Source organism: Oreochromis aureus, linkage group 3 (genome assembly GCF_013358895.1).
Source record: "Oreochromis aureus strain Israel breed Guangdong linkage group 3, ZZ_aureus, whole genome shotgun sequence".
Taxonomy (NCBI): Eukaryota; Metazoa; Chordata; class Actinopteri; order Cichliformes; family Cichlidae; genus Oreochromis; species Oreochromis aureus.
In genome coordinates, this window is record NC_052944.1 from 40,255,670 (window position 1) to 40,399,848 (window position 144,179).

At 41.0% G+C, this 144,179-nt stretch overlaps 4 protein-coding genes and 2 long non-coding RNA genes across 11 annotated transcripts in view; 3 read left to right on the forward strand and 3 right to left on the reverse strand.

Annotated features, from left to right (window-relative positions):
* Positions 1 to 326, forward strand: part of LOC116324508 (gastrula zinc finger protein XlCGF26.1-like) — a 37,952-nt gene extending 37,626 nt beyond the window's left edge. For all 3 annotated transcript variants that reach the window (XM_039610240.1, XM_031745115.2, XM_031745116.2), the window contains exon 3: positions 1 to 326. This exon is cut by the window's left edge and continues 1,724 nt beyond it. The gene's annotated coding sequence lies outside the window, so the exon portion shown is untranslated.
* Positions 327 to 18,705: 18,379 nt separating this feature from the next.
* Positions 18,706 to 30,903, forward strand: LOC116328665 (gastrula zinc finger protein XlCGF46.1-like). Its single transcript, XM_031750502.2, has 2 exons — positions 18,706 to 19,178; positions 27,947 to 30,903. The coding sequence occupies exon 2, from the start codon at positions 27,964 to 27,966 to the stop codon at positions 29,368 to 29,370; it is 1,407 nt and encodes a 468-aa protein (XP_031606362.2). The 5' UTR covers positions 18,706 to 19,178; positions 27,947 to 27,963; the 3' UTR covers positions 29,371 to 30,903.
* Positions 30,904 to 44,138: 13,235 nt separating this feature from the next.
* Positions 44,139 to 56,878, reverse strand: LOC120439348. The gene is made up of 2 exons (XR_005612580.1): positions 51,415 to 56,878; positions 44,139 to 47,664 (listed from the first exon to the last, which is right to left on the reverse strand). It is a non-coding gene; the product is annotated as an uncharacterized LOC120439348 (long non-coding RNA).
* Positions 56,879 to 70,765: 13,887 nt separating this feature from the next.
* On the reverse strand, positions 70,766 to 81,272 carry LOC120433734 (putative nuclease HARBI1). Its single transcript, XM_039600533.1, has 3 exons — positions 81,252 to 81,272; positions 78,958 to 79,791; positions 70,766 to 71,062 (listed from the first exon to the last, which is right to left on the reverse strand). The coding sequence occupies exons 1-3, from the start codon at positions 81,270 to 81,272 to the stop codon at positions 70,856 to 70,858; spliced, it is 1,062 nt and encodes a 353-aa protein (XP_039456467.1). The 3' UTR covers positions 70,766 to 70,855.
* Positions 81,273 to 88,908: 7,636 nt separating this feature from the next.
* LOC120439349 lies at positions 88,909 to 89,795 on the forward strand. Its single transcript, XR_005612581.1, has 3 exons — positions 88,909 to 89,008; positions 89,082 to 89,171; positions 89,250 to 89,795. It is a non-coding gene; the product is annotated as an uncharacterized LOC120439349 (long non-coding RNA).
* A 20,996-nt stretch (positions 89,796 to 110,791) lies between these two features.
* Positions 110,792 to 133,061, reverse strand: LOC116326309. Of its 4 annotated transcripts, none has more exons than XM_039610253.1 (13): positions 132,743 to 133,061; positions 132,351 to 132,518; positions 118,642 to 118,777; positions 118,380 to 118,552; positions 118,120 to 118,260; positions 117,405 to 117,543; positions 115,541 to 115,721; positions 115,123 to 115,264; positions 114,469 to 114,612; positions 113,156 to 113,208; positions 113,041 to 113,073; positions 111,539 to 111,615; positions 110,792 to 111,049 (listed from the first exon to the last, which is right to left on the reverse strand). In XM_039610253.1, the coding sequence occupies exons 3-13, from the start codon at positions 118,756 to 118,758 to the stop codon at positions 110,939 to 110,941; spliced, it is 1,311 nt and encodes a 436-aa protein (XP_039466187.1). In that variant the 5' UTR covers positions 118,759 to 118,777; positions 132,351 to 132,518; positions 132,743 to 133,061; the 3' UTR covers positions 110,792 to 110,938. The 4 variants fall into 4 exon arrangements, with proteins under 4 accessions (XP_039466187.1, XP_039466185.1, XP_039466184.1 ...); XM_039610251.1 differs by lacking the exons at positions 132,351 to 132,518; positions 132,743 to 133,061 and adding exons at positions 125,004 to 125,170; positions 125,395 to 125,717; XM_039610250.1 differs by lacking the exons at positions 132,351 to 132,518; positions 132,743 to 133,061 and adding exons at positions 125,004 to 125,173; positions 125,395 to 125,717.
* Positions 133,062 to 144,179: the final 11,118 nt, after the last annotated feature.

Sequence of the window (144,179 nt, forward strand, 5' to 3'; positions counted from 1 at the left end):
TTCAAAAAAATTAGATCGTTCACACTGCAATTATAGTGTGTGTTGAATTATGGTAATTGTGAAATTTGTGGAAATTCTTTCATTTATAACAAATATTATTGAGTCATCAGAAAATTCACACTATATGTCCTGCTATGACAAAACTGGCAGACCAATGTGACATTACTCTGACAAAGTTCTTTTGGACATCCTGGTCAATCATCTTAACCTCCTAAGACCCGAACTCTTCCTCGGCATGCATTTTTAATTTCTCTTTGATATTTGGGCATATTGGGGCCCAAGAACGTCAAAACAAGGAATTACCAGATTTTTTTTTACCTTATTTTTGTTTTTAAGAAAAATAAGAGCCACATATGAGGATATTCGTTTAAAATTTTGATAGAACAGTAGCAGTATAATGTCCTCGTAAGTGGATAGCAGGCCCTTGTAAAGCAAAATTGAGTATTTTGGTCTAAATAACCCAAAATGTGATGTCCACATATGTGGATGCCAGGTCCTGGGAGGTTAAGTTTAAGATTGCAGACTCCTATAGCTGTCATAGTACTGGGTCTTGACCCAGTGTTTTGTGCTTTGGGGTATTAGCTGTTTCTAGCTTCAGTTTTATTGAATATTGTAATATTTACTGTTTATTTCTATTTCTGTTCTTGTATTTGTTCTTCTGCTTTATGTAATATTTATAATTTCTAGTCTTTAGGTTCTGTTATCATACCTTCCCTCTGATAGGTTTGTAGCATAAACCTATTCGCTGGAACGTTCAAGACAATTCAACTACACAGCAAAGCAAGACACAAGCAGGCAAAGTTCTTTATGATTTTCATGCACGAGAGAGAACTGGACGAGCGCCGTTCCTTCGCCCGACCCCGAAGGTCGCTCTCGTCTGCTCCCTCGTAACACTGCTCTTTTATTGAGGTTACATGAATATGCATAGGCTCATTAACACATGACGTCTTACATAGGTATACATGTGAACAAAGAGTACCATCTGTGTGTGTGTGTGTGTGTGTGTGTGTGTGTGTGTGTGGGGTCAGAATGTGACCCCACACACACCCACAAACGACTTCCCTAAACCTGCTGGTCTGGAGGTCCAGCAGTTCATCTAAACATGAGGCACTTATGCTAAAACAGATATAGATGTGTTTATCCTACCATCAAACAGTAAAAGAAGGTACGATCTCTCCCATGCTCCCAGGATGTGGGTGTGAATGCCAGAACACTCTGGAATGCACACAAAGTCTTTGCAGACTATTAAGGATCAGACCCCTATCAATATGACATCGACTATAAACTCTAAGCATATATGAGTAAATATTTCTAAGCATAAATAACAATCAAAAATATAAACCTGACACCCTCTTTTTCACATTCTGTTTTATCAACCTTTTCTCCAAGTTTGTTTTACTTTCAAGTTTTAATTTTATTCGCCACATACACAGTCATACAAACTACGATATGCAGTGAAATGCTTGTGTCCAAACTGTGTTTGGTGTTGCTCTTCTGTCTTCCCAGTTTGCCTTGTTCCCAGCTTAGTTTCTTAGTTTTAGTTTCTGTGTTCAGCAATTGGGACATACCTATTCTTGTTTCATCATTATTATGTTCCTAATGAAACCTGTTCTTGGGTTGTGTATGTGTGTGGTTTTATTTATTAGTATTTTTGTATATTTTGGTGTTTGAGAGTATTTTTTGCTACAACAATAAATCTGCCTCTTTGCGTTCATTTCCCTATCTGTGAGTCCTTTCTTGTGTCTGTCACTCAGTACCATCATGACAATACTAACTTGAGAGGACCGTGGTCGTTAAGGCGTCTGGCAAGGGATCTCAAAATTGGATTAGAAATGGCAGACAGTTGGTGTCGTAAACCACCTCTTCTGTTCAAAGATAATTATTCACAGTGGACGTAGGTGGCTTCTTTCACTCCTCTTTCAAACCATCTGTGTTCTCTGTCCAAAATGTGAACATTGGCATCCTTGAAAGAGTGACCTTTGTCCTTTAGATGCAGATGGACAGCCAAATCTTGTCCCATGGAGGTGGCTCTTCTATGTTGTGCCATGCATTTATGAAGTGGTTGTTTGGTCTATCCAATGTAGAGGTCTGGGCATTCCTCGCTACACTACCGCATAGACTATTGTAAATATCAACACTTCGCTGAGTTCTTTTGATTCCTCAGAGGCATCTGATGGAAGACAAAACACTGCTCATTAGACTATGTAACGCTTTATTACTTCTATAAGGGATATGCGTCCTGCATGACACGTTGCCACGGATCTCAAAATGGTGGTGTGCCCATAACACTTTTATTACAGAAGCTTTCTCATTCTACAAGGTGGGCCATTTATATGGATACACCGTAATAACATGGGAATGGTTGGTGATATTAAAGTCCTGTTTGTGGCACATTAGTATATGTGAGGAGGCAAACTCCTCAAGATGGGTGGTGACCATGGTGGCCATTTAGAAGTCGGCCATCTTGGATACAACTTTTGTTTTTTCAATAGGAAGAGCCATGTGACACATCAAACTTATTGGCAATGCCACAAGAAAAACAATGGTGTGCTTGGTTTCAACGTAACTTTATTCTTTCATGAGTTATTTACAAGTTTCTCCTTGTTCACAGCCATTGACATATCGAAGAGGTTAACATGTGAGGAGCAGATCAAAATTGTGTTGATATCTGGTGAACGCAGTAACCGGGTCATTGCAGCAGATTTCAATGCAAGACACCCTACGAGACCACCCATGTCCCATGCTACAGTTAGCAAACTGATTGCTAAGTTCTGTGAAACTGGTTCAGTGTTGGATTTGCCAAAATGTGGTCGCAAGAAAACTGTCACTAATGAAGAAACATCAGTGGCTGTCCTAGCTTCATTCAGCAAGAGCCCACAGCGTAGCACTCGCTGCATGTCACTGGAGAGTGGCATTAGTCGAACATGCCTTCGGCGGATATTAGCTACTCACAAATGGCACCCTTACAAACTCCAGCTACTGCAGCATCTCAATGAGGATGACCCAGATTGGTACGCAGAATTTGCAGAATGGGCAAAACAAAAATTGGAACAGAACCCTCAGTTCACGAGAAAGATTTTGTTCAGTGATGAGGCAAACTTTTATGTGAATGGTGAAGTTAACAAACAAAACCACCGCTATTGGTCTGACACTAACCCACATTGGATGGATCCCTCCAAGACTGTTGAAACAACAAAAGTGATGGTTTGGTGTGGTATATGGGGTACAACGATAGTGGTTCCATTCTTCATCAATGGAAACCTCAAGGCCACTGGATATTTGAAATTGCTACATGATGATGTGTTTCCCTCTTTATGCACTGAAGCTGGCATGTTCCCTGAGTTTTTCCAGCAAGATGGTGCACCACCACATTATGGGTGCCAGGTCCGAGCATTCCTAGATGAACAGTTTCCTGGAAAGTGGATTGGTTGTCGTGGGCCAGTTGAATGGCCCCCCAAGGTCTCCCGATCTGACCCCCTTAGACTTTTATTTTTGGGGTCATCTGAAGGCAATTGTCTATGGTGTGAAGATACGAGATGTGCAGCACCTGAAACTGGATACTGGATTCCTGTGCTGGCATTTCTCCTGCGGTGTTGCTATCAGTGTGTGAAGAGTGGGAGAAGAGGGTTGCATTGACCCCTCACATATACTAATGTGCCACAAACAGGACTTTAATACCACCAACCATTCCAATGTTCTTACGGTGTATCCATATAAATGGCCCACCCTGTAGTCTAAATAACAGTGTCTCAGTAACTGTCCACTAGAGATGGTCCCCTCTTATCTACATTTTCCCAGGCAAGCGTGGGCGAAAGTCTACAGCTTTCTATTCCCCAAGGACACATAGTCTAATGCCTTTATTTTCAGGGCTATGTCCACTTAATACTACACTGTATAACTTTTTAACACTTATTAATAAAAAAGCATAGCTTTATTGAGGCAATGCAAATTATTTAATACCAACACTACATTGTTAAGTTTGTGTTTAGGAATTTTGTCTGATACACCAGCTACATAGGGGATGACAATGTTGTTGCCTTTGTCTTTCTTATCCTGCCTAGCTAATGTCTCATCTTCTTTTCTGTGCATCTTTGCTGACTTGAAGAAAGCCCAATTAGGATAACCACATGTTTTAAGAGCTTCCTTGTGTGTTTTCCTTCTTTTTCCCTTCAGGCTTAGAGGGAACATTTTCTGCATTGTGTTATAAAGTCCTGGTTACTCCGAGTTTGTGTTCCACGGGGTGGTGTCAGTCAAAGAGGAGGTACTGGTCCGTGTGTGTGGGCTTCCAGTAAACTTAAATTTTGAGGTTTCCATTCTCTTCAATGCACATGGCACAGTCCAGGAACAGCAAACAGTTATCCTTTGTGTGTTCTCTGGTGAACTTGATGTTTTTATCCATGGCATTAATGTGAGCAGTGAAGGATTCCACTGCTTGGGTTTTGATTAAGGTACTCTCCCTCGAAACGAGCCAAGAGCCTTTCTTTCCACCTTCTCCATATAAAGGTTGGCTACAATAGGTGACACCAGGGAGTACATGGCACATCCATGTTTTTGTCTGTAGAAACCCTTGTTGTATTTGAAATATGTGGTGGTAAGGCAGAGGTCTAACAGTGTGCAAATCTGATTGGGAAGGTGAATTTGGTTGTGTCTTCCAAGGTGCTGTCTTCTTGTAATCGTTTGCTGACAGTTTCCACTGCCTTCGTAGTAGCTATGCAAGTGAAGAGAGCGACTACCTCAAAGGGCACCATAGTTTCATCTGGATCCAGGGTAAGTTTCTGGACCTTGTCGGTGAAGTTGGTGGAAATGCTAGGATGGTAGCAAGGTGTTTCGAGATGTTGTAAGTGGCTGAGTTTATGCTGCTAACAATGGGTCTGAGTGGAACACCTTCTTTGTGGATTTGTAAATGCAGGGTATGGCATCCCCTGGGTATAAATGGTTGATGGACTGGTTCTTAAATAGCGCTTTTCTACTCTCAATGAGTGTCACGGTTCTGGGTCATTTTAACCCAGCATTTTCAGTTTCTTATATTCCTTTGTATTATGGTTTGTAATAATAATAATAATAATAGTAATAATAATAGTAATCTGATGTTTTTGTTATGCTTTGTTGTTTATTAGTATAATTCCATGTTACAGTTTATTCGGGTTCTGTTCTTAGGTTTTGTGTCTTGTGTGTGTCTTGTGCCTTAGTGTACAGTCATGGCCAAAAGTTTTGAGAATGACACAAATATTAGTTTTCACAAAGTTTACTGCTAAACTGCTTTTAGACCTTTGTCTCAGTTGTTTCTGTGATGTACTGAAATATTATGACAAGCACGTCATACATTTCAAAGGCCTTTATTGACAATTACATGACATTTATGATAAGAGTCAGTATTTGCAGTGTTGGCCCTTCTTTTTCAGGACCTCTGCAATTCGACGGGGCGTGCTCTCAATCAACCTCTGGGCCAAATCCTGACTGATAGCAACCCATTCTGTCATAATCACTTCTTTGACTTTGTCAGAAGTTTTGATTGACCACAATGTTCTCAGTGGGATTAAGATCTGGGGAGTTTCCAGGCCATGGACCCAAAATTTCAACGTTTTGTTCCCCGAGCCCCTTAGTTATCACTTTTGCCTTATAGCACGGTGCTCCATTGTGCTCGAAAATACATTGTTCTTCACCAAATTGTTGTTGGATTGTTGGAAGAAGTTGCTGTTTGAGGGTGTTTTGGTACCATTCTTTATTCATGGCTGTGTTTTCGGGCAAAATTGTGAGTGAGCCCACTCGCTTGGATGAGAAGCAACCCCACACATGAATGCTCTCAGGATGCTTTACTGTTGGCGTGACACTGGACTGATGGTAGCGCTCACCTTTTCTTCTCTGGACAAGCCTTTTTCCAGATGCCCTAAACCAGGGGTCGGCAACCCGCGGCTCCGGAGCCGCATGCGGCTCTTTAGTCCTTATAGTGCGGCTCCGCGTGGTTTGGGAAAATAAATTAGAAGTATTTCACTGAAGTGTATTTTATTTATGTTAGTTCTTTTAAACTTGTAGTTCTAAATTGGAAGATTATTGTGATATTGAAATATAAATATAAAATTATATTCTATTATTTTTTCCTCGCTCAATATAAGCGTCACACTCGCGGAAGCCCGTATTCCCGCCGAAACACCGTGCATTTATCGAGACTTTCAACCCCAGGTAGGCCAATTATGGATCTTCGGATCCACATTATGTCAGCAGCTCCACCGTGAACTATGTTAAAGACAAACACTGCTCACGCCTCACGGACGACAGATGACAGCTTACAGTCCTGCGTAAACTGACTTCGCACAGCACCAATTAGCAGACGCTGTGAGCAGAGGTTCAGGATCAGAAGTCCCATTGTAAACACATCACGGCAGACCCGACGATGTTTGCATGAACGCGCTTTTCAGCATCTCTTTATTGACCACTTTTCACACACGGTTGCTGTGCGCATACAGCCGGCTGTAGCCGCGGCTCACAGCCCGACACACACCACCAACAACAACAGCAGAGAGCACAGACTTTAAGGCGGCGAGGCGTGATTGCGGGTGCCGCTCAGGCGCGTCCGCCTCCCCTGCAGCGGCGCTGCAGACCACGCCCGCCAAGACGCATTAACCAGGTAAAATACATATTTAGGCAGAATTTTGCAAATATCTATTTTCATTTTTCAGCAGCATAGAGCTTTTTCCAATTATTTTTAAAAGTCAGGTCAAGGCTCCAAAAGCCCAAAGGAGATATAAGGGTGGCGGCTCACAACAGTTTTTGTTTGCTACATGGATCATTTTAGTTCAGCTGGGTGTCTTTGCTTTTGTTATATTTCTTTAAGAGTTCAAAATGTGTTGATTACATAAATAAAATGTAATTTTCTCTGTAGCACTTCATGGATTTCATAAGCAGGACACCTTAGTTGTTCACACAAAGGTAGAAAACAATATATACAGTGTTGTCAAAGGAGTTTGCAAAGAAAAGCGTCTGGACTTCTTTGAGTTGCTTGAAGACGTTTCACCTCTCATCCGAGAAGCTTCTTCAGTCTGGGGAGGGAACTCAAAACTGGATTATAGATGGCAGACAGTTGGTGGCGGTGGTTTACGACACCAACTGTCTGCCATCTATAATCCAGTTTTGAGTTCCCTCCCCAGACGCCTTAACGCCCACTCACATCCTGGGCCATCTGACCTCAGGAAATCACATGATTGGGTGGGGCCAGGTTTCACAATGAGCTCACCCGAAACCCTGGCTGATTAGGTCCCACACCCACTTTCACACCTTGGCGCATGTGATTAGAGGATCACCAGGGGGTCCTTTGTCCCTCCTTGGGGGGATACTCCCACTGGGTTTAAATCTGGGACTCTCGGCCATTTGACCTTAGAACTGAAGAAGCTTCTCGGATGAGAGGTGAAACGTCTTCAAGCAACTCAAAGAAGTCCAGACGCTTTTCTTTGCAAACTCCTTTGACTACGATGACCTGGATGACTGAGAACCTTCACAGACATATATACAGTGTTATCTTCATTTTAGATGTCAAAAAGTATTTGCGGCTCCCAGTGTTTTCTTTTGCGTGGAAACCAGGTCCAAGTGGCTCTTTGGGTGTAAAAGGTTGCAGACTCCTGCCCTAAACAATCGGAAAGAGGCTTCATCGGAGAATATGACTTTGCCCCAGTCCTCAACAGTTCATTCACTATACTTTCTGCAGAAGATCAATCTGTCCCTCATGTTTTGTATTTTTTTGGAGAGAAGTGGCTTCTTTGCTGCCCTTCTTGACACCAGGCCATCTTCTAAAAGTCTTCACCTCACTGTGCGTGCAGATGTGCTCACACCTGCCTGCTGCCATTCCTGAGCAAGCTCTGCACTGATGGCACTCCGATCCCACAGCCGAATCCTCTTTAGGAGACAATCCTGGCCTTTTTTGGACGCCCTGAAAGCCTTCTTAACAAGAATTGAACCTCTTTCCTTGAAGTTCTTGATGATCCTATAAATTATTGATTTAGGTGCAGTCTTAGTAGCCACAATATCCTTGCCTGTGAAGCCATTTTTATGCAACGCAATGATGGCTGCACGTTTCTTTGCAGTTCACCATGGTTAACTGTAGGAGCCATAACTAAATATATAGAATTTTGATGATCACTGGGTTTTCATTTGTTTGGTTGTTATGGTGATGTGTAATTGGAGTCACGTGGGTGCTAGCAGTGACACAAGAGAGCGTTGTCAGTCTGTCATTCACTGGGTTTGATTTTGACAGAGAGGAGGGCTGGGTAGCCATAGTTTTTGTTGACCACTGCACAACATGTTTTGCCTTGTTACATTAGAGCCTGTGACGTTGTAAGAGTCCAAATCGTGAGATGATCACATTACTCTGTAAACTCTCAAAGCACTTTAATAAATAAGCAAACAATTCCACCTCTCGCATTATTGCGTAAAGTTGACAGCGCATCAGGCAAAGAGGCAAGCTCCATCCCCGGCCTCTAGCGACTGTGGAAGTCGCTACATTAACAATGGAAGAACAATGATTTCAAATTCAAGCATTGCCCTCCTTTTAACATGTCAGGTCTACCATTCTAACCCAATCAGCCTTACATAATGATCTCCAGCCTTGTGCTCGTCAACATTCTCAGTTAACAAGAGTTAACAAGACGATCACTGAAATGATCTCAGTAGGTCCTTTAATGACAGCAATGAAATGCAGTGGAAATGTTTTTTTGGGATTAAGTTAATTTTCATAGCAAAGAAGGACTATGCAATTCATCTGATCACTCATAACATTCTGGAGTATATGCAAATTGCTATTATGAAAACTTAAGCAGCAACTTTTCCAATATTTATGTAATTCTCAAAACTTTTGGCCACGACTGGAGGTTTAGTTCTGTGTCAAGTCTGTAGCTGTGGCTTCCCCCATCGTTTATGTGTGTATTTGAAATCTGTTTACTAGCTAAATAAAACTCCGATGTACAAGTGATTTTATTTTCTCTTTTCTCTTTTATCAGTTAACCAGTGAATTTTTTTCTCTTTTATCTTTTATCAGTTAACCAGTGAATTTTACTTAAGTATGATAATCAAAATAAAGTTTCGACACTTTTTTTTTTTTTAAAGAACAAGAGCAACATTCATAATAATGACAAGAATAAAACATTTTCCTTATTTTCCTTCACCAGGCGAGACCACAGTACTGCAGGATTAACCTGAGTGTCCCAGTCCTGGACAGGTTTTTTAATAATGAGGACACTAGGCCTGATTTTCGTCTGAGCAGGGAGTCTCTGAAAGTGCTGCTGAACCTCCTTAACCAGGATCGGCCACATGGTTGGGGTGCCACAATTGAGGTCCTTGTGTTTCTTTTCTGGCTGGCAAGTGGAGCATCCTACAGAGCATCCTATTATAGAGCATGCTTTTGGAATGATGAAGATGAGGTTCCGGGCCATCTTCCTTCAAGCGCTGGAGGTGCACCACACCTTTGTACCACATCTAAGTCATTACAATATAGTGCCATTCTTTTTCAAATAATTATAATGACATAATGGGAACTTTAGTGTATGTACATTTATAAACACCTTATTTGTTTTTTTAAAAAAACCATCTGTTTCAGGTCATAACAGCATGTGCTGTCCTACACAACATCTGCCTCGGTGCTGGTGACGCTATGGACCCGGAGGATGCACCTGAGGATGATGTGCAAGATGAGGGGGAGATGGGTTTGGAGGCAGTCAGTGCAGCTCCCTGGCGGGACCAGCTATCTGCTGAGGTGTCTGCCCTGGAGGAGCTACCCCAGGACCATGAATATTTTTAAACAGGCAAGTATTCTGTTAGTAGAGCATTTTTTAGATATTACTTGTTAGATCTTTATTAACAGGATTGTTTGCATCTTTCTGAATACATCTTAGTGACATGGCAGCCGTCAGTTACATTAGCCCTGCAAACCCAAGTGACAGATGATGCGGTGGACAGTGGAAACGAGCATCCCTAGACCTTATGGAGATCACCCTGTATGATGCTCCACTTACTAGCTGGAAATACAAACCAAGGTCTTGCTTGTGGCACCTCCTCCATCTCTCTGGTCCTGGTCCAGCACATTCAGCAGCACTGCCCGAGACTTCCTGCTCAGCCAAAGATCAGACCTGGTTAAAAGTACCTGTGCTTACTGGGACACTCAGGTTAATCCTGACTGTAATAATAATTCTTAAGTATTCATGTTTTTTGTTGTTTTTTCTATTGTTACTTTTTTCAGACATTTTAATTAATTGTGTTGATAAAATTTATGTTGTACATAGTTTCTTTTTTTTTAAAAAAAAAGGAAAAACAATGTAAATAAAGGTGAAGCATTTACATTTTTATTTACAGAAATTTAATCCTTTTTTTTTTCAACAAGTTTCTCAAGCAAACCAAACAGTCTGTCCATTCTATCTTTTGCCTCCTGTGTTCTTCTTTCCTCCATTTCCCTCTGCAATCTCATGTCCTCTCTGATTAAATCCAAAAACCCATCCCTGTCCTTCTTTCTTTTTGCCCCTCTTTGCTGCACCTGGCCCTCATCTTCCTGCTCTTCCTCATCCAACACTTGGTTGCCCACTGCTGAACTGGGCCCTGGAGTGTCCTCATGGATGGAAGCAATTAGCACTGGAGGCTTGGTAGAAGGCCTCTGTCCTAACACCTCATCCATGAGGGCAAACCAGGGCCATGTAGCAGCAGTGGGTTTCCCGCTCACTCCCTCGCCTGACCCTGGATACTTGAAGTCCTAAAGGCAGAGGAAATAAAAAGTGGCAGTTGACAAAAAAAGCAACAGTACAGGTTTACATGAATAAGTTTCTAACTTGCTAAAAAAAAACCATATTTGAATACAGCTGTACATACTTTGTATTTCTTTTTTAGATTGTCCCAATTTTTTTTAGCCTGCAAAGGGGTGACTTTACCCTGCAGGCCCATCTTCTCAAGAATGGCCCTAACAGACAGAAAATAATAGAGCATATCAATCTTCTTAATTCCTGAACAGCATCCATAGCAAATGTACACACTTCGGACTAAAAGACAGATTAAGCTCTCTCCCTTATGCCTAACAGATTAAAAGCGGCATATTGTTGCTGTACCTCCAACCCACAGTGGCTGAGTTTTTGGCACCGGTAAACAGGTGCTCACTGTCGCTCCGGAGTTTAATGAACTCGGTCGTCTGCTCTTTGCTCCCTAAAACATGACAGGACATTGGAGTACAATCAACCATCTCACACTTCTGTTTAATGGGTTTTCTGTTTGATGTTTATTCAGCTATGTGAAAACTACTATAACTTTAATCTCAGCCAAACTGATTTACAGAGGAACAAATAAAACTGTGAAAAAACAAACAAACATTAAGATTTATAAGTTATCTAAGTGACTTATATATATCATGTTTAACCCGAGTAGCGAAAGATAGCGCGGGGTCGGAAAACTTACAACTTGCCAGTGTTCTCGCCGGCTCCCGGCCAGCTATCGAGTGGGTGGGTAACAGACGTCTCCGAAAACGTCGGCGCATTTTTGCAAATATGTGATGTCTTGATAAACCGAGTAGATATTTGAAGTTTACACAGCTACATTCTCGCATGAAAATATCTTAAAAGATTATTTTGTGACACAGAGTAATATTAACTAACCTTTTAATGTTAAAAATGAGCGGGACTGTACAATCGTAAGTTTTAACGACTGTAAAAAATTACTTCCATTGAACTGCCTTGTTAACTACTTTAAGAAACATCTTAACATTTGTATCGCTACTTCAAATACAACTTACATTTATAAATTTAGTTGTCCTCGACCGCCGTTTCTACTGCCTCCGTAACTGCCGGCATTGCTGAAAACTGGAGTTTGGCTGGGCCGCGCTATGAATTCTGGGATATGGTGGGCCACGAAGGACACAACTGACCCATCCTTCAAATTCGGGGAAATGAAGGACGCATTTGTCGGCCGCATTTGAAGGAGTCGACGAATTGGGACAGCCTTCATCGCGTTGCTGTGACGTAATCGGCCTTCAAATGCGGCCACCAGAGGATGCAGCCGACGTTTTGGGACACAGCTTGTGTCTTCGTGAATTGTTTCCTGTTTTATTTTGAAGGGTTATGTCTTATGTCAGTGTTGCTAGCTTCACTCCCCTGTCTCGTTAGGTCTCATTCCTCCCAGCTGTGTTACCCTTCTGTCTGTAATTCCTTGATGACTCCCTCAGTGTATTTAAGCCCCGTGTTCCTTTGTGTAAGTGTCACGTTGTACCCTCAGACTGGCATGGCTGTTTCTTTTCTCAGTGTTTGTGGTTCAGTTTAAGTTTTGTTTTGTTTTGTTTTTTTTTAACTTGGCCTGCGATAGAGCAGAGGACTTTGAATTCCGCCTCCGTGAGTCTGCATATTGGGTTCTTTATCCTGCCTGCCTGCACACAGCCTTGACAATGAGCACTCGAAGCGCTTTATAAAACTCGTGCATTCACACAAGCACTTTATCTAAGTTTTTTAGTGCTTCTGTCTAACATTCACTCGCATTCACGCTCCCATGGATGATGATATGGGAAGGTCAATGATTTTGTCCTTTTTAAGGTCTTGAAGGCAAGCGATAACTTTCTTTTTGTAGCTGCTTGTGGGGTCTCGCTTTAATGCTTCATAGGTATTGTTGTCACTAAGCAGTGTAGTTATCGTTGCGTAGTTTTCCATTGTGTTTAAAACCACAGTGCACCTTCCTTTGTCAACTGGTAATTTGGTGATGTCGTGGTCTTTGCTCAGGAAAGTGACTGCTTTCTTTTCTTGTATTGTCAGGTTAGACAGAGGGACTTTGGCACTGGAGAGAGTGGCTGAAACTTTCATCCTGATTTGCTCTCTAAGTAAGTAAAGTTTATTTATATAACACCTTTCACAGGTGTGTCACAAAGTGCTTTACAAGGTAAAAACACAATACACAGAATCTGCTTCTGTTTGTGATAAATTATTATTTATTATTATGGCGGTTTCTGTGGTTGTGATGAGGTCCACAATGTTGGATTACAAGACAGATGTTGAAAGGCTGCTCCAATATGGCGTTATTTTTGTGCCACTATTCTGAGCGCACGTTAAAAAAAGTTTGCAGGTGCAAGTGTTGTATTTTGAGGAGAAATTTATTTTGAGCGAAGAAAAGCTGAATTTGAGTGAACAAAATTCATTCCTGCATGCAAAAAATGTATTTCAGTGTTTGCTATCATCCACACACACAATAGCAGCCCCTCTCGCTCAGTTTTTGCATTTGCGCTTGCTCACAATGTGTTGTTCGCGCTCTCAACATTTCTGCCCGTGCGCGCTCAACTCTTTCTCTACACCGTTATATTTGTGCCACAAAACCAGCCAATCACAGACTTGGATGCAAAAAAATCTGATTGGCTGTTCTGGTCTCCAATCGGCTCGAAATGACGAAATGCAATATCCCAGAATCCATTACGTCCAAAACTCAAACGCTGCAGTGGCGGAGGAACACAGAGTGGCGGAGTTTGAAATATTACTCTTTCTGGGTCACAAAATAAACTTTAAAGCTCTTTAAACTTCTTCCCTTTCTTTCATCACAGCTGTCCTGTGCCAGATGTTCTGTTGACCCACTGAGAGAGGCATCATTTAAGAAACAACAGGAACACTGAAGCTCATGGCATTGATGAAGCAGGACTCATGATCTTCACCAGCAGCTCCCTCACAGGGAAATCTTCAGAGCTCCTCCGTAGGCCTGCCCCAGGAGATGGATAAACCCAGCATTTCATGAACACTGTGATGGAGACCTTTTGGTTTGTGTAATGTTATAAATACTCGGATACTCCCCAGAGGCTCCGGACTTTTACATAAAGATATTATAACTCTGAATCACTTTATGGTAAATAACATACTATCTGCAAAAAACTGTGAAAGAATTCCAGTTCACAAGTTTGTAGTTCAACATACAAGTGACGACCTTTGACCTTCATCAGGTTTTATTTAATTGTGTCAGAGAAACTCAAACGTGCTCTTCATGCAGCTGAGTACATAAAGTGTTTAAAATGGAAGCTGTGGAGGTCTGAGATCAGCAGCTCTCTGAAACACCAAACTGAGGTCCTGTTAATGCTGATATATCGTGACACAGTTACAGGGGTGATTAATCCTTTTGTGTTTTTGTCTTTAACTTTATCAATAAAGCTGCAGCTTTCACTACAGCACATGTGGTACTTTAACCTTTGGACTGTTTTCATCAGTTCATTTTGCAGTTAACATGTGGACATGTTGGATGATCTGTTTCCTGTCACTCGATGGGGCTGAGGTCTGAATCTGAGGGCAGCTACTGTAATCACAAAGACAACAGAATCATCACAAACTCAAATGTAAATGTTATCCCTCAAAATTGAAATAAAGCTGATTCTTCTGTCCTCACACACTCAGGATCTGAAGTTCTTCTCTTACATTTTTTTTCCGTATTACAGTACTTTAATCCATACTTCCTGATTAATGAGGAGTTACTGAAGTACAAGCTTTTTAAAAAAAATGTTACTGTCTTTACAGATGTGGCAAGAGACTGAAAACATGCTGTTGTTTGCACATATTTAATAATCAGCTCTACACAGGAGCTGAAGCAGGGTTCAGCCTGTTGCTTTTACAGTATCATACTTGTAATAAAAGTACAGTAACAGTAATTAGTGACTGAGTAGCCCGGGGCGTTTCTCTTGATTTCTTTAGTAAATTCATTCACCTGCACAGATTAGCTAAACGAACCCTGACAGCCGAGTGCTCATCTTAGCTAGCTAGGTCTCAGGGTCCGTTCTTCGTACCCCGCTAAGTAAGTTAGCCGGATTTGATTGTTGACGATTTCGCGTGATCTTGGATCATTCGGTTCTCCGAAGCTCATCCGGGACTTGCTGTCATAGCAACAGATCCGTAAGCGTAAACCTGCTTGGGAGCAGGCTTACTTTATGTAAACAGGATTAGATCGCGGCCACTCATGTCCGCTTCATTTATACGAAAGCAACAGCGATATTTCTCCACTGTTTTTCCATAAATAAATATTATCAATGTAACTAAAGATAATGCAGTATTTGATTCTGTTATTGATTTCATACAGATACATACAGGTCATTTCCTAAAAAAAGGGAAATGTACTATTAATCATTCTATTTCATGTATTTGATTATTTCAGATGTAATTCATATTTTAGAGTAGTAATAGTAAAACACTTCGTGTAATCAAGATGAGAGACCACGACTATAAAAGCGAAGGTGGATTTGGGAAGTCTGTCGCAGCCATGTCCTGTCCGTTTGTACGCGAGCAACCCATTGCGGAAGGTGCAAGATTGATAAGGAGAGTTTTCAGAATTCAGCGGATATTGCGGGATAGACAGGATCCTTTAGCTCAGCGCGACAATGTGCTCATAGAGAGATATCGATTTTCCCGTGAGGGTATTATTTACTTAACACACTCTCTCTCTCTCTCTCTCTCTCTCACACACACACACACACACACACACTCTCTCTATAGATATATAGATATATATATATATCTCCCAACTTACTGTGCATGCTTCAGTCACCCCTTGCATGGGAACAGGTAAAAGTGATGGAGTGTTATGTAAAACTACACACAAAAAACCCCACAATGTCAATAAATGTCACAGTACAAAAAGCCGGGGTGTGACGAGGGGTGCAGGACCACCACCTGTCTTTATTTGCTCTGCCCTTTTCTTGGTTGCTGTTATAAACAAACAAACAGATTATTTCAGGGTCTCTTTTCAAGAGACTAAAAGCAATATAAGTGATAAATATTACCATTCTGTAGAATATTCTTATATTTCACTTTTACTTGTTCCCATGTTCTAGTGGGTCCTGTTGTGGCTCTAATGTGAAAGAGGATATAATGTAATATAATATAATAAATTACTTACGAGTTTAATTTGTCAGCAACTTTCTGCCAGCCTTCTCTCCTTGCTTTTGCAGCCTTTGCAGTGTTCCCCTGCGTTTTAATTAAACTCTGAAACTCCTGAAATCCCTCAATCAAGAGTTCTTGCTCTGCTGCCGAAAAATACTGAGCGCGCTCCTTCGACATCTTCGCCGACCAATCAAAGGGTTGCCGATCAATGTTTCTACTATCGATGCGTAGCCCCTTTTAAGCCACCCAGTGATCTCAGATTACTTCATCCAGCTATACTAATCGTCAACAACAGGTGTGTTCGGAGAACCGGATTAGCGAGCTCAAAGTTGGCGCGATGATTTGATCTTGGATGTGTCATTTGATCTTGGATGTAGTAAGCGAGGTACGAAGAACGGACCCCAGGCCAACGCAATCTATTTGTCGTTTCAGGTTGTAGTATTACACAACATTTTCAGATCTAATAGAAATAATACGAGTGTTTCGTAATTCATTCAATTTATTGTCTTTATTTATGACTGGCATTATTGTTTCATTCTATTATAGAATCTTAAAAGAAAGAGGCAAAATTGTATTCCATTGTGCTTTATTAGCTGCTTCGGTAAAAAAAAACAACCCAAAAAACAATGCAAAAAACCCCCCAAAAAACTTTGCAAAACAACATACTGGAAAACAGTTATTCATCACTTGATTGCTTCAATACAACCCTTGGGCACATATATGCGGGACGTTTCGTGGCTGTTTTGATGTTGCTCTCTCTCTCTTAACTAGGGATGGGTATCGTTTAGGTTTTATCCGATACCGGTGCCAAACCGGTACTTTTGAAACGGTGCTCAAACCGGTGCTTAAAAAATGGAGAACACAAAATTGGTCCAAAAACCTCTCATGTTCAGCTGGGTTTTTTGTAAAAAGATAACAATGTTAGCCTTTTCTGCAGCTATAGGGCATATATGTTCTCACTCTTGGCTGGAAGCAGTGCTTAAACAATGGAAAAAACACAAACTTTGTCCAAAAACCTCTCATGTTTAACTGTTTTCCACTTTTTCTTTGGTCATTTTAGCCTTTTTGGCCAGGGTGAAGGGAGTATCTGCCATCAAACAAGAAGACAGCCGCATGTAACTACGACGGTGTTTGTTAGTTCACCTTACATGCATTAATGTAATAATGTGGTTAGCGTACTCAACGTAAATTACACACGAACAACATGAAGCTACTCACGCAGAGGAGAACGGCTGCTGCTGCCTTCATCATCCTCATCATTTCTGCTACGCTGACAGGGCTAGGGGCCAGGACTCTACTCTTTTGGGGGGGGATGTTGCTAACTCCAGGTCCGCTAACAGGCACCACACCCGCAGTAGATGTGCACGGTGTGAGGTCTCGCAGCAAGCTAACAAACACGGCAAATTTCTCGGCTTTAAAAAAAAACGCCACGCGTCGCCAGGTGTTTCATCAGATTTGAGGTGTTACCTCCTTTGACAGTATCACAGTATCACCTTAAAGCACTTGTTGCAGGCTGCTGAGTTTGCATCTTTTGCTGCGAAGTACAGCCAGACTTTTGACCGCTTCGCCGTGGGCATTTTTAATCTGTAGCTCTGCTCTAAAAGAACGTACGTACCTGGCCCCGCCTACTATCCTCGGAAACGTAAAATGATTGGCTAGAATTGGCTCAGGAAAAAAAAAAGCACCGAAATAAAGCACCGAAATGTGCGCTGCTTTTCAGTCTGGTTACTACCGTTTATGTCAGATGGCACCGGACACCGGTACCCATCCCTACTCTTAACCGATCAAATGTTTCTGTGGTAGCAGCTTTAAACTCGGTATGACCCAGGTGGTACTAAACAAACATTATGGCCCTGATTTAACTCCATAGTGGTGCCCAGTCTGGATGGCATTCCTGCATTTTGTAGGCTGGTTTTCCTACAAAACACAACAAACATTAGCCCGCAAAGCCACAGTGAACAAAGCAACATAGCAACGAATTCAATTCAAATCAATTTAAGACTTATTTGTAACCTACATCAACAATGTTATGATAACTACAACAGAAGACTTACCTTTGTGGAAATGCTTGGAGCAGACTAACATGTGAGCTGGAGTGTTCTGGGACATTATATTTGGTCTTCGAAGGGCTGCAATCGAAACCATCCGTCGGCTCTTTGTTACTTCGGAAACATGGCTTAAACAATTTCTCTTCCACAACGTAATCTGATAAAAACCGATCTCTTTACCCGTCGGCTTCCCGTGGCTGTCATGCGACCGGCTATTGCAGTTAATAATACAACAGCTTCTTGCCACTTTTTGTTTCTTTTTTATCGCTGTGTGACTGCTTTCATGTGAAAGCCTGCCTGCGCTAGTACCGCTTGCCACTCGTTCCCAGAATCCGTTTTACCTCTGAATGACGTCACATTTTCAATCTCTATATAACGGTGTACAGAAAGAGTTGAGCGCGCACGGGCAGAAATGTTGAGAGCGCAAGCAACATATTGCGAGCAACCGCAAATGCAAAAACTGAGCGAGAGGGGCTGCTATTGTGTGTGTGTATGGATAATAGCAAACACTGAAATACATTTTTTGCATGCAGCAATGAATTTTGTTCACTCAAATTTAGCTTTTCTTCACTCAAAATAAATTTCTCCTCAAAATGCAACACTTGCACCTCCAATTTTTTTACGTGCGCTCCATTTTTTCTAACGTACGCTCAGAATAGTGGCACAAAAATAACGCCATAGCTGGAGTGGGACACAGCCATGGTGCAGGGAAATTAGACTTGTTTTCAACGGGACAGTAAAACATGTTTCATTGTTCTGTTCCAGTTGGTGGCGGTAATGCACCAGAAACTTTGTTTGCCAACCGCCATCACACAAAAAGAAGAAGTAATGCGCGTCCACAGAGCAGAAAGTAGGCTTAGAACACTGTGGATCGTGCTTTTATCTTCCACGGGGACTTTTATATTTTTTTTCAAGTCGGCTAAAGCAAAGATCGTGTTGCTGTGCTGAGCTTCCTTACTGCTCGCCCTCTGGTCTCCGGCAGATCAAGTTTCTGTTTCTGATGCTTGATTGGAAAGATATACGCTCTCGTAGCTCACGCAGCTTGGTCTCTCTGCAAGGTATATCTACTTGGCCTCTCGGTGACAACGCCAAGTCATCCTGTCGGTCAGCTTGGAATAAATCACCTGTAAACAAAGAACTTGCCCTCGTGGTGATTGACGGGAGTAACATGCTGGGGAGTGGAGGTCAGTGAGCCTCACTGTCTCTACTAGTCCTAGTCCAACTGCAAAGCCCCGCTTGCCTTCTCCGCGCGTGGATCTTTAGTTTGGATCAGAGGGGATAGAGGGTGAGTACATTATAATTATATTGGTTGCCTAACTCTATAACTGTCTACATGGTTTCTCTCTCTTAGCTAATTTTGTTTTCGTCTGTACGTTCTGTTCAGCCCCTGTCATTTTGTCTGACTGGAGCTTCCAGCAATTCAGGACCTTATTTATTTTAATCATGTGTGTTCAGCTATTTGTTTTCCTTCATGTGAAGTAGGGCTGCCAGGATTAGTCGACTAGTCATGATCGTCGACTAATCCAATTTAACAGTCGACGCCTCGTTTGAAGATTTGTAAGATCCCAAAAGACGCAGGAGTAAGTAGTAGGATTTAAGAGTGTAATAACGGACTGAAACAGAAGATGGCAGCACTGCATGTACAAGGATGCCAGCTGCCGTTAAACCCAGAAGAAGAAGACGCTGTGTCCCAGAATTCATAGCGCGGCCCTGCTCAGTTTTCAACAATGGCAGCAGCTAGTTAGTTTTAATATTACTCTTATTATTCTTTCTGGTTCACAAAATAAACGTTTAGCATCTTGATGCATTCTCAATCATCCAGGAAAGTAAATCTCCAAAAGTTGAATCTGTTCATCTGGACGTAGCGTTTTGTGGGAGAAACGTTTCGTCACTCATCCAAGTGACTTCTTCAGTCTCAGCTGACTGCAGGTTTCCCCAAACCTTATAAACAGTACATTTGCATAATGACTGAAACCAGCCCACTGAAGGAACAATGGGCTGTGAGGTCAGTTCCTTAATCATAATTATGCAAATTCCCATGACCATTGATCAACAATCACTGACCAAAACCCACTGATCAAAGAACACTGATCAATGGCCATGAGTACCATGGTACTCATGGCCATTGATCAGTGTTCTTTGATGAGTACCATGGTACTCATGGCCATTGATCAGTGTTCTTTGATGAGTACCATGGTACTCATCACTGATCAGTGTTCTTTGATGAGTACCATGGTACTCATGGCCATTGATCAGCGTTCTTTGATGAGTACCATGGTACTCATCACTGATCAGTGTTCTTTGATGAGTACCATGGTACTCATGGCCATTGATCAGTGTTCTTTGATGAGTACTCAGTGTTCTTTGATGAGTACTCATCAAAGAACACTGATCAATGGCCATGAGTACCATGGTACTCATGGCCATTGATCAGTGTTTCGTCACTTGGATGAGTGACGAAACGTTTCTCCCACAAAACGCTACGTCCAGATGAACAGATTCAACTTTTGGAAACGTTTAGCATATTTTCAGGCGAAAATGTAGCTGTGTAAACCTCAAATATCTGCTCAGTTTACCAAGACACCACATATTTTCAAAAGCGCTCGGACGTTTTCGGAGACGTCTGTTACCTTTTTTTCAGTATTGTATTTGTTCCAGAGTAAATCGGTTTGGCTGAGATTAAAGTTATCGTTTTTACACAGCTGAATAAACTTCAAGCAGACAACTGATTATCTTAAGTTTGACATGCTTGAGAATATACTCCGGTGTCCTGTTATATTTTAGATAGCAAGGAGCAGACGACGGAGTTTATTAAACTTCACCGAAACAATCTGCAAATTTCATTAAAATTTTATGAACTATTATCTTGTCTTTATTTTCAGTTAGCACAGCTGTAAGCTAATGATAGTTATATAAGAGCAGATGTATGCTGGTGCAATAAGCTGTACGTTTTACGTCCAATGGATGCATGATCTGATTAGTCGGCTAATCGCAAAAATAATCGATTGTGGCAGCCCTAATATGTAGATGGTGTACTGAGTATTATGATTTTATAAGGTGGATAGAATACGACAGAATCCACAATTAATAACAGAATCACCAACCAGTAATGTTGTTACTAGAGGAAGGGCGATATGACCAAAAATATTAATCACGACATCCATTTGAAAATTTGCAATAACGATATAACTGACGATATAACTGACACTAGACAAAATACTTTACAACTCCACAACTTTATTAGTGCAAAAAAAAATCTATGTATTTTCACTTAAACAAGCAGCTGTTTTTTATGTGCATTAAAGTTACATAAAAATTTAACAGTGCAAATGCAAATTCCTTGCTGACATTTTAACCAAAAGGCATTTCCAGTGGAAATTGGCCAACATATCCTCAGCATAACCATGTAGAATATCCACAAAACTTAAAAAGAGGTTATACACACACAATACGGTAATATTATGTTGAAGCACAGTATGTATCACTCTGCGAGGCTCCTGCCTACGATAGCCGTAATGCTCCGACAATCCATCAAGCGGTGCGGGTTCGTAGCTTAGCAAAGTCATACTAAAACATTTGACAGATTTTCGAGCGCCGTGTACCACATAAAATCGTTTCGAGGTCAGTAAACACAACCAGAATTCATACATAAGGCACACGGGATTATAAGGGGCACTGTCGATTATCAGAAAAATCAAAGGATTTATTTTAAGTGTGCCGTATTTTCCAAAAAACCACTGTAATAACGACGGCCCGGTAGCATGCGCTACCAAAAATAGTGCTTTGTTGTGTATCTAATGGACGAAAGCTAAACCAGTTCCACACTACGAAGTTGCAGCATTTTTACAAACTTATTCTGGTTCATCCGTTTCACTCAACAATGGGCCATGTGTGTATGAAAACAAAGGAACTGCGCACATGCGTTTTACCCATATTCTATCACGATATTTCATTTTCTTATCGTTGCCTAACATTGTACCGGTATTACCGTGAACGGTATAATATGGCCCAGCCCTAACTACAAGTAATAAAATCATTGCTGAGCATCTGTGCTTTCAATGCAGTGACTGGTAGAGTAATTACTGTTTCATGTCTGTGGGTGGCAGTGGGTAGTGCAATATCACCTTGGTAAATAGAACTTTCTATTTTGCAAGGCACTGCCAGAAAAAACAAGAGGAGAGGACATTTTTCGGGTTACATCCGAATATCTTGAACAAGGAGGAGTTAAGTGGGATAACTGCATAAGTGTCTGCACTGATGGAGCAGCAGCCATGATCGAGCACACCAAAGGTTTCGTTAGCAGAGTGAAAGCGATACATGCATGTTATTGTTACGCACTGTTTTCTGCACCGTGAGGCGCTCGTTGCGAAGACTTTAGCAGCAGATCTAGCTCCTGTGTTGGATGATGTCGTGCGCATGGTAAACTTAGTCAAGAAAAGACCTCTGAAAAGCCGCATATTTGCATCTCTGTGCGAGGAAATGGGAAGCATACAGCCTTACTAACTTGCCATTATATGTGTTTATAAGTATTGTACTTATAAACAGTACATTTGCATAATGTACTGTTGGGGAAACCTGCAGTCAGCTGAGACTGAAGAAGTCACTTGGATGAGTGACGAAACGTTTCTCCCACAAAACGCTACGTCCAGATGAACAGATTCAACTTTTGGAGATTTACTTTCCTGGATGATTGAGAATGCATCAAGATCCTTTAATTGTCATTTTTACTTGGGAAAACCCTTTCAGCTAAATTAAAATAATCTATTGTTTAAACTCTTGTCCTAGTTCAGTTTACTTGGGTTTTTTTAGTTAATTCAAATACTTTAGTAGTTCTTTTAACTTAGGAATCTATTTTAGCTTAACTAACATAATCTGTTAGCTAAGTTGATTTAAGTTTATTAATTACCTGAGCTCCTTAAGGTAGCTGAGTGAACTCGTAAATCAGTTTCATTTTAATTATCAGAGTTGATTGACTGGATGTAAAGAAAAATGTGTATTAAACATCTTAAGTATTTTCTTTTTAGCTTTCCAACATCCATTTCAGCAAAACTATCTGTTAGGTTCATCTTAGATCTCAGGTTTAAATATCTACATTCCTTTAAATTAATTTTCTGTTGTTTACAGAAAAAAAATAAAAACCCACAGATTCCATTAAAGTCTATCTGATCATTTCATGCAGAAAGTTTGTTTAAAGAACATGACAAAACAATTACTCATGAGCACCCAACATTCACTATTTATTGTGCCATCTTAGTCATCTGAGAAACAGAAAAATCAGTGACATAGCTCATCAGGCTCACAATCCATCAAAACTCAAAGGTTGCTTCCTGTGAAACAAATTTGAACTTGGTCTTGAGCCCAGTTTGGGTGAAGATTAAATTCTGACCAATACTCTAGGAGCAGTAGTGATTCTTGTGAATTGTGGACAGCTGGTCAACAGAACCCTCACCATGGCATGAGCTTATCAGACTTTCAACAGGATGAGATAAAAACTGCTGTGTTAAAAGTAACAACATAAAGTCTGCATTAATGTAATGTATCAACGGGACACTTGCTATTTTAGAAAAGTTATTCTTTACATTTGCAAAATTTTTAAACTTCATTGTGCTCAGTCACACCTGTTAGCATAAAACTTGAAATATTAAAATAGTACAAAACCTTTGATAAGTGACAGTAAAGATCAGTTTATAACAACTAAGACATCAAACTCTTGTATTTGTCTTCACTTACAATTGCAACAAATTCCACAGAACCAATTTCTCTGAAAATGAGTGCATGCTTCTGAAACATTTGATAAGATGGATATTTCAGAAACATTAGTTTGAGTCTGCTCAATTGCAAAACAAAGGAAAAACTAATGACTTGCATGAGATAAGCATCTGCAAAGTCCACCATTATATTGTTGTTCACATAAGTTTCTTAAACCATGAACAAATGAGTAATTGTCTAATCTGGAATGTAAAGTGTAGTCATTTAGTGACATACAAAAGTGAGAATATCAAAAAACAAACAGTAAAATAAAAACTGTCCTTAACGCTAAGGCAATTGTATGCTGTGAGCATACAATTACAGTTCTGCATGGCTTTCTGCAAGAGTCTGTTTCTTAGACCATGCACTAGTGAGATGCACTGCCTTCCACCAATGTTCATTAGGATGTTCTGAATGACTTCAAAGATGTCCTTAAGTTCCTTTGGATAGTCTCTGTTGAAGGCAAAAAGAAGGCCCATCAGCATGGAAATGGCACTTGAGACATCCCTCAGATTAGACAGGATTACTGCCGCCTCAAGGACAACAAACACATCGATGATGTCTTCTTCTTTCACCGTCACAATGCCAACTTTCATCCTCTTAGGATGACGTGTCTTCAATACCTGTCGGCTATAAAATACAAAAAAAATAAATTAAAAAAATTACACAATTACAATTACACAATATCCCTTGTGCTTAAGAATTCATGTCTTTCCAAAGAAGAGCCATACTGATGCCTTGGATGATGGTGATTGGCTTTGGGTAACACTTATTAGTTGTTAAAGTTTTTTCAGAATGAGATATGCACCCCCATGTTACAAATCCATTTCTTGCTTTAAACAAAGACCATGTTCATAAATAACTGAGCATGTCTTCAATTGCAGAATTCAGACAACATTTTCAATTTAAATGGTAAATGGCCTGTATTTGTATAGCGCTTTACTAGTACCCTAAGGACTCCAAAGCACTTTACACATTCAGTCATTCACACACACGGGTGGATGATTGAATCATGGCTCAAGAGTTGACAGTTCGTCTTATAATCGGAAGGTTGCCGGTTTGAGCCCCGGCTCCGACAGTCTCGGTCGTTGTGTCCTTGGGCAAGACACTTCACCTGTTGCCTACTGGTGGTGGTCAGAGGGCCCGATGGCGCCAGTGTCCGGCAGCCTCGCCTCTGTCAGTGCGCCCCAGGGTGGCTGTAGCTACAGTGTAGCTTGCCATCACCAGTGTGTGTGAATTTAAATTTACTTATGCTAAATATTGGCTGTGCTCCAAACCAAATGTGGCTGAGAATACATGAAATGTGCAAACTGCAGCTACACTACAGGATCAGATTGTGGCTCCATAGACAATGCTTCTTTAATCAGTAAGAGTTTATTTTTTTCCCCTTATATTAACAGCATGAAAAAAGAACATATACACATGGCTGAACAGGTTGCATAATTGGCACTGAATATCAACATCCACCTTTACCCAGCTGCCCAATGACTCTGGGCCAGTAACCTTTAATTGCTTACCCAGTCTACACAGTCTCTTTTCCAGGGTCCACATTTCACCAAAGTATTGCCCCCCACAGCTGTAGCAGCCACTGCAGGCCCTTAAATATCCTAATATCTCTGCCATTACAATATATAATGTGAGAAATCAAACGTAAAGCTGAAGTGAACAGTACAGCAGCGAAATGTCAAAGACCCTGGTGAAGACATGAATAAACATAAGACCCTAATAATATCAATACTAGCTTGCCAGTTAGTATCTCTGAAACCTAGACCAAATCCAGTGTCAAAGATCTTGTAATAATACATTTGGTGAGGAAAAAGTACACATGTTATCATGTGGCATCTATTGTTTCATAGATGCCACATGTTTAATTTAAAATCCACTGTGGTGCTGTCATTATTAAATTTACTAAAAGAAACAATACTAACCTTCAGTCTTGAACGTGTGTAAGGGCTCTTCCTTTAGAAAATGAGGCCCTCTGTCCTCTTCCTTTGTGTAGGGCTCTGGTCAAAGAAGTCAAAAACAAAACAAAAACATTTTTTAAACAGTGTTTATGAAGCATGTAGACAGCTCCAAATTCACAGCTTTTTGATACATAATTCCATCAATATATGATTATCATTGGAGATATTGAATCAGGCTTATCAGGACATTCAAGTAGAATATGATATCCAACCTACCACCAATATACACAGATTCTGTAAAAGTTACCACACTAAATGTCCAGTTGTGAAATATGATGACAGACTTTACTTATCAGCTATCTTTCAATGAGTTCATCAGTTGAACTGGATAACCTAAAACTTAAACAAGGATTAGATTTCGCAGTTGAACACTTACATCATCATCTAAGCATTTTATGAGCCTAGTTAGCCCTCCTATGCCGCTCTTGATTTTGTACAGCTCCACGAACCTCTCCATAATGGTCAAGCACAGCAAAAAGGAACCCTTTCAGGTCAACAGATGTAAGACGGGCAAATTCTGCTTCAACCTGAGCAATAGAAGAAGAGGGGTGGAGAGTACAGGCAGAATTTAAAAAAAATGCTTTGAGACCCAAATTTAAGTAAACGATCATCTGAGGCCCATTAGAGAAAACACAAACACACAAAAGCAAACAAACAAAAAGATGCACTTTACCTCCCTTTCAGCGAACAAGGAAGTTCAGAGAACAATAAGCTCTGTCTTGAAATCTTTTAAAGTAGAATGATTGTGAAAATGACTTATGTGATGTAAAACTTTAGTAAATGTGCGATTAAAAGAACACTGAGTAAAAGGACAAGCAACAATGTCCTTATTCCTCAGATGTTTACCTTGATGAGCAATACTGTTTTAGTCCAGCTGCTAAGGTTATTATCGTTAACGAAATAACGAAAACTAGAAGTGAAAAAACATTTTCGTTAACGGAAATAAAAATAAAAATAAAAACAAAAAAAGGAAAACTAACTAAAACTCTAATGAGTGTTCACAAAACTAACTAAAATTAACTGAATTTATAGCAAAAATGTGTTTAGTTTTCATTGATGTGTGCGTGTCATACAATAGTCAAGGGTGAAAAAGAAGTTTAGTTTCCAGGTTTTTTTTTCTTGCTGTGTCTCATTATGCCAGCAGGTGGCAGTACGTTAGTCGAGTCGACTGTGTTGCTGCTCCGTCCCCGCGCAGAATCATGTCAGGAAAAGTCTGGAGAAAGCGCCAGAGTCCAATTTGGGATTACTTTGAATATGACTGTGTTTTGGATAAAGCAAGTGTCTTGTAGTGGAAAGAGACAAATTATGAGGGACATTTCTAAAGGGAAAAAAAATCCCACAAACCTTAAAGTGCACTTGAAAAGCTCACACAAGAAGGCTAACCTAGCCTAGCTTACCTGGAGAAGGTAAGGGAGCACGCCCAACCCTCATCCCCAGAAACAGAAGCTAACACCAGGCAAGGCAGCGTGATGCATCCCGAGACAACAGGACTGGGATATCTACATAACTGTGTGAGTCAATTGCCTTAACACCCGGTGCTGCAAGAGTTAATAGTCTCATTGGGGCCAAGATATACATTTTATAGTTGCCTGGTATCAGTGGTTGTTCATCTGCCTTTATTTATTTATTTATTTATTTAAAAAACCCATAGGTGGGAATGTGAGTTGTCTGTCTCTGCGTGTTAGCCCTGCGACAGACAGGCGACCTGTCCAGGGTGCAGGGTATGGTAGCTGGAATAGCAACATACCCAAGGATAAGCAGAAGAGAATGACTGATATGATGAAACTGGGATTTTGTTACACTTAATTATTGCAAACACAACTAAAACTATAACTGAAACTAATCAAAACTAAACTGAAACTAATGATTTTCAAAAAAATAAAAACTAAACTAAACTAGCAAACAATTGGTAAAAACTAATTAAAACTAGTTAGTTTTAAAAAATTGAAGTCAAAACGAAATAAAAATAAAAACTAATGAAAATTGCAAAACTATTAAAACCCTGCCAACTGCCTCATTAAAGTTACACAACAGGCTTTTTACATTAAAGCCAGCAAGTCCATTACATACTCCTTTTATATATATATATATATATATATATATATATATATATATATATATATATATATATATATATATATGTGTGTATATATATAGTATGTGTATATATATATATATGTGTGTGTGTATGTATATGTGTGTGTATACATAATTCTTTTTTATTTTATTTTTTTTTACTCATGGGGATGCGCATGATCTGAATTATGCAATGTATCATAATCTGTACACTTTGTAGGTTTCGTAGTTGCATAACCACTGTTTTGGTTCTTTGTCATTATAGGCAAAAAGGGGGAAAGCATGGTGAAACCTCGGCACATTGATGACCTCAACAAAAACCACCCAACACCAGCTAATACAGATGAGCCAGTTGTGATCCCGATGGAAAAGACTTTTACTACTTTGAAGCAACCCAGAAGATGTCGGCGCACTGACACTGGGGACAGGTTTACCTGTGATCAGTGTGAAAAGTCTTTTACTCAGAAAAACAGCTTAAAAAAACATCAGCTCATCCACACTGGAGTTAAAGCATTCAGCTGTGATCAGTGTGGAAAGTCTTTTACTTACATGAGGGCTTTGAAACGTCATCAACTCATCCACACTGGTATTAAACGATTTGTCTGTGATCATTGTGGAAAGGCTTTTACTTATAAGTGTGCCTTAAAAAAACATCAGCGCATTCACACTGGTGCTAAACCATTTGTCTGTGATCAGTGTGGAAAGACTTTTGCTCACGTGGATAGTTTAAAAACTCATGGCCTCATCCACACTGGTGCTAAACCATTTATCTGTGACCAGTGTGGAAATGCTTTTGCTCGTAAGGAGAGTTTAAAAAGTCATCGACTCATCCACGCTGGAATTAAATCATTTGTCTGCAATCAGTGTGGAATGGCTTTTACTCTTAATAGCAGCTTAAAACAACATCAGCTCACCCACACTGGCATTAAACCATTCAGCTGTGATCAGTGTGGAAAGGCTTTTTCTCATAATTGCAGCTTTAAAAGACATCAGCTCATCCACACTGGATTTAAACCATTTAGTTGTGATCAATGTGGAATGGCTTTTACTCTTAATGGCAGCTTAAAAAAACATCAGCTCACCCACACTGGATTTAAAGCATTTAGCTGTGATCTGTGTGGAAAGTCTTTTACTCAGGATGGCAGCTTAAAAAAACATCAGCTCATCCACACTGGATTTAAAGCATTCAGCTGTGATCAGTGTGGAAAGTGTTTTACTCAGAATGGCAACTTAAAAAAACATCAGCTCACCCACACTAGAGTCAAAGCATTCAGCTGTGATCAGTGTGGAAAGTGTTTTGCTCAGAATGGCACCTTAAAAAGACATCAGCTCACCCACTCTGGAGTTAAACCATTCAACTGTGATCAGTGTGGGAATTCTTTTAGTCACAGGAGTTCCTTAAAAGAACATCAGCTCGTCCACAATGGCACTAAACTATTTGTCTGTGGTCAATGTGGAAAGGCTTTTACTTACATGAGGGGTTTAAAAACTCATCAGCTCGTCCACACTGGTGTTAAACCGTTTGTCTGTGATCTTTGTGGAAAGGCTTTTGCTGACATTTGGGTTTTAAAAAAACATAAACTCATTCACACTGGTGCTAAACCATTTGTCTGTGGTCAGTGTGGAAAGGCTTTCGGTCGCATGGATACTTTAAAACATCATGAACTAATCCACACTGAAGTTAAATAGTTTTTATATGGTCAGTGCTGAAAGGTTTTTACTTGTGTCAATATATTTAAAAAGCATCAGATTATTCATACTGGAATTAAAGCGTTTGTCATCAGTACAACAGCATCTTAGATTTGCATAAACTTATCTATGCTGGAGTTAAACACTGTCGTTGTGCAGTGTGGACATTCTTTTGCTAGGTTTTATCATCTAAAAGAAAAATCCCAATCTCGCCAACTATTAAACCACTGAAATATGAGGAGTATGGAAAGTCTTTTATCCATAACACAAACTTATTGTGGATCAGCAAACCCATACTGTGTGTCCTTTTGGAGACAGTGAGAAGCACAGAGGATCTGAACAAATCTGCTGAATGCTAGGTCAAACTTCCAAAGCTTGAGATCAGGCTTCACAGAATTCAGCTTTAATAATTGTCATCAGAGGCAAGAAAGAATACATGTGTGTAAATGAGAGGGAGACAGGTGTAACAGTGGTCAAAGGATGCTTGGCAAAGGATGATGAAGATGGAGCTACCAGGCAGAATGAAAAGGTCTTGCGACTTTTCCCTTTGCCATAAAAAAAAAGTTTTAGTAGGATGTACATATTGACTGTAACAGTACTTAAATCTGTAAGTATTCTAACATGAATTGCTTGCAGTGAAGGATAGGAAGGTTAACAATTAGAAAAAGTGCTGTAGCTTTATTCTTGCTGTAGTATGTAGTTTCTCCACGTGGTGGAACATCTCCTTTTAGTAATGAGGTGGAGTTGTATGTGTTTGCTAACTGTCTGTCAGAGCTTCCCAAATTTTTAAATGTCCATCTATCCCACTGAATAATGAAAATGAAAAACATGCCTTTCTGAGGCTGGCAGCCAGCATGTAAAAAGACTTACTTTGAATTGTTCATATTACTTTCTTACATGTTCTAATTTTTAATCAAACTGTTTAATAAAGAGCAGCAGAGGCCTTTCAGAAACTCCTGATTGTTGTTTCATAAATCTAATGGCTCTTTACTAGAAACCTAAATTAAAGTCATTATTAAGAGGCCACTGATGCACCAAGGCTTAGAAATCTATGCACACATAATGAACCAAGTCGTTCAGTAAAGATCGAATTGAGGAAAAGGTTGTCATGTTAATATAATGCAAAAAATGTTGACTTTATCTGTTCTGTGCAAACATCTGTGATCTTGCAGACCAAACATTATTACCATCATGTGATCACAAAGAGAAGCAAAACGTCTGCACAGATTACATTCTTGGTCAATCTGAAAGGCCTGTTGATGTTTATTTGGAGATAATTAGTGAAGTAAATGATGTGCTGTTTCTGTTGTAACTTGCCCATGTGAAATGTCTTTTAAATGGTCTCTGTTGTCTTAAAAATGATGTGAGTCAGTTTTGCTGCATGAAGAGAAAATGAAATCTGTAATTTTTATGTTGTATTACAAATATTATTGTATTTCATCAATTTGTGTCATTTTAACTGGGAAGTATGTGTAAAATTAAGTGTATCCTATAAGTATTTAGATATATAAAAGATATGATGTATCTTTCTTATTTTCTGTAAACTTACTTATACATTACTTAAAAGTTATCTCAGTATAGTAATTTCTTTGTTCTCTGTAAGAAAATGACTTTCTATCCCTTTATCTATTCTCCCACTGAAAACGCTACATGCAGATGAACATAATCAACATTTGGGGATCCCTTTATTCTAGTGTACCTACCATTAAGTATTTGTGGATAAATATAATTATATGCAATTTCAAACAAGAATTGAAATTGCATATAATTACAGTGGAATTACACCATTTATCACAGGACCACACACAACCCCACACATGCATTTCAAATCCCCTGTAACTGTATTGTCATGTGCCATGTGTGGTAAAACACATTATTGTAGTGTACTGTTAGGGTTCAAATATTAAGGAGGGATATAGGAGGAATCCAAATAACAACACTGATCCGGCCGGATGGAGTCAAACGATGATTTTAATGAACACGCGTGGGGAGATGTACACTGCACAACATCAGCTCAGCCCGTCCTCAAATGCACTCAGTTTCACCTCTCCCCTCTCCAGCTAAAACTTGTAACCTATCCCCCAGACAGAAGGCCAGCACGTACACAACTGAAACTATATGTGTAATATATTGAATAAATGTTTTAATCAAATGGCCCTATTTTAAGCTTAATAAAAAGATATAAACGAATAAAAGATAATAATGAATAACCGGGGGCCCGTTCTTCGTACCTCGCTAAGTAAGTTAGCCGGATTTGAATGTTGACGATTTCGCGTGATCTTGGATCGTTCGGTTCTCCGAAGCTCATCTGGGACTTGCTGTCATAGCAACAGATCCGTAAGCGTAAACCTGCTCGGGAGCAGGCTTACTTTACGTAAACAGGATTAGATCGCGGCCACTCAGGTATGTCCGCTGCAGTTATATGAAAGCAAGAGCGATATTTCGCCACTGTTTTACCATAAATAAATATTATCAATGTAACTAAAGATAATGCAGCATTTGATTCTTTTATTGATTTCATACAGATACATACAGGTCATTTCCGAAAAAAGGAAATGTACTATTAATCATTCTATTACATGTAGTAGATCATGTCAGATGTAATTCATATTTTAGAGTAGTAATAGTAAATTACTACGTGCAATCAAGATGAGAGACCACGGCTAAAAAAGCGAAGGTGGATTTGGGAAGTCTGTCGCAGCCATGTCCTGTCCGTTTGTACGCGAGCAAGGAAGGTGCAAGATTGATAAGGAGAGTTTACAGAATTTAGCATATATTGCGGGATAGACAGGATCCTTTAGCTCAGCGCGACGGTGTGCTCATAGAGAGATATCGATTCTCCCGTGAGGGTATTATTTACTTTCTTCCTCTCTCTCTCTCTCTCTCTCTATATATATATATATATATATACTTATTGTACTGTATATACTTACTCCCGACTTACTGTGCATGCTTCAGTCACCCCTTGCATGGGAACAGGTAAAAGTGATGGAGTGTTATGTCAAACTACACACAAAAAAACCCACAATCTCAATAAATGTCACAGTACAAAAAGGGGTGTGACGAGGGGGTGCAGGACCACCACCTGTCTTTATTTGCTCTGCCCTTTTCTTGTTTGCTGTTATAAACAAACAAACAGATTATTCCAGGGTCTCTTGTCATAGACTAAAAGCAATATAAGTGATAAATATTACCATTCTGTGGAATATTCTTATATTTCACTTTTACTTGTTCCCATGTTCTAGTGGGTCCTGTTGTGGCTCTAATGTGAAAGGATATGATGTAATATAATATAATGTGGTATAATATAATATCACATGATATAATGTAATATCATGGATCACTTACGAGTTTAATTTGTCAGCAACTTTCTGCCAGCCCTCTCTCCTTGCTTTTGCAGCCTTTGCAGTGTTCCCCTGCGTTTTAATTAAACTCCGAAACTCCTGATATCCCTCAATCAAGAGTTCTTGGTCTGCTGCCGTGAAATACTGTGCGCGCTCCTTCGACATCTTCGCCGACCAATCACAGGGTTGCCGATCAATGTTTCTACTATCGATGCGTAGCCCCTTTTAAGCCACCCAGTGATCTCAGATTACTTCATCCAGCTATACTAATCGTCAACAACAGGTGTGTTCGGAGAACCGGATTAGTGAGCTCAAAGTTGGCGCGATGATTTGATCTTGGATGTGTCATTTGATCTTGGATGTAGTAAGCGAGGTACGAAGAACGGGCCCCGGGTTCTTCAAATAGCATCATCCAAACAGCTCCTCAAAATAGCAACCAAAAAATGCACCCTTTACAGAGGAACCAAGACATTTTAAAAGTCTACTTCCTGATGTATTCTGAGTCATCTGTTACCAAGCAAACTGAATAGATTCATGCCCTTTCCTCAGGCCCCAAGTCACTTCCCCTCTGCTTAGTTTCACTCTTGCAAGCACGCTCTGCAAAAGCCTACGTTTCCTGTCAGGACTTTGGCATAGGCTATACTCAGAGGTGAGCCTTTCATATAATGCAATGAAATCTGCATATAAACATTTAAGATTATAAAAAACATTCAAAAGCATTTAAGATTATAAATTCAACTCAACAGTTTAAAGTGGTTATAACTGGACCTGTAATAAAGGTTAATATGATTATGTTATTAATGCAATGGTAATGATGATGATTATGCACAATAGCAGCAAAATATTTCCCTGATCTCCATAGTACATTGTTTGCACCATTTCTCACCAATTACATCACAGTGGGTTTTCCAGATCTTGTACCAAATGATATACCAGCCTTTAGAAGAAAGTGGTGTCTGACAGTCAAGTCACTGTATACAAGAGCAAGATGTGTAGCAATCCTTCAAGCTACGCCCCAGATGTCCAGCCCATAGAGGGAGAAGACCACCTACCTGGTTCGAAGATTATGCTGTCATCCAACCCCCTTATAAGCAGCATTCTTCATTGGCTACCACAGTATTTCCTGCTACAGGAAGACCAGCCACACCAGAGTACTTTACAGCAAATGGGAGCACTGACTGATATTGCACGCCAGAGCTAGTCAGGAACTTGGAAGCCAGTTCTGTCTTAACCAGGCCTCAGTCACTCCACTTCCAGCAAGCCCCAACCCTTGTATCCCAGTCTTTACAAGGGAGACCCTAGAGAGTTTTCCTGGTTGAAGGTGCCATCTGACAATTTGTTACCGTCTGATACTACTGCGCACTTGAAATACCAAATCCTAGTCTTAAGTTTGAAGATTGCTTACTCCTATACTTGTCATGGCACTGGATCTTTGACCCAGTGTTTTGTGATTTTGGACTTTTGGGATTCTGGTTTATTTAATATTTTGAGATTTTGTGTTTCTTTCTAGTTCTATTCTTTTAGTTGTTTTTCTGCACTGTGTAATATTTAAGTCAAGTCAAGTGACTTTATTGCCATTTCAACCAATGTTCCTCCAATACCACAGTGCTACATATAAAATATAATAGACGATCAACACAGGACAACAGAAAGTGCAGGTATGCAACAATTGCAAACACCAGACAGAACAGGACAATAAATACACAACAGTGCAATAGAAAAGTGCAAACATGACCATAGGGTGTGCAAAAGACTGGCCATTGTGAAAACGTAACTTGTTATTTGTAATTTCTAGTCTTTAGGTTCTGTTGTCATACATCCCCTATGAAACCTCTGCATTACAAGCTCAGGGGTCCTCTCATGGGCAATGTGCATGACACAAAAGAACAATGTCAATTTTGCCAAAATGAGGTTTTCTTTATCCTTTGGAAAATCAAAGTACCACAAGAAAGAATAAATGCACCTATGAAAGAGCAAGTATCACAGCTATGGAGTTTTCTTGTTTACCATGCAGACACAACATTTAAATTCCTTTTTCCATTAAACAACATTTGCTTCTGCTCTCCTCAGGTGTGCTGGATTAGATCCAGATGCAGTCTTCTGTACTGGATTGTAAAAATGGCTCTTTATGAGTTTATAAACAAGTTCTCAAAGAGCGAATTTTTCAAATGGAAAAAACAAATGTGGTGGCCACACACAAGGATCAGTCCTTTTAATAACTTTATTGGGCTTAAGTTTTATGGGAGGAGCCCCACCTTGAGTATCAAACCATCAGCCAAGGAGCTTGCGACTCTCTTCAAATTGGCTGCAATGTGAACATCCACCTGTCTCTAAAGCTGCAGTTGCAGTCATGACTTGCAAATGTTTAAATTGATTTTTTTTACAATTCCACTACTTCTCACATGCAAAGCAAGATCCCTACCCTTTGAGCTAATCCCCCTTGGGTATATGGTTGGGTTAAAAATTTACCTGGAAAGTACATATTTAGGAAATAATTGATGAAGCTAACATTGATAAATTGATGAATGTTAAATCATTTAAAGAATGCAGTATCTGGTTTGAATTGGGTGGGGAACTGAGTAAAGAAATGAAATCAGTAATTAAACAAAAGGTCAAGGGAATTGTACAGGGAAATGAGACTTGTTTTCAATAAGAATCAGTAGGCCATGTTTTATTGTCCTGTTCCAGTTGGTGGCGGTAATACACCAGAAACGTTAGTTGCCAACCCCCATCAAACAAGAAAAAAAAGAAGTAGTGCGCATGTACAGAGCAGAAAGTAGGCTTAAGAAAGAAAGAAAGAAAGAAAGAGTATAACCACAGTCATCATACTTATTGTCTCCCACGGGTTCTTTTAGGTTTTTTGGGGGGGGGTTCAAGCCGGCTTAAGGCAAAGGTAGTGTGGCTGTGCCGAGCTTCCTTACTGCTATCTAGTGATGACCATACAAATCTTTATGAAGCATTGAAGCTTGTGTTAAAAAATAGTTCATCACTACAAATGTTTCAACCAATGAATGTAGAAAACATGGACAACGTGACAGCACCTCCTCCCACTGTGCAAAAATGAAGCCAAAAATCAATACCAAAAAGCATTTAATGATAGTTACGGTCAGAGTATCTGTTTAGATCAGGGGTGTCTAAACTTTTTTCACTGAGGGCCAAATACATAAAAATATAGCAGGGGCTGGGCCACTTACTAGAAATTAGGTATATAACCTTCACTGTAGCCTATTAAAGTTAGAAAAATCATTTAAAAGTGGTCAAATGTGTTATATTGTTGAATATAATTAAAGACAAAACTGCCTTCATCACAGCTTTCCATAAATGGATCTTTATTGATTTATTCAGAAAAAGCTTTGGTAGCTCATTCTCAGAACAGCAGCAGATTTCTTCTTAGACAGAAGATTTACAGCACAGAGAAAAAACAATAAAGATGGGATTAGCGTTCGTTTGAAACGGTTTTCAACATTAACAGACTGAACTGGACTTAATAACAGGAGTGCATATAATTTTAGTAAATTATTCTGGTGAGTATCAGCTGCGCTGGGTATGTAAATCGGGCCATCCAGCTGCGGTGCTGATCGCCACTCGTGCCAAAAATCCGGACAAATGTCACTTGATCAAGGAGCAGATCTGCATCAGATGAGATCAGCTGACTTTGCGTGTGCGTGCGCTGTGCACAGCAGTGTGTACTCTGTGTGTTAACAAGAAAAACGCATATAAGAAAGTGGTGCGCAAAAGGCTTGCCATGTCTTGCGATGAGTTGGGCGACGTCATAGCTGGCTATTGTAGCCTTTTCCTGGACAATTTGAGCACGAAAAAAATACTGTTGCTGACCCTGCAGGACAGCTAGCATTTGCTTTAATTTCTGCTCTCGCTCAGCACCAGTGTAGGATGCATAGGCCTGATGTTTGGTTTCATAATGACATCGTACATTATACTCTTTCATAACTGCCACAATTTCAGTGCAGATCAAACAGGACACATGTCCCCTTGAATTCTTTGAAGAAATATTCACTCTCCCACCGTGTCTGAAATTTTCTGCACTCACTTTCTACCTTTCGCTTCTTTGGTTCTGCCATGTTTGGTAACTTGGGGTAAATTTCTTCTGTGATTGTCCTTTTTGGTAGAGCAACTGCCTTGATCAACAGTAGCTCCCCTGGTGTTAAAACTAAGAAGTGCAATACACTCAAGCAAAAGTTGAAGTGTGGGCCATTTTCTATTCTATTTATAAAATTACTTGAGGGCCAATTAAAAATGGACCGCATTTGGCCCGTGGGCCGGACTTTGGACACCCCTGGTTTAGATGTTAAGAATAAGTATCTCTTAAAATGGTTGCAATAATGAAATGTTCAATATAAAGTAGACAAAAAACGAAAAATAAAAAGATAAAAAGATAGTTGCGGATCAGGACTCCCCGATCCTTACTGCGCAGGGACCTGTCTCAATATGCATACTTCTGCATACTTGCGTTCGTGTACTCATGATACGTCATCAGTTGGAGACCAAGTACTGTTCGAATTCAAAGTAGCCGAGAACATGAAAAATTCCTGGATGGGTTCTCACTCTGCCTATTTTAACGAGACGCATCGGTGTTGACTTGTGTGTACTTGGTAGAGTTAAATATCCCAGAATGCATTTCGTCCAAAACCCAAACGCGGTAATTGCGGAGGAGCGTGGCTAAAAACTTTTAAATATTATTCTTTCTAGGTCACAAAATAAACCTTTAAGTTATTTTCAAGCGAGAATGTAGCTGTGTAAGCCTCAAATATCTGCTCAGTTTATCAAGACATTACATATTCGCAAAAGTGCTCTGACGTTTTCGGCAACGTCTGTTACCCATTAGCTCCATAGTAGACCGGGAGGTCGAGGATCACTAGAGCCCAGACAGAACAGCGGACTCCTGTCACATCGTTTTCACCCCCCCCCGCGGTCTTTCGCTACTCAGGTTAAACATGATATATAAGTCTCTTAGTTAACTTCAAAATGTTAATTTGGTTTGGTTTATTTCAGTGTTTTATTTGTTCCTGAATAAATCGGTTTGGCTGAGATCTATTTCAATCCAGGAAGAAACATTTTCACCGGGAACAAAAACAGCATGAGATTCTGAAGGCTGCTTCAAAATGCAAGTTTGTAGTTCGACGTACAAGTGACCTTCATCAGGCTTATTTAATTGTGTCAGAGAAAATCAGCTGTGCTCTTCATGCAGCTGAGTACATCAAGTTTTTAAAACAGAAGTTGTGCAGGAGATCAGCAGCTCTCTGAAACACCAAACTGACGTCCTGTTAATGCTGATATACAGGGAGTGCAGAATTATTAGGCAAGTTGTATTTTTGAGGAATAATTTTATTATTGAACAACAACCATGTTCTCAATGAACCCAAAAAACTCATTAATATCAAAGCTGAATGTTTTTGGAAGTAGTTTTAGTTTGTTTTAGTTTTAGCTATTTTAGGGGATATCTGTGTGTGCAGGTGACTATTACTGTGCATAATTATTAGGCAACTTAACAAAAACAAATATATACCCATTTCAATTATTTATTTTACCAGTGAAACCAATATAACATCTCCACATTCACAAATATACATTTCTGACATTCAAAACAAAACAAAAACAAATCAGCGACCAATATAGCCACCTTTCTTTGCAAGGACACTCAAAAGCCTGCCATCCATGGATTCTGTCAGTGTTTTGATCTGTTCACCATCAACATTGCGTGCAGCAGCAACCACAGCCTCCCAGACACTGTTCAGAGAGGTGTACTGTTTTCCCTCCTTGTAAATCTCACATTTGATGATGGACCACAGGTTCTCAATGGGGTTCAGATCAGGTGAACAAGGAGGCCATGTCATTAGTTTTTCTTCTTTTATACCCTTTCTTGCCAGCCACGCTGTGGAGTACTTGGACGCGTGTGATGGAGCATTGTCCTGCATGAAAATCATGTTTTTCTTGAAGGATGCAGACTTCTTCCTGTACCACTGCTTGAAGAAGGTGTCTTCCAGAAACTGGCAGTAGGACTGGGAGTTGAGCTTGACTCCATCCTCAACCCGAAAAGGCCCCACAAGCTTATCTTTGATGATACCAGCCCAAACCAGTACTCCACCTCCACCTTGCTGGCGTCTGAGTCGGACTGGAGCTCTCTGCCCTTTACCAATCCAGCCACGGGCCCATCCATCTGGCCCATCAAGACTCACTCTCATTTCATCAGTCCATAAAACCTTAGAAAAATCAGTCTTGAGATATTTCTTGGCCCAGTCTTGACGTTTCAGCTTGTGTGTCTTGTTCAGTGGTGGTTGTCTTTCAGCCTTTCTTACCTTGGCCATGTCTCTGAGTATTGCACACCTTGTGCTTTTGGGCACTCCAGTGATGTTGCAGCTCTGAAATATGGCCAAACTGGTGGCAAGTGGCATCTTGGCAGCTGCACGCTTGACTTTTCTCAGTTCATGGGCAGTTATTTTGCGCCTTGGTTTTTCCACACGCTTCTTGCGACCCTGTTGACTATTTTGAATGAAACGCTTGATTGTTCGATGATCACGCTTCAGAAGCTTTGCAATTTTAAGACTGCTGCATCCCTCTGCAAGATATCTCACTATTTTTGACTTTTCTGAGCCTGTCAAGTCCTTCTTTTGACCCATTTTGCCAAAGGAAAGGCAGTTGCCTAATAATTATGCACACCTGATATAGGGTGTTGATGTCATTAGACCACACCCCTTCTCATTACAGAGATGCACATCACCTAATATGCTTAATTGGTAGTAGGCTTTCGAGCCTATACAGCTTGGAGTAAGACAACATGCATGAAGAGGATGATGTGGACAAAATACTCATTTGCCTAATAATTCTGCACTCCCTGTAGTTAGGGCTGGACCAGGTGACCCTGAATCCTCCCTTAGTTATGCTGCAATAGACATAGGCTGCCGGGAGATTCCCATGATGCATTGAGTTTTTCCTTTCCAGTCACCTTTCTCACTCACTATGTGTTAATAGACCTCTCTGCATTTAATCATATCTGTTATTAACCTCTGTCTCTCTTCCACAGCATGTCTTTATCCTGTATTCCTTGTCTCACCCCAACCAGTCGCAGCAGATGGCCGCCCCTCCTTGAGCCTGGTTCTGCCGGAGGTTTCTTCCTGTTAAAAGGAAGTTTTTCCTTCCCACCCAGTGCTTGCTCATAGGGGGTCATATGATTTTTGGGTTTTTCTCTGTATCTGTTATTGTACGATCTACTGTACAATATAAAGCGCCTTGAGCCGACTGTTACTGTGATTTGGCGCTATATAGATAAAATTGAATTGAATTGAAACTGAAATATAAACTTTATTTTTCAAATCTAAAATAAAGCTGATCCTTCTCTGTCCTCACCCACCCAGGATCTGAAGTTCCCTTACATTTTTTCCAGTTCTACAGTTTAATCCAGGGGTAGGCAACCTTTTTGATGGCGAGTGCCATTTAAAATTTCCTCAGAAGTCAGTGTGCCATATGATTGCATTAGCAATAAATTTAATAACGCTCTATATGAACAGTTACACTTTATATAGAACCACTTTATAGAATTATATTTGTTTGCAAATTTTGGCAGCTATCAGCAAATAGTTATTAGGTATTTTGAAACAAAAAAAAAGACACTTTTTATTCATAACAAGAACTCCATAACAGTAAATGAACTGTACAACAGAAAATACAAATGCTATTTATGGTCTCCTCACAACAGTGATAAGAAAAATAAACTGGGCCAATATGGCATGTTTGTTAATACAGAGACACACATGTTAATGTGATCTCTGGTCTCCCACTCAGAGACACAGGTCTCCGAGTGTCCAACATTCAGATGGCTACCTGAGGACACTCATGTGAGAGAAAATCTGCTCACACAGATATGTAGAGCCAAATGCTGTCAATAAGGCCTCTGCAATGTTCTGAAGACAGTTAAACTTGTCAGGTAGTGATGTCCAGCAGGTGAAAATGCAAGCTCCATGAACATGCACATCTGTGGATTCCAGCTTCTTCGATGTCGCATTAACTGGCATTAACTCAGCCAGTTAATGCGAGACAAATCCAGCTGCTCATTAAAGATTTCTGGTTTGATCAGAAAATAAAACATTGGTCCATACACCTGAAAGTCCCAAAAATGCATTGTGTCTCGAGTCTATGGATGCATTTTGACTAAAGACCGGCCCCCCAGATATTAAAGCCATAAAGCCTTTGAATGAAAACAAACGCTGTTGTGACAGTGATGTACACTGTCTTGTTGGTAAATGTATGATTTCTATTCATTTTACGTCAGATAAAAACTTTGGTTGTAAGCTTCAGATAATTATTTAATAACAGCCAGACATTTTAAATGAGAATAATAAAGTATTTCTTTGTGCCCCCCTTTCCCTGTTAATGCCCTACCTGGCCCCCCTGGCAAAACTTTGCTAGATCCGCCCCTGCACAGTTACCAGCTGTCAGCTACTTAGAAAAGGATCCTGGTGTTATTTGTCTCTCAGAAACAGTTCATAACTTCCCTTCAACCCATTCATGTCACCTAAAAGGTAAACCTGTTTCTCCATCACCTGTTCAGCTCTGATGATTCAGTAAGGACATCTCCTGGTTTCATCTTCATGTTTCCCTCTCACCAGATATACAAACCGATATCATGACCAGCAGCTTTCACAGCTGTGGCTCCAGCAAACATCAGCTGATACTAGAAATTAATATTAAATAAATTCTAACAACAGCTGACCAAGCTTAAACGTGCTGCTGTTGTTTAGTGCGACATCCGCTGGTTTCCTCTTTCTGGCGCAAAGTGGGCGATAAACAAACAAGAGAGAAAAGCTGATCAGCTGATCATTGGGACGATTCCGAAAATAAACTACACCTAAACTTGTTTTATATCTGACCCAGATAGACTGCAGGTCATAACTTCTTACCTGAAGTTTAGTTCACCTTACGCTCCGACCGGCGGCTGCCTCGGGTCTCTCCTCCTCCTGCCTCCCCTTCCCTCATCCACCTGCTGGTCTCCACCACTTGTTAATTTTACTGAATCTGTGGAAGCTACGCCATGGCCAACACCAAACAACTGAGTTATTTTTACACACCGACCAGCGTCTGGCCAATCCACCACCAAAAAAAATCAATAAAAAAAAAAAATCATTGGGCCACCAAGCAAATGCCCGGTATGCCCGATGGCCAGTCCAGCTATGGTCGTGCGTGCCATCAGTTAACCCTTCACGTGCCAACGGTGGCACACGTGCCTAGGGTTGCCGACCCCTGGTTTAATCTATAGTTACTAATTAACCCTTTAAGACCTACCATAGAACCAAGGCCGCCAGAGCTTACTTTATATTTTTACATGCTGTAGTGCCATTTTTGGGAGCATTTCAAGTTGCTATACATCAATACAACTTGTATAGCCCAAATTTTAATAATATGTATGCATTAAGTCCATAGTAACTACATAAATTGCAAAAAAGTGCAATAAACTACAAAAAATTGATAATCGTTTCTTGTTTTTTTAACATATATTTCTACGCGCGGTGAGAGATGCCAAACGCCGGTACCGGGAGCATGTGGAGTCCCGCTTCCACCAGGGCGACACACGGAGTATGTGGCATGGACTACGCACCATTACGGACTACAAACCCAGGGACACTGCGCCGATCAACGCCGACTCTGCATTCACCAATGAGCTGAACCAGTTCTACGCCCGTTTCGAGGTTAGCCAGGCGGCTAATGCCATCTACCGCCTGACTACCGAGGACAGTGACGTCATCAGCGAGAGACCGGTGACCAGCTTCGCGGAGCATGACGTCCGAGCGGCATTGAGGAGAGTGAACACAAGGAAAGCGGCGGGGCATGACGGCATCACCGGCCGTCTGCTGCGCTGCTGTGCTGACCAGCTAGCAGGTGTGTTCACTTACATCTTCAACGAGTCCCTGGCGAAGTCTGTGGTCCCCACATGCTTCAAAAGATCCACCATCATCCCGGTGCCCAAGAACAGCAAACCCTCATCCCTGAACGATTACCGGCCAGTTGCGCTGACCTCGGTAGTAATGAAGGTGTTTGAGAGGCTGCTGAAGAACATCATCTCCTCCTCCATCCCAGACACCACAGATCCGCTCCAGTTCGCCTACCGACCCAACAGATCCACTGAGGACGCCATCGCCCACGTCCTGCACACCACCCTCAGCCACGTGGACAAGAAACAGGGTAACTATGTGAGAATGCTGTTTGTTGATTACAGTTCAGCATTTAACACAATAGTGCCCAGCAGACTGTTCACAAAGCTGAGGGATCTGGGACTCAACAGCCGTCTGTGTGCGTGGATGTTGGACTTCCTCACTTGCAGAACTCAGGTGGTGAGGGTGGGTAGGTGTGTCTCCGACAGCATCACCATCAACACAGGAGCACCACAGGGGTGTGTCCTCTCGCCACTGCTCTACTCCCTCTACACTTCAGACTGTGTGGCCACCCACGGCTCCAACACCACTGTGAAGTTTGCTGACGATACAGTGGTGTTGGGTGCCATCTCCAACAACGATGAGGCGGCCTACATCGACGAAGTGAAGAATCTGGCATCATGGTGCCAGGACAACCACCTCCAGCTGAACGTCGGCAAGACCAAGGAGCTGGTGGTGGACTTCAGAAGGAGTCAGCACAGAGACTACAAGCCCATTATCATTAATGGAGCTCCAGTGGAGAGGGTGCAGTCCTTTAAGTATCTTGGTGTCCACTGTGGTCGCAAATTTTGAAGCCATTCTGATAACCTTCTTCCACAAACGATGTGGAGATCCAAATCCAATTAAAACCAAGACAGTCAAAAAGATGCTCTGTAAAAGAGTAGAATTCTTGGAACAGAGTTTAATACACTGAATCATATGAACAGCAGGAAAAATACATACAGACATTTAGCAAGAAAATTACAAAGCAGAAAGCAAGCAAAGCAAAACCCCGGGGTGTACAGCCTTAAGCACAGACAGCAGAGCAACACGGAGACGGACAGGTAGCAGCAGCAGGAGGAAAAGAGCCCTGGGGCGTCCTCTGGTCCCCTAATATAGGGACCAGTATCGCCGCCCCTGCTGCTGGGTAACTTTCCCACACGCCCGCACAGCTGCTGGGGTCAGATAGCGGCCAAGGTCTTGGCCAAAGGCCAGTCAGGACTCTGAGTACCCCTGCTCTGGCTTATCACAATAGGTCATGACACGGTCAAAGGTCAGATATTAATCCTAATTATTAAATCTTATTCAGCAAGTGGCACAATCTTATAACATATAATACATAGGTTACATGCTTAAAAACACTTCAGTTTGGGTTCAGAGTGTGTGTGTGTGTGTGTGTGTGTGTGTGTGTGTGTGTGTATTTTGTATGATATTTTATCGTGATGTGTTCAGGATCTCTATTACAATGTTACTGTTTTGGTTGTGCTGCATTAAAGACGTTAAATTAATTAATTATTAAGTAAATTATTCAAGAGAACTCTCCCCCTACATTAACTGCCCTGTTACAGTACCAACTTAATAAACCTCGGTGAAGCAAAATGTCTTGTGCTTAAGACTCTACATGAAAGTTAAAATATATATGTTCAGTGCACACAGATATATAGTGTATATAGTTACATAGTTATACATATCAAACAAAAATCCACCACATTCCCCCCTGTGGTACCTAGAGGTACCACCTAAAAAGACCCCATAACTAAAGAAGAACAAAAATTGTGAAAACTAATGCGTGCGCTGTTTTTTTGCTAACATATTTTAAAGCAAGCTCTAAATAGAACATAAGAATTTGTATAAAGATCCCACACCGTTATTGCTCAAATGAATAAGCCCTTCCTTCTACCAAAAACCTCATAGTCATCAACATAACATTCTCCCAAGATTCCATTTCTCTTAGTCAATTAATTTAAGACAAATTGATTCATCTTCATTTGCAAATCATACTCCACAGTATCCTAAACAGAATACTCAAGAAACTTAAAAATCAGCCTAATTACAGGAAAATGAAAGTAAGGCACAAAACACATCAGCAGAGACACATAATACATACATGGACTACACAACACCATTAGTGACATTAAAATAATAACACGATTAAACAACTAATTTCCAATCTTGGATCTCATCTTGGTCAGGTGCAACTTCTTCTTCTGAACAGACTTCTCAGTGTGGGCTTTGAAATGTCCTTTGTTAGCTTCAAGGTTGACATTTCTCTGCAGTCAGCTTCAACCTTTACTCAACTTGTGTCCCTTTTTCAGTCCATATTTCAACTAATTTATGAGTCCGAGAAAAGTCTCTTATGGTACTTCTTGACTGCTGGATCTTGCATAGCTTCTAAGAATACTCGAGACGACTTGGTCCTACTCTTGACTAAAGTCAGGGTCGGCGCTGGGTAGTAGTTGATCTTGCACATCCATCATTCGGAAGCTGGTTTGGGCACGGTACAGCTCCACCTGGGCTGTAGGCTCTGCAGCAGGTTCAGCAGCTACTGGATGGGTCATGGCTCAGCTGTCTGGAGCAGCCTGTTTCACCCCGTTGTTCCCTCGCACTCGTCATCAGATTGCCAGCACCTGCTCCAGGACCTCTGCATCTCCATCTGCCATCCAGAAGCCATCTCCTGCAGAAAGATAGCTTTGCAGACTGCATTAGTTGTGTTCACAGTTACCAATACAGGCCCTTTATGAGGACTTATCTATGGACCTTTGTGAGTATGCCATGCAATGTTAGTTGTTTTAGTCTTGTTAGTTCACAACTGCATGCACCTTAGTACTAAAGTTAATATTTGTACCCAGTTGACCTCTTCCTTAACAAATTCCAATTCATTGCTTTATTTTGTGAAGCACTTTGAAATGTTTGTCTCAAATGCTGTTATAAAGAGAAAGCTTTACTTATCTTTACCTAGCTATCAATTTAGGAAGTGCATAGTAAAGCTCTAACATGTTGTTTCATTTAGGTGTTAATGTGTCTGTTTTCTGGTGATCAAGACATCTAATCACAGCCAAAGCACCAGGGAGCTTTAGGGCGACTAGGAGCTGAGTTACTGCTTCTTCATACAGTATTGGGGCTCTGTTGGCTTCTCTAAGATCTCCTTTGTTCTTAAACACTATTGAGCACATGTCAAATTTATATGCTGAATTTGGATAAACATTAACTCTGTCACCGGCCAGTTCACATTTCATCATTAACACTGTTAGCCCTCTACTTAGTGTTGCTGGCTATATGGCTGATCAAACTTCCCACACCTCTATAGCCACAGAATTGGAATTTTCAAAGCTAAGTTAGACAATGCAACATTGACCACACAGTTCTTCATGTTGGCAGTAGTTAAACCATCACTTGACCTAACTGTCCTAGCCAATTATAGGCCTCCAACTTTCCTTTATGTCAAAAATCCCCACAAGAGATGCTGTAAAATAGCCACAGAGGAATGCCTTATTTAAAGAGTTTCAGTCAGGTTTCAGAGCACCTCACAGTATAGAAACAGCTTTGATGAAAGTTAAAAATGATCTTCTTAAGGCCTCTGACAGTGGATTGATCTCTATGTCCGACACTTGTGACCATGTTATTCTAAGAATCCTCCCACATACACAAGACTAACCATTGAGCTTCACAAGGTTCCACCCCAAGATCTATTTCTGTTTACATAACATGTGCCTCCTTCAGGTAACACCACAAAAGACACAACATACCTCTGCCGTGCTGATGACACCCTCTCTCTCATTCATCCATGAAGCCAGGCAACACACACCTGTCAGTCAACCTAAAGGAATGCCCTGAATGGCATTACCTTGGTCTCCATTAACACTGTGAGGTTTCTTGGAGTAATTTTTTAAATCCCAATATGCACTAATATGTGAATATTAAGGACTGCTTTCTTCAATTTCTGCAATATCTCTAAAGTCCTGTCCCAGAGTGATGCTGAAAGACAAATTCATGCATTTATTACTTCTAGGCTGAGCTGTTGTTATTATCAGGTTGTGGTAAAAACTCCTTAAAAAGCATTCAACTACATCAAAATGTTGCACATGAATACTGAAAGGGACTAGAATGACAGAGTATATTTCTTTTATTGACTTCTCTTCATAGGCTCCTTGTTAAATCTGTTTTTTAATTACCATCCTGCTCCTATAGTACTGTATCTCCCCACTTGACTCTCAAACTTTAAGCTTACTAGAATATTTAAAAGTAGAATGGGAAGCCAGGCCTCCAGTTTTTTAGGTCTCTCTTTTGAGTTATTATTAGTTATTATCAATCTCTGGGTCTCCTACACAGCATGTTTTTAGTCCTGTCTCTTTCTCCTCACTCAGCTGGTCGCAGCAGATGACCACTCCCCCCTGTGCCCAGTTCTACTGGGCATTTATTCCTGTTAAAAAGGGAGTTCCTCTTCTCCAAATTTCTTGCTAAAAGGGGGTCAGATAAATAATTGTTTTGTAATGTTTTATTTTTGCAGTTTATCCTTAGATAATAATGTGCCTTTAGATGACTGGCAACATAATTTCATGCCTGTTCAACCTTGAGTTGAATAATATACAGCATGACAGCCTTTGTTCTTATAGAAAAATAGCCATTGAAAAGCTAAAACAGGTGTATTAGACTATTCATACAAATTTTCATGCATGGGGTGTTCATAGACAGTAATCATAAGAAATTCCCTAATTGGACCTTGTTACACATTTTGGTGGTGGACTCTGAGGCAGACAATTACTTCACACCCCATTTTCCTTAACTTGAGTGATAGTAAATTTTGGACCGTAAATAATACATGTAATTGGCATTATATTTACAATACACCTGGATGGCCATGATGAACACTGAGACCTCCTGAAAAACAAACAGTGCTAATTGCAGGGTAAAAGGTCTACTTCAACTTTTGTAAATTTGGATTGTACTAGGTCAATAGTTGCTTACCTATTGAGGTTTAATCATTCTGACTCAACTCTGCCTTACCTTAATCTTCTCAGTTTGCCCCATACCTATGGAACGCCAGGACTGCCATAATGAATTACTTAAATACACCATTAAATAATTAATTAAATGTGGCAATAATTAATTAAAATGGGAATTAATTAATTAAATACATAGTTATGACACATGTAATTAATTAATTATTGACACATTTAATTAATTATTTATGTATTTCACATTTTAATTAATTATTGACACATTTAATTAATTAATTATTGACACATTTAATTAATTATTTGTGTATTTCACATTTTAATTAATTATTGACACATTTAATTAATTATTTCATGATATATTTATTTATTTCATTTTGGCAGTCCTGGCGCCTGGCTCTCACCATGAAATAATTTTATCTGTCAGCCTCACCCATCAAACTCAGGGGGCGGGGTTAACGCTGATCGACTCAAAACCATTGCTTTGGCCTGGTGGCCATTGTTTTTAGCCCACAACAACCGGCAGAACTGAACTTTGAAAACCCTGTTTGTGTGTCACCAAAACAGTTTTAATATTTTTAGCCGAGAATGTAGTGGTTTAATCTTCATATGTCTGGTCGGTTTGTCAAGATACAGCCTCTTTGCAAAAGTGCTTCGATGATTTCGGAGATGTCTGCCCAGTCTCACGGCAAAGCGTGGGATAGACCCGCTCGCCTCGCAAGCAATCGAGCTGTTATTACCGCCGACAAAGCGCAGGCCCCGGTACACAGCTGTAATAGCCCCCGCTGACACTGACTTATTTTACTGAGGTTATAATTATCGGGGTGTTATTTCCTGATGTTCGTATGTGTCCTACGTGTTTCAGTCGCCAATTCTGAATTATAACTAACATTAAAAACATGTTTAAGGAGGAGAGAGAGCAAATAAATTCGATTAACAGCTGATCTTTGGGTTTCTGTTAAGTAATCAGCGTGACCTGCGTATAAACGCATAAAAGAGAAAACGTTGGTGTTTCCGTCATGTAGTAGCTGCTGGCTTTAACTGTACAAAGGTGGTTCGACACTATGAAACACATACAGACTTCATGATGTTGGGCTAATATTTTTATTGTGAATATTAATCATGAGGGTAAACGGACCTGTACACCACGGAGCAAGATCAGCATCTCCACGATATCTTCAGCTCTATGAGTTAACACAGAGTTTCACAGCTGACTATCAAACTGTCATCTACGAATATGTCACGGGTCATATCAATATGATTTTACAGAAAAGCATCCTTAATACTGCCAACTATTCCAGAGACGTGAAAATCTACAGCATAAAGAACACAAAAATATAGCAGTCTAACGAAACACTGTAACAGAGATGAACCGTCAGTTTGTCGCAGATCAAAGTGGAATGAAAGTGATTGGTTGAACAGGTGTTCGTGATCTGTGTTATCTGCATTTTCATCAGTGTAAAAGACTCAGCAGCAGATTAGAATAACAGTTATACATTTAATAAATCACCAAATGAATCCACGATCGAACCTGTTCCGACAGTTTGAGTTTGTATTCCCTCAGCTGCAGACTCGCTGCTGTTTAAATGTTTGAGAGGAAGATTAGATATAAAGCAAACGTCAAACATAGACTCAGTCTGCGTTTACATTTGATATGAGGCCAGGACGGATAGTGGCTGTGTCCTGTTTTAAGATCATACATGTAAAATTGTTGTCTGACCTCCGTCGATCCAGCCGCTCAGAGTCCGTGGTTACCATGGTTACTGCATAAGCAGCTATAATGTAAACATTACGCAGCATGGGTGTTTATGTTTTCATTGCAAAAGAACTGTCTGAATGGTTAACTGACGTTAACTTGGATAAATTATAGTTAAGGAGTATCACAGATAACGCCCAGGTGAGCTGCTGAAATCAGTAGGCTATTACTGAAATACACGTGCTATATCATAAACTACGATATAAATAGGGAGGTCCTACTAACATGTTTAGTTTTAAAGGACACCTTCCTGCCTTTAGTCTCATTCATGAGCAGTATTAGTTTTCTTCTAACATCCAGAAGTCTGCACGATGTGTTTCATAGTTTGTAACAAACCTTTTACAGTTAAACATAACATGACCGAAAAAGAAAAGAGAGAGAGGGAGAGAGAGAGAGAGAGAGAAATCACACAAATTATATGTTAAGCTCATTTATTTTTAGTTAAGTAAACTCTAAAAATTCTAACATAGCTGGTGCTTAGAATACAGTTAAATAACTATTAAAACAGATGATATAATATTTCTGTCCAGGTTGCAGTCTTCATGATGAACACGCTGTTGTAAACTCTGCTCCTCTCGGTGGAAATGCACCTTCTCTTTCCTCTTTGTATAAAAACATTTTAAAAGTCAGTTTAATCTCAAAATTCACTGTTAAATCCGAAACACACCAGATAAAGAAAAGCGAATAGTTCAGTCTAACACATGTGCCAGTGAACCATTAAACGTCAGTAAAACTCTGCAGTTATGAAACGTAACTTTAACCTCAGCCAAACCGATTTGCTCAGTTGTAAATAAAACAGCGAAGTAAACGTGACCCGACAGACAAAACCTGAGTGAATTAAGTCCAGCGTTTAACCACTGAGAGCTAAAACTCAGGTGAGGTTTCAAAGCTGTGTGCGGTGATTGGACATCAGCTGCCGATAAAGTGGCTTCGCCTACAAAGTGCTCTGTAAGGAAACAAGCTCCAGCAGCTCTGCGCTCGGGAAAAATACTATATTTACTTATGTTGTGCAGAAAAATGCGCTGACATTGCGTTATATCGAGCACCGACTGCCCAGTTAAACTGTGACTATCACCAGGTAACGTGGGCGTGTTTCTTGAATTAGCAGCAGGTGTTAAACAGCTGACAGGTGAGGAGGAGGATGCATGCAGGTAAACTGAGGGCCTGCTGAGCTGATCGCTGGTGTCGTGAGAAACATGTCAGCTCGTTCTTTATGTTACAGAAGCACAGAGACACAAGACCAGGCGGAAAGAGACGATCGTTCGGTGAAAATGAGAATCTGCGAATGCAACATGTGGAACGCGGAGAGTGGAATATGTAAACAAACCGGTTGACATAACCCCTCGGTGCACTCTGCATGCTGACTGTTAGCAGAGCTACTGAAATCTCTGAAAACATCTGAGCACTTTTGCAAACATGTTCTATGTTGACAACCTGACCAGACATGTGAAGATTACGGCGCGACATTCGCGGCTAAAACACTGTTAAAAGTGTAGTTGGTGACAGAAAAACGGGGTATTTTAAAACTACACCACCACCATTGCTGCCTGTGATTTGAAACGCATTCTGGGATACCTGGCTGCCTCAAGTCTACAGAAGCAATCGATTATCTAGGATCGACCTGTTTTGACTTACATTGCACGGCAACCAATCAAATGTTAGAGAAGCTGCATGGGCAGCGTTAACCCCGCCCCGTGAGTTTGATGGGTGAGTCTGACAGATAAAATTAATTCATGATGAGAGCCAGGCGCCAGGACTGCCAAAATGAAATAAATAAATATATCATGAAATAATTAATTAAATGTGTCAATAATTAATTAAAATGTGAAATACACAAATAATTAATTAAATGTGTCAATAATTAATTAATTAAATGTGTCAATAATTAATTAAAATGTGAAATACATAAATAATTAATTAAATGTGTCAATAATTAATTAATTACATGTGTCATAACTATGTATTTAATTAATTAATTCCAATTTTAATTAATTATTGCCACATTTAATTAATTATTTAATGGTGTATTTAAGTAATTCATTATGGCAGTCCTGGCGTTCCATACATACCAATGAAATGTTCTTCTCTTTCCTTTTGGTTGCTAAGTGCCCGGTCAGACTGCATGTCCCTCCTCAGTGCTTCAAACTCTACCTCTTCACACTGGAACTAGAATAGAACTAGAATAGAGTCATTTAGCTCTGCAGTTTTTGCTAGAGTAAGCATTTGAGTAATTTAAATATGTCAATCCACAGACAACTGGACCCTGCCACACACAGGAAAGATAATTTATGCCACATTTTTCTAATTTGAGGTTTGCTCATTTTTATAGGGGATCAGGCTTTAGCCTCTTTCCCTCCAAAATATCTGATAATTTAGATTTTCTCTTTTTTTTTTGTTTGGTTCATTCTTTGGGAGAGTTAACAATTTAGCTCTGCTAAGCTATATGTTCCCCCCTTTTCCCAATGCAGTTAAGATTATGACAGAATCCTTCACTGCTTTCTCCTCCACACTGCATTCATTTTTATCTTTCTTCCATTTGAAAGTAACTACAAATTGCACACACACTGAATTATCGCACTATGGATGGTTTAGTGCTGCACATTTAGAGCTAGCATCTTACTATTAGCTTCAACACAGGAACAGAGGTAGCTGCCACTGGTCTATATGTAGCTGCACTGAAAAAGATAAAAGACAGATTATTTGTCATATCTGCACACAGATTCACACATATTTGCACCCACACAGTTACATACATGTCAGGGGGATACCCAAGAGCAGTGTACCAGGGTCAGAAACAGCAGATGTTTAAATTTCTCATTTCATGTTACCAGGGATCCTGAGTTTCATCATTACCCCAACTTTTAGTAAATCCCCATGTATAGGTCTCATCCCTTCAATAATGCAATGCTCATAAGGTGATTAATAACTTCTCTAAGTTTACTTATCTGTCCCCTGCCCTACTGGGGTTCTAATGCCCTGTGTCTGTTCTAGTGTCAATGGGAGTCATGTCTGCGCCCTTTATGTATTCAAATTTCCTAATCTTAAATAATATTCTAATGTAAGAGTGTTAGTAATGAATATATTTCTAATAATCTCCCATCTAATGCTTTCATGTGGCCTAGTTCTTATTATATGTGTTCTTTTTCTACTGGGAGAGTAACACAAGGGGTGGAGCCCAGGGCTTTAAACTTATTAGTTTGTTGGGAGCATTACTGATGCAGCTGCTTCATGTTGTTCACTGCAGATATCATGCATAGTTAGTACTCTGGTATCAGTCACAGTCCATGTACTGAGGATTTCTCTTGGCAGTAAATTCCTTGTTGTTACGGTGCTGCCCACAATCCTCTTGGCGTTCTCCAGGAACATCCACACAGAGAACATCCCAGATGCAGACAATGTTGGTTCTTAGAGGCCACTCAGCAGATTGATGAGTATGTCAGCTGACTAAAAGTGTGTTTTAATACACTTTTCCAGCCCTCTGCAGATACAGTCTTTCATTGGACTCGAGGAGACTCAGTTTCATGAATTGTGGATCTTCACTTGGACGCTCCTCTCTGGAGTTCCTGGGCTTTCACACGTGCCAACCATTGGATGTCGTCATACAGCTGACTCCTCCTCTCCACCTTTGTGCAGGCCTCATCAGTGACGTAGGCCTTCGCAGTGCCAGTGTTGCTCTTCTCCACAGGCTCATGGCCTGCTGTCTTTCACTGGTGCTCTGTGTTTCTCCCCCTCAGTTGGTGAGCTCCTTCATCTGTAAGGAGGTATTTCTTTTTCCCATAGCAGGAGAGTCGTTGTTTGAAGTATGTGCATACATCAGTTAGTAACTGTTTTCATTTGCTCCACCTTTTTTTTTTCTTTTGCCTGTGAGCTCGACCTCATGTTACTCTCCATTATCTTACTCCTGGTCTTTGAATTCTCCTATTTAGCTTCCTTTCCTCTGACTCACAACTTTCTTTGTCCCACCTGTCTAATCACTCTTCACTCTTCGGTTCCTTAATCTGACTTCCTACATCTCAAACTTTCTCGTGTTTACTTCTCCTCTTCTAAGCCATAATCACTTTTGTCATGGTTTTTGTTTTTTTGTTTAGTTTTTTTTAGTACAAAGGCTCAACTTTTGATTTCTCCTTATTGCATTTTAGGTTAATGTGTTTTATTTCTAATCACCAGCTTTTGCTGGAACAAAGGCTATGTCATCCCCTCCAAACCCTGCTCCTGTGTATTTCCCCCCCGCACGATGCACACTGCTTATTCAGGGAGCTTAGATTTAGCAGAGATTTATCTATATTTGCTTTTATTTTTCTTGTAAAACTAAAACAAGATCATAGGGGCTTTATTATCATATACAACAGTTTTATGTTTTTCTGCCCAACTTTCCTGTAAGTGACAAGATGCAGCTGTGGGATTAACCCTGTCACTATTCAAAACCCTGATTCCTGAAACAATTACCCCCAAATTTTGTCACAACACCTATTAAACTTGACAAATTAAAAGCAATAGTAATTTTGCATATGTAAGAATTACCATATTGCATTTGCTAAAGACAGCATTTTGCAAGTTATTCCTTAAATGTATAAAGTGCAATTCATTTATTTATTTATTTACTTTCTTGGATGGTAAAAAGCACTCTGATGTTTTGGGACTCTTAAAACTTAAATGCTTCCTGATTCAAGCCTGACACTCGAGGCCCTAAAGGGTTAAGGCCCTCTTATGTCACTCACCTCTGAAGCTCGTCTAAATGTTATTTCTCTTATAGCTATAGAAGAAGAATTACACACAGTCTGACCAGCATCAAGGCGAGTGTTTTAGATACCAAAGATCCCTTTAATAATCCCTTCCCCCATACAATATCTAATCATGCTTTTATTTTATTGATCAGCAGTTCTAATGATCCACAGCTGCAGGTTAACCAGCCATGCACCCCACAACTTTATTTCTGTTGTTTCTTTTCCCAGCCAAATATTCTTTTTCTTTAAATTTTTATTCTTTTTTTCTAAAGTGCTTGAGTGTAATCACTTTTCATTCGTACCTACTCTTCCTCTTATTTTACTATTACACTTAATGGCATTATTTATTACATCTTTCTAATTATTGTTTTATTATTGTTAACATTACACTCTAATCAGTTACTGTTATATTTAAACTTTTTGTTTACTCGCTGAATTATTATTATTCTCAATTCTTTCCACTGCTTCTCTACTGTTATGTCTTATGCCCCTCTGTCATTCAGTTCTGTCTTACTTCCCTTTTCTTATTTTAATAGTTTGTTATATTTATTTTAATTTACATGAGAACCAGTTTACTGGCCTTATCATTTTCCTCCCAGGTGTTTCTTCTAATATTTTATTCTCAAATTTAGAGCTTCTTTCTTCCTGTTCCTCACTCTAATGGGCACTATTCTTTTTTACATTTTTGTTGTTTTTTGTTCATAGTACTCAGCATTTGATCACTTGTTTAAGCATCTTAACTGATGTGGGCCGCAAACTTTACAAACAAGTTACATCTTTTTCTTTTTTTTTTCTCTTTTTCTTTTTTTTAAGCAAACAATTTTGCTTCCTGTCTCAGGTGACTCCTCTGAGCTTGCACAAGCTCACCATAACAATAACCTCTTTGAGACATGCAGGTCAGTCTTTTACTCTTCTTCTCACACACTTGCATTTGGCTTAGCCTGTGCACTGTGCACTGGTCAAGGACACTCTTGGCAGGATGTCGGGGCCCACCCCACACACTCCACAGTCAGAGCAACTTGAGCCAGCTACACCCTGTGACGCTGTTTACGGGCCGCCTCCTGCAGCAGCGGCTCAGCTGATGTGAGCTCTCTCAGTACAACACTTTTCCTTTTTCCTCTGCTACTGTCTCCCTCTGCCACACTCAACAGGCACTAAACTTTACTTGAAATTGTTAAGTCACAATCTCTGACTTATTAAACCACCATTTCCAACAAAACTCTTCTATTTCACTTCACTATTTTGCATCCAGTGATTTTAGCTCTTATGCTCTGGGTTTAATATATCAGTTAGTTGCATTTAAACCCTGTCTACCTTTTTTTCTCTTCCCAGCTACTTATTTGTGATGGCAGCATTTTAAACAGATCTCTAGCAGGTGTCTCTTTTTGTTAATTTGTTCATTATTCGTCCTCATGACCACTTCACCCCACATGTCAGCCTGTTTATTCTGAACTCCTACATTTTACTGAGATCGATTTATGGATGCTGTTTTGACTCTCTTATCTCCGTTGTAGCCCAAACATGTTCTTTTTATTTGGTCTCTATCTCTCATTCCTTACTAAGATGTTCAGCTGTTCTTAGATCATCACCACTACCGTCTATATTTCTCCAAACACAACACAAATCTCCCTATTTCATTTATTATTTGTTTGTGTGATTTATTTACTTTCCCTCTAATTATTTTAGGCCTGAGTTTTATCCCAGCTATGTTTTATTATTAGAATTAGTTTATAGTTCTCATTCTTACTATTATTAGTTTGGATATGTTACAATTTAGCTTTAGGTTAGGTTATCCTTCTTTTTACTTTAGTCAAGCAGCTCTATTTCCAATTTATTTAACTTTTGGTCATACTTTTATTAAGCTAATAATTCCCCCAAAAAATGCCTGCAATCCCTATTTACTCATTATCCCTATTTTGGTAATTAATATCTTCTTTTACTCAATTTTACCCACAAATTTTCCACCTTATTGCTGCTTGACAAATATTATTTCTACAGATCTTTCTGTTTAAATTCCTTAAACAACAACATTATATTTCAGCAGCAGTGTCTATTTTCCTCTTTATATTCAACAACTCTTAATTTTTGCAGACTTATCTCTTTTAACTGCTCTGATGCTCCTCTCACTCCTCCACATACCGTAGGGATGATTCACAAACTGCCTGCAGACACAGCGCTCTGCAGCACAGAGAGCTCAGTTTTTTTAAGTCTCTCAAATCAGTCCCTCTACAACTTTTTACTCATCTACCTACTAACTTCCCTTTTCCGTATTTATTTATCCAAACCCACCCCTTACGCGTATTCCTCTAACTCTTATTTACGGCAAGAGTTATTTTAAGCAATATTTACAGCAATACATGGTTATACTCTAGACTACTACTTAGCAATATTTACAGCAGCGATTATACTTAAGGGTTAGTAACAGCTATTTACATATTTACACTTTGGCCGAAGGTGTCGCCTTTCATACAGCGACGCGCGCAGTTACCCAGCGTGTCCAGACCGGTGGACTCGAAGGCCCTCAGAATCCCACTGCGAGCCCCAAGCCCCCGCGTTACGTGCTGAGTTCTTATCTCCAAAATTCCCCCAAAGCCCGAGCAGTCCTGACTACCTAGCAATTCACTTGGGTTAACTAGGTTAACCAATTATATGGTTAACCTAGTTAGCCTGTGTCACCTTATCTACCTAAATGGATAACTAGGTTTCCAGCGGTAACCACCTTGGGGGTGCCGACATATATTTCACTTTTCATCACTTTTATCACTTTTCATCACTTTTCATCACTTCAACTTTTTACTTCATGCAACTTACGCCTATTCTTCAGATGCACTAAAGAATAGCGGAAAAATAAACCCAAACTCCCCAACACAGCCCTGGAGTCATACTCCAGCACAGGGCAGAGCAGCCTCTCACACACAAAAACCCCAATACGCACACACACACACAGCACTCACACACACCCCCGCGGGTCACACAAGTTACAGGAATAACACACACACATATGATGCAGTATTAAACTCCACTCCTTCAGCATCCGCAACTAGCATTATTTTTACAGTGTAACACTTTATCACTTAGAATAACAGCGACCATTTGATTAAAGTCCTTTTCAAGGTTAGGTGAAATCTACTCGGAGCCAAGGTGGAACCCCCCTTCTGCACTCAGACAACACCAACATTGAGCAGAAAAAAAAAACTCTGCTTACCTTATTGTAGCGGCCGCTTGGTGTTCTCTGATGTGCAAGGCTTTGGCATTCCCCAAGGCTCCCAGCAATCACCTTAATTCCTTGTCCCTTCGTACGTCGCCAATTGTGGTCGCAAATTTTGAAGCCATTCTGATAACCTTCTTCCACAAACGATGTGGAGATCCAAATCCAATTAAAACCAAGACAGTCAAAAAGATGCTCTGTAAAAGAGTAGAATTCTTGGAACAGAGTTTAATACACTGAATCATATGAACAGCAGGAAAAATACATACAGACATTTAGCAAGAAAATTACAAAGCAGAAAGCAAGCAAAGCAAAACCCCGGGGTGTACAGCCTTAAGCACAGACAGCAGAGCAACACGGAGACGGACAGGTAGCAGCAGCAGGAGGAAAAGAGCCCTGGGGGCGTCCTCTGGTCCCCTAATATAGGGACCAGTATCGCCGCCCCCTGCTGCTGGGTAACTTTCCCACACGCCCCGCACAGCTGCTGGGGTCAGATAGCGGCCAAGGTCTTGGCCAAAGGCCAGTCAGGACTCTGAGTACCCCTGCTCTGGCTTATCACAATAGGTCATGACACGGTCAAAGGTCAGATATTAATCCTAATTATTAAATCTTATTCAGCAAGTGGCACAATCTTATAACATATAATACATAGGTTACATGCTTAAAAACACTTCAGTTTGGGTTCAGAGTGTGTGTGTGTGTGTGTGTGTGTGTGTGTGTGTGTGTGTGTGTGTGTGTTTTTGTATGATATTTTATCGTGATGTGTTCAGGATCTCTATTACAATGTTACTGTTTTGGTTGTGCTGCATTAAAGACGTTAAATTAATTAATTATTAAGTAAATTATTCAAGAGAACTCTCCCCCTACATTAACTGCCCTGTTACAGTACCAACTTAATAAACCTCGGTGAAGCAAAATGTCTTGTGCTTAAGACTCTACATGAAAGTTAAAATATATATGTTCAGTGCACACAGATATATAGTGTATATAGTTACATAGTTATACATATCAAACAAAAATCCACCACACCACATCTCCTCAGACCTGACATGGGCTGCCCACATTCAGGTCCAGACCAAAAAGGCTAGGCAGCGCCTGTATCACCTACGACAACTGAGGAAGTTCAGGGTCTCTCCAAAGATCCTCAGGATCTTCTATACAGGCGCTGTGGAGAGCATCCTCACACAGAACATGACATCGTGGTTTGGGAACAGCTGTGTGAAAGACCAAAAAGCTCTCCAGAGAGTGATCTGTACAGCAGAACGCTGCTGCAGGATTGCTCTCCCCCCACTTCAGGACATCTACACCAGGAGATGCCGGACTAGAGCAACGCAGATACTGAAGGACCCGTCCCATCCTGGCAACAAACTGTTCCAACTTCTACAATCTGGTAGAAGGTTCTGCATCATCCGGGCAAGGACAGAGAGACTCAAGAGGAGCTTCTATCCTCAAGCCATCCGGGCCCTAAACCAACCCCCCCCCACACACACACACACACACACACACACACACACACACACCCGCCCTCTCTATAATTGACTGAGACTCTCCTCCAGACACTCAATTCCTTTAACTTTAAATATGTTTATATTGTCCATTCTGTAAAATTGTCAGATGTCTATTCATATTAATGTACAGAATTCACCTGCTTGCTGCTACTACTGCACATTCACCCAATGTATATACTATATATATATATCTATATTTATAATGTTATTCCTCTACCCCCCTTTTTTTTTTTGCACATGTCGAGGAGCGTGTCAGGATACATTTCACTGTGTGTTATACTTGTATAACTATGCATGTGACAAATAAAGAACCTTGAACCTTGAACCTACTTGGAAAAATTTAAGAGGTTTATCCCTCAAAACTTTAAATACAAAAAAGTTGCAAAAAATAGTTTACAACAACAGGAAATTTATCCTGAGTGTCTTCATAGTTTTATTTTTCAGATACACCAATTTTTATATACTGCAAAAAAAAACGATAAACAATCCTATGATGCAAATTTGCAAAGAAAACAGCATGTGCATCAAATTAAACTATTTTAAGCAGTGCAATTTGAGTTCTAAGCATCCCAGAAACTATTCAGAAAAGCATAAAGTCAAACATGACTTATAAAAACACCATTATAGGCTTTTAAGGCCTACAAGTAAAAAACTACATTTTCCGCGAAAATGACGTCACTTCCGGTTTCAGGCAGGTAATGGCGGACATGCGATCGTTTGCGCTGCCGTCTATTTCAATGTGGGAAGTGTTAAGAACAGCTGATTGGATCGGCAAAGTGTGTTTCTGGAATATTATGTTTTTGTTCCTGCAAGCGCTTTTTATGCAATTTTTGCAAAGCTATATGTGGAAGGAAACTGTGACCTAGGACAAGTTGATGGCATAAGATGTAAGTACAACTCCTCCGGTTTCATATGCAAAAAAAATTATTGCGCTAGCTTACGTGGTTCCGGTTCTACAGTGATTTAAAAATAGTTACGCAAAACGGAGGGTGCCCGCTCCGACCGGCTTTAAAGGGTTAATGAGGAGTTGCTGAAGTACAAGCTTTCTTTTTTTAATTTGGTGTTGCTGTCTTTACAGATGTGGCAAGAGACTGAAAACTTGCTGTTGTTTGAAGATATTTCATAATCAGCTCTGCACAGAAGCTGAAGCAGAGACCAGACTGTTGCTTTTACAATATAATACTTGTAATAAAAGTACAGTAACGGTAATTAGTAGGGGTGCAACGATACTCGTATCGATATTGAACCGTTCGATACAGTGCTTTCGGTTCGGTACGCATGTGTATCGAACAACACAACATTTTTAATTTATTTTATCAACTTTTCCTCTGACGATGCTGTCTGTGTTGAGAGCTCAGTGGATCTGCGTTCGACTACTCCGCCTAGGCTGCACTGTCGAGCGCAGATCCACTGAGCGCAGCGCAAGCTAGCAAGACAGAAGCAAAGCTCATTGCAACATGGCAAATTGAACCTCCCCCGCCCTCATTCAGATCTGGCGTTTGGAACTATTTTGGTCTTCATGTGAAGTATGACCCTGAAAGTAAGCGCGTCATGGACAAAAGTAAAACAGTATGTCGGATGTGCCACGCAATGCTCAATTACATGGGTGGGAACTACTGCGTTAGCACAGTTTGCTCTTTAACGTGTTGACTCCGTCCAGCCCCACGCACGGGTCGATCCGCGGTAGCTCGTTAACGGAGATTTGCCGTGTTGTGGTGTTAACGTCATTTCAGATTAACGCTGACAGCACTAGTGGGAATACGATGAATATGACTGCACATTTACGCCGACATCATCCTAGTGCAAAGACAAGTGGAAGCAGACAAAAACAACAAGCACGCATGCTACAAACTTTACCCGAGTCATTTAGACAGCCGTTAGCACATGATTCTCCTTATGGGGACCTGATATGTTTAATATGCTGCTGAGAATATACCCCAGAAGAAGCGTATAGTATAGCTTTTATTTTGGAAAGAGCCATTTCTCTGTAATAAACTCTCTTTTCCAAAGATGAGTGATTTCTCGATCAGATAGATTTATTTTTTTTATTTTGTTGTTTCAGCAACATTAAATTTAAAAACTGTACTTTTGAGTTAAAATATATATTTATAATTTTAATAAATGACAAATTAAAGAAGCATGAACATTTTTTTGTATCGAAAAAATATTGAACCATGACACCAAAGTATCGAACCGAACCGAACCGTGAATTTTGTGTATCGTTGCACCCCTAGTAATTAGTGACTGAGCAGCCCAGGGTTTTTCTCTTGATGTCTTTAGTCAGGGTAAATTCATTCATCTGCACGGATTGGAATCAGAATCAGAATTAGGTAAACAAACTTTACAAAATAAGTTTCCCCGACAGCCTAGTGCTTATCTTAGCTAGCTAGGTCTCAGGACCTAGCTAAGGACGGTAGTTACGGATTAGCTTATTAGTACAGCAGGGCCTCGGGTCCTTCTGTCAGGTAGTCCAGTTTACTGAAGAACACCTCAGGCTGTCAGGTTAAAACAGTCGGTCATGTTTTCGTAACGTAAATGCTTGCCCTCCTCTCAGAGCCTACGCTCTATATGCTATACCAGAACAGAGATACGCACATTTCTCCGTGACTGCAGCTGCCAGTCAAAGCTGTTATGATGATGTTACACCACAGACACCAGGGGGCGACAGAGATGTTTTGGCTTCATTTTTGGGTAGCTATCGCGTCATCCATATTTTCTACAGTCGTTGGCTGTGTCTGAATTCAGGGGAAGGATGCTTAAAATGCCATATTTGGAGGCAATGACGTCACAGCGACACGACGAGGACTGTCCGAATTCAAAGAGCACTCAAAATGTGGCGACAAACGTGTCCTACTCCTCCGCGAATTTGCGGGTTAGTCGTGTCCGAATTCAGGGGAAGGATGCGCCAATGCCACATCTGGAGGCAATGACGTCACGGCGACGCAATGAAGGCTGTCCGAATTCAAAGAGCACTCAAAATGTGGCAACAAATGTGTCCTACTTTGCCCTGAATTCTAAGGATGGTCCGATGTATCCTCCGTGTCCTACTATATCCCAGGATTCATTGCGGGCCACCTGCCGCATAAATTCCGAACAAGTAGAACGATTTTTGAGCGGAACAATGGCGGGCGAACCAGGCGTGACAGTGGGAGAGGAATCGACATTCAAATGTAAGTACTTGAAAATCTGGTGTTACAAAAGTTAAACCCCCATAGCGGTTCTGTTGGTAGTCCCTGGGCATATGCCTGTTTTTAGCTTATAATCCATAGAATCCCCGTGATAGATTGCACGTGAACTAGTATGGTGGCCCCAGCAGTCTGTCATGCATTGCCACTCACATACAGCTACGTTATATCTTGCTAATTAATCATTTTGTGATACGTTGCAGGGAGCAAAGAGCAAACAACACTCCTCATCCGATTACGAGGGGAAAACGACCACCCCTTCACTGGGGTGAAGAATTCTGCCACTGTGGCATGGAGGTACAGGAACAAATCAATTCACACCCATATATGAGTTTAGTTTCATTAACCCTCATGCTGCACAGGACCTGTGATGTCCAGACGGTATTACTCTGGCGTTCTGCTGTGCAAACGTTCAGATGTGGGGATCAACATAGTTGCCAAAGTTTCTGTCTGCTCTTATTTTTCGGGTGTGATCAGGACTATACTGGAGAAGATGGGCTTGCAGGGGACAGTCACCCCCTCGCAGGCAAGGAAAAAGTGGGTTAACCTCAAGACAAAATACAAAGTATGTTGTCCTCAAGCAGATAAGTCATGAGGACACAAGTCAGTAAATGGACACCTACTAAGAATTGTTGTGGTGTTATCATGTGTTAACTGTCGTGTTTTTATTCCCCCTGCCTTTAGGAGTGCAAGTATCCAGGGTCAGGAGAGGGTGTAAGTGGTAAGCCCACTGCTGCCACCTGGCCCTGGTTTGCCCTCATGGACGAGGTAATAGGACAGAGGCCGTCCATCAGGCTCCCTGTCTGTAAGGAGTTTTCCTGTAATGCAACTCAGATTGGAATAAGTGACACTCAGACAGGTTTTACAAATTAACGTGCACGGGAGAGAACTGGACAGGCGCCGTTCCTTCGCTTGACCTCAGTTGCTCTCGTCCGTCCTCCCGTAACACTGCTCTTTTATTGTGGTTACATGAATATGCATAGTTTCATTAACATATGACGTATACCTTGTGTGTGTGTGTGCGTGTGTGGAGTGAGATATGATCCCGTGAAGACTCCCCAAAGCTGGTGCCAGGAGTCTAGCGGTCCATCTAAACAACAAACTCTTAGACTCAAACAGATATACGTATGTTTGCTATACCATATATCAGCAAGAGAAGACATGGCCGCTCCTAGGAGACGTGTGATCTATGCCAGAACACTCTGAGGAGGAGTGAACGCACTCCCCTCTTCATGCTACACAGAGTTGTTACAGACCTCCTAGGATAAGACATTCTTTCAATCTACAAATGATTATATACTTCTAAGCATATATGAGTAAACATTTCTAAGCATAAATGGCAATAAACAATAAGACAAGGTGTGACCTCTCCCATGCTCCCAGGATGTGGGTGTGAAAGTCAGAGAGCTCTGGAAAGCACACAAAGCTTGCACAACATAACTTCTCTAGGAAAAAGAGCAAACACATCTAGAAAACCTTAAATGAAATGTACTTCTAAACATAAACATAATAAAATCTTTCAACATTCCCTCCTGTTGTTTGATCTTTTCTCCTATATATACATAGCAACTCACTAACACTGTATCAGTCTACGGCCACTTGTAAAACATTTTTAGCCAGGACATCATTAATTAGTGGGTTTTGTGAGTATGTTATATCCAAATGTCTATCTCATTATCATCTTCTTCATTCTGTGGTAGGGTGATGTAACCATTTTTATACTCAGCATATGTAAACGTACACAGTTTCACAAATGTATTAGCAGTTACCCAATTTCTCATTGATCTCATTCAATGGTAAACTGCATCCTGCAAGCAAACAAATGAGTTGTTAATGGTCAGAAAGAAATTAACATTTTCAAGATCACTCCAGCTTGGTGGTGCTCCTCTGCAAGACATGTAAATCGCACGTCTCTCTGCAGAGTGGTTTAAGTTCTGCAGGGTGTCATAAATGTCTCTTCCAGTTGTTTCCATCACTGTCCATAGGACCAGAGTCCAAATGTATGTAGAATAGACATTCAGACATACCAGTTGAGTTTGTTGTTTGTCAACATGGGTCTCAGCTATCTTCAAAGCTGCAGGCCTCGTCAACACTTGAGTTTTGTGGCCTCTACCAACCCCCATCACCTCACTTCAGGCCTCCCTGTCCTGTGGGGGATACATATGACTCCTCCATTGTCCATCCTCTGCAGGAAAAACCCTCTGTGGAGGGGGTGCTGGATCCAGTTATCTTACTGCTGTTATGATCCCAGCAGTCGTCAGTGTGCCAACGTGTGCACAGTATAGTGACACAGCATTGGGTGATGTTCACAGGAAACTGCTGTCATCACCACCATAGCTTCTGGTTCCTGTGCTTTTCACAGAATCATGATGTCATCCTTGGACTCCCTCTGCGCTGTCGTTGGAGCTTGGCACAGCTCTCATTCCAACACAGCTTCAATCTGATCTCATGATGGGCCCCAAACAGCTCGACCTTTGACCTCAACCACTGCCTGGGCTGTCAGCTCTGCTTGGAATGGTTCTCGCTTCTCACTGGGCCTCTGAAGTTTTCTCAGGAGATTCCTTTCAGCAATACTCTGACTGCTGCACCTGTATTTCCTTGCTAGGAGGAAAAACTTCTATTTGGGGAGCATGTCAATCATCATCAAACCACATTCTTTAGTTCAGTGAGCTTCATTTATGGACCATCAAAGCCTCGGCTGAACATGGATGCACCACTTGCATAGGTTTAATACCCGTAAATGAACTGTTAATCACACAAATCACACAAAAATCATAAAAAAACATAGTTTAGAAAACATAGAAAAGATAGTTTCATGTAACTCTTTAACTCTGGACCCCTCCTCTTGACGCATGGACACTCCCATGAGTCAACTCATCCAACCTTGATTCCTGTCTGAAAGAAAAAGATTAGCTAGATCATGTCCCAGGCACCCTCAGGGCTTCACCTCCTCTGGAGTAGCTCCGTAACCCTGCAATAAAAGATGTTAATGTGTTTTGCATATTAAGTTTGCTTAAAACTCCGGCTTCTCCAGGAGCCTGCATACACACCATCATGGCCTGGAAAACAAGATCTGGAAGTGAAATCAAACTTCACACTTATAAACAATTGTATCATAAGAGTAATAGAGCACTCAGCATCAGCAGGACAAGCATCATGTGCAGGTTTTCTCAAATCAGTAGACTACAATTATTGGCATAATTTGCCTCAGACATGGATCATCCCATGTACTCAGTTAACATTAATGTAATCGGTGACTTCTCTTAAGCAAAGTCACTCCACTCAGCTATAACTAGGAGCTCAGTAGTGGCCAGCTAATGAGCCCCATATTAAACTATTCCACAAACACTGCATCTCTTAGTTGCTTTCTCATGTTACTTGTCCATCTCTGCTGAATCCTCTACATGCACTCTTAGACAAACAAACATCAGCAACACACATGGACAATCCTGGTGGTCAGGCACAAATTGACAGGGTCCAGAGGTGCTATAAAAAGACCATAAAGACCATAGCTGTGGACAGAATGTTTTACATGTTATTCACATCGTCAAAGTAACCTTCACATTTTCCCAACAACACAGTGTAACAGCATCACCAACTCATAACCTGTAAACACAGTTTTCTTCACACATAAACCCAGAAATCCTGTAGTAGGAAAACATCAACCAGCTATCCTGGTATAAATCACATGATCAAATCACATGAAGAACTGTAATGCTGTAGAAAAGTTAGCGCTGCACAGGTGTATACACACTTTCTCACAGTCACCTCTGTGAGCAACACAAGGTAGTGAATAACACCCCTGGTAGATGCACAGACACAGAAAGTGGCATTTAAAAGGTTAAATCATCATGCAACCTCGATGTTGTTGTCATCTTTCTGCTCCTGTAAAAAAAAAGAAACACACATAGATTCATCTGCACCTTTGTCAGGTGGGGGTTAACTTCGCACAGTGATGTCAGTCAGTCAGTTTTATTTTCTCTCATTCATTCATTCATTCATTCATTCATTCATTCTTTGCTGACAGTGGAAATTACCGTCGCATTTTCATTTCCACTTCTCAGCAAAATGACGTCATTTCAAAAAGAAAAGAAGAACTTTATATTGGATTATCTCGCTTAATCCTTCTTTGGGTAGGGACCTATTTTCTAATTGTCCCATATAAGTGGCTTTCTCCAGAGCCCATTGCAATCTTTTGGAGAAACTCACTTGCAACAATTTTCTTGACGACGTGTCGTATAGCGCTTCAGTTCTAATCGTGCAGATCTGCTCAAACAGAGGTTATCAAACAAAACTTTCAGTGCACTGTGAAAGTATCAAAATAAAAAGGCCTCGTTAAGTCATGACACACACTCCTCATCTCAGGAGGGTAAATCATACCATTAGCACGGTTCATCATACCATCATACTAATTGGCAGGCTCAACTTCACAACAAAAGAAAAATCATCAGCTAGATAAATTCCAACCCAACCAACCATTAGCCGCACAACACACAACATAAGCCTCATGTCTCATTAGCTATGAATTTTAATCCCCAGGACTGTACTTTTTACTCATTTAGGCCACAGATTTTATTTAGTTTTCTTTCTTCCCCGTCATCATAAAACATGTGACATGTCATGCATTTCGCAAAAGAAGTTTGTTCTCATGTATTCAGAGTTGTGTATCTGGGTGCAGGATTCACTCGCACATCACAGCAGGAAACTCCGTGTTTTAGAGTCTCCATTCCAACAAACTCCAACACATCCCATTCACTCGTGCTAGAATTCAGTCACCTTTCATTAATCTAAGAACCATCAACTAATTTGCATATCCGCTGTTAACTCACCAAGTTGACAGGACAACAGAAATGCATGTTCAAAATATTATCACAAAATAGAATTTCCGTCATACAATAAATTACTTGTGCTGCATCAGTCAAGCAGAAAGCATCTCCCAATTTACTATATTAACAACTAAATTTATTGTCTGATCACTGGTTGGTCAAACCAGAATCCTGTTTTTTTTTTTTCCACAAAATTAAACTGTTGTCCTGCAACCTAGAGAGTTAACTGTCAGCATTGGATAAATTCAGCATTTGATAACAAGTCTCTGTTAAATTTACACTATTTTAACACTGATGAGAGATAACAAGCTGATCTTCATTGCATGTGTGTGTGTGTTATTAGGCAGGTTTAATCAATGTGTCTGGAGCTGCATCTCCAGCAGGGCATGTTCTTAAAGCTGCCTTTCCTACACACTCCTCTGCTATTATTTGATCCTTTCTTAACTAATGTGCTATGAGTCCACTGGTCTTTGCATCACACCAGGTGACTTGGACAAGATGATAAACAGACTCACATGCTCAAGATGGTGCCTAATCTTCATGAGCTCTCTTTTGTTTGTGTTAGTAGGGTTAATGCATGTTCTGCTTGTGTGTGTGATTTTGTATATGTTTCTTTTCGCAGTGTTTCAGACTCCTTCACAACTTTCCACTTAAGCAGTCAGTTTTCTTTTCCCCAGATTTGCTAACCCAAATTTTGATTTCCCACATTAAACACCAGCTTTCTTCTGTGTTCTCACCTGCTCTCACTCTGTTGTCCTCTCCCACTTCAACAGTCCAATAGCCGGCAGTTCTTCTTCAGCTTTGTCCTGTGTTCCACTGTCTCTTCTTGCCATTTTCTCCAAAAGCAGCAAATGTCAAACAGTCTCCTCAGTTCTCCTCAAAAGTCCTTTTCACAAGCACAGTGACTTTGCAGCTTGTTGGAAACACAGTGTCATTCATCCAATCAGTCAGGATGATGGGTTTGCTCTTCTTCTCCACTGCTGTTTGTCCACACTGCTGCTGCTTGCTGGGTCTCTTTGCTCAGGACTTCGCTGCTGTCTCTTTATCTGCCATGTTATTGCTCTTTGGAACTGCATTCCTTGTCTTCAGGGAGGAGTGAGAGCTCGCTTGTGAGGATGAGGGACACATGGAGCTGTAAATAAGTTAGCCAAAAATTGGCCTGAACATTTCCAATGATGTTAAACTATAATTTCCTTCCGACTGCTGCATATGGGAAATTGATCCGGGTCTGCTCCTCACCTGCAAGTGACACACTGAGACATTTTGATCTTTGTTCTCACTGCTTAACCGACACACAGAACTCTCTCTCTATTTTTTGTGAACTCTCCTTTCTTAAAAGTAGAAAATGAGATTGTAGTTGTTCTTGGCTGATAAACTCAAAACCTTTTTCCCTATGTATATTTCTCATCTACAATGTAGATTTTTCTACTTCTTACTCTCTCTCTTTTTTTCTTCTTTTTTTTTTACACTAGCTGGTGACCTGCAGAATCACCGCTCTCACAATGGGAGACAATTACGTTTTGTTTTCTTTTTTGGATTCTTTTCAGTATTCATTTCTGCTTGGAGGGTTTCTTTTAATTTAGTCAATGCGGAGGGGCTACATTTTCCCTCCCATGTGGGACATTTAGTTTTTTTTTCTCTTGATCTCTCCATCTACATGCACTAATTTGTCCGGCGCCTGGACATTTTTTCCTCTAACCACTGCTCGTCAGCCGTGAGTTTTGAAGCTTCGTTACCCATTTTAATCCTTTACAACTACACAACTGCGGCACCTTCTCTGGCACGAGAATCGAGAGAGGTAGTTGACACGGCCTTCTACTTTCAAGCTATTCTTGAAAGCGGTGTCATCTTTATGTGATAAAGCACGACCTTTTTCTCTCTTCACCAGTACTTGGGTGGCCAACAGTAAACAAATTAATGGAATAGTTCAGCCTCCTTATTGTGCTGTAAAGTCAACTTATTCCATCAACACAAAAATAAAACAATAAATACCTTTATGCGCGCGCTAACTTTACCCACTACGGGGGAGCTACCAGTCCCAGACGAGCTCTATCTTTATTTTTTATTTACCCACTACGGGGGAGCTGCCAGTCCCAGACGAGCTCTATCTTTATTTTATTTACCTACTACGGGGGAGCTACCAGTCCCAGACGAACTCTATCTTTATTTTAAAATGCTACCAGCCTCTCTGGGCAAGCTTACACGGTTTTACGCAACGTGTCTCAGAGTGTCAATATTCACCTGCTTGTTGATTTACTGCCGGTCTCTCAGGTCCGCCTCATCGACCCCCACCGTCGTGGACCACTTCTAAAAACGCCAGCCAGAACCCGAATTCACGTCTCTGGTCTTTTATCCTGTACCTAGACAGGAGCTGTCGACAGACTTCAGCGCGGGCGGAATAAGTGACACTCAGACAGGTTTTACAAATTAACGTGCACGGGAGAGAACTGGACAGGCGCCGTTCCTTCGCTTGACCTCAGTTGCTCTCGTCCGTCCTCCCGTAACACTGCTCTTTTATTGTGGTTACATGAATATGCATAGTTTCATTAACATATGACGTATACCTTGTGTGTGTGTGTGCGTGTGTGGAGTGAGATATGATCCCGTGAAGACTCCCCAAAGCTGGTGCCAGGAGTCTAGCGGTCCATCTAAACAACAAACTCTTAGACTCAAACAGATATACGTATGTTTGCTATACCATATATCAGCAAGAGAAGACATGGCCGCTCCTAGGAGACGTGTGATCTATGCCAGAACACTCTGAGGAGGAGTGAACGCACTCCCCTCTTCATGCTACACAGAGTTGTTACAGACCTCCTAGGATAAGACATTCTTTCAATCTACAAATGATTATATACTTCTAAGCATATATGAGTAAACATTTCTAAGCATAAATGGCAATAAACAATAAGACAAGGTGTGACCTCTCCCATGCTCCCAGGATGTGGGTGTGAAAGTCAGAGAGCTCTGGAAAGCACACAAAGCTTGCACAACATAACTTCTCTAGGAAAAAGAGCAAACACATCTAGAAAACCTTAAATGAAATGTACTTCTAAACATAAACATAATAAAATCTTTCAACACTGTCCTACTGTCCACGCTCCGTGAGGACACTCCAGGGCCAAGTTCAGCAGTGGGTGACCGAAACGGAACAGAGTCTGACACTGATGAGGGGGAAAGTCAGCCGACCACATCAGCAAGGAAGAGGAAACGGGATCGGGATGACGAGCTGCTCAACCTCATCAGGGAGGACATGCAGCAACAAAGGGAGGCGGAGGAGAGAAGGGCGCAAGAGAGCAGGGAGCGAATGGATAGACTCTTTTCAATCCTGGAACGTCTGATCCCAAAATGAGTGCTGTGCCCCTCTAATTTCCTTTGACAGTTTTGTGACATTTGTGTTGAGATGATTCCCCAGGCACCAGACACCTTCTATTTCCTGCATTGCAGACACTTTCCTTTAAATTATTTTTTTACATTGTGCCCTTTGTGTTAGAAGTTACGAGTCTTATTTTTGCAATAAATGGAATCAAACAGTAATGGTAACTGAATCCATTTTATCAACAGTTATTGTGCAACAGGTACATGATGCCAAGTCATAATAAGTAATGGACATTCACAGAGTACAAATCAGGAACAACAACAAAAAAAACAAACAAATGTGCAATGCATAAGCAGCATTTGAAGACTACAAACTTTGCAGCTATGTACATGTGTTCACACAAGATTAAACTGAGTGACCTGTTCCCGGACCATTACATTCACAACCCCAATACATGCCAGGAAGTCCCTGGCAGTGTTGCTGGATCTGCTGAAGACAGAACTGACATGGAAGGGGGTGCTGCAACTGTGACCTGCGGTCTGTCTCGTCTAGTCAGCGAGTGGAGGATCACACAGGGTGGTCTGCAAAGGGGGCTTAGGGATGCGTCCTCCCAGGTTTGCAGTGCTGGCTCTATCGACGGCTGCAGCATCACTAAGATGTCAGAGATATGCAGACAGGAGTGCCATGAAGTGCCATATGCCACCAGAGAAAAGGTTCCTAGACAAATTTGCACTTGCCTGTTAACAGTAGTCGTGGTCTGGTGGTACCTCCTCCAGGGCTGACACCTCAGATGACAGTTGGTCCCGCCAAAGAGCACCACTGACTGCCTCCAACCCAGCCTCCCCCTCCCCATCCTCTGCACCATCGTCCTCAGGCTCATCCACTGGGGCCACGATGTCACCGGCACTGAGGCAGATGTTGTGGAGGACGGCACAGGCTGTCACAACCTGTAGTGGTTACAACACACACGTGTGTGTGTGTGTAAATACATATACACACACACACACATATATATAAAAAAAAAACACCCAGCACGCCCCTGCGGGCGGTTTATCCTTCAAGCTCGGGTCCTCTACCAGAGGCCTGGGAGCTTGAGGGTCCTGCGCAGTATCTTAGCTGTTCCCAGGACTGCGCTCTTCTGGACAGAGATCTCCGATGTTGTTCCCGGGATCTGCTGGAGCCACTCGCCTAGCTTGGGAGTCACCGCACCTAGTGCTCCGATTACCACGGGGACCACCGTCACCTTCACCCTCCACATCCTCTCGAGCTCTTCTCTGAGCCCTTGGTATTTCTCCAGCTTCTCGTGTTCCTTCTTCCTGATATTGCTGTCATTCGAACCGCTACATCGATCACTACAGCCGTCTTCTTCTGTTTGTCTACCACCACTATGTCCGGTTGGTTAGCCACCACCATTTTGTCCGTCTGCATCTGGAAGTCCCACAGGATCTTAGCTCGGTCATTCTCCACCACCCTTGGGGGCATCTCCCATTTTGACCTCGGGACTTCCAGGTTATACTCGGCACAGATGTTCCTGTACACTATGCCGGCCACTTGGTTATGGCGCTCCATGTATGCCTTGCCTGCTAGCATCTTGCACCCTGCTGTTATGTGCTGGATTGTCTCTGGGGCATCTTTACACAGCCTGCACCTGGGGTCTTGCCTGGTGTGATAGACCCCAGCCTCTATGGATCTTGTACTCAGAGCTTGTTCTTGTGCTGCCATGATTAGTGCCTCTGTGCTGTCTTTCAGTCCAGCTTTGTCCAGCCACTGGTAGGATTTCTGGATATCAGCCACCTCCTCTATCTGCCGGTGGTACATACCGTGCAGGGGCCTGTCCTTCCATGATGGTTCCTCGCCTTCCTCCTCTTTCTTGGGTTTCTGCTGCCTGAGGTATTCACTGAGCACGCTGTCAGTTGGGGCCATCTTCGTGATGTATTCGTGGATGTTTCTTGTCTCATCCTGGACTGTGGTGCTGACACTCACCAGTCCCGGCCCCCTTCCTTCCGCTTAGCATACAGCCTCAGGGTGCTGGACTTGGGGTGAAACCCTCCATGCATGGTAAGGAGCTTTCTTGTCTTTATGTCAGTGGCTTCTATCTCCTCCTTTGGCCAGCCTATTACCCCAGCAGGGTACCTGATCACGGGCAGGGCGTGGGTGTTGATGGCCCGGATCTTGTTCTTACCGTTCAGCTGACTCCTCAGGACTTGCCTGACCCTCTGCAGGTACTTGGTGGTTGCAGCTTTCCTAGCGCCCTCTTCATGGTTCCCATTCGCCATGCGGGATCCCCAGGTACTTGTAACTGTCCTCTATGTCTGCAATGTTGCCTTCTGGTAGTTCAATCCCCTCAGTTCTGACTACCTTCCCTCTTTTTGTTACCATCCGACTACACTTCTCCAGTCCGAACGACATTCCAATGTCATTGCTGTATAGCCTGGTAGTGTGTATCAGTGAATCGATGTCTCGTTCACTCTTGGCATACAGCTTGATGTCATCCATGTACAGGAGGTGGCTGACAACCGCTCCGTTTCGTAGTCGGTATCCGTAGCCAGTCTTGTTCATGATCTCACTGAGGGGGTTCAGGCCTATGCAGAACAGCAGTGGGGACAGAGCATCTCCTTGGTAGATCCCGCACTTGATGGTGACTTGTGCTATGGGCTTGGAGTTGGCCTCTAGTGTTGTACGCCACATCCCCATTGAGTTCCTGATGAAGGCTCTTAGGGTCCTGTTGATCTTGTACAATTCTAGTATCCAGCTGTGGGGCATTGAGTCATAGGCCTTCTTGTAATCAATCCAGGCAGTGCACAGGTTGGTCAGTCTGGTCTTGCAGTCTCGGCTGACTACCAGTAGCTGGTGTTTTGCGCCTCTGGTATTCTTGCCAATCCCTTTCTGTGCCCCGCTCAATACATGAGCGGGGCACAGATCTTAGCCGATATGATGCCTGACAGGAGCTTCCATGTAGTACTGAGGCAGCCCAGATAGCAAGACGACATTGAATCTATGTTGATTTTTCATCCGAACCGTCGTATATGGTCGGGGTTGAAATGCCAATGTTGTAACAACATTGAAATACTGTGGTAAACCGACGGTCTTATTATAGAGACGTTGTAACGATGTTGATTCACCGTTGTTTTTTGTCATTGATATTTGATCTATTTATAGTCGACCAGGTGACAACAACAACGTCGAAAACGCTCTCTTTATAGTTGACGATCATTCGGCTCCGGTCACCATCAAAACCATCGATTTGTAGTTGAGCATTAAATTGCATTGCAACTGATCGGGTATAAAGTACCAGAGAAAGTAGATTTATTGTTCACTTGTTATCAATGACTTGGTCTAGTTCACCAGCTTTAAAAATCGTGTCTACGTGCAATTTATGTATAGTTGACCGGGAAATTAAAGCAGCGATCACTTGGACTATTCCGCAGCACCCTCTCACATTGGTACATCCCCAGGTATTCATTGTCTTCTACAGTAGAGCGGCACATTTGATTTACTCTCAGCGGAATTGACCGGAGAAGGCATCAGTTCATGCATTGCACTGGCCTGCACCACGATTAGTATAAGGTAAGAATGAATGATTTTTTTTTCCCTACTCGTTATTTCCATGTTTGCATTTGAATAACAGTAAAAAACTCGTTTTTCTTACTGTTATTTACGTTGCTCCCACAAAATGTGGGAGCCCGAAATTGTGTCTACTTCTTACAATCCGGCAACAAATAAATTGCACTGCGAACAAAGTATATCAACAAAGAAAACATTTTCGTTTCATAATTTCTTCGTTATATTCCTTACAAAGCTAGCTTTAACGCTTGAGGTTTCCTTTGTTCTTGCCGCCTCGGCGCTTTGACCCAGACTTTCGCTCTGTAGTTGCTTAGTACTACAAAAATTCTAAATCTGTGATATATGATTGATAAACGTAAAGTTAACTGTATAAACGTGTTCAATTACTTTGTTACTTTTGATGATTGGAGAGCACCCGCTTCAATTCGCACACGAAAAACTTTAGACTCAGTTTAAATGCTCACGCAGCATGCCCACGTGACTGTACGTTGCACGCGCACATGACTTTCCGTTTGTGCCTTGAATAATGAATAAGGCTACGTCCACACGTACCAGCGTATTTTTGAAACCGCTGATTTTTCTATGCGTTTGCACCTTTTGTCCACACGTAATGTATGTCTGGCCGTACATTGTGTTTGTATTTCAGGCACATTTCACGAAGCAGAACGCAGTCTTCAGAGATATCCACGTGAACGCTGTGATACGTCCTGACCTTCAGTCCGAAGAAGAAACCCAGACCAGTCTTAAAAAGAAAGCACAAGTAAAACCTTTTTATTCACAAACATATCTTTGATTGTTAAGAATTTATGATCTTGTCTTTTATACATATCTGTGGTGCATGCATACTGCAATATCACCACATAATATAGTCCAAAAAGTGGAAGTTTGTAAACTTTTTAAAAATGCAAAGCAGTGTACACTTGTGCACTTCAAAAATTCATTGTATACTGTACCTTCTTGCACGTCTCTGTTTCCTGTGTGTGTTGTTAGAAATCAAACTAACTTTAGGAAACAATATGCCAAAAGCATATTTACAATTACTTAAGACCGTTTTAATTTCTTTTCTTTAGACCAAATCCCTGTACACATATACGGACTCAGAGGATGAGCAGCCTACAAAAAACGGTTTCCCCAGGCCCCTCGAGTGAAAATACCAGGTAATAAAATACTGTCTAGTGTCTGTGTACATATCTGTGTCTGACACGAGGAAACTTTTTGACAAGTTGTCTGTATTCTTAAATACTTAAAAAATTATCTTTTTCTAAACAGCCCTCATCACTCCGCACTCTTCCCCCCAGCCCACTGATAGCAACCATCATAATGCCCCACCCAGCTTCCGGCACCTTTCGCCACTCCGGCACAAACCGACACAGCTTTGCGATCTCGCCAGCATGCAGAGTCTGATGTCTTCCCTATAGATGGTATGCTTTTAAAAAAGCTTTAAAGCTGCATCACAATGTCATTGTACTCTTATCTAAAAAAAAAACCCAATTTATACTCCTGAATGTCATCTTGTTGTGATTTATTTTTTTTTCTGTAGATTCCAGAGACTCTGTGAGGTCACTATTACAAGGCAAGTTTGAAAATCTTGGAATTTCACAGTTTACATGGTATAACAAATATATGTGACAGGCAAAAACTAGTAAACACTTTTAGCAGTTACAAGAACTAACAAATGAATATCCAACAAAAGGGAATAGAAATACATTGTACTGCCAATACTTTGGTTTATTCTTTGTATGACTTGAAAATCAGGCTTTAGGGAAAACTAAATGACATGTTTCTATCATCAATTACATGAAGTAAACACACAAGCACTTGCATACACATTTAAGACATGAGACATGCTAATTCCATCTCATAAAATGTGTCTATAGGTGAGACGCTTTGCGCTGATTGGTGCTGCTGGACCACACTGGAGGTGCGAGTCCGCCGTGTAATGGTTTATGCCATTACAAAGGAGCTGGCCTCTGTACTCAACTGGGCAGGGGAAAAAAAACCAAGGACCAGACAAAGCAAAAAAGGGCATTTAAAGAGACAGCGCTGTGCAGATGCATATTTGGTAAGTTTTAACATTTATTGTAGTTTTATGAGCCTAAAGGAACAATAAAGGGATCAATTGATGTGCTGGGTGCGTTTCACATTTCCTATGTCTGTTTTTTTGCTATATTACTTTGTCTTTCTTAATAACAAGACTTTCATGTCCGGTTAATCTGGAGATAGTCTTTGGTCTTGACTTGTTTTGTCCTCAGGTTGTACACTTTGTACAGCCCGAGGACCCCATGTTTTTTTTTCTTTTTTTTTTTTAAAGGATACACGGCACACCATGCTAAGACATGTCACATTTTCAGCTTATAGCTCTTTGGGAATCAAATGCGGCAGTTTGCTGATTTCCGCCTGGTGACTTTCATGTTTATCAGCCTAGGAGTTTACATACTTTCTCCCTGCTGAAGACAATTAACAAGAGCTTATTCATGTGCTCTAATTCCCTTTTTTTCTTTGTTTTTGTTTTGTGTGTGTGTCTATTTTTGTCCTAGATGGCCTGGCGCAGCAGGTAGAGGCGAACTCTATGTCTGAGTTGGTCTTTGCTCAAGCAGTCCAGAAATGGCTCAGATATGCTCCAGATCGTGCGGGTGGCGCGCAGGGACGCACATCATCCATCCCCATCCCGGAGTAAATAATAAAAAGTGACGTGAAACATAGAAATGTAAATAGGAAACTTTGTCTTTTAATAAAGTATTTTGCAAATGATACATGTCTATTGACCTTTTTTGTTTTTTTTGTTTTTTTTTTTTTCAATAAAAAGCAACTGTGCGAAAGAGGTGGAAAATCAATACCATAGCTCAACAGTGTTTCAATATCAGAATCTGACATTGTTTCAATGTCAACAGTGTTAGAAAATATAACGTCGAATCAATGTCAGGTTTCAACATTGATTCAACATCAAAACCTGACGTTGTTTCAACGTTAAAAATGGGTGCAAGAGTGATGTTGGGTCAACGTCACACTTCAACGTTGCTTCAATGACGTCGCCTGATATTGACTCAACATTGTTTCAATGTTTCCTTGCTATCTGGGAGGTTATTGGTCGGTAGTTGGATGGGACCGGTCCCTTCTTGGTTAGCCATTCCGGGTGTCTCTCGTTAACTAGCAGCTGGTTCATTTGTGCTGCCAGACGCTCGTGGAGTGCAGTCAGCTTCTTCAGCCAGTAGGCGTGAACCATGTCGGGCCCTGGTGCTGTCCAACTCATACTGGAGACCGTTTCTTGGATATCTGCCACTGTGATGGTTACTGGACCCTGTTCAGGAAGGTCGCTATGGTCTGCCCTCAGATCCACTAGCCACTGAGCATTGCCGTTATGGGTTGCGTCCTTCTCCCATATGCTCTTCCAGTATTGCTCCGTCTCCAGCCTTGGTGGTGCTGTTCTGTTATTGTTCCCTTGCCACTGAGAGTACACCTTTGCTGGTTCTGTGAAGAACAGCTGGTTTATTCTCCTGCCTTCTCTCTCTCTCTGGTGTACCTCCTCAAGTGGGTGGCCAAGGCTGTGAGTCTTTGCTTGGCAGTTTCCAAGGCCTCAGGTATGGACAGCTTGCTGTATTTCTTATGCACCTTCTTTGTCGCACCTTTCTGCAACTCCGTTAGTTGGCTAACCTTTACTTTGATCTTGCCCTCTAGCCTCCTTCTCCATGGAGGGTATTGCCCCTTGTGGCTGTTCAACTTGTAGCCAAGCATCTCACTGATCACTGCTGCCGTAGTGTAGATCAGCTTGTTAGTGGTTGTAGGTATCATCCGTAGTGCTGCGTTAACATCATCTAGCAGACCTTCTGAGGGTACTTCACGTAATCTTGGTAACCGGCTACGGGGGATCCAGGTTTCAAGCTTGGCCATGATCCTATCCTTCAGGTCAGTTCCTCTGGCACTCAAGGGGTACATAGCCCCACTTGGGGCTATGTACCCCTTGAGCTTCATTCAGCAAGAGCCCACAGCGTAGCACTCGCCGCATGTCACTGGAGAGTGGCATTAGTCGAACATCCCTTCAGCGGATATTAGCTACTCACAAATGGCACCCTTACAAACTCCAGCTACTGCAGCATCTCAACGAGGATGACCCAGATTGGCGCACAGAATTTGCAGAATGGGCAAAACAAAAATTGGAACAGGACCCGCAGTTCACGCAGAAGATTTTGTTCAGTGTTGAGGCAAACTTTTATGTGAATGGTGAAGTTAACAAACAAAACCACCGCTATTGGTCTGATACTAACCCACATTGGATGGATCCCTCCAAGACTGTTGGAACAACAAAAGTGATGGTTTGGTGTGGTATATGGGGTACAACGATAGTGGGTCCATTCTTCATCAATGGAAACCTCAAGGCCACTGGATATTTGAAATTGCTACATGATGATGTGTTTCCCTCTTTATGCACTGAAGCTGGCACGTTCCCTGAGTTTTTCCAGCAAGATGGTGCACCACCACATTCCAGGTCCGAGCATTCCTAGATGAACAGTTTCCTGGAAAGTGGATTGGTCATCGTGGGCCAGTTGAATGGCCCCTGTTGGTCTCCCGATCTGACCCCTTAGACTTTTATCTTTGGGGTCATCTGAAGGCAATTGTCTATGGTGTGAAGATACGAGATGTGCAGCACCTGAAACTACGGATACTGGATGCCTGTGCTAGCATTTCTCCTGCGGTGTTACTATCAGTGTGTGAAGAGTGGGAGAAGAGCGTTGCATTGACAATCCAACACAATGGGCAGCACATTGAACACATTTTATAAGTGGTCAGAAACTTGTAAATAACTCATGACAGAATAAAGTTACGTTGAAACCAAGCACACCATTGTTTTTCTTGTGACATTACCAATAAGTTTGATGTGTCACATGGCCCTCTTCCTATTGAAAAAACAAAAGTTGTATCCAAGATGGCCGACTTCTAAATGGCCACCATGGTCACCACCTATCTTGAGGAGTTTGCCCCCTCACATATACTAATGTGCCACAAACAGGACTTTAATATCACCAACCATTCCCATTTTATTACGGTGTATCCATATAAATGGCGCACCCTGTATATATATGTACACACACGTGTGTGTGTGTGTAAATATGTATGTATATGTATATATATATACATATATATATATATGTATATATATGTATATATATATATATACACATGTTTACACACACACACCTATATATGTGTGTAATACACACACACCATTTGCGCACAAACATTAGATGTTGCAATATTCACATGTCACTGGATGGTCACTTACGTGGGGTACAAAGGTGTGGTGCACCTCCAGCGCTTGCAGGAAGATGGCCCTGAACCTCGTTTTCATCATTCCTAACGCACGCTCTATGATGGAGCGTGCCCTGGAATGGTGGCTGTTGAAGCGCTGGGCTCCTACACCTCGGACTGGCCTCTTGTAGGGTGTGATGAGGGGGAGTGGATGTTGGAGGCATGGGTACCCCCCATCTGCGAGGATGAAATGTCCTGGAGGAGGGTAGACCGACTGTCTGTACAGTGGGCTGTGGCGGAGCACCCTGGCATCGTGCACCGAACCAGGCCAGCCCACGTAGGTGTCGATGAAGCAGCCCTGATGGTCACAGACTGCCTGCAGGATGATAGAAGGAAACAGTTTCCTGTTTCTGTAGCACTGACCATCAAGGCCGCTTGGACACTTGATGCGGATGTGGCAGCCGTCGATTGCACCCACCACTTTCAGGAAGGCTCTGTGACGTGCCAGCCCTGCAAACCCACGGGACACTGCCTCCAGGTCCTCTGGTGTCTTTGGGAGGTGGATGACCTGGTGGCGAATGGCCACCACTTCTTCAGTGACACGGTGGACAATGGTGTGGACAGTGGAACGAGGCATCCCAAACACTCTTGACACCAGCCTGTAGGATGCTCCACTTGCCAACCAGAATGTGAATACCAAGATCTCAATTGTGGCACCCCAACCATGGCGCCGATCCTGGTCCAGGAGATTTAGCAACACTGCCAAGGACTCCCTGCTTAGCCGAAAATCGGGCCTCGTGTCCTCCTGGTTGTAGAAACGGTCCAGGACGGGAACACTCAGGTTGATCCTGCAGTATATGGTTCTACTCTGCTTGGATGAAAGGTGGAGAACGACATGAACAGTTATGGTGACAGCGTATGGTTTCACTTATTTTGAGGGATCCAAGCATTATTCTGATTATTATGGTTATGTGACATATACTACTGCACTGTGACAATACTTATGCTTTCATGCATATACAGTTCATCTGTGTAACTCAGCATGTTTCTGTATTCTAGGGTACCCTGTTTTCAGCTTTGTGGCATTTTTACTGCCATTCCAGGTACACACATGAGTTACGGGATCCAATTCATGATTGTGAATGCATACTGCATGTTGTCATATCAGCTTCAGGGACATTTATTTTATCTATTTCTTCATGGTGACTGTGTACGCATGACTGGCTAGTATTCAGTTATTGACATTAGCAAATGGACTTAACAGTTGATTCTGTTCATTTGGACGTCACGTTTTCGGTGGGGGACACGTTTTGGTCACTCATCCAAATGACTTCTTCAGTCTCAGCTGACTGCTGGTTTCCCTGGCTGGGATGGCTGAGCGCGTCCTAAATGTGTGTAGTTTAGAGTAGCTTATTTTACCTGGATGTGACTGGCTCTGATGAGCCTGAGGTACCACACATGCCGGCGACGTTGGTGCTGGTTTTATAGCTCCTCTTGGATTAGAACAGTGCACATGGCATGGAGCAACATTATCCGATCCATTTTTCCCGTTTTCGCACGTTCCGCTTGCGTTTGGCATAAACGTTGAGTTGTGGGCGGACTCGAACGACGGCAGGTTGTCCGCAGCCGTTTAGATGTTGTGACTCATTGTTTGTTCAATAAAGTTTCTATGGAGAAAAAAAGGGGGCTGTCCACGGCCGCTCACTTCCTGACTACCCGTCCGTCTAAGGACACTACCTTGTGACGTGGGTAGGTAGTGTCCTTATGAGCATCCTTCCCCTGAATTCGGACACAGCCATTGGTTTCAACACAGTCCTCTCTGGTGACATCTGCTGGCCAAAAATATGAGGTAAATCTTGAATCTACTAATTAAAATGATTGCCTACTCTACAGAGTGGAGTTCATATTTCTGCGTGATATTGATTGTGTTGCTTTGGACATGTATTTTTTGGGGTGAACACTTTTCTGTCTATTTGTTTAATGAAGAAATTTAATCAATGAACTTTCCTTATTTAAACATGTGCCATGGTGTGGTCTTTCTTTACATGTCTGTGAAGGTTCTCAATCCTCCAGGTCATCGTAGTCTAAGGAGCTTGGAAAGAAAAGTGTCTGGACTTCTTTAAGTTGCCTGGAGACATTTCACCTCTCATCCGAAAAGCTTGTTCAGTTCTAGGGTCAAATGGTTTAGAGCCCAGATTTAAGCCCTGTGGGAGTAACCCACCAAGAGAGACAATGGACCCCCTAATGATCCTCTACCTAATCACATGAGCCAAGGATGAAAATTTCAGCCACCATCTCCAGTGCAAAAGCCCCTCCGTTGAAACTCACCATACAAGAATAGAAGGCCATCGCTTCCCTGAGCAAAGACCACAACATCACCATATTACCAGCTGACAAAGGAAGGTGCACCGTGGTTCTAAACACAACGGATTACCACACAAAGATCACTTCTCTCTTCAGTGATATCAATACCTACGAAGCCTTAAAGTATGGGCTCAAAATGTGGTCATAAATATTTTGTACTTGTAAATCAGTTTTGTACTTGTAAATCAGGATTTGTATGTGTAAAAAAGATTTGTGTGTGTGTAAAAAAGATTTGTATGTGTAAAAAGAATTTGTGCGTGCGTAAAAAAGATTTGTATGTGTAAAAAGAATTTGTGCGTGCGTAAAAAGATTTGTATGTGTAAAAAGATTTGTGTGTGGACTTAGCCAAACCCCCCTGCAAGTTACAAGTACGAATTTTGACCCTATTTTTTTTTCCTGTCATCTGATTGGTCAATGTCATGTCAATCACAAATGTAACAATCCAATCAGAGAACAGATGGGTTTGGCTGTCGGAGGGGCACTTTTTGAACTGCAGGTCCTTGAAGGAAATAAATGCCCTTTACATGCCAACCCAGCGTTTTCCTTCATCAACACCAAGGAAAACAGTCTGTGGTCGTCCGAGTTTGGTGATTTTTGTGTCACAGGTCTACGTGCTTTATACAGGGACTTCCACAGCCTTTTCAACAGCGCTGCCATGGACCGCATGGGGCAGTGTTTTGGAAATGACAGTCTTCATTACAAAGCTTTCTTCGTTATGAATTAGCATACATGTTTTTATTGAACATTTGAAGAACTAGCAAAAAAAACCAGAAACTGTTGTAGAGGACATAAAGTCAGAGATAGAAACGACAAGGAGCAGGTGCATCTAGTACAGGTAGAGCTGCTGCAAAACCCACAGAGCTCAGCAGCCAGCGCAACAAATTCTGGATCCTTTGCTTTTAGTTAGCAGTTAGCATTAGCAGCACATCCTGCGTCCAATGTGAAAGGACCTTTATGCTGCGCACTGTGACTCACAGCAATGGTCCCGGTCAGCCCTGACTTTGTGTTAAACTAATCCTAAAGTAATAATGGTATTTCTAACCACTGACATACCACAACTTTATCCTTTCAACAGCTGCTGAAAGTAAGGGGACCTAGCTGCTATCGGATATTTATATAGAGATCCTCCAACTTCAAACTGTATTACCCTTCAAGGACCTGCAGTTCAAAAAGTGCCCCTCCGACAGCCAAACCCATCTGTTCTCTGATTGGATTGTTACATTTGTGATTGACATGACATTGACCAATCAGATGACAGGAAGAAAAATAGGGTCAAAATTCGTACTTGTAACTTGCAGGGGGTTTTTGGCTAAGTCCACACACAAATCTTTTACACATACAAATCTTTTTACGCATGCACAAATTCTTTTACACATACAAATCTTTTTTTACGCACGCACAAATTCTTTTACACATACAAATCTTTTTACGCACGCACAAATTCTTTTTACACATACAAATCTTTTTTACGCACGCACAAATTCTTTTTACACATACAAATCTTTTTACACACACACACAAATCTTTTACACATACAAATCTTTTTTACGCACGCACAAATTCTTTTTACACATACAAATCCTGATTTGCAAGTACAAAACTGATTTACAAGTACAAAATATTTATGACCACATTTTGAGCCCATATTAAAGCTACAAAAACAAAGTTATCACCTGCCTTCAGGAACTTGAAAAGGACAAAATCATTGACCGCCCTACATATCATCGCCTATACCCCGGGGATGCCAAACCCTGCATTTACGGATTTCCTAAGATCCAGAAAGAAGGGGTGCCCCTCAGACCCATTGTAAGCAGCATAAACTCAGCCACGTACAACATTTCGAAACACCTTGCTACCATCCTGGCACCTCTTGTGGGGAACACCCCCACATCACATCAAGAACCCCATCGACTTCACCAACAAGGTCCAGAAACTTACCATGGATCCAGATGAAGCCAGAGAAGACAGCTCTTTGGAAGACCGAACCAACTTCATCCACGATCAGATTTGCACACTGTTAGACCTCTGCCTTACCACAACCCATTTCAAATACAATGAAGGTTTCAACAGGCAAAAACATGGCTGTGCCATTCGTTCCCTGGTGTCACCTATTGTAGCCAACCTTTACATGGAGGAGGCGGAAAGAAAGGCTCTTGGTTCTTTTAAGGGGAGAGTACCTAGCCACTGGTACAGATATGTAGACGACACCTGGGTCAAAATCCAAACACAAGAAGTGGAATCCTTCACTGCGCACATTAACCCTTTAAAACCGGTTGGAGCGGGCACGCTCTGTTTTGCGTAACTATTTTTAAATCCCCGTAGAGCTGGAACCACGTAAGATAGCGCAATAATTTTTTTTTGCATGTGAAACCGGAGGAGTTGTACTTACATCTTATGCCATCAGCTTTTCCGAAGTCACAGTTTCCTTCCACATTAAGCTTTGCAAAAACTGCACAGAAAGCACTTGCAGCAACAAAAACATAATATTCCAGAAACACACTTTGACGATCCAATCAGCTGTTCATAACACTTCCTAGGTTGGAATAGACGTCAGCGCGAACTATTGCATGTCCGCCATTACCTGCCCCAAACCGGAAGTGACATCATTTTTGCGGAAAATTTACTTTTTTACCTTTGGGGCCTTCTATGCCTTTTGCAAATTTGCATTATAATATTTATTTTTCGTTTTTCCTGCAGTATATAAAAAATGACGTATCTTAAAAATAACACTATGAAGACACTCAGGATAAATTTCCTGTTGTTGGAAACTATTTTGTGCAACTTTTTTGTATTTACAGTTTTGAGGGATAAACCTCTTGAATTTCTCTAATTAGAAATATATGTTAAAAAAAACAAAACCTAATTTCATTTTTTTTGTTGTTTATTGCACGTTTTTTTGCATTTTATGTAGTTATTGTTGACTTAATGCATACATATTGTTAAAATTTGGGCTATAACGGTTGTATTGATGTATAGCAACTTGAAATGCTCCCAAAATGTCACTACAACATGTAAAAATATAAAGATAAGCTCTGGTTGACTTGGTTCTATGGTAGGTCTTAAAGGGTTAACACTGTGGATAAAAACATCAAGTTCACCTGGGAAGACACAAAGGATAACTGTTTGCCTTTCCTGGACTGTGCCGTACGCATTGAAGCGAATGGGAACCTAAACATTTAAATATACCGGAAGCCCACACACACAGGTCTGTACCTCCTCTTTGACTCCACCCTCCACCACCCTCTGGAACACAAACTTGGGGTAATCAGGACTCTACATCACCGGGCAGAGATTGTTCCCTCCAAGCCTGAAGGGAAAAAGAAGGGACACACACATGTGGAAGCACTTAAAACATGTGGTTATCCTAATTGGGCTTTCATCAAGGCAGCAAAGATGCACAGAAAAGAAGACCAGACACCAATTAGGGAGGATAAGAAAGACAAACGCAACAACATTGTCATCCCCTATGTAGCCAGTGTATCAGAAAAACTCAGGAGAGTCTTCTCCAAGCACGACATCCCAGTATAATTCAGACCCAGCAACACACTCAGACAGAAACTGGACCTCTACATTTGATAGACCAAACAGCAAGTTCACAAACGTATGGCACAACATAGAAGAGCCACCTCCATGGGACAAGATTCGGCTGTCTATCTGCATCTAAAGGACAAAGGTCACTTTTTCGAGGATGCTAATGTTCACATTTTGGACATTTTGGAGTGAAAGAAACCATTTATGTCCACTGTGAACGACCATTTTTTGACAGAGGTGGTGGTTTACGACACCAACTGTCTGCCATCTATAATCCAGTTTTGAGATCGCTTCCCAGACGCCTTAACGCCCACTCACATCCTGGGCCATCTGACCTCAGGAAATCACATGATAGGGTGGGGCTAGGTTTCACAATGAGCTCCCCCGAAACCTTGGATGATTGTGACCTACACCCATTTTCACACCTTGGCTCATGTGATTAGGTAGAGGATCATTAGAGGGTCCATTGTCCCTCTCGGTGGGTTACTCCCACAGGGCTTAAATCTGGGACTCCCCACCATTTGACCCTATAACTGAAGAAGCTTCTCAGATGAGAGGTGAAACGTCTTCAAGCAACTTAAAGAAGTCCAGACACTTTTCTTTCCAAGCTCCTTAGACTCTTTCTTTACATATGACTTCTGGATATTGGTAAATACAATAGACGATTGTTAAATACCAACATATACATATAATAATGTACAATACATTATGGAGTATGCTTCTTCTGCAGAAGAAGATACTTCGGGATCTCACATGTGAGATCCCGAAGTACTTTAATCACTGGACAGCTGGACATGTATATTATGAATAATATTATATTACGCCAGTTTTGTTACACATATTTTTGACCTGGGAGTAGAATTGATTGTGAACTGGAAAGGGAAAATGCTTATGAACTTGTTAAGTTAAAACATGATGCATTTAAGGTTATCCTGTTTGGTCTTTAATAAAAGAATTTGTTCCACTGTGCAATGGTCAAGTCTGTTTGCTTTCTTGGAGATAATTTCTCCTGCTTTAGAGAACATCCTCTCCCATTGAACAGAAGAGGCTGGAGTGCATAAAAACTAGTAGAGATGCAGGTATACAGTCTTCCTCGGTCCTACATACTATCATCTAAAAAGAATAAACAAATTAAATTGCTGCAAATTTTGTAGAACAACATTTTAAGATTATTTAAAAAAAGACATAATTTTAATTATGTTAAATTTAAAGAGTCAAATTGAAGTCTTTCTAAAGGTATTTAATTATATTTATATTATGAAAAGCAGATTTTAGTTTTGTTAAGACATTTCAAGTTTTTCACATTTTCAGATAAAATAAACATACAAAACAACGGCAAACAACAAGAACAGAAAGCTGGCAAACCCACCCAATTGGCCACATTCAACTCAAAATACTCCCACAAGATGGAACTGCCTCTCCAAATATATCAATAGAATGTTCAGTGGTTTGCTATCTCTCACCATCAAAACCCTCCACAAACCCCGCGAATGGTTCATTTCCTGATAAACCACTGAATCAGGGACCGAAATGAAGCTTCAGCCATCACTGATCACGTGACTCTGGCCAAACGAATCAAGCCTTGACTCTGCTTCTGAAGCATAGTGTTGTTCTTTTTTGACAGCTTCAAGTGGGCCATCACTACTCAAAGGGGACTGGTGGAAGCTCCCATAGTCTGATAGATCCCCATGTACTAAATGGAAGGGTGGCAGGGTGGGGCACCAAAACAAGAATGAATAGCTTGTAGAACTAGAGTATCGTATATAGATAAGAACCGCAAGGAGAGTGTTTGGAGGCATGGTTTTCCTTATATTTAGATACTTTTGTCTTGCTGGGCCCTCTTCCTTATTTTATGTTTGACAGCATTTTTAGTAGGTAAAGGAGAATGGCTTAAACATGAATTGAGCTATAGTTTGGGGAAATTCCTCGAAGGGGACTGGTATATATGTATATCTCTCTCTATATAGATATACATATATAGATATCTATATATATATATAAAATTCAATTCAATTTTATTTATATAGCACCAAATCACAACAAAAGTGGGGCGACCATCTGCTGCGACCGGTTGGGGTGAGAGAAGGAAAACAGGATAAAGACATGCTGTGGAAGAGAGACAGAGATTAATAACAGATATGATTCAATGCAGAGAGGTCTATTAACACATAGTGAGTGAGAAAGGTGACTGGAAAGGAAAAACTCAATGCATCATGGGAATCCCCAGCAGCCTATGTCTATTGCAGCATAACTAAGTGAGGATTCAGGGTCACCTGGTCCAACCCTAACTATATGCTTTAGCAAAAAGGAAAGTTTTAAGCCTAATCTTGAAAGTAGAGATAGTGTCTGTCTCCCGAATCCAAACTGGAAGCTGTTTCCACAGAAGAGGGGCCTGAAAACTGAAGGCTCTCCCTCCCATTCTACTTTTAAATACTCTAGGAACAACAAGTAGGCCTGCAGTGCGAGAGCGAAGTGCTCTAATAGGGTGATATGGTACTACAAGGTCATTAAGATAAGATGGGGCTTGATTATTTAAGACCTTGTATGTGAGGAGCAGAATTTTGAATTCAATTCTGGATTTAACAGGAAGCCAATGAAGGGAAGCCAAAACAGGAGAAATATGCTCTCTCTTTCTAGTCCCTGTCAGTACTCTTGCTGCAGCATTTTGGATTAGCTGAAGGCTTTTCAGCGAGTTTTTAGGACATCCTGATGATAAAGAATTGCAGTAGTCCAGCCTGGAAGTAATAAATGCATGAACTAGTTTTTCAGCGTCACTCTGAGACAGAATATTTCTAATTTTAGAGATGTTGCGCAAATGGAAGAAAGCAGTCTTACATATTTGTTTAATATGTGGGTTGAAGGACATATCCTGGTTCTCCAAGGTTCCTCACAGCATTACTGGAGGCCAAGGTAATGCCATCCAGAGTAAGAATCTGTTTAGATACCAGATTTTCAGAGCCGAGTACAATAACCTCAGTTTTATCTGAATTAAGAAGCAGAAAGTTAGCGGTCATCCAGGTCTTTATGTCTTTAAGACATTCCTGCAGTTTAACTAATTGGTGTGTGTTATCTGGTTTCATGGATAGATAGAGCTGGGTGTCATCTGCATAGCAGTGAAAATTTATGCTATGTCTTCTAATAATGCTGCCTAGGGTAACCATGTATAGTGTAAACAGAATTGGTCCTAGCACTGAACCCTGTGGAACTCCATAATTGACCTTAGTGTGTGAAGAGGACTCTCTATTTACATGTACAAATTGGAGTCTATTAGATAGATATGATACAAACCACTGCAGCACAGTACCTGTAATACCTACAGCATGTTCTAATCGCTCTAATAGGATATTATGGTCAACAGTATCGAATGCTGCACTAAGGTCTAGCAGGACAAGCACAGAGATGAGTCCACTGTCAGAGGCCATAAGAAGATCATTTGTGACCTTCACTAAAGCTGTTTCTGTACTGTGATGAGCTCTCAAACCTGACTGAAACTCTTCAAATAAGCCATTCCTCTGCAGATGATCAGTTAGCTGTTTGAGAACTACTCTTTCAAGGATTTTTGATATGAAAGGAAGGTTGGAGATTGGCCTATAATTAGCTAAGACTGCTGGGTCTAGAGATGGCTTTTTGAGTAAAGGTTTAACTACAGCCAGCTTGAAGGCCTGTGGTACATAGCCGATTATTAGAGCTAGGTTGATCATATTTAAGATCGAAGAATTAATTAATGGCAGGACTTCTTTGAGCAGTTTTGTAGCAATGGGGTCTAAAAGACACGTTGATGGTTTGGAGGAAGTAATTATTGAAGTTAACTGAGAAAGATCAATTGGAGAAAAAGAGTCTAACTTAACATCAATGGTACTAAAAGTAGCTGTAGATGATATTACATCTGGGGAATGTTTATTTGATAATTTCTTTCTTTAATGATTAAAATATTCTTTGTGAAGAAGTTTATGAAGTCATTACTAGTTAACTTTAAAAGGATGTGTGACAGGTGAGACCTGAGTCTGGGAACCGCCCCTGGTGGGCGGAGCTGGTCTTTGCTCCTTTGATAAGCGCAGGTGTGGGCAATTGGGCATTTTCTTTGCAAACCTGAAGCTGCAAGTGCTCAGTCCAAGTTGGGCAAGTTGGTGTTTGTAACTTCTTTCTATGAAAGTCTGATATGGGTTCTCTCCTAAACTTCTGTTAGAACGGTAGGTTACACAAAAATGTACCACTTGAGCTCTGGCTGTTGGCAGAGGTTTATAGTTATGTGCACCCTTGTAGGTGGGAAACATTGCTCCCGTGAGAACGGTATAGTGGACTTCATCGCCACTGACCCACAGTTATTAGGGTGTGACACGAACTTGTGGACAGGTAACAAAACAATTAAGTTGAGGAATATTCCTGTGTTTTATTGTCCAGCATAAGTGATCTCCTGCCTTTTATTCACAGAGTACCGAGCTGCTGCTTTGCCAGGTGGATTTCTGGTTGCGGGCAAAGGACCCGACACATCAGTGTGTTTTAATTTGTTTTAAACTGGTGTAAGTCGACGGTCCGACTGCTGCGGCTGTCGATTGTTTTGTTTTTTTTGTTTTATTTTTTCTATATCAGTAGGCACCACAAATGTGCTGCAGGGAAAACAAATCCTTTTTTTTCCTCACCGCTTCTGCATGCACAGCGGTGGGCCTGAGTGAAGACGGCACTGAAGCTTTTGTTTTTCTCTATAGTGTTTTGCCCATCTGGGGTCGTGTGTCAGTTGCCGTCCCTTTTTAACCTGTGTGTTGTGTTGATTTGTTCTTACACGGTTCCCCGCAGCGCTTGTCCTGTCTCACGGGCAATCGTACAGTTTTATCGTTTTTATTAAACAAGGTAAAGTTTTTAATTGTTGTTAAGTGCCGCTGTTACATTGTTACTTTTATTTTGTATTAAAAATTAAATTCTTTTTAACTGACTGTGCGCCTACGGCTCTGTCCTATTTTAAATAGGTACCTACCACGGGTCACAGATGGTTGGCTGAATAGAGCTCTGACTTTTGTCAGCCTGGCTACAGTGCTGAAGAGAAACCTGGGGTTGTTCTTATTTTCTTCAATCAGTGACGAATAGTAAGATGTTCTGGCTTTGCAGAGGGCTTTCTTATAAAGCAGCAAACTATTTCTCCAGGCTAAATGATGATCCTCTAAATTTGTGACACGCCATTTCCTCTCCAGCTTACGAGTCATCTGCTTTAGGCTACGTGTTTGAGAATTATACCACGGAGTCAGGTACTTCGGATTTGAGGCCTTAGTTTTCACAGGAGCTACAGTATCCAGAGTCGTACGTAGTGAGGAGGTAAAATTATTAACAAGATAATCGACCTCTGTTGGAGTAGCGTTCAGATAGCTGCTCTGCTCTATGTTGGTACAGGGCATTGAAGATGATAACAGTGGGTGGATTATATTCTTAAACTTAGTTACAGCACTTTCAGAAAGACATCTACTTTGATAAAGTCTACTCTCCACTGCTGTGTAATCAATTATTGTAAATGTTATCAGGAAATGATCAAACAGGAGAGGGTTTTCAGGAAACACCTGTTAAATGTTCAGTTTCTATGCCATATGTTAAAACAAGATGTCTTAACAAGATGTTAAGACAAGAGTGTGATTGAAGTGGTGGGTGGGTTCTTTTACATTTTGAGAGAAGCCAATTGAGTCTAATAACAGATTAAATGCCATGTTGAGGCTGTCATTTTTAGCATCTACATGGATGTTAAAATCACCCACAATAATTATTTTATCTGAGCTGAGCACTAAATCAGATAAAAAGTCTGAGAAATCAGAGAGAAACTCTGTGTAAGGCCCAGGTGGATGATATATGATAACAAGTAAGACTGGTTTCTGAGCTTTACAGCTGGGGTGGACAAGGCTAAGCATCAGGCTTTCAAATGAATTAAAAGTCTGCCTTGGTCTTTTGTTAATTAATAGGCTGGTGTGAAAAATTGCTGCCACACCGCCCCCTCGGCCTGTGCTTCAAGATTTCTGGTAGTTAGAATGACTCGGGGGTGTTGATTCATTTAAACTAACATAATCATCCTGCTGCAACCAGGTTTCTGTAAGGCAGAGTAAATCGATTTGTTGATCAATTATTAAGTCATGTACTAACAGAGACTTGGAGGAGAGAGACCTAATATTTAATAATCCACATTTCACTGTTTTACTCTTTGGTTCAGATGTGGATACTGTATTGCTCTTTCTTTGTGATTGTTTGTTTAAGTTGTTTATTGCTGGTTTTTAGTTTGTTTTTTGTCTTTTTGGGAGCTGACACAGTCTCAATGGAGATGGGGGTTTTTGGGGGGGGTGGTAGCAGGAGGAGAGAAGCTGCAGAGAGGTGTGTAAGACTGCAACTCTACTTCCTGGTCCCAACTCTGGATAGTCATATTTTGGGGAGTTTAATAAATTTGTCCATATTTCTAGAAATGAGAGCTGCTCCATCCAAAGTGGGATGGATGCTGTCTCCTAAGAAGACCAGGTTTCCTCCAGAAGGTTTGCCAATTATCTATGAAGCCCACATTGTTTCTGGGACACCACTCAGACAGCCAGCAATTTAAGGAGAACATGCGGCTAAACATGTCACTCCTGGTCTGATTGGGGAGGGGACCAGAGAAAACTACAGAGTTCAACATTGTTTTGGCAAAGTTACACACCGATTCAATATTGATTTTAGTGACCTCCGATTGGCGTAACCGGGTGTCATTACTGCCGACGTGAATTATGATCTTACTGTATTTACGTTTACCCTTAGCCAGCAATTTCAAATTTCCTTCAATGTCGCCTGCTCTGGCCCCTGGAAGACAATTGACAATGGTTGCTGGTGTCTCTAGCTTCACGTCTGAGAACAGAATCACCAATTACCAGAGTTTGACCCCCGGCGGGTGTGTCGCCGAGTGGGGAAAAACAGTTATACACATGAACAGGTTGGTGGTGTACCTGGGGCTTCTGTTTAAGACTATGCTTCCTCCTCACCGTCACCCAGCCGCCCTCTTTCCCCAGCTGCTTGGGGTCTGCCGGGGAACAGCTAGCGGGGCCTACGCTATCTTTGGCTGCACCAGCTACAGGGGCCTGGCTAGCTACGGGTGAATGAAGGGTGCAAAGCTGAGTCTCCAATTCAGTAATCCGTAATATATATGTGCACACCCCACTTTTCAGTTATTTATTTGTAAAAAAAAATGTTCAGAATCATGTATTTTGGTTCCACTTCTCACGTGTACACCACTTTGCCTTTCACGTGGAATTCCAATAAAATTGATTCATGTTTGTGGCTGTAATGTGACAAAATGTGGAAAAGTTCAAGGGGGCCGCATACTTTTGCAAGCCACTGTATATCAGATTCATATCGGTATTGGCAGATATCCAAATTTATGATATCGGCATCGGACATAGAAAGTGGTATCATGCCATCTCTAACACTGACGTGGCTCGACTTTGAACTGAAGCTCTGACAGTGATGCATGCCAGGATTTTGAGACTTGAGGTAATGGCTTGGTGGCTCATAAAAGCATACATGAGCTTGTCTTTTAGAAGAGGCGTGGTGTCACAATCCTGGGTCCTGGCCCAGAATTTTGAGTTTTTATACATTTTGATGTTTATGGTTTATGTTTAAGTTCATTAGGTTCTCTAAGTTCATTTCTATTATGCCTAGTGTCAAAGGAAAAAACCTTAGAGAAGCAAGAAACACAAACTCAAGTTATGGCATGTACATGGGCGAGGCTTACTGCGTGGCAAGACACAAGCAAGTCGCGCAGAGCCTCAGTCCGTTCTTTATTTTATAGCAGAGAATAGATTACACAGCATCTCTAGGTGGAGCATATGTAATAGAAAAACATCTCTAGATATGGTTATCGCATGAGTGGCCGTTATCCAAAAGACAAGAGGAACTAGTATCTTTTGTCATATCAGCTTCAGGTTGGAACTGTCTCTGCCTGAGCGTGTGTGACTTTGTAACTTCCTCACGCATGCTTCTGTTCCTTAATCTGTAGGTTGCAGGCACATCATGTTCTCACAAGAAATTATACTTAAGCAAAATAAAGGTTATCAAAGTAAGTAAATGTAAAAATCTCTTAACACCTAGGTTGCTGTTATAGTTCATTGTTTATTAGTTTCCCCTAGTGTCTTCATCCCCTGTGTTTAAGTCTCTGCCCTTCATGTGTTACATGTGCATGTCTTATGTTGTCAAGCTTGTGTTGTTATGTCTGTGTCTCTTTATGTTTCCTGTTTTATTTTGATGAGGTCTGGTGTCCCATGTTCATTGTGTTTAATTTCACTTCCCCTGTGGTGCCACTATGTTGATGCTAATTAGCTGTTTCCCCCTGTGTTTCCACTTCCCCTGATCATCTCCTGTGTGTATTTAGTCTTTGTGTTTCCACTCATTCCTTGTACGATTGTCTGCTTTGTTTCCATGTCTTGCTATATTTCCAGGTTTATGATATCATGTCAGGCCTCCAGGTTCTTGTTCTAGGGTTTTTATATTTAGCTCACCCATTTAGTTTATTGTAAGTTTCACTATTCCCTTTTGTTTCTGTGCTGTTTACCAGGCTACAATAAACTGCTGACTTTCAGTTAATATTAAGTCTGTTTCCATGTTTTGTTTCATCTGCATTTGGGTCCACTATTCACACTCCACGCAGTCTGCTTCAACCAGACTGTTACACGTGGCCCCACTCCTGAAATTCAGATCTCCAAACTAATTTGCATCCAAAGTCCTTTTTTGTGTTTTACAGTGTATGCCTGTTTGTTTGGAGGATGGTCATTTAGCTGAATCCCTGAGTCTCCAGTGTTATCCTGAGGCCACATCTCAGTGTAAATGAAAACACTCATCTCCCACTGCTTAGCTTAGCCTAGTGCAGGGGTCAGCAACCTGCGGCTCTTTAGTCCTTATAGTGCGGCTCCGCGTGGTTTGGGGAAATAAATTAGAAGTATTTAGCTAAAGTGTATTTTATTTATGTTAGTTCTTTTTTAACTTGTAGTTCTAAATTGGAAGATTATTGTGATATTGAAATATAAAAATAAAATTATATTCTATTATTATTTTTCGTCGCTCAAAATAAGCGTCACACTCGCGGAAGCTGGTGTACCCGCCGAAACGCTGTGCATTTATCGAGACTTTCAACCCCAGGTAGGCCAATTATGGATCTTCGGATCCACATTATGTCAGCAGCTGTTCTCCACCGTGAACTATGTTAAAAACAAACACCGCTCACGCCTCACAGATGACAGTTTACAGTCCTGCGTAAAGATGAAACTGACTTCGTATAGCCCCGATTTGCAGACGCTGTGCGCATGTTGGTCAAAATATTTTTTGTGACATGCGATAAAAAAGTCTTTACTGCCTGGGTGCTGCAGCCTTCTGTCTCTGAGCCACAGAGAAAAGGTTATTGGTGCCATGTAAAACTAATTTGAAATTCTAATTGTTTTTATAATAAATAGTGAAATCTCATAATTGCGGCATATTTGACTTCTCTCTCTCTTAAAAAAAACCCCTGCATTTATTACAGTAAACCATTCCCCACATTACTGTTGACTTGGAAGGTTCAAAGCACAAGAATAGTCATAATTTATTCCACCTTTACAGGTTCATATCGCATTTTGTACTACAGTGATTAGAGTGTCAAAGAAACGCAAATTTCTGCTTCTGGCTGCATTATTGTTATACATATTATCAGTGCACCACTTTTCATACAAATATCAGAATTGAGTTTTACTGAGAAATTAGACTGAGAGGATGCCGACCAAGAAAGATGACTCTCCTCCAAAACTGACACCTTCAAGCTTTATTAGGGTTGTATGCTTTTGACTTTGTGTAGATTAGAAAAACACACAAATTGATTCGAGCTTGTGCACCTAATTCTAAACTCATTTAAGATATATGCTGTACAATCATAGAACAGTTTAAAGAAATGATTAGAAGTCTGAAATTACTATGACATTTGTGCCCATGATGACTGCATGCAGACTGTAAATTATTATTGAACTTGATGTTTTAAGAGTAATGAATGCAAATGCTGAGTTTCTTTATCTTAACCATTTAGTATTATTACAGTTGAAAAGTGAATCCTCCTAAAACAGTACAATGTAATGTATGGCTTTATCAAAGGTTCAGAGGTTCATATGGAAATGTTTAGACTTTGTTTGACTGAGCCTCGTTATCATACGCTGAATCCAGTGATGCTCGTGAACACATGAATTGAAACTTTGTCCCAGAAAGATATAACATAAGACTCCCCTTAAAATAGTAAACTATAACAATTCTAAAATAGCTACTCTAAAACAGACTGAATATTACTACTACTACATAAACTCTATACCAGAAAGCTACATTAGATCTTTATGTGAAATGATGAGAAGTGTTACTACCACAAGCTGGCTTAAAATGCTTTACATCATTATCAAGAGTCTATCAAAACCAGAATTTTTTCAGTATTAATTCAACTGAACTGCAGAGTAAAATGCAGCCATGTTTCTAGACAGATTCTGACAATCTCTCAGTTTTGTTTTTGATCCCTATCAAAAAGAAAACTTTTTATCTAATTTCATTACATTTTTTCTGAAGATCTTTAACGAAAGGTGTACTTTAAAAAAATAATTAAAAATACCATACAATGTACCATGTTTTCTGCATTACAGTGTAGTATTACATTTCTGTATTAAACTGTATAAGTAAAGTAAGCAGACACAGAAGCAAAGCATAGTAGATAGTCATGTTTTAACAGCAGGGGGTGTTGCAGTTTCACCAATCTGTCAATTTCTGCTTATCAGATGTAAAACGATGTCTGATGGCAGCCCTTTTTTCAGCAGCAACTGTTTAATCTAAGGGGGGAGGAAGAATCAGTGAGATAATATAACATCGGTAATGTATATTTTTTTTATACTAATGCACATTAACTGTCTAACTGTTATGTTAGCTGGTTGAAAATAACACATTTCTTCAATTACTGTATAATGTGACTAAATCATGCTGTCAGTTCTTTTTAAAAGCAAGTTTTGCAACTTGTTGGCAGTCATACAAACATTTTAGGCAATTATTTCCCTTTATAAGAGTCATACCAGAGCAATATCCACATATGTGCATATGTGGAAAATTCATAACTGCAAGATGCAGCTCTTGCTAACTTCAGAAACACTGCTTCTCTTTCCGTGAGAGATGTTAGTCCAGGAACAGTACTGGAACTGACCACTCAAGTGATTGTGATTTTATTACCCCCCCTCCAAAGCAAAGCAAAGACAAATCATAACAAAGTGCAAAACTCAGAAAGAGATTTTTTATATTCTATTAATAATTTCATATTTTATGTAATTCAAACCTTGTTTAGGTGCAATTGTCTAATGCTTTGACAGGATTAGAGAAGAACAGACTTGCCTGATTTAAGAAGGCATCTGTATCAATTTGAGACAAATCCACCAAATACGAAATCTTTATTGTTAATGCTGAAACATCTAAAATAAAAAAAAATAAAAAAGAATAATTAGAAAAATTGTGTTGTAAAATTGACACATTATGTCAGGGTCCAGCCAGGCTGTGGTGTGTTTCCCTTAGTTTTTTTTTTTGTTTTGTTTTGTTGCAGCAGCGGGCAGCTTCTGCTTGGGATCTGCCCTTGGATGGAGCTGATTGCTCCAGGTGGCTCCCTGCATACCTGTTGATCGTTTTTTGTTTTTTCGTTGTTTTTTGGGGGGGCAGGTTTGCTGCCTGTCCTGTCCGGCACTGTAGCAAGCCGAATTATTGTCAAGAAAATGAACTCCCTGTCATTCATACTCACAAACTGATGTACTGGCTGGTGTAGTTGATTTAGGAGTAGCTGTTGGAGTCGTTATTGGTGTACTAGTAGAAATTGTTGCTTCAGGTGTTGTTGTTAGTGTGTTGTCAACAATTGTGGTTTGTGGTGTCATTACTAGTATTTCTGTAACCAGAATCAAAGTAGAAATTACAAATAAACTGCATCAGTTTGTGACAGCAGTGTATTTTGTGTAAACACTACTCACTGTTTCCAACATTCACAATGACACATCGCAGCTCAGAGTGATACTTTGTTTCACTGTGGAAAGAATTAAATACAATAGACCTGTTATTACAGCAATCACAGAAATAAGTGTAAATGTAAGCTATTCAAAGATCATTACAAGGTAGTAAGTCAACAACTCTTCTTTTTCTTATTCTTTCAGGTGCTATTTTTATGGGTCACCACAGCAGCTCATCTGCCTCCATCTCACCATATGTTGTCCATTCTTCTATGTCATACCAAACATCTGCAGATTTTATGTGATTACATCCTCTTTCCTCTTTGGTCTTCCCCCCTTTTTTTGCTTGGCAGCTCTATATTTAACATACTTTTCCTAATATATTCACTTTGGCTCTTGAAAAGTAGAATGGGAAGCAGAGCTTTTTGTTGTCAGGCCCCTTTCCTTTGGAACCAGCTTCCAGATTGAGAAATACAGTATAGGTGTATGGCAGTATGGAGATTATTCTGTCCCTCCTGTTATTTCTAAGGTATGCTTTTATAAGTTTGTTATATAGCAGGTCATTATCATCCGTTCTGTAATTAATTGTAGTAACATGTCAGAAAAATATGTTTATTCCTGATCTTGTCTGGTCAAAGCCTGCCATCTAGTGGGTTTACAGGGTAGCGCCATGTTTGAGCGCAAGCAGTGATTTTTCTCCCAGCGCTCGACAGGGAAGGTCCATTTCTCTGTGTCTCTGTAAATTCCTGCATCTGGCGCTCTTGAAAAGGCATAATCTGTAAGTGTGGCAAAACGATTGATTGTTCTTACTTATTAGTACCTTGTTCAGCAAAGTAATGAGTTTGTTGTGTGTTTAGCGAGTCTGTTACATTACTAGCATAAGCTAGCTGTTAGCCCTTTGTTTAGCCTGCCAGCATGAAAACATACCAGCATGTGATGTTAGCTGTATCTCTTGAAATGCTACGCGGGTGCAGTGTTGATACTGAGATTGTGTAGTGACTGTTTACATAAGTCAACAATACTTAATGTAATCGTTATGTATTTGTATGGAGAGTGAATACGCTGTATTCTGTTTCTGTTATTACAGTTTTACAAATGAAAAATATGGATCAGTAAAGCTCTGAAGAATGCCACACGGTTTCCTGAGTGTTTACTGAAGCCAGTTAATGTTTAGCTCTCTGCATAAGCTGGATAGGGACATTCGGCTGAGGGCAGAAGAGTAAAAAGATTGTCCACGCATCAAGTGCACTGCCAGGATCCTGAGACACTCCACTCCAGCAACAGCAACCATGTCCAACCACGGAGACACCTCGCAGCTTTCACAGCTGGAAGTCAGGTCAGAATGCAGATCAGCAGCTTCACGCCGGTCAAACAGCTCAGCAGCAAGCCTTGCTGCAGCACGAGCACGAGCTGAAGCCGAAGCTGCTCGAGCAAGAGCAGAATACGCCAAACGCCAAATAGACATGGAGGTCGAAAAGGCCCGGATGGAGGCAGCGCTAAATGCTCTGAAGCAGGAGGGAGAAGCAGAAGCAGCACTTGCAGCCGCAAGGGTCCTAGAGGCTGCAGTTCTGGACCAGGCAGAGTCTGTGAAGCCACCAGACGTTCCTGTGGCTGTCAGTCGCACTCAAGAGTATGTAGATACCCACTTCCACAGCAACACTAAAATGGAAGGTGAGTCAAAACACAGTAGAGAGCAAAACTGTGACTTAGACAATGCCCACACTACAGGGCCGGACATATCAGCAGCAGCTGCGCGCGGGTACCCCCCCAGTTCTCCACCCATTTGGCAGCCCAAACTTCCACCTCCCCATTGGTCTAACCATGTTGGAGTGGCCACAGCACAACGACAAGCAGATGTATCAGACCTCGCTGCCCTCCTCTCACGTCGTGACCTACTGACATCAGGACTGACAGTGTTTGATAACAAGCCAGAGACTTATCTAGCATGGAGATCTATGTTTCACAACGCCACTGAAGATTTAAACCTAAAGTGCAGTGAAGAACTTGATCTGCTCACTAAGTGGCTCAGTGGGGAGTCTCTCCAGCATGCTTTGAGAATCAGGGCTGTCCATGTTAACAATCCAGAATCAGGTCTTCAGCGTTTATGGCAAAGACTAGACAGGATTTATGGCTCGTCAGAAGTTATTGAAGCTTCCCTGTTCAAACGACTAGAGAGCTTTCCCAGAGTTACTCCGAGAGACAACCACCTTCTTCAGGAACTTGCAGATCTCCTCCTGGAACTTGAAGCAGCAAAAAACGAAGGATATCTGCCAGGCCTCAGCTTTCTCGACACTCCAAGAGGCATAAACCCAATTGTGGAAAAACTCCCACACACCCTGCAAGAGTCATGGATCAAACAGGGGTCCAAGTATAAGAAAGAACACAGAGTGCACTATCCGCCTTTCTCCTACTTTGTGCAGTTCGTGAATAGCAATGCTGAAATGAAAACTGACCCTAGCTTCATTCTACAAAATTACAGCACTGGGCACATGAAGATAGAAAGGCCACTGGTGAGACAATCACATTTTAGAGCCCCGCTAACAGCAAACAAAACACAGGTTGGCACACCCAGCAACAAATCTAACACCCACTCTCTTGATCCCGACAAACAGTGTCCAGTACACATGAAGCCCCATTCACTTGCAAAATGTAGAGGGTTTAGGATGAAAACACTGGATGAGCGGAAAAGTCTGCTCAAAGGGCTCTCGATCTGTTACAAGTGTCTCTCATCAACAGAACACAGGGCCAAAGACTGTAAAGCCGACATTCGTTGTCTGGAGTGCAATAGCGGTACCCACATCTCCGCCATGCATGCCGGGCCACCCCCTTGGACGAGTGGGAGCTCTGATTCTACACCAGAGGCACACGGCGGGGAGCCAGACATCCCGAGCTCCACAGTGACCACATCTAACTGCACCGAGGTATGTGGACAGGGAAAACAAGGACGGTCTTGTTCTAAAATTTGCATGGTGAAAGTATATCACAGCTCAGCCCCTCAAATGAAAAGGAAAATGTATGCAATTTTAGACGACCAAAGTAATGTGTCACTGGCTCGTTCCCCCTTTTTTGACATGTTTAATGTACATGGTGAAGCCTTTCCATACACTATGAAAACATGTTCTGGCACAACGAACAGAACAGGCCGTAGAGCTCACGGCTTTGTCATTGAGGGTGTTGACGGGAAAGTGTCTATACCACTACCAACACTGACAGAGTGTAATCAGATCCCTGATAACAGGAGTGAGATACCCACCCCAGAAGCTGCAGCTGCTCATCATCACCTAGCTCACATAGCTGCACAAATACCCCCTTTTGATCCAGAGGCAGATATTCTCCTCCTCTTAGGCCGTGATGTAATTCAGGCCCACAAGGTTCGAAGCCAGGCAAATGGGCCCAATGAAGCACCTTACGCCCAAAAGCTTGATCTTGGATGGGTAATTGTTGGGGATGTTTGTCTCTCGGGAGCTCACAGACCCACAGTGAACTCCTACAAGACCAACATACTGGATAATGGCCGCCCCAGTTTTCTCTCTCCCTGTGGCAGCAGAATCTACACAAAGATGAAGATCACAGGAGAATACCCCCTTTTTGAGAGCACACAGGTCAAAGATGAACTGGGCAAACACATCTTTCAACAAACTACTGATGATGACAAAATGGCACTCTCTGCAGAAGATAAGTCGTTTCTGAACATTATGCACAAAGAGTTTGCTAAAGATGATGCAAATAACTGGGTCGCCCCCCTGCCCTTTCGTCATCCCCGACGTTGCTTACCCAACAACAGAGAGCAGGCTTTCTCCCGCCTCATGTCCCTACGGAAGACATTAAAGAGAAAGACGGAGATGAAAGATCATTATGTGGAGTTTATGAAAAGGATCTTCGACAAAGGTCATGCAGAAAGGGCTCCTCCTGTCAAACCCCACCAAGAATGCTGGTATCTCCCGCACTTTGGTGTTTACCACCCCCAAAAGCCAGCAAAAATCAGAATAGTCTTCGATTCAAGCGCCCAGTTCGAAAATGTGTCCCTGAATCAAGTGCTGTGTAAGGGCCCGGATCTCAATAACAGCCTTGTGGGTGTGCTTCTCAGATTCCGAGGTGACCCACATGCTGTGATGGCCGACGTGGAGCAGATGTTTCACAATTTCATGGTCAGAGAGGACCATCGTGATTATCTGCGTTTTCTGTGGTTCCGCGATCACGACCTGGATGGAGAAGTGGACGAGTTTCACATGACAGTCCATGTTTTTGGAAACTGCCCGTCCCCCTCAGTTGCCATCTATGGACTCAAGAAAACTGCTGTGGAAGGAGAGAAAGAATATGGCAGTGATGTAAGGGAATTTATTGAGCGCCATTTTTATGTAGATGATGGGCTAAAGTCATTTCCCTCTGAGACCCAGGCGATTGACGTCCTTCACAGAACACAAAGGATGCTGGCCCAGTCTAACATCCGCCTTCACAAGATCTCATCCAACAGCCCTGTAGTCGTCAGTGCCTTCCCAAGTGAAGATCTAGCCACAGGTCCGCAGGAACTCCAACGTGGACAACACGCCCCACTCATGCAACGCAGCCTTGGCTTAGGCTGGGACCTGTCGACAGACCAACTGTCATTTCAAGTTGAAATCAGTGACAGGCCTTTCACCAAACGTGGTGTATTGTCAGTCATCAACAGTTTGTATGACCCACTTGGCTTCGCTGTGCCAGTCAGCATCGAAGGCCGCTCCATTCTGAGAGAGATTTCTATGGACATTAGCGAATGGGATGCACCACTGCCGAGGGAGAAACAGGACAAGTGGCAACAATGGAAAGATTCCCTAAAGCACTTACAACAGCTCAAGATCTCCCGCATGTATACATCCATCTCACTATCCGAATCTCAGAGAAAAGAAATGCATGTTTTTTGTGATGCATCCACAAAAGCTGTTGGAGCCGTTGCTTACCTGAAACTCACAGCAGGCAATGGGCTCAGTGAAGTTGGGTTTCTGCTCGGAAAGGCCAGGCTGGCTCCTAAACCAGACATCACAATTCCAAGACTGGAACTTTGTGCTGCTGTGCTGGCTGTAGAAGTGGCGGAAATGGTCCAGCAGGAGCTTGACACTACTATCGATGAGGTGAACTTCTACACCGACTCGAAGGTGGTCCTTGGATATATTTTCAATGAAAAAAGACGCTTTTATGTGTATGTGCATAACCGTGTGGAGCGCATTAGGCGTTCTACCCAGACCCACCAATGGCATTACGTACCCACACAGCTAAACCCAGCTGACCATGCTACACGAGCACTGCCCGCTGAGCATCTGTCTCACTCTACATGGCTTAGCGGACCTGCCTTCCTTACGAATTCAGGCCAACGACAAATACGAAAGGAACCTTTTGACCTTGTTTGCCCTGAAAACGACACCGAGCTGCGCCCAGATATCGTATCCTGTGCCACCTTTCTGTCAAAAAAAGAGCTCGGGACCACAAGGTTCGAGAGATTCTCAAATTGGACTCGTCTGCTGAAAACTATTGCCAGACTGCTGCACATTGCCAAGTCCTTTAAAGGTGAAACAGAGAGCGCATGTCGTGGTTGGCATAAGTGCAACAACTATGCTACAGAAGAACAGCTTCAGCAGGCCAAGGTTACTATCATTCGTGCAGTTCAAAAAGAGGTGTATGCAGATGACATCAAGCGCATGGAGCAGAGTGAGTCCATTCGCACACAAAGTCCACTTAGCAAGCTGAGCCCTTTCATGGACACTGATGCAGTTCTTAGGGTCGGCGGCCGGATGGCAAGAGCTCAACTGTCAACAGATGAGACACACCCCATGCTCATTCCCAGTAAACACCACATAACCCAGCTTATAATCAGACACTTTCACGCACAAGTAAGTCATCAGGGCAGACACTTCACCGAAGGTGCAATTAGAGCTGCAGGTTTTTGGATTGTGGGTGGGAAAAGAGCCGTCAGTAGTGTTATCTTCTACTGTGTCATATGCCGCAGATTAAGAGGCAAGCAACAAGAGCAGATCATGTCAGATCTACCAGAAGACAGAATGTGTACAGACCCCCCTTTCACGTGTGTGGGCCTAGATGTCTTTGGTCCATGGCCTGTTACAGTCAGAAAGACACGAGGAGGTCAAGCAGAGGCCAAGAGATGGGCAGTGATCTTTACGTGTATGAGCACTCGTGCCATACATATCGAAGTGATAGAAGCAATGGACACTTCATCTTTCATTAATGCTCTGCGCCGTTTCTTTGCCGTGCGAGGTGCTGTTAAACTACTCAGATCCGACTGCGGCACAAACTTTGTGAGTGCTTGTAGAGAACTCCAAATCGACAAGAAGGGTTGTCATAATGACAAAATCAACTCGTATCTTGGAGACAGAAGCTGTGAGTGGCAATTTAACCCTCCACATGCATCGCACATGGCTGGATCTTGGGAACGCATGATTGGCGTCAGTCGGCGGATCCTTGACGTAATGCTGCTGCAGCACGGAAATGCAAAGCTCACCCATGAGGTGTTAGTGACATTCATGGCAGAGGTCACTGCAATAGTCAACTCAAGGCCACTTACTACAGTTTCTGCTGACTCAGAGCATCCTGAGATTCTCACTCCTGCCATGCTACTCACACAAAAGGTCGGTGTGCCCCCAGTTCCACCAGGTCAGTTCCACGATCAGGACCTGTTTAGAGCGCAATGGAGACGTGTACAGTATCTGGCCAACGTCTTCTGGGGACGATGGAGGAGAGAGTACCTCAGCGGACTACAGGGTCGTCGCAAGTGGAGGGCACCAAAGCCCAATCTTCAAATTGGAGATGTGGTTCTGCTCAAAGAGGGACAAGAAAACAGGATTGACTGGCCACTAGGGCTAGTCACAAAAACCTTCCCCAGTCAAGATGGCAGAGTAAGGAAGATCGAAGTCAAGATCATCCGCAGTGGCGAATGTAGAGTGTACCTGAGACCCATCAGTGAAGTCGTCTTACTGGTACCTAAGAGCTAAGTCTGAAAGACTCTTAATATCCTTTGTAATAGTGGGATTCAGCTTTAGTTGGTGTGACGTCCTGCAGACGCCAGGCGGGAGTATTCTGTCCCTCCTGTTATTTCTAAGGTATGCTTTTTATAAGTTTGTTATATAGCAGGTCATTATCATCCGTTCTGTAATTAATTGTAGTAACATGTCAGAAAAATATGTTTATTCCTGATCTTGTCTGGTCAAAGCCTGCCATCTAGTGGGTTTACAGGGTAGCGCCATGTTTGAGCGCAAGCAGTGATTTTTCTCCCAGCGCTCGACAGGAAGGTCCATTTCTCTGTGTCTCTGTAAATTCCTGCATCTGGCGCCTTGAAAAGGCATAATCTGTAAGTGTGGCAAAACGATTGATTGTTCTTACTTATTAGTACCTTGTTCAGCAAAGTAATGAGTTTGTTGTGTGTTTAGCGAGTCTGTTACATTACTAGCATAAGCTAGCTGTTAGCCCTTTGTTTAGCCTGCCAGCATGAAAACATACCAGCATGTGATGTTAGCTGTATCTCTTGAAATGCTACGCGGGTGCAGTGTTGATACTGAGATTGTGTAGTGACTGTTTACATAAGTCAACAATACTTAATGTAATCGTTATGTATTTGTATGGAGAGTGAATACGCTGTATTCTGTTTCTGTTATTACAGTTTTACAAATGAAAAATATGGATCAGTAAAGCTCTGAAGAATGCCACACGGTTTCCTGAGTGTTTACTGAAGCCAGTTAATGTTTAGCTCTCTGCATAAGCTGGATAGGGACATTCGGCTGAGGGCAGAAGAGAGATATTATGCAAAATGCACAAGCCTGTTGACTAGAATAATTCTGATTCACAAACGGTTCATAGTCGTAAGAAAGAATAGGCCAGTGTGCACATTTCATTGATGTGACAGCAAATATGCATGCACATTTGTTTTGGTTTGGTTTTGGGTTTTTTGCAGGTTAAGAATGCTTTTATGCAATTATTAGTAAATGAGGCCAAATGTTGTCTGCAAAACATTATAATATAACTAACCCTATCTTATCTGTCCATTGCCACTGCAAAACAAAAAAACAAAAAAAGCAAAGCCCTTATGTAAAACTACCCCCACCTTGAACCCATCCACTGATACTGCAGCACTTTTCTTATACATGTCCTTTACCAGCCTAACATACTTTGCTGCGACTCTTCATTTTGGTGTTTAGAGTGTAGAGTGGAAGGATTAAATGTAACACAGTCACCATTTTCAGTAAAGTTGGTGTAAGTACCAAATGCCATAAATAAAAATGTTTAATTATTGTTATCAGCAAAGAAACAGCCACAAACAGTGAGTAGGCTTACCTGAGAGCTGGTATGATGGTGGTCTGGGGTGATGTGTTGGCTTTGGCGATGTCAGACCGGATCCTCAGATCAACCCAAGTCACAGCTTTGAATGTTGTTATGTTATTTTTGATATCCAGTTACGACCAGAGAAACTTCAAAGGAAATAAAGGGAAAATTCAGTTTTCACTCTTTGCAATGCGCAATGAATGTGTTTTCTGTATGTACAAATATAACCTAAATTTTATTTTACATGCTGGTAATGTTATTATTAAATGAGGTGATGTTTATTTGATTTTATGTTTTGTATTTTACCAGCATATTTTTCACAGTGTCAAGGTGCACTAACGCAATTAAAAATGAGGCATTTCTGGAAAAATGCTTACTGATGAATCCTTCAGTTTGACACTACTCTCCGCTGGTCTCCTCATCAACCTTGCTTAGCAGAATCACCCCATCAGCAAAGGCACTGTTTATGTGGTCTATGCAGTCCTGAGCACTCCGCTTAATGTACAGGGTCCCTTGTAGATTACAAATGAAGACCTTTTAATTAAAATTCTATTACATTTTTTAAAAAGGCCATGAACCATTTTTACAAGGAAACTGCACATTCTGTAGAAGATCCATCTGGATCCGTGCCTCTTGGATAGTAGTTCATCACGATGCCATAATTATTTACTTGGATGCTGCAGACCGTCAGCAGCAGAAGCAGCAGCACAGAGAACATAGTGAATGTGTTTGTCTCTCTGCATAATGCAAATATATACACAATCCAGGAACTGAACTCCCTTGTTTGCCAGAAGCGTCTGGAACATTTATGTTTCATGTTTCATGGCTATAAGATTGAGATCAGAAATGAAAAAGAAGATGTGTCTTCATATATATATATATATATATATATATATATATATTGTCATGGCTGGGCCTGTGACCCAGCATTTTGAGTTTATTATATATTGTGTATTTCTGTTTTTAGTATGGGGATATGTTAAGTTCTTGTTTTTGCATTATTAGTTAGAACTTGGGTCTTTGTGTTTTGTCATTTATTGTTTGGGTTAAGCTCATCTAGCTCTCTTAAACCCCTAAGTTGTTCAGCCTTAGTTCTGTTTATCGGATCTCCTCATTTCCCCTTCCCCTGGATCTTAGTCTCATTTGCCCTTTGTGTTCCACGTCTCATGTTGTCAAGCCCATGTTGTTTGGTCTGTCTCATCATGTTTCCTGTTTTATTTTGAAAGAGTCCTCTGTTCTTTGTTCATTGCATTTAGTTTCACGTCTCCTGTCCTGTCATTAGGTTATGTGTGTCAGCTGTGCTCCCATGTGTGGCCACTTCCCTTGATCATCCCTTATGTGTATTTAGTCACTGGCTGTGTCCGAATTCAGGGGAAGGATGCTCATAAGGACACTACCTACCTACGTCACAAGGTAGTGTCCTTAGACGGACGGGTAGTCAGGAAGTGAGCGGCTGTGGACAGCCCCCTTTTTTTCTCCATAGAAACTTTATTGAACAAACAATGAGTATCCAACATAACAGATGGGCTGTGGACAGCCTCCTAGCCTTCAACTCCGCCCTTCCTTGCGTGTTTTTCCGGACGCTAGCGCCACGGCGCGAAAACTTTAAAATGGACCCAGAAATGTCGCTCTGTTGTTTGGACAATTTTATTTCTCGAGGAGCTAGAAAAACCTTATCGTCGTCGCCCGCATGTTTTGTACCTTAGGCTCATCAGAGACAATCATATCCAGGTAAAATAATTTCCTTTAATCTGCACGCATTTAGGAATTACTTAGCTAATTACACGGATAATTGAAATATCGCCGGCGCAGCCAAAAAGTGTTCGCCTGCCAAAACTGATTTCCAATGTTTCCGAGTGTAATATGTGTAATATCTTTATGTATGTTGGTAAATAGACTTCGGTGAACATGGTTTACTAAGGGGTTTTATATATATAATAATTACCTGTTGTTCACGTATCTTTATAACTCTGGTTATAATGTAGGTACAATTGACATATTTGTTGCACTGTCTGCTGTCCTCTTGGCCAGATTACTCTTAAAAAATAAATATCTAATGTCAATAAGATTTTTTTTTAGCTGGATGAATAAAGGGTATATAAAAGTCACTGCCAAAAACTGAATGCAGCTTCTACCTTGTTACAGGAATGTTGCTGGTGGCAGGTGACTTGATATCATTAATGAGGGACACATTTGACATGTTTCACGTATTATAGACCAACAAGTTATTTATAGCAGGTTAAATACGAGCAATCAGTTTAGGGCAAAAACCGGAAATCAGTTTTTGGCAGACGATCATTTTTTGCCACAACATCGGTCATTCTCACACATGTACTGTATCATATAAAATATATAAACTAAATATCTTTGAAACGAATAGAATCTAATCTTTTGTTTGTTTGTTTTTTACATAGCACTTTATTAAACTGTTGTCTGCTACAGAGTTACAAGTATTATACTAATAATATAGGATCCACCATCTCCTGCTTGCATGTTTCTGAAAACATCTTAGTGGTGTGGCAGCCCTGCAAACCCTGTGGATGGACGATGCAGTGGACAGTGGGAGGAAGCATCCTAAAGCTCTCTTTGCAGACCACCCTGTGTGATTCTCCACTCGCCGACCAGAAAAGACAAACCGCAGGTCTCAGTTGCAGCAGCTCATCCACGTCTGATCTTGCTCGGGCAGATTCAGCAACACTGCCAGAGACTTCCTGTAATCTATTACAGTTGTTAAAGAAACGGTCCAGGAACAGGTCACTCAGGTTAATCCTGTGTGAACAACTGAAAATATTGTTTTTCCATCTTTACATACTGTGTATTTGAAATATTCTTGTTTAATTGTTATTGTTATTTACTTTATTGCTATCAAATAAATATCCAAGTAACATTGTTCAAAGTTAGCGTTATGTTCATACGTGTTACAAATGCCTGTAAATCAAATTGAGTTCAGTGACAATTACTGTTTGTTTGAATCAATTAATAAATAACATAAAACCTTTAAACTAATGCAACACATATAACAATGTAACAAATATATTCAAATAAATAAATTTCTCAATACATAACTCATTTGGGAACTAATCTTTCTAGAAGTGAAAACAATCTGTCCGTCCTCTCCCTGCTCTCCTCTCCTCAGCCTCTCTTTGCTGTCTCATGTCCAGGAACTGAACTCCCTTGTTTGCCAGAAGCGTCTGGAACATTTATGTTTCATGTTTCATGGCTATAAGATTGAGATCAGAAATGAAAAAGAAGATGTGTCTTCATATACAGTATATATATATATATATATATATATATTGTCATGGCTGGGTCTGTGACCTCTGATGAGGTCTAGCAGCTCATCATCCCTGTCTCTTTTCCTCTTTCTCCCTGTCGTAGGTGGCTGAGCCGCTTCGTCATCACTGTCGTTTTGGTCACTCCGTTCTATCCTCAGGGATAGAGGAAATTAGGACAGGAGGCTTAATGGAAGGCATCTGTCCTATCACCTCATCCATGAGGGCAAACCAGGGCCAAGTAGCAGCAGTGGGCTTCCCACTGACCCCCTCTCCTGAGCCTGGATACTTGCAATCCTAAAGGCAGAGGAAATCAAAAATGACAGCAGGCAAATAAAAACACCACAACAACTCTTAGTAATTGCACATTTATTAACTTGTGTTCTTAAGAATTATCTTCTTGATAACACACATATGTACTTTGTATTCTTTAAAGTTATCTCATGTCTTCTGGCCTGCAAGGGGGTGACTTTCCCCTGCAGGCCCAGCTTCTCCAGAATTGTCCTGATCACACACAACAAATAAGAGAAGAAAGGACACCATGGCAACTATGTTAATCCCTAAGCCCAAAGGTTTTCACAGCAGAACACCAGAGGAACACCGTCTGGACATCACAGGTTCTGTACAGCAGCGGGATTTTCACCAGATTTTCATATACTTACATTTGAAAGTGTTTTCCTCTCCTGCTTCGACCACCATCGTTATCAGAAACAAATCTCCTCTATGACCCACAATGAATCCTGGGATATAGTAGGACATGAAGGATACATCAGACCATCCTTAGAATTCAGGGCAAAGTAGGACACATTTGTCGCCACATTTTGAGTACTTGAATTCGGACAGCCTTCGTCGCGTCGCCGTGACGTCATTGCCTCCAAATATGGCATTTTAAGCATCCTTCCCCTGAATTCAGACACGACTAACCCTCAAATTCGCGGAAAAGTAGGACACATTTGTCGCCACATTTTGAGTGCTCTTTGAATTCGGACAGTCCTCGTCGCATCGCTGTGACGTCATTGCCTCCAAATATGGCATTTTAAGCATCCTTCCCCTGAATTCGGACACAGCCATTGCCTGATGAGTGCTAATGACTAAATAGAGTACACCTGTGTGTAATCTAATGTCAGTACAAATACAGCTGCTCTGTGACAGCCTGAGAGGTTGTCTAAGAGAATATTGGGAGCAACAACACCATGAAGTCCAAAGAACACACCAGACAGGTCAGGGACAAAGTTATTGAGAAAATTAAAGCAGGCTTAGGCTACAAAAAGATTTCCCAAGCCTTGAACATCCCACGTAGCACTGTTCAAGCAATCATTCAGAAATGGAAGGAGTATGGCACAACTGTAAACCTACCAAGACAAGGCCGTCCACCTAAACTCACAGGCCGAACAAGGAGAGCGCTGATCAGAAATGCAGCCAAGAGGCCCATGGTGACTCTGGACGAGCTGCAGAGATCTACAGCTCAGGTGGGGGAATCTGTCCATAGGACAACTATTAGTCGTGCACTGCACAAAGTTGGCCTTTATGGAAGAGTGGCAAGAAGAAAGCCATTGTTAACAGAAAACCATAAGAAGTCCCGTTTGCAGTTTGCCACAAGCCATGTGGGGGACACAGCAAACATGTGGAAGAAGGTGCTCTGGTCAGATGAGACCAAAATGGAACTTTGTGGCCAAAATGCAAAACGCTCTGTGTGGCGGAAAACTAACACTGCACATCACTCTGAACACACCATCCCCACTGTCAAATATGGTGGTGGCAGCATCATGCTCTGGGGGTGCTTCTCTTCAGCAGGGACAGGGAAGCTGGTCAGAGTTGATGGGAAAATGGATGGAGCCAAATACAGGGCAATTTTGGAAGAAAACCTCTTGGAGTCTGCAAAAGACTTGAGACTGGGGCGGAGGTTCACCTTCCAGCAGGACAACGACCATAAACATAAAGTCAGGGCAACAATGGAATGGTTTAAAACAAAACATATCCATGTGTTAGAATGGCAAGAATTTCAGTTATTTATTTGTAAAAAATGTTTGGAATCATGTATTATTTTGGTTCCACTTCTCACTTGTACACCACTTTGTATTGGTCTTTCACGTGGAATTCCAATAAAATTGATTAATGTTTGTGGCTGTAATGTGACAAAATGTGGAAAAGTTCAAGGGGGCCGCATACTTTTGCAAGCCACTGTATGTATTAGAGAAAAAGAAAAACGTTTGACTTATTTTGTAGAAAAAAAAATTGTTTTCAAAAATCTTACTGTTTTTTGTTTGTTTGATTTTTTTCTAACTGCTGATTGCTAAGATGTGGAAGAACTACTTTATGACGCCAGAAAAGCATGTATATATACTGAGAGTATAAGAAATAGAATTATCTAGACCCATATTACACACATTACAAATCTTGAATGATTCCTTTAAAAATTTAACACTACTTCAAATAATGTTTTATCACCAATTTTTATGACAGACAGGTTGAATGCAAAATTATGCGTGATAAGTAAGATTTTGTATTATCTTTCCACACAGATGTTTCCAATTGGTACAGAAAGAGTGAAGATAGAGCATGCAGATGCAGGACTTCAGGTTCATCTTGTAGAATTAGAGGACGCTGCAGTTACGCCAATCTGTGGCACACTGTTTATGAGGCGCAGACTGACGTCATCAGGCAGTCCATATGACTCCAGTTTCTGTTTAATCTGAGGAGAAAGAAGGAGCAGTGAGAAAACATCGCCGCTCTCTCAGGTGTGGTTTTTCTTTGGAAAGTGGATCTGAGATATCATCTACAAAACAGTTTTAATATTTTTATGTTGAGGAAAATGTATATTTGTTTAAATATGTCATAACGTGAGTCATGAGTGCAGACTTTTAAATGACTCAAAATACATTTCTTGCCACACAGCATAATTATGCTTGATTATTTTCAGACTTCTCAGAGAAGTCCAGTGTGCCAGCTGAAATTCGTGAATGAAAATGTGAATCCAAATTGTTATTTTCTTAATGAATAGCAATATGAATTTTAAGCAAGTTTTCTTTTGCAGACTTTTAAGATACTTTTGTTTTCTTGTTTTCATGACATGTGTTCTAATACATTTGTTATTCGCTGTATACAAGTATACACCACATGTCCAAAACATTAGTGTTGCAGGAGGTGAGTCAGTTTAACTCTGGATAAGAAAAATTCTAACCTGATTTAAGAAGACATCCCTATTGATTTGAGACAAGTCCACTGTAGAAGACAACTTCATTTTCAGAGCTGCAACATCTAGAAACACAAAGACACCATGTTAGTCTCTAAACCAACAAGAACTTTTGGGTTGGTTTTTTTGATGTAGTTTGTTAATTAACAGAGATGGTCACCAGTGCGTTAAAAATAATGCTTTACTGTAATCTGATTACATTATTTACAGGTAATGAGTAAAGTAAGGGATTACTATTTCAAAAAAGTAATTAAATTACTGTTACATTCACTGTTTACTTTTTTAAACACACTGCATTACTGCGTTACTAAACTGTGATTTTGTTTGGTAGAGTGTCTAATGACAATGATGCACGAGCGTGTGAAGTCCATGTCAGCAACAGACGCGTGTAGGTCAACAATGGTTAATATGGAGTGCGGGAGAGAGTACGACCATGCAGTGTTTAAAGCTTGGAAATATTGACATTACTTTGAGTTTGATTCTGTGAAAAGTGACAAAAACATTAGCCTGCATGGGAAGAAAACCTTGTTTTAAAGCAAAAAATTAAACTTCAAATCTGAGCAAGCACCAAGCAAGCCGCCACGGGAATGTGAAATTGACAGAGAAACCCCCGGATCCCTCCATTGATATGACCGCTGCGGCACCGGGCAAACCTCCACCTGCCCCACTCCTGCTAAACAGGTGAAAATAGATTTAAGAGCGACAGGACTTAGTGCCGCTAAATCTTTGATTTTATTTATTTTTTGCTGTGTTTTACTTGCATCTATTTGAAAGAGTGTAAACACAAAAAAACCCATTTTATTTTACATGCTGGAATATGCAGGAAATAGGTTTAAATGTTAAACAAATTTCTTCCTTAATTTTTGCTTGATGCAGTGTGTGTAAAGTTAAAAAAAATAAAAGTAATAAAACAAGTTTTAAAAACAGACAAAACAGATTTTATATATGCACAAAAAATAGAATTGGGCTGAAATGTCTATTGCTTTATTACAATTTCTGGGTGTGTATCATGTTTTTTAAAAGTAACTAATTAATAAAGTAACTTACTTTTGAAAATAAGTAATCAGTAAAGTATGGGATTACTTGGAGAAGTAATCAGTAATTAGTGACTAACTACTATTTTCAGGTAACTTTACCAACACTGTTAACTAAGCTTGCCAGCCCTAGATTTTAACATACCACTCCACCCTCTAGTGGAGGATTTGTGATAAAGATGAAAATGAAATTAAGATGATCCAGCACAATTCATTTTGGATTCTCCAGTTTTCTGCAGTCAGTGAGTGGTTTGAATTTGACCCAGTGTTTACCAAAGTTGAGCTCTATGCAAAGACCAATTATTCCACTGGAATGAAGGGAAAAAAAGTTCTGGCTTTTTGGTTTGATTCATTTTTAATGCAAGTACTAGTTTCTGTTCTTCTACTATTTTCTATTTATTCTCTAAATCTGATAAGTCAGGCTAACTTTAATTTAGTCCAGGCCTTCATACTCACACTCTGGTGTATTGGGTGATGTAGTTGGCGATGCTGTAAAAAGTTGAAACAGAGGTTACTCATGAACTGTATCAATTATGTAGTTGTAGGTATTGGACATTAAATCACTGCTCACCTTTTCTAACGGTCGCAATGACACATCGAAGCTCAGAGTGGTACTTGGCTGCTCTGTGAAAATAAATCAGTACAAGAGATTCTTTATCAAAATGCATTTTACGTTACTTTTAATATACATTTTTTTAATGTTTAGAGAGTTTATCTTGCAGTTACACATCTAAATAAAAATGTTATTCAGTTTGGTACAGTTTGATGGATTTGGATTGAAGTCAAAGAACATGAAAAAGCAGTGCCTTATGAATAGCTTTAAAAAAAATTAGCATCAGTAAATTTACATGTAACTCTGCAAGTATAAAAAACAAAATCAAACATATTTGTTGCACAATCATTTAATGCAGTTCCAACACCAAGTCTCCAAACCATTAAACTTTAGTATCTTTGTTAGAAATGCTCTTCCAGTGAGGCAGGATTTCAGCAGGTAAAATGTGGGCTCAGTACCCTTCAACGCTTAACAGTCATGATTTTATACTCAAAAGGACAAAAGCTTTAAGTATTTTTCTTATCAGACACTAACAAATTTGTGCGCACCAAATAATGAATCAGCTATGAAAGGAAAAATAACATGTGTATGGCTTTACAGGAAGAGACTTGTATGTTGCTGTGGACTTGGTATATTATTAGTTTGGACAGATTGAAAAATTAGGTTTTTAGCATTAAATGAGTTATAAGTTGGCAAATTAACCTATGTTCCATTTAGTATTTACAGGTTTAAATGTGGAAACTGACTTGGCCAGTCTTCCTGTTCTTATCACTAATACAGTAAAAGCTTTGTTTGCAGCTGGACCGTATACTGTGTTTGGACTCACTGTGTTGCTCTTCTTTCTCTTTCTTCTCATTCTTTTACTTACTGAGGCAGTTCTTGTTTTATAAACCATTGCTGTTTTTTATCTGTTTCTTCTGCTCTTCTTTCAACTATCAAGTTGATCTTGTCACACCCATTCAGGTATGTCTCTGTTGTTATGGAATTATTCCTCAAAGGTATTTGACACACCCATGTCTACTGTCTTCAATGAATTTTGGTTTCTTTTCTAAGTCTGCCTTCCAGTTGTTTTGATACTATAATTAAAATGCCTGCGTCTGAAAGATTTACAGGAATGAAGGTTGGACGCATTTTATGAGTGAATATAAAAGCAAAATGAAAAAGTGCAGGCAATTAACTAAGCCAGTCAGTCCTCAAAGTTAAATAGTTTCATTGGAACAGACGTACACTCAAATGTATGTGCAAATTACATGTGCTCCATTTCACTTTGTTTTAATGAAAGTTTCAATATACTTTTGAGTAGGATCGTATTCATGAAACAGGATACTGACCCTAAAACTGCTTGGACAACAAAACAAATGGGGTGGCTTTGTCCAGCTACTGAGTCAGATGGCGTCCACGTCAGTGTGAACTCTCCTGGGCCTGTTTGACTTTCAGTTACTGTGTGCGGCGCGCTGAACAGCAGCTCAGAGATCCTTTAAAAAAAAAACAAGAAAAAAGTTAGTTTTTAAAAAGTTTATGATCTACAATAAGAAAAAAGTGTTTACCTGTGACATGCTGTAAATGCTTCAACTATTAGAGTGGCATTTTGACCTGATATGTGACTTTTATATAATTTTTTAAAATAATTATTTTAGATTTTATTTACTGTAAAAATCAATCAATTTTGGCTAAAAAGATGTTTATTTTATTCTTGTTTCTCTTTAATTGTCTTAGCTTAACCTAGTGCCAGTACATCCTAACGTCAGTATAAAACCGGTTGGGTTGCTGGCTTGTCAAACCTGTCTGTAGCAGCGCAGTGTAGAAGTGCTAAAGTTACACAACTCAGAAGATAAGATTCATGATCTGATTAAATGAAAAATAGGTTTGATTTGCGCATTAAAGCTACATTTTAATTTTAGAAACAGTCAGTTCTGCAGGATGTGTTAATCATTGATAATTTAACAAATAAAGTCTTTTAATTATATATTTAGATATCTACTTACGTGGAGTTAAGTGTCTGTGCCTTGATGCTGATAGCCAGAGTCTGATTGACGTTGGTGTAGAGCTGGGTTCTGTGGGCTGGGGTTGGAGGCAGGAACATGGGTAGAAAGAGTCCCTCTGTGCACGATGGTGCTGCAGGATCCACTGAAACAACACACAAAGCAGTGATGACAATAATAAAGACATTTTTTTAAGGACAGAAACTCTAACTGGCCCACCAGGATTGTTTTTCTCATCTACAGGTAGCCAAGAGAAAGCTTTTTCCAAGTTCATAAGCAGCCATAAAGACAAGTTGTTTAAATCTTGACAAATTCAGGATTTTCTGCAGTAAGGATAAAGTAACGTTAGCTTCAGGGTGAAAAGAAAAAAAGGCCAAAATAACAGAGCCATTAAGCAGGAGCCAGGAGAAATTATTTTTACCTCTCACGACAAACTGAACTGGCATTTTGCTGATAGCGTCGTTGGTTGTTATTATTGTTTGTGTCCCGTTGGTTTGAGTCAACGTTATGTTCTGTCTGGGAAAGTCCTCTATCATCAGCTGTACCGCATACGGACCTTCATCACTGCTGTTCGTGGGGCTGAATGACAGAGTACAAGAGGACTGCAAGAAGACAAAAATTGGGCCATGAAGACACCTCACATAGAGTTTACACTTATCTAAATGAACAAAAAGCAGGGGTTTTGATTTGTTTTTTAGACCAACTTTGCCAGATATGATATGAAATGATGCTATGATCAAGCATCATTGCAAGTAAGTAACTAAAATTTATTATGTAGAACTTTTCACAAAGTTAAAACTAATTTTTTTACTTTTACTGGTAGCCAAAGAAGAGAAGCAAAAAATTGAATAATATGTGACCTCTTGTTTGTGCCAATTAAAAGTCTTGCCGCAGCATTCTCTATAGTCTAAAGCCGAACCAAAGCTGATTTGTTGAAACAAGTAAAGAGACCATTACAATAATCCAATCAAGAAGAAATAAAAGCATGAATAATCATCTCAAGTTCTGCCTTTAACACCAGTAGGCTGAGTTTAGAAATGTTTCTTAGATGATAAAAACAGTTTCAAATTAGTTTGTTTGAAGTTTTTCTCAAGAGACATTGAACAACCAAATATGAGACCCAAGTCTCTTGATTTGGGTGTCCAAGACTTGCCCGAAACTTGATTGAACGGAAGAGCCTAAAAAACTGATATCCTGCTTAATTTCTGAAATCATAAGATCAGGAGCAACAATCAAAGTTTCTATTTTATCTGTATTTAACTGGAGGAAATTGTTGTTTAACCATTGTTTGATTACTGACAGACAATTATTTAAACAAGCCAATTTATAAAATTCAGAAGCTTTGAAAGAAGTGTATAACTGAATGTCATCTGCATAGAGATTATAAGAAATATTATTGTAACATCTGATAATTTTGCCTAGATTGAATATACAAAGCAAAAAGAGAATCGGACCTAAAACAGATCCTTGAGGTACCACAGAAGGCAAAGCTGATGTTTCGGACAACACTTGATTCATAAAGACAGTAAAAGCTCTCTCAGATAGATACGGCATAAAGCATTTTAAAACAACACCAGTAATCCTGAACAAATCCTTAAGCCTATTTATCATGACACTGTGATCAACAGTATCAAAAGCAGAGGTTAGATCCAATATAAGCAGCACGGTGTACTCTCCAGTGTCTGCTGCCATCAAAATGTCACCAGACACTCCAAGTAAGAAGCGTTTCAGTGGAGTACAATTTGCGGAAACCAGACTGGAAAAATGTCTAGAACATTGTTTTCTCCAAAAGGTTGTTAAGTTGTTCTGCTACCGATTTTTCTTTGACACAAATAATATGATATTGGTAACTGTCTGGAAGAGATGGATCTAAACTTTAATATTGGTTTAACAATAGCTTGCGTAAAAAAAGTTGGGAACTGAGCCAGTATAAAGAGAAGAATTAATTATTTCCTTAACACAGGGGCCAATAGAGTCAAACACACTAAAAAAAATTGATGGAGGAAGTGCGTCAATGTGGTTTAAAGTCAGTTTCATATGACCAAGCAGAGTACTAATGTCCTGTAAGGTAACAGGAGCAAAAGAGGACCAGGCATCAGAAGTAAGCAAAGTGCAAATGTGATACTGAGAGGATGATGGAGAAACATTAGACCTGATGGCAGCGACCTTATTACAAAATAGTTAAAAAATTCATTACAATCAGATTTAGTATAGATTGGTACACGAGGATTCATGTTTATGCCAACATGTCCCGTGTGACAAAAAGAGTAATAGCTGTTACTTACTGGTGAAAGGCTGAGAACAGATGGTGGTGTGCAGGGCCTACACTCTGAGAGTGATGCATCTCCATTTCTGCATTTCACTATGTCTCCATCAGGATCAAACATCAACAGGCTCAGATTTCTTGGACAGTTTGATGGAACTCTGAAAGAAAGTGAAAATAAAAATAAATTTAAAAAAATGTCTTGATGCATTCTCAATCATCCAGGAAAGTAAATCTCCAAAAGTTGAATCTGTTCATCTGGACGTAGCGTTTTGTGGGAGAAACGTTTCGTCACTCATCCAAGTGACTTCTTCAGTCTCAGCTGGCTGCAGGTTTCCCCAAACCTTATAAACAGTACATTTGCATAATGACTGAAACCAGCCCACTGAAGGAACAATATAAAAATATAAAATAATCAAATTTTCCATTATTTGCTTTTATCTCTGTGAAATACCTGACACCATTTTTATATGTTCATGTTTGAAATCTACTCAGTACACCCACAGCCTGGACACTGTTCAGGTTTTATGGTTCAAGAGCTTCAAAATTGCATTAATGAAGGAGGACCAAAGGTTAATTTTTCACTTTAAGACTTCTCTATCCTCATCCATCTCTACACAGAAACTTTCCGTGTCTGAAAGGCAATGAATTTACCAGAAGTGACACATAAAATTGTATGAATGTATGTATGTTTGTATAATTACTAAAAAAGAAATGGAGCCACAAACAGGGCTGACCTGATAGCTGGTATGATAGTGGTCTGTGGTGATGTGTTGGCTTTGCCGATGTCAGAGCGGATCCTCAGTTCCACCAGAGCCTGAATTTGAAATGATACGATGCCATTTTTGATGCCAAAGATCCAGTCTATGCCAGAGGCCCTGCAATAGAAATGAATGACTTCTCAGAAGTTGTGGTATTAAATTTCATTCCCCCTCAGTGACAAATCAACAACAAAGTCTATATTTATGCATATGTAATTATGTACGGGTGCACTCACGGAATTGAAAACATAGAGTTGCTGGAAAAATACTTAGAGATGACTCCTTCAGTTTGGCACCACTCTCCATTTATCGGCTCATCGACCTTTTGTAGCACAAGTGGCTGACCGTCGATGTAGTAGGGCACACTGTTCAAGCAGAAGCTGTAGCCCAACTTGTAATAAAGAATGCCCTGCAGATTTACAGTGAAGACATGTTTACCTAAATAATTTTTAAAATTCACAAAGCAAATTTACTTGTTTTTTAAGAAAGTGTACTTACAGTGGAAGATCCTGTTGAATCATTGCCACTTGGGTAGTAGTTCACCACTATACTGTAAAAATTAGCCTGGACACTACAGACGAGCAGCAGCAGCGGTACCAGTGCAGAGAGCGACATGATGAATGTGATAAAGTCTCTGCACAAAAGAAAGTCATTAGGCAAAAGTAGGCTGGGACATGTTGTAGAACGAGAAAAGTTTCATGATTGTCTGTCTGACAGTAATGTACTGTGAAGGCAGGGCTAACCCGGTTGCCATGAACGTCAAACATTATCTTTGGTCTCTGTTACATTTGTTAAGTTTTTTATTTTTATTTTATATTTTATTTTCGTAAACACTTTCAGCAGTGGTTGGTGAGAGGTGTCAGTGTGAGTTTTCTGGTTATTACAGTATGCCCAACTTGAAATGTCCCCTCCATCTTATGCAAGAGCAAGTTTTGTCAGTAATGACCTTTTACTTCAGAATGCCCATCGAGAGGAAAACGTTTTCCTTTTGTAATTACAAAAACTTTGATAAACAAATCAGTTCAATAAAGTTTTATTTATATGGGCCCCGATTTACAATAAGTTGTAAACAACAAGTCACCTCAAGTTGTTTTATATTTTAATGTAAAAGCCTTAAAATAAGAGATTTGAGTTTGAGTTTGAAATTGATGATGATTCATCTTGTAAATCCTGACACACTGCTCTCAGTATTAAAAACTACAGTATTGTGCACACACACAGAGGGAAACTCAACACATGTAAGTTTTTTATGTTCACCACAACAGTATCTCAGGTCTCTAACCAAAGTCCATTTACTTGGAGACATGGGAAGCCGTGCCAATGTTTTGTATGTAAATTTAAAATTAATAAGTCACGAAACTGAAGTTTCTGTCCCCCATGTGAAAATGGTTGCTTTGAACAACTATTTTTTCTCTTCTTTATATTCAGCATTACTGCTTTTGAGCAGCTTTTTGTCTTATTTACGTCACCATTGGTGATGCAGAAATCCACTTTTTTCTCTACTTTATTAAAGCAGCTCAGGCAAATGATTTTACTTCTTAAGAAATTGCTTTGTTTTCCCAAATGAACTGCTTTTTACTTATTTCCAGAACACCCGATGTTCAAGGGATAGTCTTGATTACTCGACAACCATGAAACAAATAAAAACATTGAGATTCCAGACGTATCTCAGTTATCTTCTTTGGTAAATATCTGATAAAGCGATAACGAAAACTCAGACTGTCTGTGTAATGAATGGTGAAAAAGTGGCATTTAAATTTAAATTGTACACATAGCATACCTGAAGCCCACCAAAAGTCATAAAAGTTTGCTTAAGCACAATACGGGAAGCATAAATTCAATCTATTCCCTTTCATTGGGATTTGTGTGATGGCTGCTGTTGCACCATGTGAACTACCAAAGGAATTTTATATCCGAAGCATTTACACAAAGAACAGAAGAACTTTAACCTCATATGATTAAATATTTTTGTCTGAAAACCAAAAGCCCCTTTTGTTCTTCCCGCATATGTACATTTGACGTCACACGTGCACACACCCAACTTAGACAATACATGCAGTCCATCTGTCATCGCTACTCTATGATTGTCTCTATATACATGACTTTGTTTTGTTTGCCCTACTTTTCTTTTAATTTGTTTTTAGCACAAAGATATTTAGTAAACATGTCACACAGTTATGATATGACACAAGACAAGGAAAAAGTAGTTACAAGAAATCTATTTCATAATCATGAAAGAAAAGACGGTGTTCATTTTATGTATGGAAATTTCTATTACATTGAGTGGCTTTCAAAAGTATTCGGTCACATTACAGCCACAAACATGAATCAACTTTATTGGAATTCCACGTGAAAGACCAATACAAAGTGGTGTACACGTGAGAAGTGGAACCAAAATCATACATGATTCCAAACATTTTTTACAAATAAATAACTGAAAAGTGGGGTGTGCGTAATAATTCAGCCCCCTGAGCAATGTTCCCTCTAAGCTGCTCACGTGCGCAATTGCGCACTGCTGGCACGGTCTCTGCGCACAGAAAATCTGCGTTACGCACAAAAAAAGTCTACCTTAATTGAAATTTGTCAAGAGATTTTTTCTAAAGACACTTCTTCAGCTAAGAGTCTAAGGGTAGAAACACACACAGACGCTGTGGTTTTCACTTGTATACAAGGGCAGTCACAGAACACTCACACCAGAGTGGGGGCCCTGTGAGCAGCACTCTGTTCTTGCACTTGTCTTTATTTATATACAAAAGTAATACAACAGTGAATACGTCTATTCATAGGCAGAGGAATGTTAGTGTGTAGGGAGTGAAGATAAGAGTGGTTCAGGTGTATGCATGTGTGTTGTGGGATACAGAAAGACGCGGCCTCTCTTCTTGTTAGGGAGCGTCAGATAAGAGTGTCCAGCTCTCCTCTTCCTGCTTGTTCAGCTATTATCGCTGTGAGAAAGAATTTATAAAACAGTCTTGTAGTGGATAACAGTCTAAGTCATCAGAGGTCAACATACAGTATTCTATCATATGCAAACTTATATCATTAAAAGCTTATACTGACTACTAAGTACAATTTTCCATTGACATTCCCTCCTGTTGTCAGTATAACTTTCAAGTGAGATATCAGTATGTAACATCTTGTTGTACAGTTTCTATCACACCATCATTAATCACACAAAGTTTTCATGTTTCAACAGGTCGGGGTCATCATCATCATCATTTGTCACGGCTATGTATGCAGCAACAGTGGAAACAATTATACGGTTAATCATGAGTTTTAGACATGGCAGGATACATGTTACAAAGACACAAAATAAAAGTAAAAATACAAATAGGAATAAATAGAATAAATAAGAATACAAAGGAATTGCAAGTATTTCAAGTATTTCAAGTATTGAAGTCTATTGCACCGTTGGTTTTTAACAAAAAGTATTGCACAGTGAAAAGGGAGTAGTAGTCTTTTTAGCAGTCACTTGTATTATTTACATAGGCCTGATTTTGGGCCTGCTGGATCTGTCTCAAGGCGTTCAGGGCATCAGTCATGTTTGATGAGTGTACATTGTCTGATGTGTGTGTGTGTCATTTCTCACTCAATCAACAAGTGCACGTCTGTTCAGGTGTGTCTTTCTCTTCATTCTGAGTCAGTGTGTGTAGATGTGTATGTTTGTGTATGTTTATCACTTTCCTGTTCTGGTGTTTTGGGTAAACCACGGCCTGAAGCGTGCCCTGGGGTCCTGCCCTCCTCCTTTTCAGTCCGGTTGTGACCATTGCTGCTGCTGCTCAAAGTTCAGTCTGTCCTGGTCCTGGCCCCAATTGGGGCAGTCCTTTCTCCAGTGTCCATGCTCACCGCAGGTGAAACCTGCATCTTCTTCTGTGTTTTGTCCATTCTGAGGTGCCTTTTGACCTCAGTTGCTCCTCCTGTCTCTGGCACGCCCTTTCTTCTGCTGCCCGATCATCCGTGTTGGTCCGTCACTGTCCTGCACAGTGTTAATGCAGAGTTATCAAGGTCAGCATTCTTTTGCTCGGCCTTACTTTTCATTCGGGCTTAATGGGCGTCTCGTCACAGCTCTGTCAGCTGAAGCTATCTGTAAATCTCCCCCGTGTAGTGAAACGGGCCTTGGATTTAACGCCCTCCGTCTCTGCTGCATGAGATCGCTTTCCTGTAGCACTGTTGACATTTTCAGATTGTTGTTATGGGTCCAGCTGTTGCAGCATTTGGTCAGGGTCACGTCAAAGATGGTAGAGGGGAGAGCAGGAGTCCAGGTCAGCTTCGGCTTTCAGGGCTGGCAAAGCAGCCTGTAATTAAACATATAGAGGAAAAAAACAAAACAAAAACAAAAAACAGACAACAGGAAAATTGTATTGGCTGTGTTATTCAGAGAGGGGAGAAACACTGGGCCAGGCCCTGTGTCAGCCTTCTCTCGCCCCTTTTTTTTTTTTTTTTTTTCTCACCATATAATCAACTCATAACCCACCAAGCTGACAGGACAACACAGGTACATGTTAAAATTCGTAAGATCACGTTTAAAAGCCCAAAAAGCAATTTCCTTCCTTCAGTAATCACTTCTATTATTCAATCAGCAGAAAACATCTCACAATTTGACTCTTAACCACTAAATTTGTTGTTTCATTGCTGGTTGGTCATACCAGTTTCATTCTTTTTAAAGTTGTTGTCCTGCAACCCAGAGAGTTTATTTGTTAGTAGTGGATAAACTTCATCATTAAAACAACAGGTGTATGTTAAGTTTCGCTGCTCTAACCTTGCTGGAAAATCTTCACGTGTTCATGAGTGTAAGCTGTTTTTTCATTGCGTGTGTGTGCGTTTGTAGGCAGGTCCCGTGGGCCTGTCTCACCCAAAAGAGCATTTTCTTAACAGTTGCCTTTCACTCGCGTGTGTTAAGAAAGGCAAATGTGCTTGTAGTAGTTGTGAGATTATATTACATTATACCTGTAATCAAAATGAGTGAATCATGATACTGCTGTAGGCCACATCATACTTCTTGTATAATCAGTATGTAGTTTTAGTTTGCATCACACTTCTGAGTTAAAAGAATGTGAAAATCATTAGATTTATTAGATAGGTTTGTATTATCCTATACTGCTGATTTATTGTGAGTGAGTTACACCGTTTCATGACATTTATACTGCTGAGTTATGAAGAGAATATTGTATTCAGAGAGTAGGGGCCTCTTTGTGATAGTAAAGAGAACAGAGCACATGCCACGGGAGCGTCACCCCCACCCTTGGTGGAAGCAGAAAAACAGGGAGCCAAGGTCATAACTCAGGCTCACAAAGAGTCAGAAAGAATGTGAATGCTTAGTTTTGTGGCTGTGGCGCATTTTGTATAGCTTCTTTTCTTTGTTTAGTAGCTTTCTGCCTTCACCTGAGGGTGTGCCCTAAGCATGTGACTTCAGGTCTCCATAATTGGAGTTTATTTAAAGATAAATAAAATGATTTCATATATTGCTCGCAGATCATGCATTAGACGGTATGTTGCAGTATTAGCCTGCTTCAACACTTAAGCAAAACATCACTCTTTGTTTGTTTTATTATTATTATTATTATTATTATTTTAAATTCTCCTTTCTCAAAAACAGAAAATGAAATTGTAGTTGTTCTTGGCTGAGAAACACAAAACCTCTCTTTTTTTTTTTTTTTCAAAACAAGAAACTAAGTTTTAACTTTTCTGCCTTGTCACCTAAAACAAAACAGACAACCCAGCTCTCAGCTGGCTCTGGACTTGTCATCATCAAGGACGCATGGTGAGAGCTACTTCAGAAGTTACAGTACTCATCACTCAAGCAACATTTCAAAAAAAAAAACCCAAACAAACAAAAGAAACAAAAACAAAATTTAGCACACTACACAGAGAACAACAACAAGACACAACTGAAGATGTTGTTCTTGTTTGTTCTCCTTGAATTTTAGGATAAAGTTATTACATCTGCATTAGTAAATCATATGCCTAATCATTATGTACCACTGTGATCCACAAGTATGATCATAAATGTATTCATTTTTCAAACCAACAAAACAAAAACAAAACAAAACAAAAACAAGTTACTGATGGCCTGCTCATCAGCTTAGCAGTGACCATATATTTAGTTCAGCTTCTCAATTCTGTAGCTTTAGCTGTTGTATACAGGGTTTAGCTTGTTAGTTGTTAGTATAGGTGTGCTCTATATTTCAGCAATGTGTCATCTAGGATGACAGGTTTTCAAGCAGGTCAAGTGCCTCTATGCACCTGATTAGTTAGATATTTTCTTTGTTTTCTTCATCTCATATGTCATTGTACTGAATTTGAGCAAACCTTAAGCTTGATGCAGACTACTTTTAACAATTATCCACCTCACATCACAACTGACTGAGGTGCCTCTTCATATTAATATTATTTCATTATTAATGCTATTATCTTTTGTAACACCCGTCCCACTTCTATTGAGAGGGGCCCTGGGTTCCTTTTGTTACTTTCTTATTGATACTCCCTTTTTAATGCTTATGGTATAAAATATGCAATAAAACTACACTGTATAGAAATCAATCACATACAAACAGGTCAATTATAACGTTAACTCCACTTTAGTAAATGATTATTTAACGACAAAAGAAAATAAGTAAAATCAATAAAGTTTGTTAAAGAACGTAAGGTATCTACTTCAACAGAAACAAAATAATCAAATAATATTGTGGGCCCACACACACTCTCACCGACACACACAGACCTCAAGTGCTACAGGCTTTCTGCTAGCAAACCTCTCGTTGCAGGCCTGAGTCGTGGCTCGGGTGCGTTGGGACCTAAAACAATATGGTCGCTTCACTTGTTGCCAAGCAGTAAAATAAAAAGCACGTGCAAACAGTACTCACACCTCCAAGCAGTTCAAGGGGATAGCAGGGGAAACTGGGTCAATGCTACCAGCAGGCGCGGCAGCAGCACTCAGTCGTCCTCTCCACGTGCTCCCACGTGAACATATAACTTCAGCACACCAGCAGAAGGGACCTCTCTGACACGCCAGCAAGACGTCCGTCTCCTCCTACTGAATCACACAACCCCGCTAAATGCCAATTTACATGAGATAACATTCAAATCTTAGCATTAGCTCAATTAATAAAACAGAGCAGAACAAGAGCTTAGCGAATTTGCTAGGCTACGCTAGCGGCCATGTTAGCAGTTGTGCTAGCGGCTAATCGCGGTTAGCAGTTAGTCCATTTTACACAATAACATATGGTACAAGTGTCAGACAAAATTCACATTTACCTCACAGTAGGGTACAACAGCTTTCACTCCAGTCAACTATCCGTCAATCCGAAAATATGTCTGTCGCCCTTCTATAAACTCTGCGTTCACTCGACACTGTTCAGCTCTCGTCTCCCTCGCTTCCTGCAGAGTGCACACGGCTCCCCACTTGCTCCCACCCCCTCTACCTGAGACTACTTCAGGGTTCACTGGAGCTGTAGTACATATCAATACCATATCAAAAATAATGACATAAACCTCAAAACACAAATACAAAGGTTGTGCATTTAACTGACACACATCACATACCTTACAGGCAATTATATACATTCTTGAACACATTAAACATTTGCAGTTAACCATGAACACCAATGAACTATTTAAATAACTGACCTTTTTATATAGCCAGGGCTACACCCTCCCCCTTCTGAATGTCTGAATGTCCCCATCAGACCTATTTTCATTAGGCCAGTTAAAACCTCACTAAAGAGTACTGGCTAGTGCATTAACATTTAGGAGTCAGGGTCGTAGCAAATCTGAATTACCATACCTCGGTAACTAATAGTCACAGGTCTGTCAGTGGGCCTTCCAGGTTCATCATAACTGAGGCGTACTACAGGTCTCACTCTCCTTTTTGTTTTGAGGTCATAGGGTGAGTCAGCACCTCCAACTGAGACACTAGGTGTGGGACCATCTCTCTCCTCCAGCTCTTCAACCACCACAGAGTCTTGGTGTTGCTGTGAACTTTCCTCCGTCTGATCTACTGCTACTGGGATTTGTTCCCCCCGTTCCTCCACCTCAGACAATTCATGAACACTGGGATGATCACTTTCCATCTGATCAGGAAGGCTCACAACCTCCTTTTGCTCAGCCCCCTCAAGTCGAGGTTCAACACTGTCACGAAAGGCTAAAGGAGGTTCATAGTAGACACACTGTTCTTCAGACTCTGAGGACCAATCATCTTCACTCAGATGCTCCAAATCTTGTGTCTGACTTTCATCTTCACACCTTACTTGCTGTGCCCTGGTCCTTGGTCTCTTTGGTCGCGCTGTCTTTTCTGATGGAGCAGACATCCTGACCATGTAACCAATGGGCAGCAGGTGATCCCTATGCACGGTCCTCACAATACCAATTCCTCTCTCTGGTTTTACACGATACACAGGGAGATTGGGTAACTTGGCGATCACTATATAAGGTAGTGAGTTCCATCTGTCTTGTAGTTTGTGCTTTCCTGTGAGGCCGAGATTCCGAACCAGCACCCGATCACCTTCCTCAAGTGTCTGATTCCTGACTCTCGCATCATACAGTCTCTTGTTTCGTTCATTATTCCTGGAAGCTGCATCAGCGGCTAGCTGGTAAGCTTTTTGAAGTTCCTTCCTCATGTTAGCCACATACTGGTGGTGCTTTAAGTCATTTTCTTCATCTGACCCCACACCAAAACACAGGTCAATGGGTAGTCGCGCCTCTCTTCCAAACATGAGGAAGTAGGGCGAGTATCCTGTGGCATCATTTCTAGTGGTGTTGTAAGCATGTACTAGCTGGCTTATATGCTGGCTCCACTTTGGCTTTTTAGCTGGATCAAGGGTGCCCAACATTGCCAGCAAAGTACGGTTGAAACGCTCAGGCTGCGGATCGCCCTGAGGGTGGTAGGGTGACGTTCGGGACTTACGAATGCCCAACAGGGTGAATAGCTCCTTAATGAGCTTGCTCTCAAAATCTCTACCCTGGTCTGAGTGAATGCGAGCAGGCAACCCATAATGCACAAAGAACTTTTCAAAAAGGACTTTGGCAACAGTCAGTGCTTTCTGATCTTTTGTGGGAAATGCTTGAGCATACCTGGTGTAATGATCAGTGACAACCAGCACATTAGCTATGCCTTTAGAGTCTGGCTCAATAGAAAGAAAGTCTATGCAGACCAGGTCTAGAGGGCCATTACTGGTGATGTGCTGTAAAGGGGCAGCTTTCTGTGGGATGGACTTCCTAGCTACACACCTTCCACAGTTCTGTATGTATGTTGCAACTTCAGATGCCACTCTGGGCCAGTAAAACCGGTCTTTAATGAGCTCTGTAGTTCGTTCTGTGCCCAGGTGACCAGCATCATCATGCACTGATTTTAGTACCATTGGCCGATACTTAGCAGGCAAGACGATCTGACTCACTTCTCGACCAGAGGGTCTTGTGGTGATTCTGTAGAGAAGGCCACGCTTAACCTTTAACTTGGATCTTTCTCGCATCAGCAACACAACATCTGGGTTTGCATGCGTAGAAGCTGAAACACTTTGGTTTCTCTCAACCTGAGATTTCACCACACCTATAACTGGATCAGAGTCTTGGACTTCTGATAGTTCTTTCCGGCTTAGCTGTTCCAGCGGGCCCACTTCTATCTGGGTGAAGTTTGCATATAAAGCTGGAATGGCGTCTGGTGAAGCACCCAGCTGGTCGACAAATCTGGTGGTGTGTTGGTGAAAACCATCTGTAGTGATCCGACGACACAAAGCTTTTACTCCAGAGGGTGGGATATCTACCCATCCATCTGCTGTGTCTTGCGGACTCCTGGACAGTGAGTCGGCATCCACATTTTCACGGCCGGGCTTATATTGACTGCTGAAATCATAGGTGGAGAGTGCTGCTAGCCACCGATGACCTGTCGCGTTCAACCTGGCAGTGGTCAGGACGTAGGTGAGTGGGTTATTATCAGTTCTCACCGTGAACTTGGCACCATACAAGTAGTCATGGAACTTCTCCACTACTGCCCATTTCAGAGCCAAAAACTCCAGTTGGTGAACTGGGTAGTTCCGTTCTGCATGACTCAACTTGCGGCTGGCAAACGCTACCGGGCGGAGTCCTTCTGGGTACTCTTGGTTCAGGACTGCTCCTAACCCGTCCAAACTTGCATCAACATGTAGAATGTATGGTTTGGCTGGATCAGCAAATGCCAAAACTGGAGCATGTGTGAGCTTGTAAACAATGCTCTGAAAGGCGTCATCACAAGCTGGGGTCCACCGATCACCAAAAGGCTCGGCAATTCGAAAGTAGCTATTTTGCTTTCCTTTAGCAACAACCTTTTTGCTACCCTGTGCAGGAGGATATCCTTTGGTCAGTTCTGTCAAGGGGCGGACTATGGCGGAGTAGTTCTCAATGAACCGCCGGTAGTATCCACAAAATCCGAGAAAAGATCTCAGGGATTTTAGATCAGTGGGTTTCTTCCAGTGGCTCACCGCACTCACTTTCTCAGGATCAGTGGCAAGTCCAGAGGCAGAGACAATGTGTCCCAAGAACTTCACTTGGGGTTGGCAAAATTGGCACTTGTCAATGGAGACTTTGAGACCACATTCCTCCAGCCGGTCCAGGACTTTAAGTAGCCGTTCCTCGTGCTCCTCCAGTGTCCTGCCAAACACAATAAGGTCATCCAGATACACAAGGACTTGAATCAGGTTCATGTCTCCAACAGCTTTCTCCATTAACCTTTGGAAGGTTGCAGGCGCGCCAGTGATGCCTTGAGGCATCCTCTCAAACTGAAAAAAACCCAAGAGGACAGATAAAAGCTGTTTTCTTTTTATCAGCCTCAGACATCTCCACTTGGTAATATCCACTTCTCAGGTCCAGTACAGAAAACCACTTGCTTCCTGTCAGACAATCCAGTGCATCATCTATGCGTGGCATAGTGTACTGGTCTGGGATGGTTCTGGAGTTCAGTAGACGATAGTCAATACACATCCGCACCTTGCCATTCTTCTTCCTGACTATGACAATCGGGGAGCAGCATACGGACTGCGTGACTCTTTGATTATGCCGGCTGCCAGCAGTTCTTGTAGATGGCGTCGGACATCTTCAATGTCAGCAGGTGCGATTCTGCGAGATCTCTCCCTGAATGGTCGAGGGTCTCTGAGCCGTATGTGGTGGGTGACACCTTTGGCTAAGCCGACATCCCACTCCTCCAGGGAAAAACATCCGCTCTCTTTGATAACTTTGTTGCTAACCTGGCTTTCCATTCTTCGGGGATAGGAGAATCTCCAAAGTCAAACAGTTCAGGGTCAATAGACCTTTCTTGGGCGGAGGTCTTTGTTAACTCAGTGACGGTGTCCACCAAATACACCTGGGCTAGCACTGTACCGGTGGGGACAATAGTCTCTCTTTGGGACTCATTTCTTAACAGAAGTGTGAAACTGTTAGTGTTCATCTCAGAAAATGGTAGTACCACAGGTGGAACCAACACTCCAGCTGGGAGGTTTGTGGATTCGCCCACCTCCACCATTAGAATACTTTTGTCTAATGGCTGCTGTTGTTCCACCTTGCAAACTGCATACTGTACTGCACAAGGAGGGATAGTGATAGGCCCGGGGCCTTGCCACTTCACGTGACCCACCACGCCTGTTTGTTGGGTGCTTAGCGATGAGGGCTGTTCTGGGGAGAGGGTATTTATCCTCAGTGAGTGAACCTCATCTTTTCCTCCTACCTCTTCACAATTTCTCAGCAGAGAATGCAGTTTCTGGGAGTTAGTACCAATGATGACAGGAACAGGGTCTGGGCTCTTTGGGTCTGGACACACCAAGGCCAAGACAGTGACTGTCTCTACAGCTTCCTTTGAGTTGGGGGGAAAACCCACCTCAACTGCCACATACCCCTTGTATGGGTAGTTGGAATCACTCAGTCCCCATATGGCGAGATCTTTTAAAGGAAGAATGGGCACATTGGGGATGAAACGGGAATACCAGCTCTCAAATATAATGGTGACTCGAGAGCCGCTGTCAAGGAGAGCTCTACATGGTTGTCCTTCTATGGTCACATCGGTCATCATGGACGGGCCAACCAATCCATCTGGGAGTCCACACTGTGAGGATGTGTGTACGGAACTTTTCCTGATGGAACCGACCTGTGTGGGCTCAGAAGCGCCACTTGTAGCTCCTTTTTCCTCTCTGCTCCTACGAAGGGCTCCAAGTAGCCTCTGGATTACTTTGGCAGTGTTTTCAGGAGCCATGCAGCGGGTGGCAATATGGCCATTCTCCCCACACCGGTAACAGAAGTAACTTTCTGAATCTTTTGCAGCATGTGGTCTGTTTACCTTGCTTCGTCTGGCTCTCCCATCTCTCTTTGTCGAGTCCGTTTGGGTTGAACCCTGTGACACTGCCATAACAGTCAGCTGGTGTTGTAACTGTTGAACTTGCTGCTTTAACTGCTGGACTTCATTCTCCGCCCCAGCCTCAGCAAGTTTCTTAGGTTGTTTCAACATTAGCTCGGCATCTGAGCGCTTACTTGTTAACTCTTTAAGCTCAGAGCATAACTCTTTGATCTCGGCTTTGAGCTCTTGAACCTCTGTCGATTTGGCTTTTGTCTCTTCGCCAACTTTCACTTGTCTCACTGTGGTGTTTGACTCATGCCTCACTCTTGCATGGTCTTCTTCTTCTCGAATCTCACTGAGAAGCTTCAGGAAAGTAGGTGGCTCCTCCTTCCTTTCTCTGAGTCTTAGCTGCAGTAACATTATCTCTGACTCAGTTGCACCCGTATAAGCTGGTCAATACGTGCACGGTCGACTGATGGCTAGGGAGACCCCTCTGCACTACTTTGGTCAGAGAGCGTTCCAATCTTCTCAGGAAGTCTGACAGCTTTTCTCCTCGCTGTTGACCCAGGCTCCTGAAGGCGAGGTACAAGTCTTCACCTGACTCCAGGGATCCAAATGAACTTTCTAGAGCCTCTACATAGCTCTCCGGGCTAGCATCAGGGTTATCTCGCCGTACAGCTTGGATGATCTCCAACGCCGGTCCCTTTAGGCTCTCAACTATTCTCCTCCGCTTCTCTCTCTCAGAGCAGTCGCACTCTTCAATCATCAGGCGAGCCTGCTCAACCCAGCTATCAAGGCTCTCTTCACCTGCCGGAGTAGGAGACTGGCCAGAGAATATCCGCAGACGTCGAGATGCAGTATTCTCACTGGTAGGTCGCATAGTTTTCGCCAACAGGTCTCCGACTGCCCGAATGATGGATTCAGGGGAGTTTTCCTGTGGGGTTTCAGTAGACAGCAAGGCACTAACATCATCAATTGTTTTACCTTCTTCTACCATTAGTTTCTTAAGCTTGGCTGAGAAGTCATCAGCTGACCTCACAGATTCAGTGAGGAGGAAATCTTCCAGACAGGACCTCCGCTCAATGGCTGCACATGTGGTGGTATGCGGTCTGGCTGAATATCTTGACGGCATTCACACAGCACAAGGTTATTGCCTGTCTGGGTGTCTGTTAGTCTATCTCTCACTTTTACTCTTCCAAAAACTTTCACTGACTGAGCAGTCTCTTCAATGTCTGATAAGTCAAAGTCAGTAGGAACATCATGCAGTACAAAAGCCCGGTTTGGGTCTATACCTGCTTTGCTGCACCAGCTACTAAGCTCAGGTGCAATTTGAGACTCTTTTCGAGTAGTCATCATACAAACCCTAATGCTGGTGTGCTAAGCTGTGTAAATCTATAAACAAAATACTCCTTTAAAGAACAAACTAGAAAAGTTAAGCACGGGAGTATCCCAGCGGTGCCTCCAGAATTGTGTAACACCCGTCCCACTTCTATTGAGAGGGGCCCTGGGTTCCTTTTGTTACTTTCTTATTGATACTCCCTTTTTAATGCTTATGGTATAAAATATGCAATAAAACTACACTGTATAGAAATCAATCACACACAAACAGGTCAATTATAACGTTAACTCCACTTTAGTAAATGATTATTTAACGACAAAAGAAAATAAGTAAAATCAATAAAGTTTGTTAAAGAACGTAAGGTATCTACTTCAACAGAAACAAAATAATCAAATAATATTGTGGGCCCACACACACTCTCACCGACACACACAGACCTCAAGTGCTACAGGCTTTCTGCTAGCAAACCTCTCGTTGCAGGCCTGAGTCGTGGCTCGGGTGCGTTGGGACCTAAAACAATATGGTCGCTTCACTTGTTGCCAAGCAGTAAAATAAAAAGCACGTGCAAACAGTACTCACACCTCCAAGCAGTTCAAGGGGATAGCAGGGGAAACTGGGTCAATGCTACCAGCAGGCCGCGGCAGCAGCACTCAGTCGTCCTCTCCACGTGCTCCCACGTGAACATATAACTTCAGCACACCAGCAGAAGGGACCTCTCTGACACGCCAGCAAGACGTCCGCCTCCTCCTACTGAATCACACAACCCCGCTAAATGCCAATTTACATGAGATAACATTCAAATCTTAGCATTAGCTCAATTAATAAAACAGAGCAGAACAAGAGCTTAGCGAATATGCTAGGCTACGCTAGCGGCCATGTTAGCAGTTGTGCTAGCGGCTAATCGCGGTTAGCAGTTAGTCCATTTTACACAATAACATATGGTACAAGTGTCAGACAAAATTCACATTTACCTCACAGTAGGGTACAACAGCTTTCACTCCAGTCAACTATCCGTCAATCCGAAAATATGTCTGTCGCCCTTCTATAAACTCTGCGTTCACTCGACACTGTTCAGCTCTCGTCTCCCTCGCTTCCTGCAGAGTGCACACGGCTCCCCACTTGCTCCCACCCCCTCTACCTGAGACTACTTCAGGGTTCACTGGAGCTGTAGTACATATCAATACCATATCAAAAATAATGACATAAACCTCAAAACACAAATACAAAGGTTGTGCATTTAACTGACACACATCACATACCTTACAGGCAATTATATACATTCTTGAACACATTAAACATTTGCAGTTAACCATGAACACCAATGAACTATTTAAATAACTGACCTTTTTATATAGCCAGGGCTACACTTTTTATATAACAGCAATAGTATATTACAATATTTTATTTATATTTTATTTTGCATCCATCAGGGGATGGGGGTGATCTGCAGTCTCACCCCCTCCCAAGCTGGAGACATTTTCCTTTTCACACACTTTCCTTGGCTGAACAATGACACAACCTTAATATACCTCATGCATCTCTCTATTTCATTTAATATGTGTTTGTGTGAGTTATGTATTTTCTTTCATTCTATTCATTCTGGGCATGGCCTTCATCCTAACAATGTTTCATTGTTAATACCAGTTTACAGGTTGTTATCCTTCCTATTATTAGTTTGAATACAGTAGAGATGAGCTCTAATTTAATTTAACCTTTTGTTTATTCCACTTTATTCCGCTTGTGTTTATATATATTCAGTTGGGTCTGTATCCAGCCCTTTTTAAACTTTGATCTCTAATCTTTTTCTTGACGAGGGATTATTATGTTCTTCCTAGTCTGAACTGCTTCTTTGTTTCTTACAGTCACGTACAAAATGTCCCTCTTTTCCACACCTCCAGCATGTAGTACTAAAACCACTGCTTGGTGTGTGTCTAGTCCTGCCTCTACCCCCTGCTCCTGCCCTGTGCATTCCTCTCCCTTTCTTTTGGATTACTCCTGCTCCGGTTTGTTGTTTTTCTAAACATTCCTCATCAGGTGTTAATTTTGCTTGTTTATTCTCCATGTTCAAAGATTTTGCTGGGCCGTCACTGGCACGCTTGACTTCAGAGTGGTTTACTGATACGCCCTTCGACTTCACTTCTAAAAAATGAAGCGGTATGAGTTTTACGAGATGAAACTCAACCGTCTCCTTTGTCACCAGTACTTGAGCCTCAGCAAAAAACAAAAATAGAAGTAGTTCAGCAGCGTATTGTGCTGTAAAATCAACTTACTTCCAGACACATACACACACATAGACATTTGCGCGCTTTTACAATTTGTTACGAAGTAATTACGGCTACCTCTAAAACCTAGGTCTAATTCGGTTCCTTACGGCGAATCCTAACCTATTTGTATGCGTTTCTATTTTGTTTGTTATTCGGTTCATTACGGCGATTCCTAACCAAAATAGTGTTTCTCACCCTCAGACGTCTCACTGGTGATCCGGATCGTCAGACTGAATCCCACCGCCGTGGACCAGACCGGCCCGGACTCGAACGTCCCGGGTCCTCCTCGTCTAAGAGGGCTGTGCACAGTCTTCGGTGCTGGCTCCACGGCGTCAGGAAACAGTGTGCCAGATCCTGGAACAGAGTCACAGATAACAGTTCTGATATTTCTGATCCGGCTCGAAGGACCAAAATAATTGTCAAGAGATTTTTTCTAAAGACACTTCTTCAGCTAAGAGTCTAAGGGTAGAAACACACACAGACGCTGTGGTTTTCACTTGTATACAAGGGCGGTCACAGAACACTCACACCAGAGTGGGGGCCCTGTGAGCAGCACTCTGTTCTTGCACTTGTCTTTATTTATATACAAAAGTAATACAACAGTGAATACGTCTATTCATAGGCAGAGGAATGTTAGTGCGTAGGGAGTGAAGATAAGAGTGGTTCAGGTGTATGCATGTGTGTTGTGGGATACAGAAAGACGCGGCCTCTCTTCTTGTTAGGGAGCGTCAGATAAGAGTGTCCAGCTCTCCTCTTCCTGCTTGTTCAGCTATTATCGCTGTGAGAAAGAATTTATAAAACAGTCTTGTAGTGGATAACAGTCTAAGTCATCAGAGGTCAACATACAGTATTCTATCATATGCAAACTTATATCATTAAAAGCTTATACTGACTACTAAGTACAATTTTCCATTGACAAAATTAAAATTAGAACAATTCTGTTTTGCAGTGTTAGTCAGTAAGTGACTGGCTGCTCCCGTATAAGATTAGAAAGATGCCACCTTATCCCATAGTCCAGCCAATGATGCGCTTCACATTCGTATATACGCAGCTAATCAACGTCGTTGACAGGCTATGACAGCGTCCTTATGTGCCGACACCGGTGTTTTAGCTCGCAAAAGCTGATGAGGAGAGAAGCCACGTTAATGATAACGTGTACAACCATTGGAGATGTGAGCAGGACAGACGGAACAATTAACAGAAAAAGTGTGGACTTTATACCAGTTTTTAAATTGTGTTGATAGGCCACGTAAAACCAGAGTTATGATAAAAATATATGCAATGTTTGGTTTTCTTCCTGAATACTATCGTTGTTTATATTTACTCCAGGAAGAAACGGTAAAAACGGCGTTTTATAAGGAAAACGCTCGAAAGCGCTCTCGGCCTGTGAGCAAAACCAAAACCAAAACCAAAAACCCCACCCTTTCCTATTGGTGGAAAAATGTACCCATGTCAACCAATCAAAAAATGATATGGCAACATGGCATTTAGTTGCTTAGGAAGGGGGAAAGTTTTAGGAGTGACGGCGGTGTTTTGAGATAGTTAGTGTGTAGTGTAGTCAATAGTTTTGTTGTGTGTGTCAGAACAATGAGGCGACTGCTGAATGTTACAGGTGTTACAGCAGTGATACATCTCCTGTTGTCAGGCCTGCAGGTATCAGGCTGTTGTTCTCCTTTATCTCATAGTGGACAGAAATGATTTTTTGGAGTGGCACAAATAATTTGTTTGGCATCAAATTTGATGCAGAACAGCTGATTGTTCTGTAAATATTTTGAAATGTTTATTTAAAAAACCGCCTTGGCAGCATTTTTAGGTAAACAGCTGCAAAAAACTTCGTTGTTTTCATAACTCAGTTACTTTTTGAAGAAGTAACTATATACTTAAATGCCCAACATTGGTCTTTATATACTGTATTTTGCAGACAGAGAGTTACAGAACTCTCTCCTAGACCACAGACTCATAATACAAGTCAGAGCTTTATAAAAAAAAAAAAAAAAAGTTGTGTTTTCAAAATTGGAGTTCAAGTTATTTTTACTTCCAATAGTGTTAACATACTACACAGGTCATGAACAAGATTCTTTTAAAATTTTCATTGTAAGTGGGCAAAAGCAGTTAATTAAAAGTAGTCTAACATAAATGTAAATGCTGTAATTTGATTATTTTAATAAACTATGTAACATGGATGGATTCGATGCTGGCGTGACCACAGTGCATACGTTTGCTGTTGCTCACAGTGGTCCAAGGGATCGCTCAGGGAGTTTGTGTGTTCGCTCAGACACATGAAAAATTAGAGGGAACATTGCCCTTGAGTCAATACTTTGTAGAACCACCTTTTGCTGCAATTACAGCTGCCAGTCTTTTAGGGTATGTCTCTACCAGCTTTACACATCTACAGACTGAAATCCTTGCCCATTCTTCTTTGCAAAACAGCTCCAGCTCAGTCAGATTAGATGGACAGCATTTGTGAACAGCATTTTTCAGATCTTGCCACAGATTCTCAATTGGATTTAGATCTGGACTTTGACTGGGCCATTCTAACACATGGATATGTTTTGTTTTAAACCATTCCATTGTTGCCCTGGCTTTATGTTTAGGGTTGTTGTCCTGCTGGAAGGTGAACCTCCGCCCCAGTCTCAAGTCTTTTGCAGACTCCAAGAGGTTTTCTTCCAAGATTGCACTTGGCTCCATCCATCTTCCCATCAACTCTGACCAGCTTCCCTGTCCCTGCTGAATCAGAATCAGAATACTTTATTAATCCCAACGAAAATTATGGGTTACAGCAGGCAGCACGCTAATGGCGCATGCGCACTTACAAAGGAACCTTCTGACCATTACACAAACATCACATTGGGAAGACATGTCAGAGAGGTAGGCTGATAGGAAAAAACAACGAAATACATAACATGAGGTGAGAGGAGGAGAAAAAAAACTCCAATCAGACTGAGCTCCTATTGGGAGAACAGTTTGAGAACAGAAAAAAAACACCCCAGCATAAAAGCACATGACTGTCAATACACCATAGAAACACAAGACAAGCAACAGGGGTGGGTAAAGGTAAAAGAGAGTCGGTGTGGACAGCGCATCCAGTCCTGCAGCATGTCTGCGCTGGTCCAGTCGACCCGCCATCTGCACCGGGAGGGAACGAGCATCGAAGCCGTTTGGAAAGGGAGGGGGGATGAGTGTGTATCAGTGTATGTATGTGTGTATGTGTGCGTGTGTCCAGAGTTCAGCTGAGACAGTGTCCTTCGCCCTGCCAGGCTAAGTAAACAGTCCTCCAGCCAACCCAGGTGACCTTGCGTAGGATAACAAGAAAAGTCTATGCACAGTCTGTTATCAGGGTGTTTGTGTTCGGCTCCAGCCTTGAGACCACAGCTGGCGCCAAAGTGGTAGCCGCATGAAGTGATGGTGGTTTTTTCTTTAGTGCGAACAACTCATGAGAATTTCAAAGCTGTTCTAGCAGTCCGACACTGCCCAGATAGCAAGACGACATTGAATCTATGTTGATTTTTCATCCGAACCGTCGTATATGGTCGGGGTTGAAATGCCAATGTTGTAACAACATTGAAATACTGTGGTAAACCGACGGTCTTACTATACAGACGTTGTAACGATGTTGATTCACCGTTGTTTTTTTGTCATTGATATTTGATCTATTTATAGTCGACCAGGTGACAACAACAACGTCGAGAAAACGCTCTATTTATAGTTGACGATCATTCGCCCGGTCACCATCAAAACCATCGATTTGTAGTTGAGCATTAAATTGCATTGCAACTGATCAGGTATAAAGTACCAGAGAAAGTAGATTTATTGTTCATTTGTTATCAATGACTTGGTCTAGTTCACCAGCTTTAAAAAATCGTGTCTACGTGCAATTTATGTATAGTTGACCGGGAAATTAAAGCAGCGATCACTTGGACTATTCCGCAGCACCCCTCTCACATTGGTACATCCCCCCAGGTATTCATTGTCTTCTACAGTAGAGCGGGACATTTGATTTACTCTCAGCGGAATTGACCGGAGAAGGCATCAGTTCATGCACTGCGCTGGCCTGCACCACGATTAGTATAAGGTAAGAATGAATGATTTTTTTTTCCTACTCGTTATTTCCATGTTTGCATTTGAATAACAGTAAAAAACTCGTTAATGTTGTACATTAACGAGTTTTTTTTTACTGTTATTTACGTCCGAAATTGTGTCTACTTCTTGCAATCCGTCAACAAATAAATTGCACTGCGAACAAAGTATATCAAGAAAGAAAAGATTTTCGTTTCATAATTATGTGTGCCTATGCCAAGAGGCACACATATTACTATTCGTCGGATTTATTATTATGTGTGCCTATGCCAAGAGGCACACATATTACTATTCGTCGGATTTATTATTATTATTATTATTATGTGTGCCTATGAAAGAGGCACACATATTACTATTCGTCGGATTTATTATTGTGTGGATGCTGGAGGCATCCACACTATTGAGTTCCTGTTTCTCTTTATTCTTTATTGTGTGGATGCCCTAAAAGGGCTTCCACACTATTGAGTTCCTGTTTCTCTTTATTCTTTATTATACTTTATTCTGGTTGCTTCCGTACGTTTTTTGTCGTCTAACTACTCCTTCAGTTTTCAGCCGATTTTCTCAGTTCAAACTTTAAAAAATTCTGCTCTTTCTGCTAATGTTTGCTATGACTTTTGGTGCTCATAACTTCTATACTTTTTGAGATATTGAATTTTTTTTTGCAATATTTTTGCCCATTTTTGCACATTATCAGTGGCCTCACTAGTTTTCCTTGCCCGGTTGAGCCGTGTTTTAGCTCAGTGAGATAAGCAGCCGTTCTCAGACTGGGAGGCCGGGGTTCAAATCCCGCTTATGGCAACATTTCTTTCAGTTGACAGTTAAACTTTTTTAACTCAATTTCAGCTTTTTCACCCCTTTTCAGCAAAATTTTCAGTTTTTTCACCACTTTTCAGCACAAATCCCAGCTTTTTCAGCTATTTTCAGCAAAAACATCTTTTCAGCAGAAATTCTGCTGATTGAACTCTTTTCAGCAGAATTTTCACCTCTTTTCAGCCCAAATTCTGCTTATTCACCTCTTCTGCAAAATTTTCAGCCTTTTCTCCTTTTATCAGCACAATTCTCAGCAGCTTCTGCTCATTTCAGCAGAGTTGGCCGTCTCTCCACCTCTTCTTGGTCAGAGTGAGTTTAGCTCAATGAGATGAGTGGCTGCTTTGAGACCAAGAGGGCCAGGTTCGAATCCTGCTCAGGGCAATTTTTGTTTTTTTCACCACCATACAACTTTTTGCAACTTTTCATCTTTTTCAGTTTTTGTGCAGACAGCTTCAGCAATAAGGCATCCACACAGCATTTTCGCAGGAAATGCAAATTTTTCTAGTTATTATTATTGTGTGGATGCTTTATGCATCCACACTATTGAGTTCCTGTTTCTCTTTATTCTTTATACTTTATTATTCTAGTTGCCACTTTTTGTACGTTTTTGGCACTTAACTACTTTAACAATTTTCAGCCGATTTTCACCGCTCAAATTTTAAACTATTCTGCTATTTCTGCTAATGATGGCTATGACTTTTGGTATTTTATGCTATTATACTTTTTAAAATATTAAGCTTTTTTTCCTTTAATTTGTCCCATTGAAATGAATGGGAAACTTCCACAATTCTGCTAAAACTTGCTTGTTTTGAAACTTAACTACATTCTCATACTTTCGCCTAGAACAACCATTCAAACTTTAAAATGTTCACAAATTATTGGGCTATTCATTAATGATTCAGCTTTTTCATATCTGTTACCGTTTTCATCTTATCCCTCTTTAAGTTTTGAGTTTCATTTTTGTGATTTTTCAGAAAATACATGCGTTGTTATGGTTGCTATGCACTTGGCTTCCAGTGTGCCACTGTAGGTTTCGCAGTCTTCTCTTCATGTCCGAACAACTTCTTGCTACTTGCTCAATTTTCACTCAACTTCCACAAATTATACATCAAAACGTAGGTATTTTTGCTGGCTTTCAGAAAATGTCACCATCATTGTTGTGAGATTCATAGAATTTTGGCAAATCTCCTCAGACCAACACAAAGTCGGAAAACTCTCCATAGAAAGTCAATGGAGAGTTTGTTCAAAATCATCGCTGATTTCTGTAATGACAGGCATATTCGAATCGTCATATCTCCTTAACGAAGCGAAGTTAAAACATGAGGCTTGTCCCCAGTATATCTTCAGACACTCCTGACGCTCACAATTCAAGAATTTTTTCTCACCTATTACCGTTCTGAAATGAGTTAGACTTGTTTGAGGGTAGGAAATTAGTCCTTCGCTTAGATTTCTTCAGATTTCAAACTCTGGAAATGAACCACTTTTTTCTCTCGTCATATCTTTTTTTTGGATTTCCACAGAGACCTGAAAATTTCCATGACTGTTCACCAAAGCCTGCTGTCTCTTACGGTGAAAGAATGATATCGATACTCCAAATAGATTTAGAGTTAGAAAGCGTTGTTTGAGGGCAAGTCAAGGCAGTTTTCGCTTCGCCTCTACTCAGTTATGGTGCATTAGAAGTCAAATATATTCAATAACTCATATTTTAATGATAAATTGTCAACACTTTAAGATTCCCCTATCTCTTCTGAACAAAACGGTGTAAGAATGACCGTTCTAGCCCCTACGGTTAGGAAATTATGGTCATTTGTTTGAGGGGAGTCCTCACTATGGAAAATAGACTGCACAAATCCTGTCTCTCTCTGTGGTGTGTGTGTGTGCTGGTGCACCTGTTTTGGCGGGAAAAAGTATACAGCCTCTCTGATTGGTGGATTCAAATTTAGCAGCTCCCAGGCTGCTTGACTGACCTAGAAACTTGATTTTCTCTCCGTGTGTGTGTGTGTGTGTGTGTGTGTGACAGAGAGAGACAGAAAGAGAGGGCGAGAGAGAGTTTTTATGGGAGCATCTTATTATATGATTTAAATTCAATATATTTAGACTGGTTGACTGAATTTGATCCTGTGTGTGTCTCTCTGTGCATGTGTGTTTCCATATGTGTCCATATTTGTGATTGTGTCACTGTTATACTTTTTTTTGCTGATTTTTTTTTTTTCATTTAACAATTACATTTGAGGGACCCTTAGCATGTTCAGGATTTTTTTCAGCTGTCCATTTTGCTTTTCCAATTTTTCTATTTAAGTTATTACTATTCTGTTGAGTCATAGCATTTCTGCTGCTTTTCAGTATTTGTGCTAAATACAGCATTTCTGCTAAATCATACTCTTTCTGCTATTTCATAAGATTTGTGCTAAATATAGTGTTTCTGCCAAATATAGTATTTCTGCTTAATTATAGTATTTCTGCCATTTTATAGTATTTGTGCTAAAACATAGTATTTCTACTAAATGTAGTATTTATGCTTAATCATACTATTTGTATATATTTCTGCCAGGTCCCCAGGCAGCTAATCCTCTGTGAGGACTGATACATACAAATACATATCAGGGCCTGCACGGCTTCCCAGCCAGCCAATCATATCTGAGGTCTGCCCTTTCTTCTCTCGTCATATCTCAGCGACAGATGTACAAAGAGCAATGCAAATCACAGTCAAAGTACACTAGTAGTCGCCACTCACCGCAATCTAATTCTGACTGCTCAACACCCTGTTTTCCAGACGCTCGCTCTCTTTCCCAGTGGCGCAGTTGGTAATGACACAGGTCTGCAACCCAAAGGTCGTGGGTTCAATTACACCTTGGGCAACATGTTTTTTTTCCCTACAAATTAATACACTATCACAGACCACTAATTCATATTCATCATTTATTACAATTCTGCAAACTTTTATGATTTTAGCAGCTTTTCTAATATGGACCTCAGATTCTTGTTAACACTCCATGGCACAAATACTCTTCCCTTTAGGCTCTGTGTATGTGTGTGTGTATCAATATTTCTCCCATTTTAAAGTATTACTCCTCCATAATTGTATTTCTGTTAAATCAAAGTACTTTTACTACATCTTAGTACTTCTGCTCAATCATAGTATTTTGCCAAATTATGGTTTTGTGCCAAATCATAACATTTGTTTTATGTTACAGTATTACTACTAAGTGGAGGAATTTCTGTCATGTTACAGTATATGTGCTGATTACAGTATTTCTGCTAAATCATAGTATTTCTACTATATTATATTTTTCTTTCTAAATATAGCATTTCTGCTATATAATTGTATTACTGCTATGTTATAATATTTGTGCTAAACCAGAGTATTTCTGCTGAAACATAGTATTCTGCCGAATGATAGTATTTCTGTCAAATTACAGTATTTGTGCTAAAACATAGTATTTTTTTTTTAAAATTTCAATATTAATAGTAAATTACAGTGTCTCTGGTAAATCGCAGCATTTCTGCTATGTTGTACTGTTTTTCTAAATCATAGTATTTCTGTAATGTTTAAGAATGTTTGGCTAAATATATTCTTTCTGTTATCTTATACTATTTCTCCTAAATTCTTGTATTTTTGAGAAGTTATCGTGTTTCTGGTAAGTTACAATATTTCTGCTAAGTTCTGCTATGCTATTGTATTTCTGCCAAGTATTATGTTTCCTCGAAGATATTGCATTTCTGCTAAGTTACTACATTTTAGCAAAGTTCCTTTGCTTCTGCAAAGTTTTTACAATTTCTGCAACTTTTCAGCTTTTTCTGCTAGTTTCAGCAGACAGCTTCAGCATTACAGCATCCACACTGCATTTTCGCAGGAAATGCAAATTTTCTAGTTATTCTTCAAGTTGCTTCCGTCGCTTTTTTGCTGTTTAACTACTTCAACAATTTTTGTGCTATTTTCACCGTTCAAATTTTAAACTATTCTGCTATTTCTGCTAAAGTGTGCTATGACTTTTGGTATTTTTTGCTGTTATACTTTTTAAAATATTAAGCTTTTATGCAATTTTTTGTCCCATTGAAACGAATGGAAAACTTCCAAAATTCTGCTAAAACTTGCTTGTTTTTGAAACTTAACGACTTCCTCATACTTTCACCTAGAACAACCATTTAAACTTTAAAATGTTCACAAATTATTGGGCTATTCCTGTCTGATTCAGCTTTTTCATATCTGTTACCATTTTCATCTTATCCCTCTTTAAGTTCTGAGTTTCATTTTTCTGATTTTTCAGAAAATACATGCGTTATTATGGTTGCTATGCAGTTGGTTCTAAGTGAGCCACTCTTCCTTTTTCAATCTTCTCTTCATGTCCGAACAACTTCTTTCTACTCGCTCAATTTTCACTCAACCCACACAAATTATACATCAAAACGTAGGTATTTTTTTGCTGGCTTTCAGAAAATGTCACCATCATTGTTGTGGGATTTATAGAATTTTGGCAAATCTCCTCAGAGCAACACAAAGTCCCAAAATCCCCATAGAAAGTCAATGGAGAGTTCGTTTAAAATCACCGCTGGATTTCTCTAATGAGAGGCATTTCGAATCGTCATATCTCCTTAACGAAGCGAAGTTAAGACATGAGGCTTGTGCCAATATATCTTCAGACACTCCTGATGCTCACAATTCAAGAATTTTTTCTCATCTATTACCATTTGGCCATGAATTGGGTTTGTTTGAGGGTAGGAAATTTGTCCTTCGCTCAGATTTCTTCAGATTTCAAACTCTGGAAATGAGGCACTTTTTTCTCGTCATATCTTTTTGATGGATTTCCACAGAGACCTGAAAATTTCCATGACTGTTCACCAAAGCCTGCTGTCTCTTACGGTGAAAGAATGATATCAATACTCCAAATAGATTTAGAGTTAGAAAGCGTTGTTTGAGGGCAAGCCAAGGCAGTTTTCGCTTGCCTCTACTCAGTTATGGTGCATTAGAAGTCAAATATCTTCAATAATTCATACTTTAATGATAAAGTGTCAACACTTTAAGATTCCCCCATCTCTTATGAACAAAACGGTGTAAGAATGACCATTCTAGCCCCTACGGTTAGGAAATTATGGTCATTTGTTTGAGGGGAGTCGTCATTATGAGAAATAGACTGCAAAAATCCTGTGTCTCTCTGTGCTGCGTGCACCTGTTTTGGCGGGAAAAAGTGCACAGGCTCTCTGATTGGTGGATTCAAATTCAGCAGCTCCCAGGCTGCTTGACCGAGCTAGAAACTTA

Bases quoted from the DNA above. Each gene is read 5' to 3' on its own strand.
- LOC116326309 (XM_039610253.1), bottom strand. From the start codon at position 118,758: ATGTCGCTCTCTGCACTGGTACCGCTGCTGCTGCTCGTCTGTAGTGTC. The intron at 118,553-118,641 runs GTAAGTACACTT...GTAAATCTGCAG, and splicing joins ATTCAACAGGATCTTCCACT to GGCATTCTTTATTACAAGTT. The intron at 111,616-113,040 runs GTGAGTATGAAG...TTGTGTTTCTAG, and splicing joins ATCACCCAATACACCAGAGT to ATGTTGCAGCTCTGAAAATG.
- LOC120433734 (XM_039600533.1), bottom strand. From the start codon at position 81,272: ATGGCCTTCTATTCTTGTATG. The intron at 79,792-81,251 runs GTGAGTTTCAAC...TCATCCAAGCAG, and splicing joins TGGCCTTCTATTCTTGTATG to AGTAGAACCATATACTGCAG. The intron at 71,063-78,957 runs GTAAGTGACCAT...TAACCACTACAG, and splicing joins ACCACACCTTTGTACCCCAC to GTTGTGACAGCCTGTGCCGT.
- LOC116328665 (XM_031750502.2), top strand. From the start codon at position 27,964: ATGGTGAAACCTCGGCACATTGATGACCTCAACAAAAACCACCCAACA.